At 37.9% G+C, this 144,179-nt stretch overlaps 2 protein-coding genes across 8 annotated transcripts; one reads left to right on the forward strand and one right to left on the reverse strand.

The window, feature by feature from the left end:
- The first annotated feature begins 43,399 nt into the window (after nt 1–43,399).
- Nucleotides 43,400–98,491, forward strand: DMXL2 (Dmx like 2). 7 transcript variants are annotated; one of them, XM_074837115.1, is made up of 44 exons: nt 43,400–43,631; nt 52,325–52,450; nt 54,143–54,214; nt 54,918–54,996; nt 55,620–55,776; nt 56,729–56,795; nt 58,651–58,829; nt 59,529–59,712; nt 60,683–60,857; nt 61,650–61,883; nt 62,967–63,244; nt 63,433–64,129; nt 65,918–66,039; nt 67,083–67,172; nt 68,538–68,655; nt 69,411–69,530; nt 69,940–70,167; nt 70,907–72,586; nt 72,882–72,992; nt 73,748–73,917; nt 75,296–75,393; nt 75,553–75,718; nt 76,697–76,961; nt 77,702–78,804; nt 79,894–80,085; nt 81,666–81,742; nt 82,411–82,541; nt 83,236–83,484; nt 85,069–85,250; nt 85,614–85,744; nt 86,595–86,680; nt 86,925–87,126; nt 88,173–88,290; nt 89,101–89,163; nt 89,559–89,645; nt 89,726–89,847; nt 90,582–90,720; nt 91,337–91,397; nt 91,484–91,611; nt 93,137–93,214; nt 93,827–93,918; nt 94,503–94,555; nt 95,678–95,895; nt 97,003–98,491. In XM_074837115.1, the coding sequence occupies exons 1-44, from the start codon at nt 43,545–43,547 to the stop codon at nt 97,210–97,212; spliced, it is 9,225 nt and encodes a 3,074-aa protein (XP_074693216.1). In that variant the 5' UTR covers nt 43,400–43,544; the 3' UTR covers nt 97,213–98,491. The 7 variants fall into 7 exon arrangements, with proteins under 7 accessions (XP_074693216.1, XP_074693218.1, XP_074693219.1 ...); XM_074837117.1 differs by having other exon boundaries at nt 82,414–82,541; XM_074837118.1 differs by having other exon boundaries at nt 52,325–52,414.
- Nucleotides 98,492–99,137: 646 nt separating this feature from the next.
- Nucleotides 99,138–120,270, reverse strand: GLDN (gliomedin). The gene is made up of 10 exons (XM_074837124.1): nt 119,923–120,270; nt 115,652–115,703; nt 113,337–113,354; nt 112,044–112,151; nt 110,963–111,109; nt 110,134–110,259; nt 105,548–105,628; nt 105,337–105,462; nt 104,472–104,622; nt 99,138–101,087 (listed from the first exon to the last, which is right to left on the reverse strand). Exons 1-10 carry the CDS (start codon nt 120,268–120,270, stop codon nt 100,583–100,585), a joined length of 1,662 nt encoding a protein of 553 aa, XP_074693225.1. The 3' UTR covers nt 99,138–100,582.
- Nucleotides 120,271–144,179: the final 23,909 nt, after the last annotated feature.

A 144,179-nucleotide genomic window follows, 5' to 3' on the forward strand; every position in this document is an offset into this window, starting at 1 on the left:
GAAACCTGGACCTCATTAAAAACACGGCAATCACTACGATTAAAAAGAAGTTTTAGGACCAAAGAACAAGAAGTGTCACCGGACTGAGTCAATTCCCACTACAAACAACAATGTCTTGTACCTTTTCTAGGAACTAACGAAGTTCTAGTGTTAATACTTAAGGGGAAACAGAATTAAAAAGGGGTTTTTAGCACTGATCAGTTACAATTAGAATTTCCCCTTCAACAGGCCAGTTTCAGGGCTTTGTGGAGGGATAAGTAATAACATCTCAGCAAAAGAAGAAAGCCTGTGGTTCTTCCGGCTGCATAAACAAACTTCCAACTTAGTAGCTCTCAGTTTTACAAAGACTACAGATGCTATGCCACACACTTCAACAGCCACAGGTGCAAGCTCAGGATCAGAAATATGAAAGCTTTAAAACTATGTACTAAAGTTTGTGACTGCATTAAATATAGAAGTCATCTGAGCTCAAGATTCAATACAAATTGTTGACAAACCCCACCTCAGAAAAAGTTGTATATATCAAAATAACATTCCTCAGTAACAATATATTCTTTAGGAAACATTCAATATGAAAAATAAAAAATATTAAAATGCCTTTCTTACCACACCTGCAATGTGTCTTGGGTTTGTAAAACAGTTAATCAGGTCATCAAAAACCATGAAGAGTAGTTCCTTACACAGCAGTTAAATTATAAAGGAAGGCAACTGTCAATTCAAATTCAAATGGATTTTATCTTTATCTAGTCAACAAGCAGGACTTGTCAATCAATACTCGTGCTCATAACAGCTTCAACCACTGTACAACTTATTCACTGTTCTGATCAATACATGTGCATATGTGCAGTTTAATAAAGACCCTCTCAGTGTCCTCGTTTCCTCTCTAGTATAAAAGAAATATAACTTGCCTCATGTTAGAAGGACTCCTAACCAAGTAAATTTTCTCAAAGAATTTTAAAAAAAAGGAAAAAAAAATAGAATTCAACAGGAACTTCCACCTTATTAGCTCTCAGTTTATACTTCAGCATAACTTTACAGTAACCCCTTTTCCAGCCCTGAGTTCACATTCCCCAAGTGGAACTCCAACAAGATGACTGGAAAGGAGACACCTCTTCAGTTGATTTGCAGATCAAATACAGTGACAGTGTTCTGGTCCTTGCTCTCCCTGTTTGGAGCAGCATTCACATTTGTACAAATCGCTAAATATGTATCCTGGGCTTATAGCTAAAATATATGAATATAACAGTTTGGATAAGAATTTGTGTTGAATGTGTAAACAGAAGGAATTTATAAAATACTGTGGAATTGTGCACATTTGCAAGGAAAAATAACCTTCTATCTTTCGGTTATATACACACACGTGTGTATATATTGGGAAGAAGGTCACTTCAGCTGGCGCCTTTTTAAATTATTCATTGTTGCACACACAGATTTTTAGTACTATAAAAGGTCACTCCTGATTCTGCAACGCTTTCTTGTGGAGTAAAGAAGTGTCCCATGAATATGCAGACGCACACCCCTGTAACACTTCAGTCACTGTGCATTAATGTGTGCTCTCAGTATATTTCAAAGTCAAACAAATAATACCTGTCATGAACATGAATTTGTAATATCTTCTATATTTCATTTTAAATGAAATGTCAAAATGATGGAAAATATTTTCCAGAAAGTTTGCAAAGGGCAGTAAAAAGCTGCAATATGTAATTCTGCACTGGTGGAAAACATCATTAAAGGGACACTGCCACAGCTTAAATCAGATTTTTAAAATCCTTATTTTACTTAGCTTTGTCAATCCTTACACAGTGTAAACTGAGAACAGAAATCTGTTTGTAATCCTGATTTGTCATTCTCCAATTACAATAGCCAGTTAGATTTCCCTGCAGCTGAGAAAATGTATGCCAGTATATTCTTTTTCCTTTGTTATGCAGTAGCATGTTGACATAATATTTACAAAACACACTGAGCTGGAAGCCAAGTTTGGATGGGTGGTGTTTGCACAAGATTGATTTTCCTGGCTCTGTCACCTGGCATGTATAAAAGTGCTTTTATACATTTATTCACCAACATTGGTTCAGCTTATTAAGCACCAAGGAAGTCTTAATCAGTTTATGTGGGTATTCCAGTCACTCGTATTCAAAACATAAGCTGCCTTTTACCTCAGCAAGTCAGGCCCAGCAGCTCTCCTCAGCTCCTTGACGTGACATCTTTCTCCCGTCCTTGGCAATCCTCCCTTCCTTATAGCACTCAGGTTGTGTTTTTCGTAGTCACTCAGTCTGCTTCTTATGCTTTTCTTCCCTGTCACATAGCTAGCAGCTTCTGAGGCTCAAGGAGGCCACAGTTTGGCTGCCCTATACGCCCAAGGCCTTACTGAACATGCCTGAAACAGCTCACTCATTTCTCTCCCAGGCCACAGCAGTTCTGTTCTCCCATCTACTACTTCTCTCTCCCCAAACTGTCCAGCCCCATGTCACTACCAACAGGAACATCAGTGTTTAAATCCACTCAGCTCCACTCTTGGATTTCTTATCAGTCACTTCCCACAAACCCAGACGACAGTCAGTCTACCTTCCCCTCAGAAGCAGAGCTTCTCAGGACGCTCCCCTAGATGAGAGCCTGCAAACGCACAACTCTTTCTGGCAAATATGAAAGCGTTTAGCCTCAACCATCACCAAAAAGGTAGTGCTACAGTACTTTTCTAATTCTCTTTAGAGTAATCCAACAGTTGGTAAGTAGTTATGCCTGCCTTTAGTATGCTGCAGGTACAAGTTATTTCTTCGCCAGCCCTGCAAGGCCGAGTACCAGCACAGTCTCTCCATTTCAAGCAGTTGAGCCTCTCCTCCCTCAAAGGAGCAGTTCCTGACTGAAAACGCTGGACTTGGACTTCACCAGGTACAATTTAGAGTAACACCATTAATCAAAGGATCTATGTTGGTTTACACCTGCAAAGATGTAACAAATGCCTAGCTAATAAATGCTTCCATACCTTATTAGAATTAGTAAAATCATTCCTTTTTGGAAGAAATTTGGTAGAGTGAGCCAAATTTCCTTCTTTGCCTTAACAATTAAAGCCTTCTATATGCACGCCTTTTGATTCTCAAGCATTTTTGAAAGATTTGAGTCTCAAAGACTGCTTCAACTAGAATTATATGACCAGCTGTTGGATATTTCACCTGTTTACTAGAAGAGTGCAAACAGATTTTGTGAACCAAACAGCACTACAACTTCTTTAGTCATTGTTCTAAGCCTTCTGGCAGTCTGCAACTTGTCAAGCTGCTAACTCCCACTTGGTTTCTTCCAAAGTTGCTCTGCAAATGATTTTCTAACCATACGTGATTCCTTCATAATCACATTTTGGAATTTTTGCCTCCCTCAGTTTACCCACCCCCAAAAGAGCCCTTCTTCCACCCAAGGAATAATACTTGACCTCTTCAGCTCTAAAATAAAATATTCTTAGGCTACATATCATAGATTCCAGACAACCCAAACACTTTTTCCTTATGTGAGGACTGTCAGTGATTCCCTTTTTATTTCTCATAAAGGAACTTAAATTTTGCTGCTTAGAAGGTGAGAGGAATAGGTGTGTTTTCTTAATGGGGTTGCTTTTCTCCAGAATTAATTGTAGCATTCACACCCATATGTTTCCTCTTTCAGCTCATGCACTGCATGTTGGTTTGTGTGCTGTGCCCGTGAATCTTTGTTAACCCAATAAATTCATCTTTCACTAAATTAGCTATCTTCATAAAAAGATAATAAGTCATTAAGCCAAGTGACATAATTTTATCACTAGCTAAGGAATACGGGAGAGCGGATTTTGGTGGTTGGGAGTGGGTGGGTGGGTGTTGGTTTTTTAATGTTGGCACAGTCTCAATTTCTTTCAACATTAATATTTCAGACTTATGATCCATCCAAACACAGTTCACACAGATGAAAAGATGAATCTTACCAAAAAGAGAAAGCATTGATTTTCAGGCAGCAAATGAATCTCTAATGTCCATACTACCTGCACTGTGATCTCTAGCAGATAAATTATTAATGCAAGTGTATGAACATCATTTTGTTGTGATTAGATTTCACTTAAATTTTAATTTAAAAAAAGTCACCAGGGATCGAAGAAGCAGTCACATAAGATAAGCGAGTCAGTCAAAGTTTTATTTTTCATGTTTGTGTGCTGGGATTATCTGGAATCTTATCATTCATGCAGCAAATTACCAAGAACTACATTAAAAATGTGTATAGCCATTTTCATTTTTGAAAGATTCAAGACTATAAATAATTAAATGGGTGAGACATCTGTTATTTATGAGCTGAAATGACAGTTTTAATTTAGTTCTTCGTTTAGCTGAGTCTGACGTATTGAGACTAAGTAAAAGAAAACATAGGAAATATTTTAAAATGACATCTCACACAGATTAGACCTTCCAAGGGTGCAAATCAAATGCTGTCGGGTTTTTTGTTTGCTTTGTTTTCCTTCAAGGCCCATCAGAAAACACACCTCATTCATGACCTAGTATTGCATGTTCATGTGGATTCTGATGACAAGGTAGAGCAACTACAGTGGCTTCACAAAATAAATCAGTCATGTTACTTCTTTGCAGACATTCTGAAGAGACAAATTGTTTATTTAGCACGTGGTTACCAGTCAGACATGTTGCTCAAACCACAGCACTATTATGAAGAAAACATTTCCCATACATCTCCCATTCCTTTTCTCTCTACAACTGTATTCCTGCATTTCTCTATCTAAACTATTACACTGACCTTTTTCAGTGAACACATGAAATTCATGGACTTACTTTCTCCCAGGGCAAACAGGAACTTGTTTCATTAACAGCTAAAAGGGAACACACGCAATGATACATATACCAGTCCTGATGCAAATCGTATGGTTGTGAATGGAAATATTGTTGTGAGAAAATAAGGGACTCAAAACTCTGTAACAAGATTTCCATAGAGCTAGCTGAGTCAGATGAAAATAAAAGGTGCCCATCTCTACCCTGCCATCTTGCCTGCTGAAACTTGTGCTTTGGTTTGGGGAGGAGAGGTTGGGTTTTTTTCTAAAACTATTGCTTTTCTCTGCCTTTTTTTTTTTTTAAAGAAAAAGTCTATGTACCATAAAATGATCCCTTACAAACAGGCGTTTAAATCTTATTCTTCATCACTGATTGTTGATGCTACTTAACACCTCACATTGTCTGCTGACTTTGAAAGAAAAGAGATTGGGCCCAGATTACAAATTTACTATTCAAAGCACTTTTCCAGACTTCAGTAAACAAAACAAATAAGTGACTAGAAAGTAAAAACAATTTTTTTTAATTAAAAAAAAATATCTTTTTGTGATCCCAGTTACTTGTATATACCCCAGCTTCCAAAAGCATATGGCCCTCAAAGCCCAAGGAACCAGAAATCAGAACTCCTAAACTAAAAAAAGAGATGTAATTATTTGTATAAATCTACCATTACAACTAATTTCAAATCAAGTTTACCTTGGAATTGACTGTCCCCATTCTCTACTAGAGAAAGCCAGATTCATAGCTTGAGGGTACTATGGTGTGGGGGGCTGGGGGCAGGGAATTCCTCTAAGATGGAAGCTTTCCAATAGTGAGGAATGTCATCATTCTTCTCAAACAGGAGAATCAGTCTGGACTCCCAAGTGATCAGCCTGGGACAGAACTGCTCTTCAGAGGTAATGGACATAGACAGCCTTCACTGAAATCAATGGTAGTCATTGCTCTTTTTCTGAAAAAACACTGCTGTGAGAGAAAGGGTTCATGACACGTGTTGAATCCAGTGATAAAGGAAGGTGGTGGGAAAAAAAAAAACCTGCAAAAAGGCCTAAGCCCAGAGACATGAGCTTTGTAATAACAAGCTATCTTTTATTAGATCAGTTATGAGAGGCAGACAGAAGAGGAAAATATTCTAGCTGGTCTCATAAAAGACTTTATCTGTCCTTATGAACACTGCATTTCTTAAATCCTAAACCATCACTGACACAGCAACGTTACTACCATGTCTCGAATCTGCAGTAACTTTCTTTTCTAGTTTCACAGAGAACCAACTATATATTCAGAATCCCAGGGTAGTACAACACTCCCAATGTTACACCACCATGTCTTTATTTTTGTTGAAGCATGGAAGGACACCAGTGTCTCAGTTTTTTGTTTCTTCACCTACTGCAATACAAGGAAAAAGGCATTTCAAAACCTGTATGTTTTACATCTTTTCTCTTAAACAAGAAAAGGCAACACAAAGTAATACTGACATTCCATTCCTGCAGAAGAAAGTAAAAGAGTCTTTCTCTACATATTATCTCGTTTCTCATTGGTCATTGCCGATTTATTTAGTGGGATAAAACCAGAAGGTATTCGGTTTTTTCCACATACACACAGAAGAAAAACCCAGCGAAAATGAAGAAAAAAAAAAATGGAACCGATCTATTCTTTTTTCACTGAAAGATTAGCTTGTCTAAAAAAGAAAAAAAAAAAAAAATCACTTTTCACGTAATATGTAAACAATTACCTTTCTCCCCCCCCAGTACATAGCAGTTGAGATACTTATTAAAAGGGAATCTGGATGAAGGCAGCAGGTGTTGAGGAGCAAAGACACCTGCTGTAGATGTCAAGGATATTGAAAGAAATTAGGGACATCGAAGAGGACAAACATAGGTGAGAGCTAGAAAAGTAACAGGGTGTCAGAGAAAAATTAAACAGTACTAATCACACAGATGAAATTAAAAGCTTGTAGATAAGCACTGCTGAGATACCCACCTCATGAGTATAATCATTTGGAGCCACAGAAAGAAGTTTCCAAAGTTGCAGCCTGATGTGAACTTGGTCATATATATCCTATAGCTTTACAAAAGTGCATGAGGTCATTTCAAACCCATCACCTTTTTTTTTTTTCTGTGAAAGGAAACTAATATATGTCCTGAAAAGAGCTAATAAAGGATAAGAACATGTGCAGGACTGCACAAAATAGACTGTTATAAGATAGTATTTTAGAGTATCTGGAAATCAGATGTCAACTGGGTAGCTTTGAGTGACTAGAGAAACACCTGCTCCAGTCCCAGCATGTGGGAGCTATTTCACCAGTGGAACTGTAGACTGCCTGATCTAAGAAATACACTGGATTTGGAAAACACTTTCTGTTTAGCTCTTGAAATGCAGATTCATTTGGAGGTCATAGATCATTAAGGCATATTTTTAAATGTATTCATGAAGTACAATTCTTTTTTTTTTTTTGAGTCAAATTTACTTAGGAAACTCTGAAAGATGTATAGAGCAGAAATTACATATGAAACTACCACTAGCATTGCTTCTCATAGCCCTGAAGCAAAAGAAGAAACACATGCAAACACTCTGAGCCAACAGAAGTAATTATTATTTATATGAACTGAAGCCCAAAGCCTAGCAGTGACAAGGTATTAGCTCTCTTTTAAACAAAAAGGAGGCCAGCTCTACACATTTGTTTTCTGGACATGGCTTGTCTGTAACAGGCAGAGAAATATTTGACAGGTTGATGGACACACTGAGAAAGTTTGCCTTGCCAGTCAAAAACCCAGTAGCCTTTGGCTCACTCAGGGGTGCAGCAGCACTGAGGAGGGGAAAAACTCTGCTACCTTGAGTCTCGTAACTGTGAATTTACATGTGGATAATACTTGGTGTTTTTGCCACTTGGCAGATTTCTTCAGCAAGTCTTGGGGAAAAGCACTGCTGGCACTGATTAAAGGACAGACAGGTAATTGCTGTCACTTAATAGCCCAAGAGCAGCAACTGATTAGAAGAGTTTTGATACTGAGTCTAGGGCACTGAAAACTGAACATAAGACCATGGTCAGATTAGTAAAAGAATTTTGCCATCACAGAAGATAGGGACTGACCATGACATATAGCAAAGAAAAGCCAGACAGGTGCTGAAAGGGGGAAAGATCTGCTCTGTAAACAGGTTTAGCTTTCAGTATCTGAAGAAGCTTATTACTGTACTGAGAAAAGTGTATCTCATACATTGCAGAGATTCACACAGGTGCCTTCCTTAATTTGACTACCATGCTGTTCTTACAATAGAGATTTTGGGAATTATAGGAAATATTGCCAGATTTAAAAACAGGTATATTTGTTATACAGGTATACATTATCTAGTAAAAACAAAAAATTGTTAAAGATTAATGAAAGGTTTTAATATTTACTGAAAACCTGCTTTCTCACAAAAAAAAAAATCCAATCCAACCTATAATAATTTAAATAGCATTTATTTTAAAGCAGATAAGTGGAATACTCCACTATCTTCATCAACACTGATCTCATGAGTTTTTAAATGAAAGTATTGAAGGAAGAGGGAATTAAGAGATGCTTCTTTGAAACTGATGTGATTTCATGACAAAAACTACATTTAATTGGCAATGGAATACTGCTTGAAATGAAATTCAAACATATGTGTTCTTTTGTGTCCACTGATAAAGTATCCTCAAGAGTTAAAATCATAAATATATACGGTCTGTTGGATAAACAGCTGAATGCCTTTCTAATCCACCGATACAATAGAAAGAACAAACCATTTGCCATTCTATAACAATGCTTCTAAAATGTGGGAAAAATAAGTTGATAGGATTTTAGCTTAGTTTAGTTTTTAATTATTATGATAGGAAGAAAATAAATCCACCTCTGAGCTTTAAAAGGATGAACAGCTCTGCATGTACAAAGCATGTTTCACCACAGTTTAAGTACATATGTAACCATTTTCAAGCTATTATGTGCAAAACAAAAGTAATGGAAATTTTGTATTCTCCTCCCACTTGCATAATAGCTGTCTGCATTTAACTGAAACCTTCCTGAAAACTTTTGAGCTGAGACTAATGATGGCAGTTTTGAGACAGCAGAATTTTTCAAAAATGTAGCTGGTGAGGTTAAAAAGAAGGCTATAATGAAAGTCTGTTTGCAACATTAACTAGAGTGTTTGCTGGTGCAGAAATACCAGAAATTATCAACATACATCTTTGCTCAGGTAGGCTGCAGATAGAATTTATATGGCAAAAAGGGAAATTCTTCACTGGATTTCCACAAGTACAAGGTATATTATCCCAAAAGCATAGTGTGAAAGAGAAAAAATTTTAACTTTCATTTCTACAAGCCACTTGCTTGAGTTCCCTGAAGCAGAGAAAACTGCCTGTAGATATACAACAAAAAGTCAAGGGCAAATCTTGAACAAGTAAGAACTATGTTAGCATTTCTCATGTGAGTTGTCCCAGCCATTGTTCAGGCATGAAATAAAGGTTTTGTTGATCACAGTAACAAGCAGTGATACTTCCAGCACAGTGTACCAGAAACAAAAATTTCTATATCATTGATCAGTTTATACAGATATTTACAGTCATATCTGGGGAAAAAAAAATAGGTACTTGATGTAAAGAAGACCTATCTCTGAAATAATTCAGTAGTCTCTAAGCTAAGGTAAAAGGTACTAAAAATTAAGAAATTCTAACATGTCCAGTGCATATAATTTACTGTTTATAAGAGATTGACTGCTAGATGGAGTAAGAGACATAAGCTCAGAAGACTGAGTACATAACCTTATTATAATAGCCTAACAGCCTTCCTGTTTTACTTAATGTCCACTATGCCAATGTCAGGACACTTGGGACACCCAGATGCTTGCCTCCTGCCTAGAATCCTTCTGAAACACAGAAATGAAGCATCCCTTTGTCTTAGGAAGCCACCAAATGAGCAAATTTTAAAAGTTAGGGCTCTGTTTCTGTGAAGGTTTCATGACATATTTTTTGACAGAAACATGATCTCAGTGTACATGTTATCTAGCTGTACATACAGCACAGGCTAATACTTGCAAACTTAAATGTTGCATTCTTGGGTGGGTTCTCAAATAGACCCAAGAAAGCCAGATCATGAGCTCTGACTGCCTGGTGTAAAAGACAGAGCCAATGGACAAAAGAGGATCAGCAACTTTGACACAAAACCAGTCCTAGCCAGCATGCTGCAGGGAATGATGTGGGTCTCAGAAACATCAAAACTGACACCAAAGGAAAACAGGCATTTTCCCCTGCTTTCCCTACACCCAGCTCCTTACACTGATTATGTTCCATTTTAAATAACAGTCTTCCTGACTTTGAATATCTAAAGCATAAATAGTGAATAAAAATTAATATACATACCCAGGCTTTCCTTGGGTATTTAAGAAAAAAAAACAAAAAAACAACAATATACAAACAAACAAAAAACCAACCCCTAAAAATCCTAACCAACTGTCATTGTCAAGCTCCTTCCACCGGATTTCTTGCACTGAGAATCCAATTTAGAGTTACATTTCAGTAATGCAATGATGCTATTCACCTATTAAGTTAATCAGTGGTATTTATTCCCTCTGGATATGTATTTGAAAAATTCTTTTAATCCAACCTTTCTTTTCAGGATGGCAGTCAACACTGGACACAAAACAAAATTAACTCTGATTGTACCAAGCTACCAAGTTGCATGACTCAGCACTACAGATACTAAAAATTTAGCTGTGAAAAAGCACAAAGTGCTCATAAATACCTGACAAGGCTTGCTTTTCTCAGCTGCCAAACTGAGTCTCTGAGAAGTTTCTTAACGGACTTGTAGCAGTAAGGAACAGGAAGCTACGGGCACGTCTGTATGGGATAGACAGCCAGTCTTGAGCTGATCCAAGCGGTAATTCTGGCATAGCACAGTCCCACTCTGCAAGAGAACAGAAGTGCAGTACTGCAGTCAAGGCAACAGGTCCTGCTGAGGGCTGCAAGCTTGCATCACCTGCACAGCTTCCCACTGAAAAAAAAGCCTGCATCCCATAGTTCAGAGGTATCCATCTAGCTTAGTTAAAGAGTATAAAAAAGCCATCCAAAATTGTTCTGCCCCTGGCATAATGGGCTATGGTAAACTACTGCACCATCCAGAATTTCCATCGCAGTACTTTTGGCTTTTGGCACACCTGACCACACAAGGTTTGGTTCTTTAGATGTAGCCTCAGAACAAAGCTGAGAAAACTGTAACTGCAGTAGCCCACCACAGCTGTATAGTGGGCACACTGATTACATGCAGCTGACAACAGACTGGTTCATGTCATTTAGGGGAAGAGTGCCTACAATATCAACTTGTAGTTCTATCCAGATAGTAAACTCTTTAAAGCTAATCAGCTGAGTTTTGCTTTGTGTTTATACAAAATTTCACACATTGGATCCCTGATATTCATTTAAGCCTTGCAGTACTACTGTAATAAGGACCAGTAATAAACAGTTAAAGACACATCATCTTTAAATAAGTTTTTAAACAAATGTTGTCTTGTTTAACCTTTCCTGCCTTTGAAGAAAAAAGAAGAAAAAACAAACAACCTAAGACTGTTGATCTCATGGCTTGTGACTAATAAGGGAAGAGGAGTGGAAGCATGTGTGTTCTATGATTCTTTGAAAAAGCCATAGATTTGATCCAGGTCATAAACCTGCCTCGGCAGATATGGGGATATACTGCACTCTGATAACTCCAAAGAGTAGTTGCCCACATTTAAAATTTTCGAGTAACATAGGTATGTGCTACAACTGAGTTTCCAGAGCAGTATTCCCCTACAGACCTGTGTGGCTATGATCTGTTAAAAAAACCAGCAAAGTGTTTCCACAAAGAGGCCAAACTCCATTCTGCATAGGTCAGCCTGCTCCAGTCCCAAGATCCATGACCTTACACAGCTTCTGTGGTATGCAAGGCTGCAAATCATTACAGCTTAATAGAGCTCTAACAGAAGGACCAGCTCTCTGCTTTGCTCCATGTATCTCTGGAGAGAGTGAACTGACGTCCAACAGAATGGTAATCAATACATACCTGACAAAAGCAATGTACATAAATTATAGATGAAGGATCATTTAAATACATTCAAACAGCACAGTTAGCCCTTCAGATGCACTTGAAATGTAGATCTTGTTATATGAAAATCAGTTTGTGATACATAATTGTACAGGGAACTTCTATCAACTGAGGCAGGTCACATTACAAACTCTGGTGCAGGCAAAAGGGACAGGCAGCAGACCTGCCTGCAAAAGGTATGCTCAGGTGGAGGACCTCCTGCAGCAGGTGGCTGAGCTGCTGTGAGGCAGTGAGAAGGCTGTGTAGCATCAGGCAGGCTGAGAAGGAGTTAAACAGCTGGTTCCAAGGGCAGTCTGCAGTGGATCCACATCCAAATAGCCAAAAACTCCCCCAAAGGCACACACAGAGGGGAGGGGGGCCAATAAAGCAGAAGAATGGAAGCTTGCAACAGCAAGGACCTGCAGGAGAAAAAGACTTCCCCTGAAGCACCTGCCCTGTGAGGACAGGCTGAGAGAGTCGGGGTTGCTCAGCGTGGAGAAGAGAAGGCTCCAGGGAGACCTTATAGTGGTCTCCCAGTACTTAAAGGGTGCCTAGAGGAAAGCTAGGGAGGGACTTTTTATCAGGGAGTGTAGGGAGTGGACAAGGGGTAACAATTTTAAATGGAAAGAGGGTGGATTTAGATTAGACATAAGCAAGAAATTCTTGGTGGTGAGGCACTGGCACAGATTGCCCAGAGAAGCTGTGGCTGCCCCCTCCCTGGCAGGGTTCAAGGCCAGGTTGGATGGGACTTTGAGCAACCTGGGCTAGTGGAAGGTGTCCCTGCCCATGGCAGGGGGTTGGAACTAAGTGATCTTTAAGGTCTCTTCCAACCCAAACCATTCTATGATTCTATGAAAAGACCAACAGCTTCCTTCAGAGAGACAATACCATCAGACTAAGAACACAATAAACTGTCAGTTATTTTCCTGCTTTCCCAAGGTCCAGCTCCTTTATATTAACTGCAATTTACCTTAAGGTCTAAAGGTCTTCACCAAAGTGTTTCTCAGGTAGTGATTCTACCCCATTCATTGCCTGCTTCTTACTTCTACATTTCTGCTTTTTTGATCACTTTGAATGTCCTTCAGACCAAGGAGTGCTGAAGGCACTACTAACAATATTATTTGTCTGTTGGTCATCCCTTTGCTCAAGGACCTGAGTGAAATAAAGCCATACATTATCATTTTCATTTTGCTTACACCAAATTTGCACCAGAATAATTCCTCTTAGAGCAGCTCCTCAGCCACGTCTCCTGTCTTCAGCAGCATTATACTGATTTACACTAGTTAGGCATCCTGCCTACGAACTCTACATACGCATGAGAGGAAAATCAAGGCCACAGGATACCTGTTCTTTCTGTGGTGCCAGTGAGAAATGAACTGCAGCACTGACAAAACTAGTCCATGCATTTGTCATGCAAACCTCTCGCTTTTCATCTTTATTTCTCTCACACATTTTTCCCTCCACTTATCACTTGTTTATTCTCTGTTCTTTAAATGCTGAGGAACATGTGAAAGAGCAATCCAACTCAATTCAGAGATATTCACCCTCAGCTGAACAAGGAGTGGGCACCCTCAAAAATAGGAAACTACAGAAGTTTATTTTGCAACAAGTACCAGGGAGTAATTTAGTACTCCAGAGACAATTCTACCTAAGTCACAATAGCTGGCTACTTCAAAGGTACATTAGATTAGTCTGTCTTTATCTTGTCATATGCAAGGTGTGGACAATTTCACATGGTATCTAGTGCATTAGACAACTGATTAGATCTAATTTGCTCACTAACAAAAAGTGTTAGGTCAGTGATGGAAACACCAAAAAAACCCCAGTTCCTTTTATGTTAAACTTATCTGAAATCTCCTTCCTTCTATCACATGTATAACACATGCACAGCTTCTGAGCCTAGTACGAATAAAGTGCAGAAAGAGACATTGTGCAGAGGTAATCCAGTGCACACAAGAAAACTTGCAAGAGTAACTGATACAGGAAGTTTTGCACCAGCAAACACATTTTTATCACTGAAATCATGCCTAGTTTTTCTCCTCATTAACTTAATCCTTTTCTTGAGGAATACAAATTGATAGCCTGCCCCTACACAGTTCTTGCAGTCAAAAATTACTTCATTCATACTTTAATACCTCCCAGCTTTTAATATCTATTCAGCTATATGGAAGAGTGAAATATCCCATTAAAATTTTGACCAAGCAATTCTACTCAAAAAACTTACCTTCTCCTTACTGAAAAAAAAAAAAATCTTTGTCTAGTTTGGATTTCAGCTAAGGAAAGTTGCTCTGCTCACAGCAGCAACAAAAGCCCATGAGCGCAAGACTCAATTTGGTTCCAAGAGTTTTACCCTACACAAGATGACAAAAAGCAGCTAGAAATGTGCTCAACCTTCTCAACCCTGAGCATTCCTGTAGCATAGAGGAAATCCATGGTTGGCATAGAGCTAATTCTACAGCCAGCACATGTAGTAACCTGGTGGATACTGAGAGCTCCGTTTCCGCAATAGCCAAGTGCCTAAGTGAAGGTGTAGAATTAGTTCAAGAAAATGGAATAAAACGGGTTAAGTCGCATGTAGCCTGCCCTGAGCTCTGTGCTGCCACGTAGCTGTAATCTGAGACAATTCAGGTAATGAATGCAATAACCACAGCTATATGTATACCAAAACAGATTCTTTTGTTTCCAAGCACCCACAAATGCATAAAAAAATCAGACCAGAAGCTGTTTATAATAGATCCAGATTAGCACATGGCATAAGCCCTTTCCAGTCCATACGCAGACCTGTCTAGAATCACTTAGCACACAAGAGCAGAGGATGAGGTCTGAATAGAATAACACGGACTTCACGAGGTCCTCTAGCCCAGCATGACCTTACTGCTTTCATCCAGGCCATGTCCTTTGCCAGGGGAAGAAGAAGAGTGTTTGTTCTAGCCAAGGACAGTCCACAAAATGCCTTCTCTTACACCCAACTGCCAGCCTAGGGTGCTGGTGTGGCAGACTCTTCTGTCCAGCCACATTGGCCACAGGAACCATTTCCCCATTCTGCAGCACTCCCCTTCACTTTCCCACTGGGAGAGCAGGAATGGGAGATTAGTAGACGGGGAAAACAGTTGCTGGAATTATTTACAGAATTACTATGTCACCCGCATTTTTAAAAGGAGGTGCTGTGGATGCATTTCATTGCTGCAGTATGTAAAATCAGTCATATAACAGTCACTCAAATAGAAGGGAAAGCACAAAGCGTTAATAAAGCACATTGAAGTTCACTTGAATTGAGGTGATAGGATTGCACTCGCAGTTGGCAGTCAGACAGTCTGGCAATGTCAGAGATCTCTGTGTCTCTTGGTAAGAGAAAAAGCAAGGGCTAAATGTCACCTCTCCGGAGCGGTATCTGATGGGATTGGTGGACACTTGGTTAAATGTTCATTAAGCCTTTTTAGCCAAGACTTCAAAATGCAAATGCCAGGTACTGTAACTCACAGCAGATCCAAGGTGGAAAGTATATCTCTCCATGTATTAAACAGCCAAGTAACCTAAGAATATTCTAGGTCAAACTACAACACAGATTTAGATGTACAGAGAAGTACACAACATATGACATCACATATAGATGTTAATTAGAATGAAACTGCCAGACTTTAATTGGTCAACTGTTAGTATGACTCTAGGCAGAAATATCTTGTAGTATATTGTGCAAGAAATAAAAGCAGCAAAACCAAACCTATAAAAGCAGACACGTTGTCAAATGAAAGCACAGCAACATTCCCAACCATGACTGTAAATATGGACACAATAATTTATTAGTAATACTAAAGAAATTATCTAAATTATCATAAATGTAATAACAGTAGTTATGACAACAGACTGGAAGTTCAGAGGAAACCAGGTAATGCCTGACAAGGAATACCAAAACTTTATCATGGCCTCAGTATTCTTCACTCCCATAGCACGCTCAGGTAAAAAAGCGACAATGCAACCACACCTTTACACACAACCAGTTCCTGTCAGGAATGCCACCATACTCAGTACAGCCAGATGAAGCAGGATTTTACTCTAGGTTTAGTGAAGCTGCGCTGTAATGGAAGAGAGGGAGAGAGAATGTGAGATCAAATGATGAGCTCAGCCAGCCCTGGCAGGAGTAACTGGGTTTAAATAAAAGCTTAGAGGTCAGAGAAGAAAAGAGAAGGAGTTCAGAGACACAGGCCTATCTATCTTTTTTGAGTGTTACCAAGGCATTCAGACCACTTAGACTTCCTGGTAGTGCCTACCAAATATTTAAGGTAGCACTAAATGTGTTAAAAAATGCTGAATGCACATAACATCTCCCCTTTACTTGCTTCCTTTCCTTCTATTTTTTTTCCCAGAATGATTGTATTTCACTCTTTTCTCCTTTTGTTTCACTTTCCCTGTCAAATTACAGTAGTGCAGACTGGTCCTAAAGGGAACTGCCTTGCCAAAGATGCATTTAGGCCAAGCTTGACTGTGCATGAGTCTACCCTCTTGCTGAGCAGGCTCAGTGAAATCAGCAAAAAATCTCACTGCACAAAGGAAAAGAGTCACTAGTAAACCCAGTTTCAAGTCAAGCAAAACTATTCATGAATGGAGCAAATATTTTTGGCCAAAGGAAGAAAAAAAATTCTACACAGCCTAAGAATGAAAGTACTATGTCAAATATTTATATTGATCTAGAATTTTAAGCAGGATTACAAAGGTTAATTAAAAGAAACAAAACATTGTTGCTGACTAAAGGAATTTTGTATCTTTCATTTTTATACTTGTCCAACAAAACCTCCACTTTTCACAAACAAGCATTGTAAACCAATGTGGCAGCACAGAACACGGATCCCAAAAAGCTGTGCATTATTTTTTTATTAATAATACTCACTGCCCACACATTGAGGATGGTATTATCATTAGAATTCAGTCAGCTGTTTTACCACACAAAATAATAGTTCTTTCTGAAATAAGTTGGTAAATACTATCAAGAATTCAAAGTGAAAAGGATTGTGCTACTGTACACATCCTCCAGTTGACCTTTAGATGTTGCTGGTATGGCGCTACGCTAAGATAAATTCTTATTTTTCCCACCTTTTCCTCATCTTATTACAAGTTTGATTTACATATCATTTCTACCTAAATATAGTTTCTATTCTTGAGACTGCTAACTAATATTTCCTACAATTACCTCAATAACATCTATATAGACATGTTACTTTAATGTTTGAAGATCTGGGTCTGGCCAACAGAATCTACAGGCTAGTATGTACCTACTGCTAGTGAAAATAAATGCAGCCCAAAAAACTACATGCCTCTACTGATACCTACACATAGTCTTAACATTGCTCCTGTTTGACAAAGGTGTCGCAGCAGCTTTGCCTGCATGGAGACTTGAGTTACTGAGTGGTCCATGGATGACAAGACAACACAAGGGGACTTGAGCGCAACGCGCCATGGATGACGGGACAACACAAGCTAAAACTAAGCATAATGAGCCTTGGTAGGATTTCTGTGTTAACAAGTGACAGGAGAGTACCTGAAAGTGCTGGAATGTTTTACCATTGACACCAGCATGGACTAATTTGAACAGCAACCTGTGCTGACACCTGGATATTAAAAAAAAACAGGAGGAAAGGTACAGAGCTGGTATGCACTCATCTGTCACCACACAGAAGCAGAGTGTGCAAGGTAAAACAGTTATAGAGTGGTGCTGAGCTACATCACAACCTTACACTGAGACAAGTCAGAGCAACTGTCCAGTCCCCCAGGCTTGACTGCACCCACTTGCTGGAGTGACAATTGGGGCAGGTCTCAGTCAACTCTGTGCATATGTGTTTATGTTTAAAGCTTCTCTGGCAGAGTCTATCCCTCACTTGGTCTACTTACTAAATAGAGCTTAACAGTGTCATGTTGTTTAGTGTGCCTTTCCCATGGGCAAAGGAAAGGGCCAAAGACCTCTCCACACTGAGATACACGGTTTAGCCAAGGCATTCTGCTGCTGCCTCATCGGCATTGCTGACAGCTCTCCAAAGGAGTAAACTGTCAACCTCATTGCTGCCGAGTTAGGATCACCGTGAACTATGCAATTCAGCAGAGACATTTGGCTAGTAAGATGCTCTTGCATTTTTGCTCATAACATTACCAAGAATTGAAAATGGAGAAACACTTTACCTCAATATCCTTAGAATGCTAAAACACAAGCACTTAAAAAGTCACAGACAGCTTTCAGCAAATAATCTTAAATTTTCAAATACCACTGCAGATGTCACAGCGATGAACTCGCCAACATAAAAACACACTGACTGTTGTCAACCCATTTGCTAACCACTGAACCAAACCAGCTCATCATGAAATATTCATAATAAAGCAAGAAATCATGTAAGTTGGCCCATTTTTAGGTTTTGCAATAAACTTAGAACTCGGGTCATAGAAGGCTTAATCTTCTGATGCTCCAGGTCTGTTGTGAAACAAACCACAGCAGAATTACAGTTTCATAGTACCATGGTAAGCAAGAATCCATTTCACATGATTTCAGTGGAACACAGCTGAAGAGCTGAAGTTCCGAGTTTCACTCAATTTTGGCGATAGAGGTAGTTATGTGAGCAAGTAAAATCAATTAAACAAAATGTTGCTGAAGCAAATCTATGCTCATTACTGTGGAAACCAGGCTTTAAAAGGAAAAAAAAAAAAAAAAAAAAAAACCAAAAAAAACCCCAACACTTGGTCTCTAAAAAGGAAGCACAACACTTTGCACACCTAAATCACTGAGAAAGCCACTCTGTCCCAAACTCCATAAGACTTCTAAGGAAAAAAACCTTCATAAACACTGCTCAAACATTTCAGAAAAACTCCTGAAACTTGTTAATAAAGACTTACATTCACAATATTCAACAGTGCATCTTCTTCTTTGAGAAAGGAACAGACAAAGAGTACTTACCCAAATGAAAAAGCTGCCTAAGCACACATAGACATCTTGGTCTTTGTGCTGTCCAAAGGTTCATCATATTGCAGATCCTAACAGCCTAAACTTCCACCTTCTGAAAATCAGGATTATTGTTGAAGTCTCACACTACAGTTTCTTTCTAGTTTGTTTCGTGTGTAGCAAATGCCAAGTCACTAGGGAAATTAGTATCCAGGAAAATATTTCTGAGATACTGAGAAGCATGATTTGCTAGGAATATTCTGAGAATATATCTTGAGATAAGCCTCAAAGCACCCAAATGATGGAATGCCACTAGGCTCAGAAGGCAGGCACCAGACTGCTTTGCTTTATCACAAACACTGAACCAAAAAACATGACCAAGGGTGCCTAAGAAACGTTACTGAGGGAAAATTGAATTCCTCTGGACTTCTAGCAGGCTGTTCCAAGCGTGGGAAGCAAATGAGTTTAAGGACTGCAATTTTGGACTGGGCTCCTAAATCCTTTTATGTATTTAGCTTTTTAACTTATTTTGCTCAGTCCCAGTCCCCAATACCATTTGGTTATGAAAGCTTTCAGTGTCCTCTCACAGAGATCCAATACCTGCTCAGTGCTACTATACTTAGCGTCAGCTAAAGCAGGCTATATCCCTGCAAATGCTTAGAATTATAACTGTCCTTTTCTATACATCATTGATTCTACTAACAGAGCTGCAGTAATTCCTTGTTGCAATAAATTCAATTTTCAATTCTTGCTCTGTGAGTTAAAGAATTACCTAAACAATTGTTATATGCAAATTCCCTGTAGAAGTGAGGCAACAGGATATATTGCCATCTCATATGAACAAGCAACTTCATCTCATACAAACAAGAGCCTTATTGTAGAGCTACTGTCCCCCCTCCCCAGACCCTAAAAGCAAAACACCTGCCATATTCATAAATCCCAGATAGCCTGTGAAGTCCCAGGAGCTACTCTGAAATGAGTTTCCACCTTCACAGGAGCTACATTAGTCAAAGGACCTTGCACTTCTAATTTGTCATTGTAATGTGTTCTTCAATACCTTGCACTGACATTGTGTAATTTGACAGTGTTACATGAATTGGTCTCTGAGGACGAGTTATCCAGTAATATTCCCAGTGCCATTTGTTTCACTGCTGAACATGGCCACTTTCACAAGAAGGACAGAGGATGAAGTTATTTCAGAATAATTATTTCCATATTGGTTAATTTTGTTACAGAGCATAAAAGTGGACTCACTAAAGCTTAAACAACCTCCACCACCCTCTCTCTATCTGACAGTCTCTTAAAACAAAGCTGAAACTGCTGAGACAGCAGTGATCAAAATTTTTCATGTTCTGCAACATAATGTTCTATTGCTTAAAAGTCTTTGGGGATGACACTACTCTTTTCATAAAACAACACCTAAAAGACTCTACAGTAGCTCCACAGACTAGAATACATACTTCAAACCATGCATTGCCAACCAATCACTAACAGCAGCAGCACTCAGCACATGTCTGAAGTGCTTTAGTGAGCAAGGGGCAAGGAAGAGAACAGATCTGAGGCCAGTAAAGGAAGAACAGTGATGACAGAACATATATACTAAGTCGGGCACATCAAGGGATTTGCTCTTTATCTGGAGCACGCAGTACTCTTCATTCACATTTCTCTTCAAATAACACTATTCTAACAAAGAGTACTCTCTCTTTTTCTTTTTTTTTTTTTTACAGCTGTTATCCATAGATTACTCTGATAATGACTAGACAAACAATGTTATCACACATATGTCCCTTAAAGCATATTTTAACATAGTTTAATTAAGAATTAAGGAACAGCTATCACTGCAATCAGTGAAAAGTGCAACTCATTAGACCAGACTATTATGGATGTGGAAAAAAAACCCTATAAAACAGGCACTTAGTTATTTGATTATGTTTTACAAATACCAAAACAATGATTATATAAAAATTACTGGTAACAAATTTGGCAGAAAAATATAATGACATTTCAAAAGAACAACAGTCAGCACAAATAAGTATGTCTTCTAAGCAAAGTAATGGGAATTTTCAGCTTTGCATATAGCTTTGCTAAACAAGGGACTGCAAAATTATAGCTCAGTTCCGAATAATTCAGCATACTTCTCCCTCTGCTGGAAAATCCATTCTACTACACAATCCAAAAATGCATAAAGATGAAGTATTATAACATACTTCTCTGACTCCTCCTGCTGGGAGAGGTCAAGACTTTAACCTAAACACATCTCAATGTTTTTTACAATGAATGCTGCATTGCCTCAATAATTTATTAAATTTCACTTTGGGTAGGGCTTCATTTTTTTGAGTGACTTGCAATGTGAAGTCAAGGGATTATAACACTTACTAGTTAGATTTAGTTGATGACAACTTTAAAAATGATAATGCTTGAATTTTCATGACTAATGCATGTATTGTCTCCTTCCAGGCACTTTTTTCAGAAAGGAGGGAAGGAATGCTGTATTTGAATAAAACTCTAGAAGCCCATTGTTTCTCAAAGTGGAGAAAAAAATGAATCAGTATGCAATTACTTTATAAGAACTTCCACACATAAAAGATAAACTCCTAATTTTAGCTTCTAGAGACACTGAAATTAATGTTTAAATGCAAACTGATGGTTGGAATGAGTAACAGTGTAGCAAGTAACCAAGCTAATTCAGAGAAAACTGTCCACTAAGATGAAGAACTGGTGGAATTAGTTGCTCTGTAGAAATATTTCACAACTAACAGAACTCACACCACTGTTTAACATTGCAAAGAAGTTTCCCTAACATATTGGAGTATGGAGATTCTGGGATAAGTATGTGCAAACAAACCTCTATACAGAAGAAACACATACAGAGACATTAATTTTTTGAGACACATCCATGGTGCTGGAAGTATGCTGCCAAGTTCCAAGTGACAGACAGTGATGAATTTGGGTTGGATACCTCTCCAGATTCAAGCCACTCCAACGTTTCCAAGAACCAATTACCAAAATCCCACTCAAGTCATCAGAAGAACAATTAGAAAAGGAACAAACAACACATCAGAAAGCAATTTCTTAAATGTGGCCTTTATTTTGTTTAATAGCTACATCATACACTTTAGGATGACAGTCTTCAACTTAGTTATCTAAATTGCATCATGATTGAACCCATTTTCTGAAAAGAACAAACTGTAATGAGTTTTGCAAAACAGCAGCCTACTTGCAAGTCAAAAAAATACCATCTTATTAAATGGAAAAGTAGTACCCCATGAAATTCTGAGAACTGCTTTCAATCAGCAAGGCCCAATTCAGACATCCTCCTGTGTTGAATCTCCTCTTGTGAAAAAAATTCTGTATTAACCCTCCAGCTCTACAGTATTTAAATTCTCTGGTTTGCACCCATGTGTAGCTGGAATGCAGCCAGCTGAGAAGAAGGGCACCATCATCTGTCAGGTTTGTTGCTGGGAGGTTAAAAGAGCAGAAGGACCTTACTATAACTCTTTTGTTCCTATGGCCTTAAGAGACAAACACTTTCAAGTATGATGGAAAAATTAGCATCTCTCTCTAGTCTCAATATTGTTTACTTCTCACCAAAAAAAAGCTGGACACAAATTCAAGCTGGATCAACACAACTCATGAAAATCCCAAGTCTCTGGACTGGCGATAAACCCGAAAAGCTTACCCAAAACGGGTGCATTTGGATGGTTAGATGCAAAATTGTCCCATGTCTGTTGACATCAAAACCAGATCATCCATTATCAGAATTAGAATGCAAAAGGATTTTACACAGTTGTCCATTTAGTATAAGGTTTCATCTATAGGCAGTTACTGTAATGCAACCATTTACAATACCAACAAAACTGTCATAATTTGAGGGCCCAAATCTTTTTGCATCCCCCAACCATTATTCAGTTTATAAGATTCTAGAATATAAAAAGGCCTGTACTCTTATGCACGGCACAGCCTGCGTTCATACTGCCAAGCTTTACCAGTGCTGCCTATTGGGAATAGCACCTACCTGTGCTATCCCCATGAACACAGGGTGAGTGCCAGCTGGCACAAACCATGGCAGTGAGTACGCTAACAGCTAAACAGTATGGACTACCTCATGTCAATGTGTCAGCCCATGTTGACACAGTGAGTTTTCTATTACAGATAACTATGAACCTTCAGAAGAATGTCAACTGGTATTTAGCATAGCAATCCTGTTCCACTGAAACCAGATAAACACCTCATCTCTGCACCATAAGCCTTAAAAGGAAAAAGCTTGTAGTCTAGCAATAATCATTAAACTCTACAAAATTACACTTTATAGCCTGTGTGAATCACTAGTTTTCCCTTGCAAGTGGCTGATCCACACAAGGCTCACACGGTAAGCAGTGCTGAAGACTGCCTTCTGATAAACATGCTCCACCCAGAACATGTAGGTAATACCATAAGAAGTCCCTGTGAATGTGGAAGAATATTAGCGTCTTTACAATTATTACTTTTTCAATCCAGGCAAGGGCTCTTAAGAATGAGTTTCAAACTGATGAATTTTGGACATACAATGAGTGACAGGAAACAAAAAACAACAAATGAAAAGGTATTCACAGACTCATTCAACTCAGAAGAAATAGGTGGGGGAACATAAAAAATAATGCAGAAAATCTGAAAATTGAGATAATATCAACAGAAATATGCAAAGGAAACCAAACCAGAGAGGAACAGGAAACAAATTACCCTGCAAGTTTCACACACAGCTGCACAATCAATGATAAAAACAGAAACCTCTGAGTAGGGGATACTTCAGCAGAGCTGTTTCAGAGTGAAACCCAGCTGGCTGATTTTTCTGCAGCACTTTGGGGGTTAGAATTTTACAGTTCCAATTTAAAGAATATAAGAGAATCCAGTCATTTCTGCCACTTTAAAATGTGATCACAAAAGATGTTGCTATAGCTGCTCTTCAGGGTAGTCTCCTTTTTCAAATGAAATCACCACAGTTTTGTTCAAGTAAGGTATTGGACTGGGAATCAAAACTCATTAAACATTTTAAGTGCTTTGGCAGCATGCATTAAATGCAAATAAACCCACGAACAAAAAGGATACTTACAACAGTACCTGGGAAACATGACTGGTCTAATGATTACCTACATTTCCCGACAAGTCACTATGCTGACTATGCCTGTCAGCTACACTAACCTAACAATTTTCACAAGGAAAGGAACAAAAGGAACCTCTTCAAATGAACAGCACTGATGATTGTCATTTCTTTGTCATTCCTCAGCAAGGAAATGATCACCTAAATCTGTAAAGACAGAGTGTAAGCATTGGTGAGGAAGGCAATGGAAAATGAGCGTCAAGAATGACCAGGATTCTGTACCGTCCAGATCTTGTGGGTTATGCTGAATTGGAAGTAACTATCTAGCAGCTTTCATATTTGTCCTAGCCTATGTCTCAAGCTTCTCTTGAGATTGTCAAAAACATTAAGATCCTTTTTGTTGCTGTGCTGTCTTACTACAGCAAGAACTGAACACAGAAGAACTTTCATTGACCTTTTTCTTCATGGGATGTCTACTGAGCCCACCAGTGATGTACAGCACTTTAAAAAAAAAAAAATAAAATTCAAGTCAATGCTTCCTTACTTCAGATTTGCTTTTTCTGATAACATGTTCCATTGCTCCAAAATTTTATCATTTAAAATAAAAAAGAATCAATTTTCTGTATCTTTTCCTTCAGGCCAATCTTTTTTTCAGATTGTATAAATAGCATAGATCTGCTCCCAAGTAATCTGAACATTTTCTGTAGATGACCTCTTCTTAAAGAGTTTTACCTTAAAGCAAGGCCAGGGGACCACCAAATGAAAAGAGATGGTCTCCTTTGACTTAGGCTCTTTTTTCCAATGATTCTTTTTTTGGAGGACATAAAATAGTCATCAGTTATTAGCAGTTTAATCCACTTAGCAAAGCCATATAAGCACTCTATTTAGTATGATTCTTTTCAAGGGAATGTTATAGCGGCAGCCCTTCCATTCAAATAAGTAATATTCAATTCAAATACCATATTTCAGTTACAGCTTTTGTAAAACAATATTTTTAGAGCTTTTAATAATTTCTGGGGCAATGTCAGAAATTAAAGTATAAAAGACACAGTCCTATCAAATGACTTATCAATCTGTCTAATTTAAATAGGTTTTGGATCAAGCTCCAATATAAAAAGGTTGCTGAGCTTTATCCTAATACCATTGTAAAATATGTTAGAATGTGCCATAAGATATGTCACATTAATGGATTTTGTCCTATTGATAAATGCTTTTCAACAGTTTCAGTAAATATTTTAAAATACAATACAAATAAGAAAAATTAGTTACTGAATATGTTATTTAATAGCAGAATATTTATAAAAGTTACCTTAATTGCAAGTACCATAATTTTGTTCCTATGCTATGGAAATTTCAAATATGGAAATACTTTTCTCCATAAAAGTACCTGGGCACCCACCTTCTACTCCTATGCTGGATAAATCTCCGATTACGCACCTGTCTAAACCTCTTGGGTTTTTTTCATATCATGCACAGAAGAAACTCAGAACCAGCAGCAGGGCTCATTGCATAATGAACTCCAGTAGGAGATTGTGCATGCATGAACAGTTTTGGAATTTTTTGTTTTGGTTTGCTTTTTCAAGGACCACTTCGCCTCTAAATCCTGAGGTTGATTTTTAATTTTATCACAGGCATATTTAGTTCGAATTTACTGTTGTGTTTTGTAAATGCTAATATTTTTTAAAAAAATACATAAACCTGTAATTTTGCAACTTATCATGCTGATTAATTTTGAGAAATATATATTAAATGTAAAGAAATACTTCAGCAGTCTCTGGCAGTGACTCTTATCTCCGGAAACAGTTTCTATTCATCTGAAATTAGAACTACTACTGTTTGTAATAAATAAATACTTTGCTAACTTTAGCCCATTCTTCTTACCCTGAATTGTTCATGTTGAATATTATTAATTTGAGCAACTATGAACTGTGAATAATGGATGTATATTTGTATGAATGCACGTGAGTCAACAGGTTGATTAAGAATTGTGCGCTTTTCATTCTTCCCCTTTTAATATGGTATAAATGTTATCTACTTGCCCCTTGATAGTATGATTTATTCTTCTGAATTCAGAAGAATAATGAGAAAAATAGTTTCAAACAAAAGGTAACCAATCCACATTCCATGCACATGTGTGTTTCTTCTTCTTACAATAAGGACTGGAAACTACTGTGTCCAGAGGTAGGAATAACAAATGTAAATGTGAGTAACAAATGTAAATGTCCTATTCAAGACCAAACAGCTGTTTAGAATTCAAGTGAACTTGAAAAGACTGTCTTGTATTGGCTCCAACCCAGCAGAATGACTCCACCCATTCTATTTACATACCGCATTTCTCATACACATAATTTTTTGAAACATATACCCTGGGACTGAAATTTTTCAGCCTTTCTCTCTATCCAAAAATGAACAGTTTGGAAAAAAAAACAACCACACCATGCTGCCTCAGCCATTTCCCTTATCCACCTGCTAGTGCCAAGAAGCTGTAAACACTTCTCAACAGAAAGATACAACTGCTTGAAAATTGGATCCTTGGTACCAACCTTATAATCTCTGCTGGGTGCTGCCTGTGTCTGATTTGTACACCAAAAAAACCAACAAGACATAGAAACTACATTCTGAGTGTTCATTAGCTAAGACTTAATATTTTGGTAGAATCAAACAAATTCTTGAAATAACCCACAACTTTTTATTTATAAAAAAGTTATTCAGACCAGGTCATTCAAATGTGTTTCTATTTTAAAGAGAAAGTGGCTGTTGCAGAGGTGCTGTTGAAGATGCCTGCTCCTCCCTAGCCGTTGTTCCTCTTCACACTGATGTTCCTGTATTTCTTACCATTGGCTTCTGTGGGTACAGATTCAGTCTCCTAAAGTCTCTCTTATCCACATTCCATTCTTCCAATAACTGAACCCAGCCAAGAATTTTAAATACATCTCCTCAGCTGTAGGTTTTTCATGCAAAAGCAGAAGAAATTCCTTTGTCAGTTTATTGAAATTTTTCTTATCAGTCATAATTAGAGAAGAGAAAGGCTCTTATTTAGAGATTAAAATCTGACTTAAACTTACAAAGTGCCCACACAATCAGCCAGAGCAAACCATGTCATTTCATTAATGGTGATAACTCCATGCTACCTGAACTGAGAGCTGTGCTCCAGTCTAAACTGTGCCTTGCATCTATACTGTCTTGGTACAAACCTGCAATCAACCACTAGATAAGGCAAAAACATTTAAGCCCACAAAACTGATGGACCTCCACGTATCCATATGCTCTTCTGGTGATGTCAAGTGAACAACACCAGGCAGACATTTCACTTAGAAAGTCCTTCCTTGAAAGACCTGTCACTAAAGCAGATGGGATTTGTAGACAACCAGAACACAGACTGTCTTTGTAACACTGAGAAATGTCACACTGTGCAACAAACGTCCAATAGTTGTCACTGTGAAGCATCACTGCTTCATCTTGCTGAGGTGTGCAGGCATACTGTTACACTTGATCTCTCACTTGACCTCCTTCCATTCACTTATCTCTTGTCTTTAGGCAGGCTCCCACACAGAACCATCTCTTCCACTAAAATTCCTGTTGTGCGTAGGAATCCTCACATTTATAACCTAAAGGCTAGTAGTCTAACACCATGTCTACGTGAAAGAAATATGCCTCATCACAACTGTGTTAATGTTGTCACACTGGAACACACATACACCATACACATGCTGCACCTTCACAACTTCAGCTGATACCAGCTTGACTTTACCTGGCAGAAAAATAAAATACATTGCGCAACTATACCAGGAAGAACTGCTAAAACACAGAATAGGTTTAAGATAATGAGTTTTTAGAGGTTTGAAGCTGACTGCCTGTGACTGACTATCAAACTTCATAGCCTAACTGAATATATGCTCAGTACTTTAAATGTAAAAGAGGGTTAAATAACTCAGTCTCCTTCAGAATGTTCTTAATTCCAGTCTCCTCAACAAGGCTGCCTCGCAGTATTGATAACATGATGAGATGTATCAGACATCACAAAGAACTATAAGTTATAATTTTAATTTTGTATTGCCAAGTTTACTTAATAAGAACAGATGTTGTTGCTTCCCTCTGTACATATTTCTCTTTGTGTTGTTTAGAAAGTACAGGCTATGTTTACTGCTTTGTAAGTAACTATGAATCTGACACCTTGTTTCCCAGAATTATTTTTCTTATTCCATCTTGACTGGCACTGTCAGAGCACAGCAATCTGCAGAGCAATCTCCATGCTCACGATTAAATAGCTTCTCATGGTATTATTCATTTCTCTGGGAGATAGGATAAATATATTCTGTAGTTAAAGGCATGCATCTGAAAAAAACATGGTATTTGAATATTTCAGCTCAAGTCTTGATAAAGACAGACAGATATAAGAAAATCAATCCCACACTGGTCTCATTTCGATTTCATGGATTCTCCTCTGCAATCATAAAGCAGAGTACTAGCCAATCTGAATGGAAATACTGCCTGTTCTAAACTGATCAATATTACAGAAATGGACAGTAAGGGCTATAGATACTACGTGCTCAAGAAAAAAAGTTCGAGGGCTGAGTGACTATTTTGAGGTTTATGGTCAGTTTGTTTTGCTGCTTATTCCAAGGCTCAAAACCAGCCCCTTAACAACAGCATCTCTTGTGAGACAAATGCTGAAAAAGTACAGCCATGCTCTCTCAAATTACCCTTAGCATCTTCTGAAAAGGGACTAGCACACCGCCAGGCAAGAAACATACAGATGTTTAATTTTAAGAACAAAGGTATTAAAAGTTTTGAGCAAATTCATACAAAGGCAATGACACTGAAATAAGGTCATAAGTCATCCTAGATAAGCTGTCCTTCTAAAATGGAGATGAAAAACTGCTGGGTTTACCATGCTTGGTAAACGACGCCTGCCTTTAAAAGAAGTCTTGAAGTCTTAGAGTCTTCCCTAAGAGTAGCGAGATTTTATCCTGACTAAAATCAATGCCAACAGGCTTTCTCCTCCACAAAGCCTTTTTTTCCTTCCTTCCTATCAGTGAAAGATTCATCCTCCTTTCTCAATGAGAGAGAAGGCACTGTTTAGGTCCACGCAATCAAGCTCCTGCATACTGCACTGGCCTGGCTCTCATAAAAAATACTGTCACTAGGTTTTAGTACATTTATTCTCAAAAACAGGGAAACAATATCACCATTTTATAGATGAAGACCGGGCATATTTAGAACATGACTTCCTCAAGTACATGTAAAAATAAGGAATTGAACCCAAATGCTTCTCATAAACTTAAAGTATATATCATTCCCTAGCTGTACAGAGATAGGTTCACAAGCTAAGTTTCTATATGCATTAGATTACCTCCTCTCCGCCCTCCCCTCCTCCTCCCTCTCAACTAAGCTTTTCCTTTCTTCCTCCAACTTTCTAAAGCCTAGAAGGGTACTAGTAAGAGCATATCACCTTTGTGTCACTAGGGTATGAACTCTTGGTGTCTGTCCCTTTCATACCCTCTGATGGAAACACTACCCTTGGGACCATCCGTATTTAGGAGATTTATTTCCAAGTCTGAGTTTTTAGACAAATGCTCAGGCCTCTTGCTACAGGTTGAATCAAAAACATTAATCCTAAGGAACTTAGCAGGACAAATCTCTCACTGACTTCAGCAGCAGGTTTTGCTTGTGAATAAGGCAACAGTTGACATAGTAAAAAGATAAAATAGTTTATGTCCCATAATTTCAAAACACCTTGCAAACATTAAACAAATTCGTAAATGTATTTGCAAAACAACAAATCAAGTCCTAGCAAAACAAGCAAGGTACAGAAGAGGCATGACAGTAGTGTAATAGTAAACTTGGTTTTCTGTACAGAGCTACCTAAGCCAGAGCAGAAGAATAAATCATATGTTAATACAGTGCATTATTTTAAAATGTGAAATAAAGAGGGAAAGTAGGTAAGAGAAAGAAAGAATAAGGAAAAGAAGCACATTCCTTACAGCACAAGAATACTTTCCAGATTGTCATTAAGTCTGTGATGAAGTGAGAACCATTTCAGAACAAGTTTGAAGTGCTTTTTCTTCTTCATTCCCTTTACTTGAGCTTATTGAAATTTGTGAGCCTGAAGTACAGGCAGAATATATACCTGACAAAGGCACATGGACCTCAAACAGTTTTTCCATAGGTTCTCCGAGCTCCAGTTTTTATAAGGAAAAAAGGCTTAGAATAAATTTTATGTGTATTAGTCCATAACCGAATATAACCACTGGGTGTCACTAATGTTCTATAAAAAAGGCAGCAAGTTATTGCATTTTACATGTATTTTCCGGTGGAAATATTTCAGCATGCTTTGGCAATTCCCAAGCCTTCATAAAATACCCACATATTTAGGACCAGCATTAAATTTAACCAGATGAATAAATGGGAGTACAGTATCTCAGGAGCTGTGTGTTTTCCCAAGAATCAATACTATCTTGGCCTCAACTCTAACTGAATAGGATTCAATTTAGCAAGCAACAAAATCCTGACATAGAATAACAATAGATGAAAGAAACTGTTTCTATGCAGTTGTTCTCAGAACAGAGCAACCTAATTAGTTGGTGTCAAATAGAACAAAAAAAGCCAGTGTGCTCCTATGGTAAAAATCAACAGATCCTTTGTTATCATTTTTCATCAACAGATACTAAAATCCAGCACTGACAAGAACTTTTCAGTGTGCTTTGTATGTCTGTGTGGTTGATCTGTAAGTGAGGTTTAGAGGTGACATTCTATAAACTAGTTCTTTTTTTTTGCTGCCAGCAAATTAACTTTCCACAAGCAATGCTCTATTTTAGCTTGAATAAAGCAAATTAATTAAAATTATTTTCTTTCATTGGGTTTAGTGAAGGGGTTTGTCAAGTGTCAGGTTATCAGCCTTCTAATCACTTAACAAAAGATGTATAAACAATAAATAATTTGGGACAAAAATCAACCTTTTAAAAGTGTTTTCACTATAAAATAAGATATAGCTTCTGCCAGACTAGAACAATATTCAATATTCAGTTTTCTAGGTGCAATACCTAAATAGTTCTTTTGATTTTGTATTGGAAGGATCAGCTGTGAAAACATTCCTTTAAATCTAAAACTACTGAGATCAAGTTCTTTTCTCATTAGAAATTTTAATTTTTATTTGCTTTGATATGTTAGCTGGTAAAGAGTAGAGCATTACTCATTCCCTTGATTCTTGGAAATTGATTATTATTCAAAAAGAATAAATTTTCTATTTTTTTCACTATCTTGCTAGAATACATTAAGTGCAAGCAATACAAAAATGTTACGCTAGTAACAGTACACCTCAGTATAAAGTTTTGTACCATCACCAGTGGTTCCATTTCTTTCATACGTCATTCCAAATTCATCACGTCCTACTTAATAAAGGCTTCTCTTTGTGAAAACTGTATGCTGACTGACAGAAGATAGAATGTTTGTTTCTCTTTCTTTACTATTCCGTGATTTAATTTTAACATCAGATATCTAACATGCAACTCGATAGGGTCATATGTAGACTATATATATATGTACACAATATATGTATGTTACTGTTTCCCTTTCCCCAGTGCTATGCAACTTTCACATTCAGCATGTATCACTCACTCCGGGAAATCCGGCAAGATGACGCGAACAGCAGCAGTCTCGTCAAAATAAAGCACAGACAAGCTAGCAAAATTATCTTGCAATTTTTCTCCCTACTTTTATTTTTCATTAGATATTAAAATGTGTATTTTATGGTTTTATTAAAAGGAAAAGATACATATGTATGCATAAAGAAAATACATATTTGGATGACATTTTAATGAGATAGATGAGAATGATCCTGAAACAATGTAAGCAGATATAGGTCTGTTAAAGACTGCAAAGCAGTGCTGGTGTACATTAACTAAGGTCCAAAGTATGTCTTTGGCTCAGGCTCTTTCTAAACACACTTTTCTTGAATACAGCAGCAAGAAAGATATTGTCAGATCAGAAAAATTACTTCATAACTGAAGGTTCTCTGGCATCTGTCAATTCCACCACAGCAAAAACCACATACTTCTGGAAGAAAAAAAAAAAAAAAAAAAGAGCTAAAAGCCTGACTTGCACTAATAGAGAAAGCTGAAGATCTTGTCTCTCTCTTGAGACTGAGGAAGGCAGAATTCTTCCGCAATGGCTTCTCTACATAGGAAGCCCTATTTCTAAATAGGTGATTCTGACTATGCAAATTTCAATAGCCTTGGACATTCCATGGTTTTCATACTCTTTCAGTTTTACCAGTGGGAGGGGAGTTGGTCTGCAACCATCTATGTCTCTAGAGATACTTTAACTTATAAAAGCTTATAAAAAGTCTGAAAGGCTTCTGTTGTGTCTCTCTAGACATCCATTCTGTCAGTATATGTCCTTCCTGGAACATAACATGTTATGTGATGTTGCCTCTGAGGAAGCTTAGTCATTTTTCCAAGGCAGCTACCAGAGTATGCCTTGGGAAATTATTTTGATCTATTTTGTAATATTTCTACTTACTAATTACTACCACAGAGGGACAGATTTTAACTTTGGGACACTAAACTAGAAACTGAACAGTAAATGTTTGAGAACAGCATAACTGAGAACAGAGCTATACAGAGGTATTTCTTTTTTTTTTTTTTTGGCTAGCATATATCATTGGAATACCACCTTGCAGATCTTTTCCCCAAAGAGTTATTTGAAGAGAAGAATCCAGCACTGTTCCAGCCTTCCCCCACCCCTTCTTTTTGGTTGTTCTACTAGATGTCCCATTCCTGGGCTAATCTTCCTACTGCTTGTTCCAAAATGGGGAGGAGAACATTTAATGAAAGTGAAAACTCACTTTTGCCCTTGATCAGTTACCATAAATAGAAGGTAAAGGAAAATTTAGTGAATAATTTTGATATTTTTAGTAGATATTTCAGGTTTTTGAAATAGCAAGTTTAAGGTCTGCTGAACCCTGAGATGGATCTACAAGTAAAACCAATTTACAATTGCATCTCATTGGGCAAAGTAAGCAGGCCGACAAGTAGCGTCATGAGACATTTCCTTTATGTCCAGCATCACATCTGGTGAGACCAGTGGTTGTTTCCACCACTGACTGGACCAACGAGTCTGAAGCTCCTCAGTTGCCATGACAAACATTTTACCAAATGAATCACAGAACTTTCTCATATCTAACACCATCTGGCAGAATTCTGAAACGCTGGTGGTTGTATTACCTACCTTATGGATGCAACCCTTTCTAGATATAGTATCACTGACTATTTCCCTTCCCACTACATCCAGGTAGCAACTGAAGAAATTTTTGAGGCATGGACAAGCAACACAAAACACATTTTTGATGCCTTTTCTGCAGTTAAGTGCGCTGTCCTCCCAAATTAAAAACAAAAACAAAAAAAACCCCACAAAACCCCAACAAATTAATCACACTGTCTGCACTGGCTTGTCATTTTTTTCTCCCACTCCCATCTGTTCAGTTTCTCTCAGCTGGAAATAAGAGAAAAACCCAGCACCATTCAACTACTCTGTTCCCTGGAAGTTGAAGGAGTCAAGAGACCAGAGTTTAGAAATGGGCCCATACTGTATATAAGTTTTTTTAAATGTATTGGCAATTTATATATATTCCATATATGTCTTTTACTATCAAAAAAATACAAATTGTGTAGCCAGGTCAACGTGACTGTAGAACGACTGAACAAAAGTGCAGATAACAGTACAATTCCCTTAGGCCTTTGGGCTCTATATAGCAAAATACATAAATCCTCTCACCTCTTTTCCCTGTTAAAAAAAAAAAAAAAGATATTAGAGTCACTTTCAGTCTCTGCAGCTGCAACTGGAAAGGATTCCTGGTGCTTTTGCAGCATCAGCTCTCAGGTTTCCCACATTACCCACCTTAGATGATGGTGGTGGGGAAATCACACTTCAGGCAGCTCAGTGTCTGATACTCCCAAATACTTAAAAGAGTTATTACTTCAACATTTCTTTGAGTTTTTTAATTCTTGCTTCATAGTTGTTCTGGTTTGTATTTTTTCAATAAAATGTTTCAGAGTTTTCTTTTAAACGGGGATTCCGGTCAACAGCCAGCTCTAAATTAATCTGAGTTCTTTACTTCATTAGTACAACTGCACAGATGGAGAATTTATACTGGTGCTAGAGGTCTAAGCATCCAAGCATCAAATTAAGCCTTATAAACCGTAATAAATTACTATATAACTAGATTGCAAAGTAGCTGATTTATATCTACTGCATTTCTTGGTCATGATAGGACCAAATAATCCAGTCATTTTCAACGCTGAACCATCTCTCCTAGGCATCTCTCTTTTTTCAACTTTTATTTATTTATTTAGGACCAAGACATAATGGGAATAATTAATCCTTGTGCTGGCAGTTCAAGAACCAAATGGAGAGCACTTGGCTGCTCTTGAGCCTGCCAGTGTTACTTTGGCTCTTTGATACAAAGCAGGCCAAATTCATGGTTGACCTAACCCACTACTTCCAGCAACAGCTGAGGTGTGCTGTGGTGCTACTGGTAAAAAGCAGTTGGAAGACACAGAAGTTCTGCCTTGGTGTCTCCTGCTCCAGGGATCCCCAGAGAGGAGAGGCAGAAGGTAAGAGGTAGCAACTACTGTTCTCATCACCAGCAAAACACTGACAGATTCTTTAGCTAAGTGAAAGCTGATGACTCCAGAACAGGTTAATCAGGCACGAAAGTGTTGGGATAGAGAAAACTGGAGACAATTTGAACATCAGAATATACTGCTTACAGATCCCATATGCTGTACATCAGATCTCTTAGTACAGCTCAGTAATACAGCATAGCCTGTGTCCAAACAGCTATTTGCAGATGGGAAAATAGTCAAAGATGCTTAATGGTCCTACTCATACTTACTATTACACAGCTGGTCCTCTTAATAAAAACTTGTATTTAAGACAAGCTGACCTCACCTTTACAATATAGTACCCAATACTAAAGGCTGGTAGTCTGAGACCCTATACAAACAGAACACAAATGTGGCAGCAATGGTGATTATTCTATTTGATCTGCTTAACTCAAAAAATCAAAATATAGACTGTCTGATAACTATGACTACAAGGTCATTGTGAAATGATCCCTTTTGGGTACATTATCAGTAGCATATAAAAAATACCATGTAATCCACATAACAGCCTGCTTGTCCTGCTACCTTAATTACTGGGTTTACATATTTGCTAGAATAACAAAGCAAAACAAAAAAAATCAGTGTTGATCAGATACAGAAGAAAACACTGTTTACATAACTAAGGCTCCTCCTTTACTTAAATTTATAACATCCATGGAAATTTCAAAATATTAAGAATAAAGAGACTTGACCTGAATTCAGAGAAAATAAATAACCAGAGAAAAAGCAAAAGCAAGTTTTCCCACAAGCTTTAACACAAGGAAAATATACAATTTTCTGCTCCTCTCAATGCAGCAAACCTTTGTGAACAGATGGTAGCAGATCTGTGTGATGCAGTGGGCAGCATTTCCATATCACGCTGCTGGCAAATACCACCACCATTTAACTGATTTACTCCCGTGCACACCCTCAGAACACACATACGCATTGCTGACCTGTCAGAGGTGTTGGGCACATACCACTCAACTCAATGGTAATGAGTGCTCAATACTAGCTGCTTCTTATATCGTATATAATGAACAGCTATTTTTTTCATCACTCCAACAACTACAAAATTAACATTCCCCTCTGTTTTTCAGGCAAAAGCAGGTTACCCTAATTCACCCATTCTAATTTAGCCAAAAGAAACTGAAGCCGGGACAGGTCAAGAAACCAGCTGCCACATACATTTGGCTGGTAACACTAGAGGACACCTTTTCTGTGAGATGACTGTTACATGAGCAGTGGATCAAATGAAACCTGTCTATGGGCTGCCACCTCCTCAGTCCCCTTCTTACTGCCCTGCTGTGTGACACAAACTTCTCTTTAACATCACTTCCTTCCTCTAACCAAAGGTACCGACATTCATTTTCCTCCTGTGCTGAACAAGACAAAACTGTTGGCCTCTCACTGAAGATTTTCCATCAGTGGGGTCCTAATTAAAGTTCTCTATCCTGTCAAGAATTTCCATAACATGTACAAGGGACTTCAGCATTTGGTTAAACTGAGTTAGGGAATTGAAGAGTTTGGGGACATGGAGGGGGAAAAAAATTACAAGGGGAAACTGGGGGGGGAGGACACGAGCTAAGAAAGCACAACAAAATCTCAAAGAAATGTACACAAAATAAAATCTGAAACACACTTCTCACCAACCAAGTCACTGGCAAAACTATTAATTTATTTAGGCTCAAATTTCACCTTTTATGTTGACTTAAGGTATATGACTGGATACCCAGAGTGCACTTTCAGTGAATTCATTGCATAACATAATTAATCATGGCTAGCATTCAGTTCATTTTTCATATCCTGTTTGCAGTTGTAAGAACCAAGAGGATGTTTTTCATAAGCATACATCTTTATTACAATCTCAGAATTGCAAGATCAGAACACACAGTTCACATCCCAAAATAATCCTAGAGATTCTCAGTGCTATATAAGGAGTCAAGCAAATTTCATTTCAACACGTACTGCAGCATTCTGCAGATCAGTTTGAAGACTAGAGTAAAACCCACATGTGCCTTACCAATATGTTGACAAAGGAGTCAACAATCTTTAACTGTCTCTGCTTTGAGAATCTCCACAGTTAGAACCTGTACAGACCTCTCACATTCTTTAGAGAGAAGGTACAAAGAACTGAGTTGTTCCATATATAACCTTCTGGGAAATACACTTAGTTTATTGTCAACAGTAACTTGCTTTTTATTATTTGAGTAATACAAATCCCACAAAATAAGTCAGTCATCAGTTCAAAACTATGAAGCCCATAGAGCTTCGCAGATCACGTGTCATCCTTAAACTTACTGCTACCTCTGAGAAACCTTACATGATGCCTGATTTATTTTAGCAACTGAATATATAAATAGCAGTTTGCTCTTGAGATATGCTCCTTAGATGCCACTTCTAGAATCTAATTTATAAATATACAGTGCATATACCTTAAACATTAATGCTCTTTATGTATTACTACAAGATATTTGCAAAGGCTCTTCTGTGGATGCAAATTATGAGCAGGTGTTAAACCAAGAAACATCTGCTGAAGTTCAGTGAACTCTATGGCAGTTATGGCTCACTGATTCCCCCAAGCAAAGATGACAAACCTCTGCCTTCCTGAAAAAGAAATTAGGGTAGCAACAGTTCTAGATAAAATACCCTATGACTAAACGGGCTCAGTGGGAAAGGGTATCTGGAGGTCTCAGTCAGAGGGCTTTTTTAGTACTTTGAAAAAAAACAAACCACAGAAACAATATAAATCAAGATACCAACTTCAACTGCAAACTCCCCAGAACATATATTAAAGATCTTACATGTTCACTGTCAAAAGAGCAAAGAAAAGTAAAATCCCCGTCTATTTTTCTAAGTCCCTTAGTGCTCCAAGTAAACTGCCCACTTGCCACTTCAGCAACTAGCACTTACACAGAAGCAGCATCTAGAAGTCCCATTCATCAGAATTCATTGAATCAAACATCGAGCAAATACACGTCAGTCCCTTTCCGAACCAGGCAATTCACAACTGACATTGAACACAGGACTCTATGCCTCTAAAATATTTTTTTAATCTAAAAAAAAAAATACTAAAAATTATAATTTGACATTTCTTTCATTAAGAAAATGCGAGTAACTCAAACCTAACTCACTGAAGGCTTCTCATTGGTATTACTGTTGCTTACCATCTCCTGAAGTTTACTTCACTAAGACTGTTTTAGAATTGATAAAAAACAGCTGAATGATATTCAGTGGAACTGATTCCAATTAATTTAGTTTTCAGCTGGAGAAGCATATCAGTTCTTTGCTTCTTAGGGCTGCAAGTCAGCCAAAGTAGAGGTATTTAAAAAAAAATTAGAAAGCCCTTAATTTTTTTTTTTTAAATTTTCATTTCACAGGAGACTTTGTATTTTCAACTTTTTACTTTGATTGATACAGGGGTGAGAATATCAGACTCTCATACAGTCCCAGTTATTACTAAATATGTGTTCTATATCCCCAGCCTTTTAAAAGTCAGTTAGACATAAGAACATCTCTCAAGTTTTAAAAATAAATTTCATCACTAAGCAGAGCTGGTGAGAGATGCCTCAGAGTTGTTAGTAAGAAGGAATATTGATAACTACTTTACTTCAGATGGTTCATATCTGCCCTGACAGGCTCACTGGAAATGCATAAAGCAAATTAAATACTTGTAGTCCCAAAATTACCCACAGTAAACACATTCATACTACATAAGCCACAGCCCATGTTCAACACAAGAAAATGTCATTGGGTTAATTAGCAGTGGTTCAGCTCAAGTGTCAACAAGGCCATGAAGTTTATGCCACAGGCGTGAGTACTTAAGAGTTAATGATTAGATCCTCAAAAAGTTACCAAACCAAATTAAGCCCCAGCAATTGGCACACATTACATCAATTATACTGAACTGTGACATGTTGCACAAGGGTAAATTCACAGTCTTATTTTACATACCTCTTTTCATAATGTATTCCCTGTATAGTCAAGAAACTAGCAAGATGTTCCAGAGGGCAGTTTGAAAGACCTAGCTAGGTACTCTACACAAGCTGCTGCTCACATATGTTTTCAGGGATTCTACTGAGCATGTAAAGAACAAAAATTCAACAGTGGATATTGGTTCCGCTCTTCTTCCTCACCTGATGAAATTTATCTTTAGATTGAAAGATAGTGTTTAGTGCTTTTAATATTGCAAACAAGAAAATAAGAGGTTCATAGTGACTTTCAACAGCTAAACCCATAAATGATTGCATACTTTATTTGCATCTGCAGTTCAAAGGAAGCAAAAGTGACAGCTACAATGTTACAATCTTGGTTGCTTATACTTACAACTTAAAAACCCATACTACAATCTTCTCAAGCATAGATTAATATTACAATAGCCTTAAGGTAGTAAAGGTCTTACCAAAAGTCAGTGAATCTTAAGAATATGTTGGTTTAGGATAAATCCAACTACCTGTAGAAAAGTTAGGCAAAATGAGACAGCATGTAGCAATCATACAATCCACTGACTATTATTAAGCGCTGCTGTTGTTTCACATGGGCACTGATGATACAGCCAAGAACAGTCTGAGGAGCACCAAGAGGGATTACAGAGCCCTGGGAGTGGTGGTAAGGGGCTCTGGACCACAGATAGTTTTTTCATTAATCCTCCCAGTCAAAGGGAAGGGTTTGAAAGGGCCAGTTAAATCTGGCAAATCAACAGATGGTTATGGGACTGGTGCCACAGCCAGGGGTTTGGCTACTGAGACCGTGGGACTCACTCTGAGAAATCTGTCCTACTGGGGGCTGATGGGGTCCATCTGTCAGAGAAGGGCAAGAGCATCTTCGGTCATAGGCTTGCCAAGCTGGTGAGGAGGGCTTTAAACTGAAGTTGCTGTGTTGGGTTTGTGTGTGTGGCAGGGTTTTGGTAGCAGGGGAGGAGCCTACAGCAGTGGTCCCCTGGGAAAAGCTTCTCAAAGCTCCCCTGGCTCCAAGTCAGACCCGCCGCTGCCCAAGGCCAAGACAATTAGCGATGGTGGCTGCACCTCTGTGATAATAAATTTAAGAAGGGGAACCCAGGAGAAGGAGTTGGAGTTGTGAGAATGAGTTGTGAGGGAAACACCTATGCAAACCTTGAGGACAGTGGAAAAAGGGAGGACAAGGAGCTGGGGTTAGGTGTACTGCAGCAGAGAATGCCCTACAGCCTGTGGTGAGAGGGCAGGCTGTGCCCTGCAGCCCATGGAGGTCCACAGTGGAGCAGATACCCACCTGCAGCCTGTGAAGGACCCCACACTGGAGCAGGTGGCTGTGTCTGAAGACCACCACGACTCTGAGGGAAGCCACCACTGTTGTAGTTCATTGCTGGTGCTGGGAGGATTGCAACGCATGGGAGGGACCCATGCTAGAGCAGTTCAGGAAGAGCTGCAGCCCATGGGAAGGACTCAGGTGAGGACTGTCTCCCATGACAGGGACCCCACCCAGGGGCAGTGTGAGGAGTCTTTCCCTGGAGGAGGAAGGATTGGCAAACACAACAGGTGATTTTCCATTCCCTGCCCCCTGTGCCACTGGGTGGAGGGAGGAGGTAGAAAAATTGGGAACAAAGCTGAGCCTGGAAGAAGGGAGGAGTGGGGAAACATGTTTTTAAGATGTAGTTATACTCCTCACTGTCCCACTCTGTTAAGTGGTGGTGCTTGATTTAAATGGATGTACTTTTTCTTCCCCCAAATAAGCCTGTCTTTTGCCCCTGACTGTAATAGGTGAGTCACCCCTCCATATCCTTATCTCTATTCCCCAGCCTTTTGTTTTATTTTGTCCTTCCCATTCCTAAGGGGGAAGGAGTGAGTGAGCAGCTCTGTGACAATCAGTTGCCCTCTGGGCTCAAAGCATAACACTTGCCAGGGGAGGGGAACCTCAAATCCATCCCACTCCTACCAGTTTGACACCAGCACCAGATGCTCAGAGCCTGAGGAGGGATCACAGGTCAGCAGGAGAGCATCTGAAAAGCAGCACAAAGGAATTCCAGCCACTCCAGACAGTCAGCTTCACCAGGGGCCCAACTTAAATGCCTCTATTCGAATGCATGTAACATGGGGAATAAACAAGAATAGCTAGACATCTGTGCATGCCTGCAGGGCTATGATCTTATTGGTGACATGGAGACATGGTGGGATGGCTCCTATTATGGAAGTGTTGGAATGGAAGGGTACAGGCTCCTTAGGAAGGACAGGCAGGGGAGATGAGAATGGGGAGGTCACCCTCTATGTCAGGAGCTCTGCCTGGGGGTGGGTGAGGAACCGGCTGAGAGCTTATGGGTCAGGATTAAAGGGAAGGCAGGGACAGGAGACGTTAGAGTGGGGGTCTGCGACAGGCCACACAAACAGGAAGACTGAGCAGATTAGGTGCTCTGTAGACAGTTAGGAGCAGCCTCATGTTCACAAGCCCTGGTCCTCTTGGGGGACTTCAACCACCCTGGTGTCCGCTGGAGGGACAGCAGAGCAGGGCATAAGCGATCCAGGAGGTTCCTGGAATGCGTAGTTAATAACTTCGTTCTCCAAGTGATAGAGGAGAGGTGCTATGCTGGACCTTGTTCTCACCAACAAGGAGGGACTGGCGGGGAGTGTGAAGCTCAAGGGCAGCCTTGGCTGCAGTGACCATGAAATGGTGGAGTTTAAGATCCTTGGGGAAGTGAGGAGGGCACACAGCAAGTGTCCTGAGCAGGAACTGGGAGACTGAAGAACAACCCACTGTAGGAGAAGATCAGGTTTGAGACCATCTAAGGAACTGGAAGGTGCACAAGCCCATGGGACCTGATGGGATACACCCGCACATCCTGAAAGAACTGGCAGATGAAGTGGCAAAGCCACTACCCATCATATTTGAGAAGTTGTGGCAGTCCAGTGAAGTTCCCACTGACTGGAAAAGGGGAAACATAACCCCCATTTTAAAAAAGGGAAAAACAGAATACCCAGGGAACTACAGGGCAGTCAGTCTCACCTCTGTGCCCAGCAAGATCATGGAGCAAATCCCCACGGAAAAAACTATTTTCCTGTAGATCATACTGTTCTCCTATCATCCTACTTATTATAATTGCCTGTGCCAATTCAAAAGCCAGCTGTCTTTTCAGGCATTAGTTGGACTTTGTTCCACTCATTTTAAAAAACAAAACCAAAACAACCCCCACCACACTGCTTTTGCCTCTAAATCCTGTTGCATGCATTTGAAAAAAAAAAAATCTTACCCAAAATAAAAATCAGTTGTAAATTAGCCTACATTTTACATGGAAGATCCTTCAATCAGTTGCAGAATAGTAAGTATCAGCGGAAGCATATGAACACATAGCTGTTTCATACATAACTGGGTCAACTGAAGATCAAAAGGTTTTTTTCCCCTTTCACCTCATCTAGAGATACTGTTCCCTTTAGAAAGAGATTGCCTTTAACAAGCATGGAAGTAGATAAAGTCTTTAGTGTTATGATGATAATGTTTTTTCCATTCATAGGTAACTTGATTATATCTTCATTTACTTCTACATTCTGAGTAAATTCGTTTATTCAGTAAGAGAAGTACACTTTCAAGAAGCAGTACAAGGCAAGATGAATCTTGCAGTCCTGACTCAGGCAAAACTGACATAAACTTTAAAAGGAGACTGGGCTTTGCAGCTTCGATCATTAGCACCAGTGGGACATCCGCAAGAGTACCATATTGATGTAGTACAAGAAAACGTAGAATTTTCCTTATATCATGACTCACAGCATACAGAGTTTTGGGGTTGTGTTTTTTCCCCCCTTCAGAGTTTAGAATCCCCTCCAAACAATTTTCAGGATCCATCCTTCTTCACACCTCTGAGACAGAAAAGGATAGGCACATTTAAAGGCTTTTGTTTTCAACAGTGTTTGGCAGTTATTACAAATAAAGCAGCAAAAGCTTCACCACAATTTCTGTGAGGTCACATAACGTGCATAAGACGCAACCAAACGCCTTAATCAAACAAGGCGGTCCCCCACCTCCTCGTGGTGTTCTTTTAGTATCAAGTACTGATTATTTTCTCACCAGTCTCTTGTAAATGGATATTTACAAGGACCCTGAATGCTCGTCTCTTTCTCACTGACACAAAGCGTTCTGACTCTCGAATCAATGATGAAGTATAACCCTCAGGCTGACCATGCGCCGCGCAGCCAGCACACCGGCCGGGGGCGGTGCCGCCGGCACCTGGGGGGACGCTCATGGATACCCAAAAGCTTCACAAGCTCTTTAAGATTCTCAAACGTGAGAATCCTTAATGAAAAAAAAAAAAAAACAAAAAACCCACAAAACCAAAAACACAACAAACCAACCGTCCTCAGCAGCACTACACACAACTAAGAACAGGCCGAGATGCGGCCGCCGCAGCACACTGCCGGCCTCTGCGGCGCACCGGGAGCCCGGCCGGCCCGGGGACACCCCGCCGCGGCTAGGGGACAGCGAACCGCTGCCCGGCCCCTCCGCTGACGGGAGCCGCTCCCCTCAGCACACTCACCGCTCCTCCCGCGGGGACACACCTCCCCAGCCCGCCTCACAGCCGGAACGCCGCAGCAGCCGGTAAATCCACCCCCAAGTTCTCCCTCCCGCCCCCGTGAGGCGCCCATGCCACCGTCTCACCTCGAGGCATCAGCCAAGCACACCACATCCCCCCGGCTCCCAAGCCGGAGCTCTCTCGGCTCTTTTAAACCTACCGCTCCCCTCGCCCCGCCGCCCCTCCCCGCCCTGCCCGCCTCAGGCTGCCCAGCCCAGCCCGGCCCGGCCCCCCCCACTCGCAGCGGCCCCGCGCCCGCTCTCCCGCCCCCTGGCGGCCGCCGCTCGCGCAGGGGCGGTGCCTGCGCGCGCCTCACCTGACAGAGGCGCTGCCTAGCGCATGCGCCGCCTCCCTCCTCCCTCCTCCCTCCCTTCCTCCCCGGCGCGCGCTCGCGCTGCAGGCAGCAGGGCCTCGGCCCGCGCGGCCGCCGGGAGCGCGGAGCCATCCGGGTCTCGCCCGCTCGGTGCCGGGGGAGGTGGCGGCCGCTGTCCCCAGGAGAGCGGGGGCGGGGGGGAGCCGCCATGCATCTCCACCAGGTGCTCACCGGCGCCGTCAACCCCGGGGACAACTGCTACTCGGTGGGCAGCGTCGAGGACATCCCCTTCACGGTAATGGTGGCGATGCGAGGGGGGCGGTGGGGGCGCCTGGGCTGAGGCGGGCGGGAGGGAGGTGTGTGGGCCCGAGGAGAGCGGCGGGAGGGGCCGCGGGGGATTGACCTGCCGGGCCGCGGGGGTCTGCGGGCCCTTGTACCGGGAGCGGCACTGCCGGGGTAGTGAAGGCGGGGACTGCGAGCGGGGGCTGCGGGGCGGCGCGGGGAGGGCGAGTGCGGGAGAGCCGGCATGTTGATAGGTGCGGGACCTCGGGGCGCTCCTGAGAGTGCGGCGGGGGAGGAGACGGGCCTGACCCCGCCGCCGTCTTCTTCCGCCCTCCGGGAGCGGCCTCGCTGCTCGCTCTCCCCGGGGCGCCGCGGCAGGCGGGGGCCGGGGGTCGTGGGCGCGCCCGTCCCCTCTGGCCAGTGCTCCCTCCATCCTCTGCATTCGAGTCGGGAGCCAGGGAAGCCCCCACATTTTGCGGGGTGCCTTTGTGTGTGTGTCTGGCGCTCCTGCAGAGTCGGTTGCACTAGGCTTCTGAAGAAGCCTGTCCGCTATTGATGAGCGTTTGGCTTCAATTACTGTGGTTAATAAAACACAAATTTGTCAATGCTGCTCTTAAACTGGAAGAGAAAAGAAAGAGACACACTAAGTACATTTCAAGAGTCCAGTAGTTTATATAATAAAATCTGTTTATCATCCATGGGCTATTTTTGTTTACTCTAATGTCAATTTCCACTTCTTTAGTTTATGCTTCTCTGATTTTAATGAATGATCAGCTTCTGCAGTGTTTTGCATGCTATCATCCAATCAGTATGTTATTATTTGGGAATAAATTGTCTCATTAGATTTTTTATTAAAATTTACGCAATTATATCTCAGGCACGAACCAATTCCAAGCTAAATGATATAAAGCATCATTTTTAGTCTAAGATAACTGTCAGCAGACTTGTCAAACATTTAAAGCTTACTTTAGATTATCACAGATGTCTAATTTCAGTAATGAATGCTTGAAAGTCTTAAATAAAAGGTGCCATGTCTGTCTTTATTTTCCTTGCTCTGCTGCTATGCAGCCATACTGCTATTAAAGGGACCTCTGTTACTTTTGATATTTATGTAAGAAGTCGTTTACTCGTATTCATATTCTAATGTGTTTCTTTCTACTGTGACAATTTGAGAAGTCAATCAACCGGTATTATGGAAGACAACTTTATGCTAATTCTCATAATAATTTCAATAATGTAAAAAATGAATAATAATATATATTATGATTTATACAAGAATTTTCCAAGAACAAAAGTCATGTTTTACAAAAAAATGCAGAATCATTTGGTAACATGTTAATTACAGAACTGCATGTAACAGACCTCACTGTCTTTTCTGACTGCTGCATCCAATTTTTTATAATACAGTAAAGAAGGAACTAAAGGGATAAATATGCTTTAATAAATGTATTTTCTGGACTTCCACAGCTGTAACTTTCTTCCCTTTTTCTCCTTTCTCTTGTGGTATTTGCTGCTGTTCTAGACCTTGATCCTGTAGTAAACCTTATGGTTAAAAACATCAGCTTGCAAACAGTTTGGGGTCTTATATCCCAATTGTTAGGAAATTAGTCACCTTTTGTGACTCTCAGTAGCATCCTAGTCTACCATCCACTGCAGGTGTCACTTCCATTAGAGCCTAACCTTAAATTCTGTTGGTCAACATCAGTAATGCTGTATTGACGTAGCTTTGTCCCCCCCCAAAACATTAAGCTGTTTGGAGTCATGACTTTAACTCAGATCCTGAAGCAGGATTTGCAGTTTAGGCAAGAGATCATCTGGGTTGGTGACAGAGCCTGACTCTATAGCCGTGGTCTTAAGACCCCGATACCTGTCAGCCTCTAGAACACAGCAGAAGCGGAGCAGTGAAAGGCAAGAGGTTAAGGGAGATCTGCACAGGATGTGCTGTACTACTTGAATCCATGTGCAGTTAGGCTGTGGCAGAGGAGCCATTGTTTGTGTGCGCATGTGCTTGCTTATGTTTTGGTTGATGTTCGAGAATCTGTTTAAAATGTGTGAGAACTAGTTCAAAATTGCTACAACTGATTCATCACGGGGACTTGAAAATATGGCTTTATTCTGTGCAGAAATGAATCGCTCATGTTAAAGTTACTGCACTTCACAGTAGAATAACAGCTAGGTTACATGTATATATGTATTCACTAGTTAATAGTTTTGGAGCTATTTTTGCTTTTGAGGAGAAAGAGAAATGTCCTCTAAAGATGAGCTTGCTTTAGATGCCAAACTCCAGCAATCTTGGGATTCTGAGAGAAGGAACACATTTTCTTCTGACCTGATCAGGGGCACTGCTATTCTCAGGTGGTTCTTCATCTTTCCTTTCCTCTGTGGTTTGCTCTTGGCTTGTTTACATGGCTCCTTGCTGAGGATAGAGGTAAGCTTTGAATTTCCAAGTCAGTGTAGCTAGAGCTAAGATGGTAACATGTTCTGCCTCAACTTTTTTAAAGCTTTGGTGAAAGTCATGTAGTTACTCTGAGAAGAAGACAGGGAAAAGAAATAATTTTGCCGTTAATTTTTCTTTACCTGAAAAAACCCAAGTATTAGTGACTTCATAAAGCAAAACAAATCCAAAGAAATAGAGATAGTTGCTGTAGGTTGGCTACAAAGGTTTTGTCAGTCCTTTATCTGAAATGCACGTAGTGTCCTTTCCTCCCTATGCTCCCACATCTGCCTGCAGCAATGCTGACATACAACTAGAATTTCCCAAATAAGGGATGAAGCGCAGAGATGTTCGGTTAACAAACTGGCTTGTGGATGTGATGTTGTGGCTGTATTGCACCCAGTCTAGTGGAGTGGGTAATACACAGGAAAAAATTGTTTGAAGGGTGATTAGTAGCAAAATAGCTTCATAATGCCGTTTTCTACCAGGCAGTCTCTTCAGCCTCCTTTCATTTGCACTTCAGAAAGGACACTGCATAAGCAAAGGGTTTAATTACTAAATGACCAATGTTCTGGTTTTGTCATTTCTCATAATAATTCTGTGCGCTATTCAGCTTGCTGTTGCTTCACATTCTCATTTCAGCAAATACTGTTAACCGTGTTTCACAAACGGGTTTACAGAAGGTCAGAGTTGAGCTTTATACAGGAGGGCCTTACAGCATGCACCTTGCCTAGACAGAAGAAGGGTTTGTTGTTTGAACCTCAGTCTCACTGGCAGCTAATAAGTTTTTAAAGGTAGTAAACTGCATTTTTCAAACCACGGTTGATTCCTCGTAGATCTTGTTGTTAAGCTGCCATTTTATGTTGAGCCAATTTCAGTCACTGACCCTAACTCTCTGTGGGATGTACGCTATCAACCTGACTTTCTGTGATGTGGATTAAGGTGGTTTCAGGTAAAGATAATGAGCTGTCCTGATTTTGGTTATATGACTTTTGGCCTCTGTCCGAGCTCAGGGTTGTTTTTCCCCCCTGAAACTCTGAGCAGAATGTAGCTGTTTCAAAAGTTAAAAAAAAAAAAAAAAAAAAAAAATATCCATTGGTATGTCAGTTACCTAAAGGCTAGATTCTATAAGTATAAAAATTCCAATCTCTGGCTAGTGTCCCACAAACAGAAGATAATAAATATTTACTTCTTGTAAGAGGTATCACTAAACGCACAAAATACGGAACTTGAAACATTATTAATGAAAAATCAGAGTATCAGATTTTAGGGGTATCTGTACATAAGAACTTTTCTGATTGAAGTGAAAAAAATTTCATGTATTATTTTTCATTTTTGAAAAGGACAAGCTTCCTGGCATCTTCCATGCCAGTACTGATGGTTGGCCTGGAACTGCATCTAATGAATTTCAGAAGCTGTTGCAGATGAAAGTCTCCTACACCCATGTAAACTTTTCTTTACCTCATTGAAAACAGCAAAATCTTCACCCACAGCACTATGTCCGCAAGATACAGCAACTGAGAACAGGTTTTCTCTGCTGTGTAGGGCTCTCCTCTACTTCATTCTTCTTGGAAAATTACTTGTTATAAAACCCTTATTTGCAAATCCCTCTCGTATATTACTACTTACATATATCTATATGTTCTTCACTATGTTATGTTTATATGAACTGGACTACAGATGCTTAACATCTGAATTCTTACCGTGTTTTTTCCTCTGAAGCTCTGTTTGTAAGCATATAGTAAAGTATTTAATCATTAATTTGTCTCAAATGTCAATTTAGGAAGGCCTGTTCTACAGGCCCCAGGCTAGTAGTGGGTTGGGGTTTTTTTCAGTTATTTTGCTAGTTTGCATTAAGTGTATGTAATTCTACTAATACTTAGCTGGGGAAGGGGGGAAGCGTAAATGTGTTCGTTGATGAGAGTTTGGACATGTTTCATAATTCAGGTGTCTTCATCGCTAATAGGAAGGTGGAGGAATTTCTGCATCTTACATGTTTACTATCCATAGCCAGAAGCTTAAGGATAAGTGTTGTTATACTGGAGGAGTATTATAAGGCCAATACAGGCTTTAATTCAGGTTTTAATACAGATTTTAATTTATGTAATTTTAGCTATTTAGGAACTTCTTTTTTATATACCACTGTGGGCTGATTCTGTTTCTTCCACATCATTTACCATCTTTAAATGCCTCTGTACCTCTAATAGTACACACTGGAGCTTGAAGACTTCTGGTCTATTTCACTTACGCCAAATGTGTAAAGAGTTGCAGGTTATAGAGTAGAATCATTCTTTATACAGAGAAGAATATTTATATAAAGAAAAACCAAGGTGAGAATGTGAAGGAATAATTGTTTCCCTGTCTGTTAGTCCCAGCATGCAACATTAAAATTAGAGAACCAAACTGGAAAACATGGGCAGCTGAGAGAGAGAGATGCACATGCTGCTTTCATATTATCTGAAAACTGAGGATATAGCATAAACTCTTACAGTAGGACATAATGTCCTACTTCTGGCAGGTGCTTCTGCATTCAATTAGAGCTTTGTCATTGTTCAATTCAGTGGTCCCAGAACTTGACAGTTAGAGCAGACATTGGCAAACTACAGCGTATTAGTTGCTTATGGATCCTGCAAGTCATCCTTGTGTTCTGGCGGTTCTGCAGCTCCATTTAATTTTCTCTTTGAAGTTATCAGTGACATTAGAAATGGAGGTTGGCAGATACTCCATGTGGGTGGTTTTTACTTCACTTGCTTCATTCAGTGGCTGCTTATAATTCTGTTTATCTAAGACCTCTGTGCTGTTCTCATCCATTACAGTATCTCAGCATCTTATTTTCCATCTTTCCTTTTTGTATGGCTTACCAATTTTCCGTTCTTTTTATCAGGCTATGCAGACTGTTAGTCTGTTGCCACAAATATTGTGGCCGCTGTTACTCTGGCAGGAGAGACCTGTGGTGGCATGAATGATCTCCCTGAAGATGTCAGCTGAATCCTTAAGAAGGAACTACTGATGTTAAATATTGTGACACTTCCTATTCTTTGCCAATGTAGGGCACTTCTGCAATACCAGCTTGAGGAGTGAAAGGACAAAATGAAAAGGGGATTTAATAGAAATGTGTTCTGTTCAAGTATAAACATGTTAATATATTGAGTATATTAGAAAAGCCTCGTAAAAGTAATCAAATGGAAAGCTTGTATTTAGATGTATAATGTGAAATACGGAAATATCTTTCAGTACAGAAAAGTATATTGACCTTTTCTGTTTTGAGAAATTTGGAGACTATGAATTTGAAAAAGTGAATACTTGTTTTAAAATGAGGGGACACCTTTTCTCAAAGGTGGGGTTATATAATAAATGTACTTCTTGAAGTAAATTTAAGATTTAAGGTAAGTAAACTTTAATATACTTTCAAGAAGTTAGAGACATTTTCAGAATAAATGTCTACACTGAATGACCCCAGAACCAAGAGACAGCACTTGCGCAGAGAACCTTAAGCTGAAGCCTGGTATGTGTCCCGACAAGGGTCTCTAACAGACTAGATCCTCTCTGTTGTCACAGGACACTTAGGTGTGCTGAGTCACTTGTTGGTGCAGTGCCAAACACAGGCAAAGAGTAGGAAGGATATGAATGACAGTAATAAGATTTCACTTAGGAAAGAGGTGTCTACATCTTGATTCTTTAAGAAAAAAAAAAAATTCTAGTGTAAACCACTCTTTTAATTCACAACCACCTTTTTACTTAATTTTGTAAAAAATATGCTAAATAGTATAATTAGCCAGGAAAATACTGCTTTGTGACTATAACAAGAAGTGCGGACAGGAGACAGGAGAGAAGAGAAATTAAAACATTTTAAAAGGAAGCCACTAAATTCTTTTGCTTCACTGAGTCAACAGACATACCCAAGTATAGAATGTTTTCTGTTTTGTGCATTATCAATGATACACACACATCAAATGTGCATGTTTAAGAACAGTAAGCATAAGGACATTAAAGTTGAGAAGTCTTTTCCTTTCCCTGTATCATTTCTGAGACACACATCCGTATCTCCAGCTAACAGGATTGCAAGCAGTGATAAATTATGTTTAATTTAGCTCAAAATCTGCAAGTCAAGTTATCAGTATCGCCTATGAAAAAATAGGGTATCTGAAAGGTTTAAGTCCTTTGTTTGAAGTGGCTTGGTACCTTTTTTTACTCTATCAATTTAAATCACGTCTTTTAGTAGGTTTGTATTAGTAGTTACGAGGCAGACTGTTGAAAGGGAGTCTTTCTTTTCTGCTTTAGTTGCTCACCCTTTGAAGTAAATAGGACATCAATTGCTTGTGAATTCTGAATAAATTATTAGACCAAGAGGACCTGCTTTTGTTATCCTGTCTACTTACGGGCATTCACATCCTGGTCTCCATCTTCTTCCTTCCTACTTGTGAACATTTGCTGGCCTGTCCAGCATTCCACGCTGCTGGTGGAGTTTGTTTTGCAGCAAATTCCAATATAAAAAGTAGGAAAACAATAAAATGAAAAGACATTCCATTCAATGCTAGAACTTATCTCAGAATCTCATCTTTCTTTCTCTGACTTTCTAGAAATAATCCTATTCCAGTTTAATAATAACTTACTCCTTTCCAGACTGGTTCTAATAATTGCATAGCCTAGTTGTCAAGGAGCTAGGATATTCTATTACATAGATAATCTCCCTCTAACAACCTTTTAGCAGTTGAGGTTTTTTTTCCTCCCCTGCTTACACTGTGAATAACTCCAGTATCAGTTCCTCAGAGCTTCCCAGAACAACGGTTGTGGGCTTGAGGACTCAGACAGCACTGAGTCACTTTATTTTTGTGAAATAACCTTGGAAATCTTTTAGACAATCTGTGTTTTGTATGTAGTTTTTCATTTTTGTGTGTGCAATTATATGGTGTAATTTCTGAGGCCTGAGTTACTGCTTTGCTGCTTCTATTGCTGTTCCTTGTTTTTAGCAGTGACTGTTTTCACAAAATTAAGCCTTTTTCTTCAGACTTCTACTCTTGCTGCACCTTTCCAGGAGGATCAGAAGTAGACATAGAAGGTCATGAGACCTAAATTTTCCATTCTAGTTCCAGTGGTTATCTTGTACTGTTATCTTAGTGTGCCCATCAAAGGGCTTTGATCCTGTAAATCTATAAAATACTCACAATTTCTCATACACTTCTCAAAAATAAGACAGGTAGCCTTTAAACTGATTGACTTCAAAGGAGAGAGCTACGACTCAGTAATTTGGAAATTATTGTGAAAGAAGCAGGAGACAAGTTAAAATGACAAAGTGATTTTTGTACCATCTAAAACTGACTGTTGAGGACTTGCACTCTCTGCTTAATTCAGCTGTTGTAAAATTTCTGCTTACTGTATTGGAATCAGTGGAAAAGTTACTTTAAGGAAAGAGACTTACAGCTGTAACAGTTTACTTTAAAAAGGCTTACTGATAGATTGTTGCTAGGGAGGGATTTCTGTGCCTGAATGTGGGAGTTCAGTGGAACAGATCATCTGGAGTGATTAAACTTTTTTAGAATATTCTGACACACTAGGACAAGTGAAAGGTTGGCAGACAGATAGATATTTATCCTGGCAATAAAAAGTGCTGCAAGCTATCATTGTTCTATGACTTATTCTTAAACAAATTATTTAGACTGTAGTGTGCATTACATAAGATACGGCACATCCAAACAAATCTTTGTTCTTTTACAGTCTTATAGTAACTTGCACTTCTTAAAACGGAGAAAAGCCCAGAAATTGGATTTTTGTAGAAAAGAATCACTTAATAATGGTTTTTTTTCTTAAAAAAAAAAAAAAAAAGGCATAACACATATTTAAGAAATCCATAGGCAAATTCAATAAGTGCACCTGAATAGTAAACTCTTGGCTGCCTTGCTCTAAGAGGCAACAAGAATTGGAGGGATGGGGGGAAAAAAAAAAAAAAAAAAAAAGGGCAACTAAAAGATTCCACAAAACAAAAAAAGTGAAAGTACACACAGAGCTTAAGTTCTAAAGTTTGGCATTTGGTTGTTTTGGTTTGCTTTCCCTGTTTCTGTTTGCTGTAAGTTAAGGTGTCCTTTGCTACTTTGTTTTCACTTGTTGCTTATATTCTGTTGGTGCTACTGAATTGGCAAGAAATAAACCTGCTACATAGTAACATCGTGTTTCAATGGAGATTTTCATAGATCTCTCAAAAATGTAAGTCATCTTACAAGTATTCAGTTTTTTAAATAAATTTTTAATTGTATTTCTTTTAAAAAATATTTCAGGCATATGGCTCTGGTTGTGATATCGTTATTCTGGCAAATGACTTTGAGTGTGTGCAAATTATTCCTGGTGCTAAACATGGAAATATCCAGGTCAGTTGTGTGGAGTGCTCCCAACGACAAGGCAGGGTAAGGATTTTAATAAATTTGTATAGAATTTTAAAAACATTTGAATACTTTAAATGAAATAATTAAACAGCAACATAATATATTAATGGTATTAATGAGTTAATGTCATGACACCTTTTGTGTCACTCAAAGAACTGTTTCAATGTAATAGGTTTTTTTCAGGGGAGGGGGGGGATAGGGGAAGCAGGAGTCACCTTGTAACAATGGTTTTTATTCCTTTCCAGGACCTGCAATAACAGGTCTCACAAAATGTGGAAATATGTATTAGTTAAAGTACAGTACCAGAATTGGAATGGTATTATTGTTATTGTCTTCATTATTGTATACTTTACCTAAAGATAACAAGGATAAATCATTCATGTATACATATATACACACAGATGTGCGTGTGTGTGTCCTGCAAAGTAATGAATTAGAAATACTTTATTTTTCAGGAAAGCTTAGGCATGTTTAATGTGTTTAGAAGTAGTACAGTATGAGCTGTTGTAACTGCATGGCCCCTTGACTGGCTATGCGGTTTTATTTTTAATCCCTAAACAATTCTAAAGAGGTGGTTTGGATTGCTGAGAAAAAACTTTCTATGAGATATGGTAGTGCACTGAGCAAATTTTGTTTGTCAGTTGTCACTGCCTACTAATGTTAGCTGGTTAAAACTTGGTTGCAGTATTGAGAAAGCCCTAGTTAGGGTTTGGGCAGGTTTAGCTGGCAAGGCCCCTGCAGTGCAGCAGTGCAGTCCCAGTAGGGCTGGAAGAGAGATTCCAGCTGCACAGGTGGCCCCTGCAAGATCACCATGAGCCCCTGGGTGCTTCTGCATTCAGGCCTCCAAACTCAGGGTCTCTTCTGTTCTCTGGGTGTGTGCTGTTGCAACCCTCCCTCCCCCACTCCCCTCTTCCTGAAGAGGAAATAAAATTTCGTAATAAATGTTGTGAAACTTTTATATCATTTCTGTATTAAGGAAACCAGATCCTCAATGGGAAGAAGTTAAACAGTTTTTCTTTTAAAATCTTTTAAGGAAGAAAAAGGAATTTAAAGGTAGTCAAAAGTACTCATAAGCATATGAGTATTAGAAACATGACCAGATAAATTTCTAATAAAGACCATTTTGTGTATGGAGTTTTCTGTGAAATAAGTGTGTGAAAGAAATTGAGGGGTTCAGTGGTATAAGTACTTCAGTTTTTCTGTTTACCATTTGTCTCCCTTCAGAATGTGTTTAACTGTTCAAAATACAATTAAATTTCCTCCTGTTTCTTGTAATTATTATTTAGTGGTACAAAATGGAATCTGGGAACACACGGAGACCCAGACACTAATAATTAATTTATTAGCTGTGAAGTAGACAGAACGTGGGCAGAAGTAGTGAAGGCATCAGCTTTCCCTTATGCATTAACAGTAGTTACCCTAGAAGAATATATTAGATCTGATTGACAGTGTTTATCCCACTGAACAAGATGTCTTCCCTACTTAGAGTTAAAATCTTAAAGATGGGCTTGTTGAGAAGTAAGTATTTCTCAACTTCTTTAAGAAAGTATACCTATAACACAATTAATGACATTTGGATTGATTTCACTTTTCTTGAACAATGGCATGTAGAAGGTATGGGAAATTCTTTAGCTATTTTGGAATACTAAGAAGTGGTTACACTTATCTCCTAATCTTACATTTTGAGTCTTCAATTTATTTATTTTTTTCCAGATTGCAGCATCGTATGGAAATGCTGTTTGCATTTTTGAACCGCTTGGTATAAATTCTCATAAAAGAAATTGTGTAAGTATGTATTTCATGTTTGTAATTCAGTTTAGGCTCTTAGAAGAGGCAAAAGTTTGTCTGTCAGTTATTGTTATTATGCTGTATTGGCACACAAAAAGACTAATGGATGAATATTTTCCACCATCCATAATAAAATTGGATGGGTAAAATCTTCAACTGCGTGAATCGAACTGGGGACTGCACTCCTCCTAAGTTCACAACAACATCTTGTTCTTGAATCTTATACTGGAATTACATGGTGACAAGTTGGTGTTTCTTTACCTTGAAGAGGTCGTCAGATCTGTGGTATAAAATTATGACTTAGACTTGTATATGTGTATCCAGGCTTGTTTTAACAGCACAGCCATGCTGAGCGCTAAAGCCTGAAATATGTTCTCAAGCAGGTTTCACAATCTTTGTTGCATCTATACTGCCATCTCTTATGTTGTTATAAATATATGACCTAACTAGTTTAAAATAATCTACAGATATATTTGTATGTGTGACAGGTCCAGATCTGGTTTGCAGGGCACTCTGATGCATTTAGTTTTTATAAAACAATTAAAGAAATTACTAAAACTAGATTCAGCAATCTAGCACTGGGTCCTGAATGTTTTTGCAACAGGCTTAATAGCAATTTTACAGAGAAATAAAGAATACCAATACCTTTGTATTTTGCTGTTGATGTGAGAATTAATCCTTTACTGTTTTTAAACTACAGCAACTAAAGTGTCAGTGGCTTAAAACTGGGCAATTCTTCCTCAGTTCTATGACTTACAACCTGGCATGGGATCCTCAAGGTAATGTGAAGTATTTGTTCAACATCTGTAGTTAGGAGAACTTGAACATAAATTATTTTTATTGTAACAAAATGAGAGCATGAATATGGAAATTTTAGATTATCAGTTCTCAGGCAGCATTGTATAAAATGTGAGGCTACAGTTAGCATTTGTGAAGATGCTGTGCCAAGTGTTTGAGTCTCTTATGCAACATCTTAGTTTGGGACTCAGTGTTAAGTTGCTAACTGACTTAAATTACCACTAATCATTTAAATAGAATTTTATCACAGTTGAAGTCAGCAATGTACCTAGACACAGATATTTATAAGGTGTCTAACAATGTGTATTTATTTGAGATGTGAGTGGCTATTTAGGATCTGCAACATTCATTATTAAATACGATTTATCATTTGAAGTCGCCAAAAAACCTTTGATGTCTTTTCTTAAAAGGTATTATAAATTCAAAATGTTTTTATTAAAACAGCTGTATAATATGGTTGAATACCCTATCATTAAAAATGGACTTTATAAAGTTGAGTTTTCAACCTGTTTTGAATAATTCTCAACAAAATGTGATGACAGGCTTAATCTTTTAATATACATGCATCATCTTGGTTTCACAGCTTTGTATTACTCAATTTCAGGTAGCAGGCTGCTGACAGCAACTGACTTCTTGCAACTGTGGGCCCCTCCATCTAGTGACATTCTAGAAGAAGATGAAGATGATGATCCTGACAATCGGATCAAAGATGATAAAGTCCCCCCAGTTCTAAATGACTGGAAATGTGTCTGGCAGTGCAAGTGAGTTGAGATAATTTTTATTTTAAGACAAATTGCAGAGCCACCTCATAGATCAACCCTATCTTCTCTCCAAAGCCATATCTTAAAATGTGCTTTTAAATCAGCTTAAAATACCATAAAATTCAAACAATGTAAGTTACTCCAAATAAAAATTCCTCACTTTTCAAATGACCTGTCACCAGCTAACCTAGTCAAAGGCTTACCCAAACTGTAGCACTAGCAATGTATAAAAATTGTTCCCGTTTTCTCATCTTTGACAGTTCTGAGATATTTGATGAGACTGAACAGAGGAGCAGTAGCTGGCAGATATGCTACACTGATAAAGCTGAGAGCTGCTTCCTGAATCTTAGGAAGAGGGTCCTGAAACTCTTTCTACCCAGTTCTATTTGAGATCCAGGTTACAGAAGTGCTTTGTGATCAGCCATTTCCATTTATATGCAGACTTGGGAAGCAGCTGCTTCAAAAAAGTCAAGAGCAAACAGGTTCATAGGCAGCTTTTGTGCCACAAAGCACTGTATAGGCTGTTTTCCTCTTTCAGACAGCTGACCCATAAGCTGTAGTCACAGTCAAATAGTATCACAAATTATCTAAAAGATCTTCACTTTAGTTTCTTCCTACTATTTGTCTTGGCGTAACTGGGAGTAGAGGAGCAGGTGGGACAAACTTCACTTCTGTGATCTCGCTGGATCTAGCCTAGGCTTGCCGACTTAAAACAATTTATTTTGTGGGCTGTTTTTCTGTAAAACTGTGAATATACTAAATATTCTGTTTCACTGTAGCAAATGCTTTAAGCATACTTTAGCGGAAGCATAAAAATAACAACTATAAGTACTACTGTTTGTTATTTAAATTAAATATATTAGTATTTTAATCAACTGAATACATATGAAATAATACTATAGAATAAATAGACTTTACTTACAACTTAAAATTTTACTCTCATGTTCTTTAGGACTGCAGTATCAGTGCATTTGATGGCATGGTCTCCTGATGGTGAATATTTTGCAACAGCTGGGAAGGTAAGGACAAAAAAATATAATTAAATAAGTGTTTGCAATACTTTGCATTTGTTTGACGAAAGTAAATAAGTAATATAGAATAGTTCTGGACCATACACTATGTTGTAGTATGAGCTAAGTTAAATTATCATCTCATGTATAATGCTTTTCATGTAATTCCATGATTTTCAGCAACAAGAAATTGGATTTAGCTGTGTACTCTTACTGAATACTTGAGAGTCAACCTGGAAATCCAGTGACCATGATACAGACTTGTATATGCCTATTTTAGATAAAGTATACTTAGATGAACTTTCAGGTATGCATAATCATGGTTTTCTACTTTGGTGGAAATAATGAGGATAAATATTGGATCATTATGATAGAACACATACACATTTAAACTGGTATAATATGCACACCTCAGTAGATAAATTAAAAAAGATTTTCTATTTAGTGAATTCTGGGTCCAGTTATCAGTTCTTAAGTTCTATTTCAGTTTGGCATATTTTTTGTCAAATTGCTATTCAAGCTAAGTTTTCAGTTAATAATTCTCTTTAATAAAGTCACCCTCTCATTTGAGTGATTCCCTTTGGTTTTCAGGTCTGGATGGGTAAGCATTTATTGCTTGCACTTAATGTTGGTTGAACAATAGAACTTTAGGAACTTTAAGAATTTTAGGAACCTTTGTTTTCATATGCTTACTAAAGAGGACAACTGAATGCATTGTTTTATGACTAAAAATGTACTTATATCACCTTAACAAATATTACATTTAGAATCATTGTCATTAGAAAATGATCAAAATACTTGCTTCATTCCATATTTCTATTTCTCATTGATATACTTTTATATAGCAAAGAATTTGACAAAATAGATGAGGCAGATGGTTCCAGAAGTCATTTCCTGTCTGTAGGACAGCTCTATATTAGTTGGTTCATGAGGTACACAGCTTTGATCATAATTCTTAACAGGGCTGCCTGTCAGACTTCCTTCTTGCAGAATCTGTGGTCAGATACTGTACTTTTCGATGCTTGTCAGGAAATACTATCTTTTATCTACACTCTCAGAGGTTTGTAATTTATTCATTTATTTACTTTATTCTGTATCTCCACTCCAGCAGCCAGTCCTGATCCAGGGATGTGGCATCCAGCTGTGTACAGTGTACTGTTGCCATACTAGTGATGTCCTTAGCTCGCAGCAGTGTAGTCATACTCCAGTCTCACTTACCAGCATTTGTAGTATTGCTCTGTCAGCATTTCAGTTTTGTTTCAATTAATGATGTCAGTGGTGCTCAGCCATTCAAACCACAAAGGTAGTATAGGCTGTGCTGGTGGAGGGGAAGGTTGTGATATGCATCTGCTCCTCTGCTGTGTGCCTGTGCTCAAGTACAGTGCTTTCAAGGAAAGTCAGGCCTCCTGTGCATGGGTACCAACGGGGACTTGTAGCATGAATTGTCTCAGTGGAGAAACTGGCTGTTATGAGCTTAATTATGGTAGTGTGAGTGGCAGCCTGTTTCTGGCTTCTCTCCTTGCAGGGAAACAGACATGGGATTTAAGCATGCATATGTGCTATGCATTGAAACCAAAAGAACAGTAGGGGGCCAGCTGGACTGGAACAAAAATTCCTTATGGGAGCAGAGTGTTGCCAGCAGGATGTGTCTTCACTCCTGTAACTCGTTCCAGGATGACCATCAATGAAATAAGTGGTCTCAGAAATGGGTTGTCTGCAAACTGCAAATAGTTCTGGGCCACAGATCAATCAAGTTTTCACAGAAGATACCAGAACAGCAGTTTCCTTATTACTTGGGATTTTCTTTTTGTGATATTTGTAATTATAGCTAGCTAACACCATGGTTTTGTATTGCTTTACCTAGGATGACTGCCTCTTAAAGGTTTGGTATCCTATGACTGGTTGGAAGTCATCTCTTCTGCCCCAAGAGAATGAAGAAAAGAAAAAATGCTCAGGGGTTGTCCACTTCTCATTTGTTTACTTGGCGCATCCTCGAGCAGTGACAGGATTTTCATGGCGTAACATTAGCAAGTACATGCCCAGGTTTGAAAGATTTCTTTTTCAAAAAAACCAAGCAAGCCTTTGACCAAGTATTTTTTAATACTGCTTAAAGTTTGGCCATCAAGAACGTGATTAGATTATTCTGCTTATACTTTCAAGAAACAAAACATATCAGCATTTTCCTATAAGCTTCTGTATTACCTAGTACAATAGTGATAGTCATGTTAACAGGTGAGATTTATTCTAAAATATGGTCTAAACTTCAGTGCCTTCTCAAGTTCTCAAGCCTTCTACGCCAGGAAACATGGATGTAAGGCTTTGTTTTCACCAAATGGTGCTATGACATTGGAAATAAGATGTTTGTTTACATGATTGGCATTTAGTATGCTATTTTCTGTGCATTGTTGTATAGACTGTGTTTAATTAGTTCTTCAGTTTATGTATTCTTCACATAGTCCAGCCAGTTAGATAGTTTAGGCAATTTCATAACTGCAGTATTACAATAACTGTTGCATTTATCAAATAATAACTATTCTGTGTTCACATGCACTTTTACCAATATTCTGTGGGTTTATCAGCATGCCAACAATCACTACTGATACAAAAGCCTTAGTTAGGGGAGAGGCAGAAATTTGGATGAAACAGTAACTACTAAATACTTTTATACTCCCTTAATTTCTGCTGTGTCCATATAGCTAATCTAATTACATCGGGTAGTAACCTTGATATGTCTGTCGTTAGGGGTTTGGTCTGTAATGTGCTACTCACATCATGTCTCGATGGCGTCTGTCGGCTGTGGGCAGAGACGTTGTTACCAGAAGATACTCTTCTTGGTGAGCAGATCTGTGAAACTAGCACTTCCAGCATTAGCAGCACCATCTCTCAGTCCGGAAAGCAGAAGGACAAAATACAGGATGCACTAGAGGTACAAGTAAATACTTTGTCAATTTTTTATTTCAGAATTCTTAAAACTTAAATATTTAAAGGATGTAGAACTCTTAAGAATGTGTATTATCTAGTTCTTATAAGCATAACAGAATAGTCTGAATTATTTCATATCAGTTTTTGAAGTCTATTACTAAACGTGGAAGAATTCGGAGGCTTTGCAACTCTGCATCCAAGCTCCATATTCTTAAAACTCAATCTATTTTTTCTGTAGCTAACTGATAGTGATGTGAAGAGACAATGTTTAATATGGAATAGTAAGTGATGGTGTCATTCTGATTGGGTCTGAAAGTCTGTCATTCTATAAACAGTGGAAGCAGTAAATAAACTTAATTTTTAGTTACCTGATTTGATAATTGCATTTCCAAAAGGGGGTATTATGGGGCTCAATTTCAGTGGCAGTCATATCAAGTCTATTAAGTTTACAGAAAACCTATCAATGTTAAAACAGGAAAACAAAACAAAAAACCCAACCACCCCACTACTCATTTGTAGACTATTACAATCAGACCAAGTTTTTACTTCTTACATATCATGACCATCAAAACCAGGGAGACTAGAACCAAGTATGCTTTGGGCTGTTGAATCAGTTGTGCTCTCAGCAATTTTCAGTTACACAAAAATAATTCATTATAAAATTATATTGCAAAGGTTACTGCTTTTAGATTGTTGTAATCTTGTTCACAAAACAGTGTGTATTTTTGTGTGGTTGCTGGAGCAGATATTAAAGGAACTTTCAGAAGACTGTTAGAAGAGCTTTGCCTTTGGCCAGAACTGATGTACATAAGTGTTACTAATCTCTGTTGAAATCTATTTAAAATAATCCTTTGGAAATTAGTCTTTACTTCTCAGGTAGAAGGAAGTTAAAAAGCTTTAGGCTTTATGTAAGTGTGAATTTTTACCTTACAGTTTCTTAGTATTTCTTGATTTATTTTTTATAACTATACCAGACAATTCACCATTTGAAAAATATGAGAAAAGGACAAAGGAGATCTTCAGTTCTTGTTACCCACACAGATGTATTGCCAGATCAACAGGGTACTCATGAAGTTCAGCGTCACATTTCACATCACGCAAACGCACTTGGTCACTTCCATATAGCAGCAAGCATCAACCCTAATACAGGTGAAATACAACCATTTATTAAACAGTAATAATATATTTGTATAAATGAAATAAATAAAAGGGGCTGAGATGCACGTTCTTTGCTTTGCCTAATTGAATACAGGGAATTTGTAGGAAGACTGTTATTTCACAAGTCTGTTACTTGGCATAGAACTTTGTAAGACAAATGAGGCTGAATTTATTCTGAATACCTTCAGCACTTTTAAAAGCCAATTAAATTCATCTTTTGCACATCAGAAAGCAAAAGAAACCTTAATTTCAAGTCTGCTTAGCATTTGATTGTTGGGTTTTGGGAGGCAGTGGTATATGACGAATAGAGTATTTGCATTCTACAGAACATATAGTGAATGAAAAAAAAGCTGTACCAGATTTTTTTGGCAGGAAACCAGCTGCTTTTTATAGAATAATGCAGAATATTTTAAACAAGGAAAAGATTAAAGCCCAATCATGTGCCTTACGTAAAATCCCTACATGAAATGACAGTACTGCAACATATGAAACTGAGCAGTTAGAACTGTTGAGTATCATTTACCATTCACATAAGAACCGATCTTCATGTAAATTTACTGGTGTTAAAATATCTTTACACTTTTTTTATTACAACTGCATGTAGAAACTTGATTACATCTTACCTTTCCTAATCTTACAGGCACAAATTATGTTCTACCTAAAATAAGTTAAATGTCTTTTAATTAAGAAATTGGTGTATAAATGTGTGTGTGTATATATATATAAAAATAAAGATGAGCAGTTTAATGTATGGCTTTTTTATTTGTTTAAAAATGTCCGCAGATATTCCATCAGTCTTGGCTGGAACAGCTTTTAATGTAGATGAAGGAAATGGAGGCTTCGTTGTTCACTGGTTGAATAATAAAGAATTTAATTTTACATCCTCTATTGAAGTATTTATGCAGCATCTCAGAAAAATTTCTGAACAACAACTAGAACAAGATTTTGATGTTGAGGTTGAAGAGGAAGAAGAAATGGAAGAAAAAGAAAGAGGTTTACATATGAAATTAGATCATGGTTAGTAATATTGAGATATGTAGCACAAGAATTATTTTGAAGCACATTAATGCAATAATTAATGGAATTATTTAGCACAAGAATTATAAGTGCTAACATTTTATCACCTAAAATAAATAGACATTTACAGCTGAAATGTTGGCTGCTGTAATTGTAGGCATGAAAAATTAAATTATGTACTGTGTTGGAACGCAGTAGTGATATACACAGTGAAAAAGAAAGGTAGTTTTTGTCTTTCATTTCCATTTTGGATATATTCCACTGAGCGATGAAATTATGACTAAGACCTGCTCTCTGTTTACCTTACGGTCTGATTGACAGGAATGACATACCAGTTTATGGCAAGCTTTAAGAAGGGTTGGACATAGATCCATTTTAATGCAACTGCACTGTTTCCAGTACTGGCAAGATTTAGATCTTAAAACGTTCGATCACCCAAAGATCCCAACTGTAGCTGTTCACAAAGGAACGGAGAGACATATGTTGAAATTAATTATAGAAAACATATCCTACCAGAAATACTTTATGCTGCTGTGGGAGGGTCACTTGGCCAGTAAGAATATGTAAAAATAAAAATCTGTCTACAGTAAGACCAATTAGTGACAGTAAACTGACGATACATTGTGTCATTTACAGTGCTTAGGTTCTTAAAATCTAGATTACCAATGCAGTAGTTAAGTATGTGATAATTCTTACTGAACGTGCAATACGTACTACTTATCAGTGATCACATATCATGTATTTCATGATTACCTTCTAAATACAAAAAAACCCTACATTAATTTGAAAGCAGCATTCATATAAAATGTGTGGGTTTATATAGTTGACCAGAATAATCGTAAGCAGGGCATGACTCTTAAGTATCTGGATTTTTACCTGTATAGTTAGAAGCAATAGTCAAAGGCCAGAGCCTTATATTTTTGTACAGACAGACCAAAGAAAGATGCTTCTACCCTCAATGAGCATGAATGCTCTTATCAGATAGTACTATTAGCAGATTTTAAAATGTTGCGTTGTTTTGAATAGAAACTGATAGGGAAATCTTTGCAATGGATAAAATGGCACATTTCTTTTCTGTTGCAGATTTGTCTATAGATAGAGAATCAGAGACAGGAACTGGTACAGGCTCTTCAGAACATGAAGATGGAGAAAGAGAGGGAAGCCCCAAAACATCTCTACTAACAGGCCCACGCATGCCTCTTCCAACAGTTTTATTAGATCGGAAAATTGAGTTGCTCCTAACGGAATGGAATAGAAATCCAGATATGCTTTTTACTATCCATCCTATTGATGGTACCTTTTTGGTGTGGCATGTGAAGTATTTAGATGAATACACTCCAGGCATCTTTCGACAAGTTCAGGTATTGCATATTTGAAATTGTTTTATTATTTATGATCTTAATCAACAATCATTAGTCCTTTCTTTTATATCTGAACATCAATATGAGTTTAATTTTAAGTACTTTCTGTGAAACAGCTAACATTTATTCAGACTTAAGCTGGGTTATTTTGTTCTAATTTTCCTTTTTTGTTTTTTTTTTTTCTTTAGGTTTCATTTTCTTCTAGGATTCCTGTTGCATTTCCATCAGGAGATGCCAGTTCCCTTAGCAAAAATATTATGATGTATGCTTGCCCTGTCTTTGTAAAAGATAACAGCAATGCTGTACATCAGAAGACAATGGACTTTCCAGATAAGACTCTAGCAAATAAAGGACCAAGCTTTGCCCAGGACAGTGCAAATGTGAATATAATTTCTCCCATAGTAATGATGATTTCCAAACATATAGATGGCTCTCTAAATCAGTGGGCAGTTACTTTTGCTGATAAATCAGCTTTCACTACGGTGCTAACTGTATCACATAAATTTAGGTACTGCGGTCACCGTTTTCATCTCAATGATCTAGCTTGCCATTCCGTTCTACCACTGCTGCTAACTTCTTCTCATCATAATGCTCTGTTAACTCCTGAATCAGACACTTCCTGGGACTCTGACAGGATAAACAGAATAATGGATCCTATTAAACATGTGAAAGGTTCTTCTAGGCAGCAACTTAAAAATGCAGCAACCCGTACATTCCATGACCCAAATGCAATCTATAGTGAGCTGATTCTGTGGCGTGTAGACCCTATAGGACCTTTATCATACACTGGAGGAGTATCTGAATTGGCTCGAATTAACTCTCTTCATACCTCCGCTTTCTCTAACGTAGCCTGGCTTCCAACACTTATTCCCAGCTATTGCCTTGGTGAGTATACTTAGCGTCCTTCCATATAGAGTTGACATTGTGAGTCATAGATTAATTTGTTAAAATAAATTGCTATTGTATTTGGAATATATTTATATTAACTTTTCAGTAATTTCCTTGTATTATGCAAAATAAGCATTTTTCTTTCTTTTGAGGCTAAGCATTTAATCTGGTCTGAGTGTGTCTGTAGTTACTGTGGATCAGCTGATGTTCAGGAACTTCTTTGTGTGAGTAAACAATCATCACACAAAGAACAAGATGGTTCCTTTCTTCAGTGCTTTAGGCAGCTTCACTGAGTGTTCTCTGCATTGACATGGTATTAATGCAGATGTTCTGGTGACTTGGGCATCTGGGTTGTTGGCCACATACAGCTGCAGGAGGCAGTGGGTTGAACCACTGTAGTATTTGGATCACTTGAACATCTGAATTATTGGGAAAGATTTTTCAGCCAAAATTTACAGTATCAAAATCTTTTAACATGCTGGCTAAGAACTCTGATTAGAAGATCTTGAAACATACTGAAATTCTTTAAGACCATCAGTGGTTTACAAAAGCCCCCTTAGAACACAGAACATTTTTGAAGAAATAGACTACATTAACTTTAGAGAACTGCAAACAATACTTTTTCAGAGCTCAGGCAGTACAACATCTGATGTTTAATGCCCTAGGACAATTCTTCAGTTTTTGTATTTAATTTTCGGGCTTTCCATTGCAGGTAAGAAAATTGTCTCTACAAATGTTACTCTATTCAGCCACTCAGATACTTATTTCTGAATTATCATAAAGATGCTGTTGTAGTAGATGTCATATTTGTACACACTACTAAAAATGTCATTTGTGCTGTGGAGGTAACATTAAATTTTATACTAATAATGCTAGGTTATTTTATTATGCTAAGGCCAGTGTGACCTTTGCAATGATTAAATGAGTATCAAAGATGTTGTAGAACCTCAAAAATCCTAAATATGCTTAATAAATGTATAACATATCTTTGATTTAAAATAAAATAAATCCATTTTCTCTGCTCACAGAGTAACTTTCTGTGCTGTCTGAATCCCACAGTCTTCTAAACACAAATAAATAGCTTCTACCCTCATAATGTAAGAGGAAAGCGTATATCAGAACAGAAAACCTTGTGTCAAGCCTGTTCTATATACTGTAGAGAAGCAAAAAAAGGCAGTTACATTTTTTCATATATTATTCACTACTGCAGATATATTTCTCCCTTTGCTTTTATATCTGCACTTTTAACTGGAGGGTAGAAGGGAATATTCATAGAGGTTAATTTTATCTAAAGAGCCTAGAGACAGTAAACAAGGAAAAAAGCTATAGCTACTTCAGCTTTGCTGAAGAGTTTACCTTAGACTTCTACTCTAAATCATCTCTGACAACCTAGGGAAGCTAGAGTTCGCCCTTCCGAGCACCTCCTTAGAGGTGACAGTGAAGAAAACATAACCATTTTAAGGAATGGCAGTGTTCCCTTAGGTGTACTACATACTGGGTTTTGCATGTGTGAACAATGTTTGTAAATATAGATGAATTCTGCTTAGATTATTTGACTTTTATGAGGGGTTTCAGTTACATAAATGAGCAGAAAGGGAGTTACTTCGAAGTTCAGATAGTGGTGGTTTAATGCACACAACTGCTTAGGTTTTCTGCTTCAGTCCTTTATGAAAATAATGTTAGAAACACATTCAGATATCGTGAAATGGATTGTAATAGACTACCTGATGCCATTTGACTACCATTTTTTTTCTTTAATGATGGAATTTTTGTGTTTTCTATTAGGTACATACTGCAACTCTGCTAGTGCTTGCTTTGTTGCATCCGATGGCAAAAATCTAAGACTCTATCAAGCCGTTGTAGATGCACGCAAACTTCTAGATGAATTATCTGACCCTGAATCATCTGTAAGTTTTATGTAGCAGTGGTTTGAAAGTATTGAAATAGAACTAAGTAAGGTAACTTTTTTCCCTCCCTCCCTCCAGTGGTTTGTCTTCACTTAGTTCTGTATAACTGTTGTGCCATTCTGTGTATAGGATCTTACACCTCACATAAGTACGTGTTTTGCAGCTGTCTATAAACACTAGCATACAGAAGTGCAGCTATTACTACTAAAAGTGGCTGGACAGAAACAAAATTTCCCCACCTGTAGCAGGTGGGGCAAGGAAAAATAGGATTTTTTTCTTTGTCTTCTCAAAAGAGGGGAGTCAAGAGTAAGTGGAAAGGTGAAGACAAAAGAGCAACTTGGGTGTACCCACCTAAGTTACATCTATATATAAGGAAGGGCAGAGATGGTAGGAGGGAATCATCAGGTTATTGATTAGGGTAATAGTAGCTCTTATTTCTTCAGTAATAAGCAATTTTTTCATCCTACTTAATTTTCATTTCTGTGACTAAGCAAAGTAAAGCCTGATCTTGCACTGTTACTGTATAAAGCAACACATCTTCCTTTTTTTTCCCCATTCTTCTGTTATAAGCTATCCTGCAAGAGAGACCCTGTCAGTATTCAGATCAGTCTGAGGAATCTCTTCTAGGAGCAATGATTGTGAACATTCCAGCAAAAATCAACAGAGCCTTCACTTTATAAGCTCTACTGGTTTATTTTTTACATGTTGTGACAAAACCTGAAGCTTTAAACAAAAGTGAAGCAGTATAATTGAGTTTGTAATGGCACAGATACTAAGTTATGTTATGAAAGGATAAATCTTTAAATAAACATTTAGCTTCCATAAAAACTGGTGGGCTGTCCCCATGAATAGCTGCACACTCACAACAGTGCAAATGTCTTGATAAACACATTATCTGTAAGTGCCAAAATGGTAACAGGAAGAAGTCTGTTACAGTTTATGCCAACAAGGAAAATTAAAGCATCAGTTTATTGTAAATGACTGCAATTTCCTTCTGTCTGAAGGAGAAATATAATAACTCTTCTCATTTTGCTCTGTTTCAGAAACTTATTGGGGAAGTGTTTAACATTGTGAGCCAACAATCTACTGCTCGACCAGGATGCATTATTGAACTCGATGCAATAACTAACAAAGTAAATAAATGGTTAACTCTTTAAGGGTATCACATAAAGATGTTTAATAGCTTTGTCTGTTAATTAACCTGATCTGTTAAAAAGAGGTAAAAGACATGACATTTCTCTATGGTGATAAAGATTGCATTGAATTTTTGTGAATGTTGAGATACCTTGAATGCTTTAGTGAGACAGCTTTTAGCTGCTAGGAGCTCAGAGACCGTTGTTAGGGTGTAACAGTATTTTTGAAGCATAAATCTTGATGAAAACAAAACTTAACTAAAGACTGGTTTACGAACCCATCATAATTTAAAGAAAAAAATAACAATCCCCTCCACACCCAAACAAACAAAAAGGTGAACAACATTAAAAAAATCCCAAACCTAAAAACTAGACCTAACTATTCCAAAATGTAGGAATCATAGCCATCTATGACTTCAGGTTTTTTGTCTTGTAAGACAAATTTTTATCTGTTAATTAATACAGCTATACATTTCAAACAATGAGGAGGTACTATTATTATACCTTGTTCTTACTCACGTTTATTTTGATCATACATGTTCCAGTGCTGTTTTCTGTTAGGAAGCGGCCTGTGAAAACAGTGTTTTACCATTTCTTAATTAGACATCTGGATGTTTTTGACATACATAAAGAAGTATTTCTCTATTTGTCAATAAATTTCTACATCTTTTAAGTATTAATCACATAGTATCTTCAATTTTAAGTTCAGATTTACAAAATATTTTTTTCTAGAATTTTTATAGATGACTACCCTTGTTTCTCTGGAAAAAGAGGGTGTTTTGCAACGTGAAAACTTTGCCATCACTGTCTTTGGGGGACATATTTTTCCCTGCCTGCAGGAAAGGATTTCACTGCCAGCAGCCTCCTTTGTAGAGAGGTGGAGGTACAAAGATATCTGTTGCTGTCCAGAAGGACAGCTGTTTAGATATCCCAGAGAAGGAAAATCTGCAATTGATTCCCTTTTCTAGATTTCACAAGCAATTCACTGTAGACACATCTTCCCACTCAAGAGGGATAAAAGTCTTAAGAATTTTTGCCACTGTCATTTATTCAACACCTAAAGTAATAGAAGCCAATCGGATACTAATTCATCTGTCAATAACTGCAGCAAAAATGTTATTACAGAATTTGTCTAATGTAGTAGATCTCAGTGAGATTATTTGAATATATGAATAATAGGTTCTAGAATATACTCTTCTTAATATAAGAGGAAAATGTTTAGTTTTTCTGATGCATTAAATAATTTTCAACACTATAAAAGAAAGCTATTTTCATTGGTGGCTAGACTGCGCAAAAGAAATAATTGCATTAGTACAAAAATTTGCTATACTGTTCTGGAAGCATAACTATTGTTTAATGTTTCAGTGTGGCTCAAACACACAACTGCTTCATGTCTTTCAAGAAGACTTCATTTTGGGATACAAACCACATAAGGAAGATGTGGAAGGGAAGGAAACTGAGATATTTTTCCAGCCGTCACAAGGTATAGCATAAAAATAACTAATATGAATGAAGTAGGTACCAAAAATGTTCCTAAAGAATGCTGAAATCTGGATAGCATATGCTAGTTTCCTTTTTAATGAGAATCTCTAGAATTCTATAAAGTGGCTGTTTCATGTTGCTCATATGAATTGTTTACATGGTAACGGTATTAAACAAAGGCATTCCAATTTGCTTAGAGTGAAAGATTTTAACTTATATGACAGAGTTGATTTTTAAAAATGCTGTATATTATATATAAAAATGTGTACAAAATAGAACAGAAATGTATTTTCTGCATCAACATGTAGTTCCAGGTGATAAGGTAAATATATCTGACTTCCAAGTTAATACAATAGAAAGTAGCTGGGGAATTAGGTAGTAGACTTAAAACTTTAAAAGAAAAAGGAAGAAAGCAGGCAGGTGGGAAAGAGCCTTTACAATTTGGCAAAATAATTCAAACTGACTGGGAAGGGAAATATATCTAATAAACTAGATTTGCCACTAATTCTCAGGTTGTCTGTAAGCCAGCCTATCTCTTCATTTTCGTAATTCTTCTGTAGCCATGAGGAAACAAAATGTTGATTAAAAAAATGTTGTTAATGGCGCTGTTTGAATATTTTGTTTTATAAGCAAGCAATTTCTTTCAAAGAAGAAAACAGGGTTTTTTTAGTATCAATACTTTTTAGAGAGTTTTTTGTAATTGAAAATTACGTTGAACATAAACTTCATAATAGTGATAATATGTTTAAATTACAGGGTATCGTCCACCACCTTTCTCAGAGAAGTTCTACCTAGTAGTAATTGAAAAAGATAGTGATGGCTGCTCTGTTCTTCAGATGTGGCATCTTCATCTCAAATCTGTGCAAGCCTGTTTAGGTGAGTGAGTGTCTGTAATCTTCTTAAAGACAGACATTTCTTTCATATTATTTTAAATAAAACTTAAAGCTTGGTGGTTTATTTTAAAACAAATTGTATCACCTTTGTCAAGCAGAAAGCTCAAAGCCAGGAATCTTTGGGTTATCAATGCAATAAAAACAGTAAGATTCCTTACAAACATTGGTTGCATTCTATACCAACAACAATATAAAAATTTGTTGATAGAGTAAGTAATGTACTTAAGCACCAGATTCTTTATTTTAAACTATCAGTATTTCAGAATGTTATGGGTGTCTTAAAATGAATAGTCACAGCATGCAGTAAAACTAACGCCTGCACACATCGCATAATTATTTTCTGTGTGACTTGAGCGCTGCTAAAAAAAACTGTTGTGGTTTTTTTTGTGTAGCAAAACCAACTGAAGCTGCTTCTTCAGAGAATAAGCTTAGTGTACCTGAGCAGAAGACTGTGGATTCTTCTCCAGATATATCACCTGGCATAAGTCCCATTCCACGATCTTCATCAATTGCTAATCTTCAGACTGCTAGTAAACTCATTCTGAGCTCCAGACTTGTGTATAGCCAACCTCTGGATCTTCCTCTTGGTGTAGAAGTAATAAGAGCAACTCCTTCAGCAGGTAAATTTAACATATTTTTCTACCCAGTTGGTCCACTAATTTACCCCCTAGTTCATAGGATTGTATCTCCTCAGCCTATCACATTCTGATTTACTGATACAGGGAACATGGGACTAAAAAGGCACTCTCAAATCATTGTGCCCATGTCATGTTACCCTTTCATAAGTGTATCAGGTCCCCACAGGAAAGCTCTTCCTGAAACTTACTGCTCTAATAGTTGGAAACTTAACTTCTAGTCTTAATTTATTAATGAGCAATTTATACCCGCTTGTTCATCTGCCAGCATTAATGTGTTGGGTATATAGTGCTTTTTTTACCTGGTGCACTTACATCTTCTAATTCTTGTCTGTCTTCCTGCGTCTGTCCTGTCTTTTTGGTTTTTTCCCTTCCCTCTTAGGTTTCATTTTGGTAAGGCTATATGAACCCAGTTTTAACTTCCTTAGTCTCATCTGATTAATGCTTTGTATTCCTCTCATTATTCTAACAACCCTTCTCTGAATTAGTTCAGTTCCAGCTTATCTTCTTTGAATAGTGACAAGAAATGCAGATGATTAGTAATGTTCAAGCTGCAAGACTGCTATCAGTCTTAACACATTTGCCCTTACCCAACTCCAAATTAGAAAAATAATACCAGGTTGTAAAGTTCCCTATCAGTAGTTAGACAGTGGTACATCTGCCTTATTCATATAGGCATTCTACTTTATATTACTAAAAGTAAATATGTTTGTTCTAACTTCAGGTCACCTGAGTTCTTCATCAATATACCCGGTCTGCCTTGCACCGTATTTGATAGTAACATCATGCTCAGACAACAGAGTGCGGTTCTGGAGATGTACTGTAGAGACAAACCTAAACAGCAAAAATGAAGAAAAGGAAACATATCATTGGAGAAAATGGCCTTTAATGAACGATGAAGGAGAAGACAACAGCAGTACAGTGAGCATAGTGGGAAGGCCAGTTGCCGTTAGCTGTTCTTATACAGGACGTCTTGCAGTAGCATACAAACAACCCATACAGCATAATGGTTTTATTTCCAAAGAATTTTCCATGCATGTTTGTATACTTGAATGTGAGTCTACAGGAGGATCAGAATGGGTTTTGGAACAGACAATTCATCTGGATGACTTGGTTAAGGTTGGAAGTGTACTTGACTCAAGGGTCAGTGTAGATAGTAATCTATTTGTTTACAGTAAATCAGATGCTTTTTTGAATAAAGACAAATACCTGGTGCCCAGTATCAAGCATTTGGTGCATTTGGACTGGGTATCAAAAGAAGATGGCTCACATATATTGACAGTTGGAGTTGGTGCCAACATCTTTATGTACGGAAGACTTTCGGGAATTGTAACAGATCAAACGAGCAGCAAAGAGGGTGTAGCTGTCATTACTTTACCACTAGGTGGTAGCATAAAACAAGGTATAAAGTCAAAGTGGGTGTTGCTTAGATCAATTGACTTGGTATCATCTGTAGATGGCACTCCTTCACTGCCTGTTTCTCTGTCCTGGGTGAGAGATGGTATACTAGTAGTGGGAATGGACTGTGAAATGCATGTTTATGCCCAGTGGAAACACGCTGTCAAGTTTGGTGATGGAGAAAGTGAAGTTTTTACTACTGAAGACTCAACAACACAGGATCCACTCAAAACAAGCTTGATAGCAAAGAAGACCAGTGTAATTGATGGGGCAGGTATTGTAGATGATGTTTTTGGCACTCCAACTGTAATTCAGGATGGTGGCCTTTTTGAAGCTGCTCATGTTCTTTCACCTACTCTACCCCAGTATCATCCAACCCAGTTATTAGAACTTATGGATTTGGGTAAAGTTCGCCGAGCCAAAGCCATTCTATCGCATTTAGTTAAATGTATTGCAGGAGAAGTTGCAATAGTTAAAGATACAGAAGCTGGAGAAGGAACTGGTCCTAAACGCCATCTTTCTCGCACCATTAGTGTAAGTGGTAGTACTGCAAAGGATACCATCACAGCTGGAAAAGATGGTACTCGAGACTATACAGAGATAGACTCAATTCCACCACTGCCGCTGTATGCGCTGCTTGCTGCAGATCAAGACGCCACTTATGTTTCTGAAGAAACGTCTAAAATACCTCAGGGCTCTGAAGATCATGCTAAGAGAAAAACAGAGGATCAGTACTCAGATCTATTCCAGATTCAGCCTGTTACAACTGAAGACTTTATTGATTTTGAGCCTGAAAAGAGGGAGAGTAAATCCAAAGTTATTAATTTGTCACAGTACGGTCCAACTTACTTCGGCCGAGAACATGCTAGTGTCCTTTCAAGCCACCTGATGCACTCAAGTCTGCCAGGCCTCACTCGACTGGAGCAGATGTTCCTTGTAGCTTTGGCAGACACTGTGGCCACAACAAGCACTGAACTAGATGAGAACAGAGATAAGAATTATTCAGGTTAGTGTCTGACATATTGAATTAACATTCTTGTTCTAAGCAAAGGTAAACTTAGTCCTTGGGTATTTTGGGATTACAAAGCTAAAAGCTACCATCAGTTACTCAGAGTAGATACAGTAAGAAACACTTAAATATAAGTCTCGACTTATATTTCGTATATAATAAATAACTTCTAAGTTCGGGTTCTCAGCAAGTTCAGAAACATACAACTTATCATATGCAGTGTATGAGGAAATGTGTAGATACCTCCTGTAGTCACCTGTATGTTCAAAAGTCAGTATTTCATATTTCACAGGAAGAGATACCTTAGATGAATGTGGCTTACGATATTTGTTGGCCATGCGCTTGCACACCTGCCTTCTGACATCACTCCCACCTCTGTATCGAGTTCAGCTGCTTCACCAAGGTAATTCTTAAAGAGAAGTATTGATTTAATTTGATCCACTTGAGCTGACAGGATTTTGATTTATAATATTACAATATTTCTATTATCTGCATATTAATTTTAGATTATATGTATTCCATTAAGGCTCTTATCTTGCAGAGGCTTAGTATAGGCTTCCCTACATGCACAGTGTAAGCAAAAAGAGTATAGCTTGAACAGAAGATAGCTTCTGCCCCATTCAGTTTGAGGCATGAATAAGTTCCCCAACCAGATAACATACAGATTGTATATGTATTTCATTGTTTCTGCTGGAGGAATGAAGATACTGCTTTATATGAGCATGGCTTTTTCTGACCTTAAAGATTATTCTATTCTGTCCTCACAGCAGGTTTTTTCCCGTGCTCAATCTGAGTAAATGCTGTTGTGAAATGCAGGAAAGTTAGTTACCACCTAAACAGCAGACAGAAAGGTTTCTGGCCCAGAATGGGTCTGCCTCTGATAACAGAATATTTTTCCTTCAGTCTTTCACCATATAACTCCAGTACATATATGAATGGGGTACTGGAACATGATGAAAGAAGCACTGAGGAGAGGACATCCCTAGTGAGCAAAAAGATATTTCAGCTGTTCCTTTAGCAGCTTACCTCCTTTTGAGGGAAACAGTCTCTCGGACCTACCTAACTCTTGGGTTGGAGATCCCACTTTGCATCTCTGACATACTCCATCTGCTTATTAACAAGTCTTAATATTCTGAATTTTATTATGTTATTGTTTAGGCCTATCTACTTGCCATTTTGCATGGGCTTTTCACTCTGAGGCTGAGGAGGAGTTGATCAATATGATTCCTGCTATCCAGAAGGGAGACCCACAATGGTCTGAATTAAGAGCTATGGGTATCGGTTGGTGGGTCAGGAATATCAACACACTCCGAAGGTGCATTGAGAAGGTACTTTTTATTGCTTACAAGTTATAGTTACATGCTGTTAGGTATGCCTTAACAGATAGGCCCAGTGACTTGTATATAGCAGATTCCTTTGTACTCAAGCCCAGCCAGAGGACTGCTTAACTAGTTTTTTCTATGCCAACTCACGTTGGCAGTCCTGGCTTACAAATTTCGTTATTCAGTAGTATGGTATAATACAATTGATCTAGGGAAAATCTATTTCTGAAGCACCTAATTTCTGCCCCCCCCCCCCCATTTTTTACAGTTACATATTAAGTACTTTTTTTAAGAATCATCTTGTTTTCAGATATATGAGACAGTAGGTATCTGTAGATTGAACAGAGAATTATGCTTTGAGTTCAGTAGTAGGTTTTATTTAAGAAATAAATATATCTAAAAATATTAGTCAGTAAAAACTATATAAAGGTCTTGTTGCAAATTTTGTCTGTTTTATAATAGACTGTTATAAATAATATAGAACTAAATGCAGTCTCTAATACAGTATCTAATAAAACTAAATGCTATAGAAATAAATTCAGGCTTTACTCTTCTGTAGAGTCACAAAATTAATATTTTTTAGAAATATGCACCTATATTACGTAAAACCAAAATTAACACCAAATCTCATTTGCATGCAGAGTTTTCTTATGGGAGGTCTAATAATGGATAAAATGCAATATATTTTTGAGATAATATCTAAAACTGTTTCCTGTCGCTACCAATGAGATTTAAATCCTTGCTTTAATAAGAATTTCAGCTTTCATGTAACTTGAAGTTTGATGGCTTTGAATAATTACCAGCTTTTGCTTTGAATTACAATAAATAATGCAATCTCTGAAATGTCTGTGGAACAGAAGTACTTATTAGTTTACTAGATTTCCAAGTCATCTGTTCTAAAAACATGTTTTAAAAAGTTACAGGACATTCAAAACATCCAGGAGCAAAACTTAATTATCCTAGTACTCCAATTCCAATGCAATTATATCTCCGAGTGCTATACAAAAACCAAACAGTGTTTATTAAAGAAATACTTTTATTACCTTAAGTCTATGTAAATAATGGATTGCAAGAGGAATTTCACATAATAGTATGAGTTACTGTATCACTTTTAAAGAAAATATTTTTAATTGCATATTTGTAATGTCCTTCTGTGGTTGAGAGGGGTTAATATCTGCAGTAGTGCTGTTTTGCTGACTCTCAAGAACGTTTACAGTGTAATGAGAGCTGTCACATACGAATAAAACATTCTGACAAAAATTACTGTTGCTTTGTAGAAATAATACAGTCACCTAGACCATCCTCTCTGACAGAGAATGTACGTTATTTAGCTAAAAGCAGCCTTTATATTTTCAGTAGTAATAGTAGGGTTTGTTTACTACAGGTTGCAAAAGCTTCATTCCAGAGGAACAATGACGCCTTAGATGCTGCACTTTTTTACCTTGCTATGAAGAAAAAAGCAGTGGTGTGGGGTCTGTTTAGGTGAGTTCTGCTAATTGTAAGTTTGATTAAATCTTAATTGAACTGGGAATGCAAAGCAGAACTCATTCAAGATTAGAATTTAATTTAAAGTGATGTTGTTCAAGTGAATGTATGCCAAGGTTATATAAGTAGTTGCATACATTGCATTTCTTTGTGCAGGTCCCAGCACGATGAAAAGATGACTGCCTTTTTCAGCCACAACTTCAGTGAAGATAGATGGCGCAAAGCTGCTTTGAAAAACGCCTTTGCTTTGTTGGGAAAACAACGCTTTGAACAATCAGCTGCATTTTTCTTGCTAGCAGGTTCACTGAAAGATGCTATAGAGGTATTGACTTTTGAGAAATTCAGTTTCGGTATCTAATTTGACCTATGTAACTGAATCCTTACAAGCTCTTCTCTGCTGATGTTTTCAAAAATTGTGGCAGCACAGATGGTATGGTATGTCCACACATGACCCCCTTGTGCCCTGCAGACATACCATTTACCTCCACGCTACTGTGAAAAGCAGCTTGGAAGCTGATCTGAAGGCCAGAATCCTTGTTCAGATACATCAGTCCTCAGTGGAAGCACTCTTAGGAATACCAGTCATGACCCTTCTGGCAAAACTCTCTGATCAGCACAGTTAAGTTGTAGCACTCTGTTCAGCCTCCAGCTATTCTGCATGACCTACTGTTGCAACATTAAGTAAAAAAAGGTCAGAGTTCTCTTCTGAAGTGGCCCTAGGATCCCTTTTTAGTGGAGCTGTGATGTTGCCCGCCACAAGAGAGGGGAGAGCTGTGAGCAGGATCATAACTGAAGCAGTACCTCTCAGGAGAGAATGGAAATTAGAGAACCTTTAGTGATCCTGCCTATTTACATGCAGTATGTTTGCCTTTACCTGAGAACGTAAAGAATTTTCCTCAGAAATGTAATTCTGTAGATGAGACAATGTGAAGAATATCTTACCAGTGATATATTAACATTAAAGTTTGAAGTTATGTTTATTCTACTAGGTAGAATAAAAACAAAGCATCTTTATCTTCTGCCATATTGATTTTTGACATGCTGATGTACTGCTATGCATATCATGATTCCTGAAATAGGAGAAAGTACACCTCTTTCCAAAGACGGAAGAAAATATGTTACTTAGATACATATCAGTTACCACATTTTTGTCCCAAAGATGAATATATACTTTAAAGAACAGGTATGATGCGAAAAAAATTATCTGTTCTGTAAACATACATTGCTATTCATTTCATTGTTATTTTAAAAAAACTACCTTTCCCTCATAAAGCAACCTTTTCCCCACTTCTTATCGTAGGTGTGCCTTGAGAAAATGGAAGACATCCAGTTGGCCATGGTTATTGCTCGTTTATACGAATCAGAGTTTGAAACTTCTGTCACATACACCTCCATTCTTTATGAAAAGATTTTGGGTTGCTGTAAGGATGGAGCTGGGTTCAGTTGTACTAAATTGCATTCTGATCCATTTCTGAGAAGCATTGCATACTGGATAATGAAAGATTACACTAGAGCACTGGACACGTTATTGGAACAAACACCTAAAGATGATGATGAAAACCCAGGTAAGGGAAAAATATTAGTTGTCTGGGACAAACTTACTAAGACAAAGTAGAGAAGGAGAAATACTTTTTGTATATGTCTGCAGTCCTTTCTCCTGAGATGCCATTATGCTGAAATCATTAATTGACTTATGTACTGGCTTGCTCAATTTCTACTACTTAAAAAAAAAAAAAAAAAAAAAAAATTCTTTCCAAGGACTTGTCTCCAACCCCCCCAATACCGAATTTAGTTCTGCTGTTAGATAAGCTCAGGAGAGCCCTTCTTGTTTGGTACTTCCCTACAATACCCCTCTAGTACTGAATGCTGGCTAGTCTTTATTCCAGTGGACTTAAATTCTCATTCTTGCTTCTAAGAATTAGCAGTGTTCTAGCAGGATTTCCTATCCTGTCTCTTCTGAGATTAATGTTAAGTGACAGGTGGCTACAGAGGTTTCTGCGGCATATTCCCTCTCTTGGGGAAATCTCTACCTGGCTAATCATCTCAGCTTTTTTTTTAGGCTTAGGTGAGTAGAATATAACAGTGAGGCAAATGAGATAATTTAGTATCTTTCTATTCATCCAGCTTAGACCTTTAATCTTTTTGTGGGGAGTAAATTCTTTCATTTTGTTTTAGCAACTATACCCAAAACTGTCCGTGTTTTTTGTGTTTTGACAACTCTCTGTAATGCAGAAAATACTGCAAAACAAAGTAATACCATTTAAAAGCCGTTTTCAATAGATGTTCTATCTGTTTAATTCTTTAGTTATCGTCAAGTCGTGCAATCCTGTGGTATTCAGTTTTTACAATTATCTTCGGACCCACCCTTTGCTCATCCGAAGATACTTCAACTCACCAGAAGGGACTTTGGCCACCTTAGGTCTAAAAACTGAGAAAAGCTTTGTTGATAAAATTAATCTTATAGAAAGAAAATTATTCTTCACTACTGCAAATGCTCATTTTAAAGTGGGCTGCCCTGTACTAGCTCTTGAAGTCCTTTCCAAAATTCCAAAAGTAAGAAAAAAGTCTACTGTAGCTGCAGAGAAAGATTCAACTAGTTCTCCAATACAGGCTGGTGTTTCAGATTCCAAAGCCCTAAGGGATGGTGCTGGAAGTGCTGATATAGACTGGTCAAAGCCAATTTCAACTTCCTTTGCTTTGGAGAATACTGTTGAATCTTCAGCACAATTTGACTGGAGTCAACCAGCAGTAAAATTCGATGATGAGCCCCTTACTCTTGATTGGGGTGAAGACAAAAATGGGTCAGATGAAGAGGACAAGGATGTTGGTATAATGATGAAAAACTCAGAATCCGATTCTAAGAATGGAGATGATGATGGTGAGAGAACCTCAGACACCAACATCCCACAAACACCACACGGGGAGATTTCTGATGCAGGAGACACTGAGGTTGATGTTATTGCTGAACAACTGAAGTTCAGAGCCTGTTTGAAGATCCTTATGACTGAACTGAGGACTTTGGCTACAGGTTATGAAGTAGATGGAGGAAAGCTCAGATTTCAGCTGTACAACTGGCTTGAAAAAGAGATTGCTGCTATGCATGAAATATGCAACCATGACGCAGGGGGCAAAGACTATTGTAAAACATATACCAAAGTAAATGGGGATCTACTTGATCATGACGATATTATGGATAAGCCAGACATTGGTTCGTATGAACGGCACCAGATAGAACGACGTAGGTTACAAGCAAAACGAGAACATGCTGAGAGACGGAAGTGGTGGCTGCAGAAGAACCAAGCTCTTTTAAGAGTTTTTCTAAGTTATTGTAGTCTTCACGGGGCACAAGGTGGTGGTTTAGCATCTGTAAGAATGGAGCTGAAGTTCTTGCTGCAAGAGTCACAGCAGGTAAAACATTCAATTAATTTCTGTTCACAAGTTCTGGACAGTTTTGTCAAATGTTTAAGTTTGTGCCTAGATAGATGCTTCTTATGAGTGTAACTCTAATGGTCAAGATCATTTTAATGTTCTTGGAGAAAGAACTTGGTATTTAAATGTGCTGCTTTTCCACATCCTGATTAATTGGTTCTTAAGAATCTGTTACATGACATTGAGGATTAGGTTACCTATAGGTATGGAATATAAACATTGCTGTTTAGATTATAGCTGCAGCATTATATGTGCGTTCCAATGAAATTATAATTTTGATCACAATATTCTGGGTACCTATATCATAAATTCACAGTTGCTAAAATATGACAAAATCTCATTCCCTACACCTCTGCAAGTCATGCAAGGGAGCTAAAAGGAATGGGATCTTAGCTGCAAGGCTCAACAAATAATACCAAGTCAGACAGGGCAGTGCTGCCTTTTACTTATATTATTGTGTTTTCTACATTTATTTAATACAAAAAGAGATCTTTTCCAGCAAATGTTAATGACTAACCTGAGCTACAGCAGATAATCTGATACTGGGCAAGTCATTTAACTTGCTCTAGTTCTAGGTTTCTCACATTTCAAATAGGAGCAGTAGACAAATGTTTTGGTAGTACTAGGCTTAGCACATACTTTTAAGAATTGAAAAAAATTTCCATTTGTTTCCACTTGAGAAGCTCAGATTAATGCAAATTTGACTTCTGTTATTAAACTCAGACCAGTGACTATTATGTCAACTTATGCTACTGCAAGTGCATTTTTAGTTAGTGTTTCTTAACAGACAATCCCAAACGCTTACTAATGAATTACATAAAAATACTGTTCCTGCACTAAATCAGAAAGTGTTCCAGCAAACGTGGCTATCAGGTCTGATCTGTGTTGTTACAGTAAGAAAGAACTTACTTTTGATATCAGTCATGGTAAAATCTTGTCTGTACGGAGTAGACAACAGTGGAAGAGGATAAATAACCCTGGAAAAACATTTAAGATGTAAAATTATCATTTTTTTAAACTTTTTTTCTCAAAGCAGTAATTTTAAATACAGTCTTTTCTTTTCAACAGGAAACTACTGTAAAACAGCTCCAGTCTCCACTTCCACTACCCACAACACTACCATTGCTTTCTGCAAGCATAGCATCCACAAAAACTGTGATAGCTAATCCTGTGCTGTATTTAAACAACCACATCCATGATATTCTTTACACTATTGTGCAGATGAAATCACCACCACATCCGAATATTGAAGATGTCAAGGTAATGAACAGCTTTCAGGAAATGCTAAAATGGGGAGTGAGCACGCGAAAAATAAAATGCGATGTTTGAGTTAACTTTTCAACACTTACCCTTTCACAGTACTGACCTTCTCCCTTAAGTCTGGTGAACTGAAAATGCTAGTTAACCACTTGCTTTCAGACATCTTTTTGAATCTGGTTAGTTCCCTTTCATCCAAATTCTAGTCATTCTCAGGAAACTATTCCAAATGTGAATGTTCACTAAAATGCTGAATTCTTCATTGTTAAAACAACATGATCATGTACGTTAACTCATCATTGTCATTCTGGTCTGGTCAAATCCTGTAGGGAGATTAATGAAAGTAGAGATGGGAGACTGTAAGTTATGTTATAACCTTGTATTAATATAGATATTATGAATGTTACTCTAGTGCAAATTTCCTCAAGTGTACTGGTTTTTAAGGAATCTTGGTGAATTACTTTATCTGACTCCATACTCAGGAGTGAATAAATTCTGTTCAGATTCAGTACATAGAGGGGAGGAAAAAGCCAAAGAGCCTGAGTCTATGACACAGTTAATTAGTAAGAAACTAAATCATTATTTTGTACATTTAGATCGGTATTCATATTCATTAAATTAATTTGAATTTCTATTGACTAAATGAAAGTAGGGAAAAATTAGGAAACTAAATGGGTTGTCTCACTGCAATGCAGTTAAGTTTCTAAAACTGTACCCAAGCTTATTTACATCTCATTTTCTCTCTTATATCAGTTGACTCCTTTTCCTTCCTGCATTATGCTACAGCAAGCATCTTTCTTATTCTAAAAACTCGTACTTCACATGCATTTTGTTTTAAAAGAGAATTCAGAAAGAAGAGCTGACACCTCCTAACTGCAAAACAACTATTTACATAATTCATAGCTTTAATCTAAGGTCTAACATTTGATTAAATGGAAAGATGGTAGGAAAAGATGGAAACGAACACAGAGTGGGTTTAAAAAAAGTCTACATCTTTAAGTTTGAGAGTACCATTTTCTTCACACTGTGGATTTCATTGGACTTTCTAAGAAATTCTTGCATTTCTTCTGTTTAAGAACCGGAGTGTTTCTGTTGCAGTGTGAGGCAATAATGGAGTATTATTCTTGTTACTCCTGGAAATTTATAAGCACATAACTGAGGTAAAAAAGATAGTATAGATAAAACAATGATACAATGATCACACAAACTTTTGTATTTTATGCATATTGAGCAACTACTACTACACTGAACTGCAGTGTTATATAATACGGCTTCCAGGAACCATTCAATCAAATTCATTATCATAACAGGACATACTTAATCACTCCTTCAGTATGCTCATTCACTGAGGCAGTTCTACGTTAGAACAAAGTTAATTATCCTGACATAGTATTAGGAGGCTTTGTCTGCGATCAACTGATCTTGAACGAACAGTTGTGATCTTCAAAGTACTGTATTATAAACTTTAAGTCAGTTACTATTTCCTGCACTTGGTTTAAAACTAAGACATTTCCAGTGCTGTTTAGAAAGAATTGTAGTTTACACACCTTTTATATAAAACTTACTGGCTCTTTTTATTTTAGGTGTACACACTTCATTCTTTAGCAGCTTCACTTTCTGCATCTATTTATCAAGCACTGTGTGACAGCCACAGCTACAGGTAAAAACAGAAGTTTTCTTATGTTTGGAGTACTTCATGTATCCAAAACAGAAATTCTTCATGCATGTGTCTAAAAAAGGGAATAAATATCTGTGTACAGGTGTAGATACTTATACAGTTTACACATTGCTAGCACTGATATGTCTGATCAGTTTTACACAGATAAAATTACAAAAATCATTCAGACTTTTTTCAATAAATAATAGGAAAATCTGGTGTCATTCTCACTTGCGATACTTCCGAAAAATATTTGAATGCTGTTTTCCACAGCACATTCATTGCTGAATAGGGATGCAGGGGAAACATTGAAGCCTAACTGAAGTCAAGTTTCAGGCAGTTTTTATTCCAAACTGGAACTGGAAGAGAATGCTGTAAAAACATTTTTAAAAATTCGTCAGAACAAATACATTATTAAAATTTTTGAAAAAGCCTTTTTCATATCTGGAGCTACACACATATTAAAATTGATAATGCCACATGGACACATTTAAAGTTTTAATTAAATTCTAGTTTGTACACCATGAAATCATAAAATTCTTGACTTACTCCTACAGAATTTTAAATGTTGCATTTTCTGATTAAAATGAGAAACATGTATATATACTATACTCTATTACAAAAATATTCTAAAATCCTTTCTCATCAGAAAAAAATTAATTTGTATTTAGCAGTCAAACAGAAGCAAATCAGTTTACAGGGATGGTTTATCAAGGACTGCTTTTGAGCGATCGACGCAGACTGAGGACAGAAAGTATTGAAGAGCATGCAACTCCAAACTCATCTCCTGCTCAGTGGCCTGGTGAGACAAAAATAAGGTTACTTTTAGCACCACTGGACCAGCTCCACATTTTAAAATTATTTCACTGTCCAGTAATATGATGGATAAAATGACGGATGATCAAGGACAGATGAGTGTTTCTGATTTAGTTCTCAAATTAATAACAGCTTTTAACTTTTTCACATATCAAAAGAAATAAAAATAAGCTTTCTATATGGGAAACATCTTCCTTGAAGAAGAGACCAACGATCTTTAGGAAAAACTCAGTAAGATGATAATCTGTAATCCTAAAATGTTTCCCTCCAGTCTACCTCACCCCCCAGCAAAGCTATTTCTGTTAGCTGTTTCTACAGTACTGTCTTACATCTGTGCTTTACTTGGTTTAGCTATTAAAACAACTATTCCCAACATATGAGCATCAAGTTAGTATTTTGAGGTCAACTGTGGCAACAGTGCCAGAATTTCACAGGCAAGCAGAACTGCCCATAGTACTTGCAGAGGGGCACAACCCCGAAGTCCCAGACCCAAGAAGGCTTTTTAAAATTTTGATCTTTATGATTTTAAGAAACATATTAATAGTATGATTCATCTGAATAAAAGTGTCATGTGGTTGTTAGTATATGTTTAACATAAAATGTAGAAGTGAAACATTTCCTTTTTTCCATTTGTACTCTTACTCATTTAACGTAGAGCTTTTCCTCTTTTCTCTTTGCAGGTGTGAGTTCACTTATAAATCTCTTAAGTTCAGCTCAGGATGAAGATCAACCAAAGTTAAACATCCTGCTTTGTGAAGCTGTTGTAGCTGTCTACCTGAGTCTCCTTATACACGCCCTTGCAACCAATTCATGTAATGAATTATTTCGACTAGCAGCCCATCCTTTGAACAGTCGAATGTGGGCTGCTGTTTTTGGTGGAGGAGTAAAACTTCTTGTAAAACCTCGAAGACAGTCAGAAAATATTCCAGGTACTTTGTTCTCTAAAGGTCATACTAATGATTTGCATTTTATACCTTTTAGTAACCTAGTAGGAGAGATTTCCTTCCTTTTAAAGACAAAAACAAGCAAGCAGAATTTAAGCATCTACTGGCAAGAAAACTGTTACATTAATGAAAAAGCAGAAAAATATTAGTCTTGCAGTTATCTTTTGTAATGGCACCCAGCACAGTTTGGATTTGCTATAAAAGCTGATAATATTATGATTAGATGCTTATTGTAATACTTTTCAGGACTTTCAGTCATTATTTTTTAGTGAAAAAACAGATGGTATAAATCAGTGTCAATACCTATGGGTTTTTGTATGGGAGAGATCAGTGTTACTATTTGACTGCGGTAATTTGGAAACAGTATTTCTGAAACCAATTTCTACCACAAGATATGATTTCACCTTGCACAAGACCACAGAGAAAAAACATCAATTTCATCTGTCAGAAAAATAGTTCATGCATATGTAAGCTCCAACTAAAACCAGGAACTCTGCAAAGACAGATGAGCATGTCTTAATATGCTGCCTGAGGAAAAGCAAAAGTGAAGACTGAATTCAGGCTCTGGAGACAAAGGCAAATACAACCATTTGTCATAGACTTCACACTGCAACAATACTGAAAAACCATGTCACATAGACTTTCAAAATAACGACAGGCTTGAAACTTATGCAAAAAATAGATGTTCTATATCTGAAATATAAAACAAAACAGTAATAAGGCAATGCACCATTATAACTATGTACAACAGATATTTGTCATTCATGGAATAACTTAAACTCATTTAGGCCAATTATTTTCACAAGATGTTAATATGAATAACTTATATACAGTCATGTCTTCATTTGAGATGTATTCTGTTTTCCTTTGACCTACAAGCTGCTACAGCTTCTGATGTTTCAGAGGATGGTAATGAAGGTTTGTAAAATCTTGCAGTGTAGATGAATGTTAGTAGTGGCTTTTTTAAAAGAAAAGTTTTAAAATACCTAGCTTCTTTGTAATAAAGTAAGTGTGATCTTCAACGTTTCCTGGCCAATAATGCTTTGAAAAACAAATTCCACATTAATATTTTGATAACTATTAAGACATTTTAAATCATAACACTTTAAACTAAACTTTAGTTGTCAAAAATCCTGTCTCTATTCAAATTTTCTATACTATCTTAAGAATTCTGTGGCTTATATTTTGAATAACTACTGGTACTTGTACAGTTTACAGTTTAGTGAGATTTTATATATTACTTTTATTTCTCAAAAAATTTCTTAATTTCTTTCTTGAGAAATTTTTCAGCTAAAAGCTTTTTACTTAAAAGCTGCATCTCCTGAGAACTTAATCCAGACAATGAAATGTATTTCTCTTGACATATCCAATGTATAAATGTCACAGTTACTGAATTTATTATAAGTGAACTTTTTGTATGATTACACTTACTTTATGTAGGCTGGCTTTGATTTCTGAATCAGTAGCAATTAGTATCAATAACAATGGGTTTAGTTCCTTTAATTATAAAATACAGCCATTTCTAAAGATGCAATCTTAATACTAGCTTTTCACATTACCTTAATTTAGCACCACCTCTTCCATCAGAAGAAATGGATAAACATCGCCGTCGGTTCAATATGAGGATGCTAGTGCCAGGAAGACCAGTAAAAGATAGCACGGTACCACCTCCTGTACCTGCAGAAAGACCCTCGTACAAAGAAAAGTTTATCCCTCCAGAGCTCAGCATGTGGGACTATTTTATGGCAAAGGTAATTTAAAATGGAAAATATAAGTTACAGTTCATAAAAGCATGTTTCTTCTCTGTTAAGTTTTAAAGGACAAAAATAATTTTGAAAATTTTGAGTGTCCTCCATAGTAAACTGCAGAATATTATTCTCATAATAGAAGATGAAGAGCCTACAAGTCTATTATCTAACTTTCAAAATGTGTCTCTTGCCAATAATAGAGATGAACATTTTTTCCATTTCTACTTGTTTATGTTTTAGGGAAACTTATTTATAGGTTAAGTTGTTGTCATTTAAACTCTCTATAACAGTTATAATTAAAGTAAGAGCTGAATATTAAGAGATTGGAAAATTGTTTTTATAGTACACTTTTATTTTGCATTGCAGCCATTTCTTCCTTTATCAGACAGTGGTGTTATATATGATTCTGATGAAAGCATTCACAGTGATGAGGAAGAGGATGATGCTTTCCTCTCTGATGTACAGATCCAGGAACACAAAGATGCCAATTCTTACAGGTTAGCAGAAATTGCCACTATTTTAGAATAATTATGTTGTGTGCTTACCTTTGCTTCCAAGTTAAAGAAAATACAGGTCCTCTGCAGAGTCCACTTTAAGTCAAATAATTTAAGCACTGTGGCTAGATTTATGTGTGGCAATGGGATTACAGAAGTGACAAATTCTTACCACAGTAACAGTTCCCCATTTACTTGCCTACAAAAGCGGGATTAGGAAGTCAAAGCTGTGTGGTTTGCATTTTTTGGAGAGGGGGGGAAAAATAAATTAAAAAACCCCTATCTTCATTTTTAAGCAGCAGAGAAGCAAAGAGGTACCACAATGCCAGCTCTAGAATGATATTTTGGACTACTTATTCAAGCATGATCTTTAGTTTTTGAATGAGTGGCAGATTAAATAGAACAATGGAGAAAAGGTGATGGCTCCCTTATGTGGTCAAGTCTCTCCTTAGTCCTTTACAGCTATACTGTACAGGATTTGTATCTTTAACATCTGTGAGAGTTTTAGTGTGAAAGCTTCTGCTGTGAGCACCAATGTAATGTCTTGTATGTATTCATCGTGATTTCATGGAGAATTTCAAGAGGTGTTTCACTCTTTTATCTGGGGGAAGACTACGGTAATCTGGGATTTGTAAAAGAGGGAAGGGGATACTATCTGTTCCAGCGACATGCCCTCAAGCACTCTTAGGTTGCATAGTTGATATATATAAGTAGCTTTCTCTGTGTGTCTGGTAAACCTTAGTGAACTATCTACACTGTTTTTCTAATCTATGTATTTGGTAGAAGGAGAATATTCTGCAGATAACTCTGTTAACGTTGTTTTAACACAACTAAATCTATTCTTTTGATACAGCTGGGCTCTTCTGCATCTGACAATGGTGAAATTAGTTCTGCACAATATTAAGAACTTCTTTCCCATTGCTGGTCTGGAATTCACTGGTATGTTAAATTCTGCTTTACATTTTAGTTTTCTGTATAAGTGGCTTTCTGCCAGACTTTGCTTTTTAATTTTCGTTTTTAAATTTCAATCATTTAATACATTATTTTTTACGATTGCCAACAAGTGCATTTCCTTTCAAGATTTCTTTTTTGGATGGTTGTGTTAGTCTGGTTTTTTTATACACACTATAACTTAAATAATTTTTTTTTCTCTAAGCCTTACTTTATTAATATTTCTGGCTAGATTTGCCTGTAACATCACCATTGGGCATTGCTGTAATAAAAAATTTGGAACACTGGGAACAGATTCTTCAAGATAGAATGGACCAGTTTGAAGGCCCACCACCAAACTACATCAATACTTATCCCAGTGACCTTGGCGTAGGTGCAGGACCAGCTATTCTCCGCAATAAAGCAATGATTGAGCCTGAAAATACACCATTCAAGTAAGTATTTTTTTCGTAGCAAAAACACGTTCTTCGATCATAGAAATACTAAAGAGTATTTCCACCTAAAGTTAAACAGCCAAATGAAGATTAGCTAGATCTAGTTCTAGCCAATACTTTACAGAAACCACTGTCCCACGTCCCTTTGTTCCTTCTTCTGCAGCTGTCTCCTGCAGCAGCCTTTACTTTGCTGCACCTTTGACAACTGCAGCAAGAAATGAAAATAAGAAGGAAAGATTGAGGCTTGAAGGACTACAAATCAAGGGCAACAGCTGCTGCTGGGAAGACCCTATTCAACCTCTCTTACTATTCCTCCAGCAGCAGCTGTCTCCCACCCTACCTCAGCAACAAAAAAGAGTTACGTAATACATGTAGATGGCAGGAGGAGGAGAGAAAGAAAGTTGTAGTATGGTCCTTGTGAAACCAATCCTCCTGAGTTTAGACCAATATCATGCTTGCAGGTATCTTTAAATGCAGATAGTGAACCATGTTTTCAACTCAAAAATAGCTTGCTTTTCTCAATATACTAAAATACAACTTTAGGTTTACTCACTATGTACGACTTTGGATTTGCATGGTTGATACTGCATTTTATTAAAATATCCTTACAAACATGCACTGTTGCTTTAGAAATATTTGTCTTCAAACCTGAGGCAATGAATTTTATTTGGCTCATATGTGAGCTAAATATTTGTGAATTCTCTTGAATACTGGAAGAACTATGTAAGGAAATTCCGTAGGGCCAGCATAATTTCAACATAAATGCAGTTTTAATAGAGTGCAAATATAGACATAAATGCAAATTAGCAGATTAAACTGTAGTACTTGGAAGTTAGTAACATAATGTGGATTTTAATAAAATGCAAGAAAAAAGTATCTTTTGATACTTGCCTTGAAAAAATTAGAGCCTAAACTTTGGGGGGTTTATTTCTTCAAGTTGGAATTTCATCTAAAGTCATTCAGAGTGGTTTTTTGTCCACCTTTAATTACACTGAAGCTTTTTCCTTTTTTTTCCCCCCCTTTTTTTTTTCTTCTGTTTGATCCAGATCAAAGGATTATTCAGCTCTTCCAGCAAAAAGGCTCTGGCATTTTCTTGTGAAGCAAGAACTTCTTCAGGAGACTTTCATAAGATATATATTCACAAAGAAAAGAAAGCAAAGTGAGGTAAACAAAGGATGAAACCTTTCTTTAAAAGAAAGCTCAATTATAACTGTTCCTCAGTCTTCAGTATTTCTTTTAGTTTTTCTTTCCATTTTTTCATTGGCATTTCAATTTTCTTTCTTTCATTTAACAGTGTATGGATTTTTTTTTTTAAATCAACATGACTGTCATGTTGTTTATTGAAGTATCAACTGAACCAAATATTTTTACACAAGACATATCTCACCTTACCTTTATGTATTTGAATACTGTCCTAATAAAGAAACAGAACATTTGCAATAATGGTAATAAGTAAATAAATTTGAGTATTCATATAATATTTCTCTGTGTGTCATACTGAAAAAGAAATTTAAATGAGCTATTACTTTGTGTATATGTATATATGCATGAGTAATATATACATATAAAAGTAATATTATATAGTAATATATAATATGGGGCTTGACGAATTGTACCAGTTACAACTGTAATGAGTTCTAACTGAAAATTTAAACCAACACATAAGTACCATAGGAAATAAGTATGCTGTTTAATATCTTAAAGAATTCCTGTAAGTATGGAGTTTGTGTGTGTATTACTCCTCCATTTATTTACTATATCATACATTTTGTGTTCATCTAGGAGGCATTACATTTTAAGTGAGTTTGTTTAGATTCCTGTCTTAGTTTCTGTGCCTTTTATAAAAAGTTAAAAATACATTTGTCATCATTTACTGACAGAGTGGCCTTTAAAATCTAGTTTGGAATGTTTCATTCTTTTTTTATATTTGTTTGTGCATGTGTTTTGTGTTTGTGACTGTGTGATGTTATGTAGTCTGTAGAAGATCGTGTGGAGCAGGTCAAACAAAACTGCGTAGCAGAAGATCACAAAAACAAGGTAGTATCCCTTCTCCCAAACCTCTAGCACATTCTTAAAAGTTCTGTGGAACTGGCTTTTCTTTCTCTAATGTGACTAACAGAAGCTATATGTTCTGTGTAGTCTGTGTGGCAGGCTTTTAATCAGTGAATTAACTTTGGATGTCCTGATAATTGGGAAGAGTGAACACCTTGTAAATAGTGTCACACACACAACTTTGTGTTTCTTACACTCAAATATAACTTTTGGCTTCTAGAACATCCAAGAGTATAAGGAGTCTAAAGTTTAGCTTCCTAAACAATGCTGAGGCCACTGAACTTTTCTTGCATGAATTTTGTATAGATTTTTGCAGTCTGAATGTACCACTTCAAAATGGATTTTCATGCTGATTGAAATTTCTTGTAAATGTTTTGTAGGTTGAAGCAGATCTTGGCTACCCTGGAGGAAAAGCAAAAATCATTCACAAAGAATCAGATATGATAATGGCATTTGCAGTTAATAAGGTAAGCCTCAAATACTACAGTAAGTGTAATAAAAAGATCTTAATTATAGTTAGTATAAATTTTCTATTTGTGCTGCATAGGCAAACAGCAATGAAATTGTTTTGGCATCAACACATGATGTTCAAGAACTTGATATTTCGGCTCTACTGGCTGCTCAGTCATTTATATGGATCGGGGAAGAATATGACAGAGAGTCTAAAAGGTAGGCATGTTTTGTTGTGGTTATACTACAGTATCGGTTTACTGGGAGGCTGCATATAGAATACCTGTGTAAGCGCAAGTGGATCATACCAAAAAAGTTAATTAGTCTTCTTCAGTGGGTTTCAGATTGGTTTACAAAGGAGTGAGGGAAGGCAAAAGAAAAATTACTGTCTGTTTTACACATGGAGAGGTTTGAGTATTTTGGGCAATCTGCACTGCACAGTGAAGTAAAATCCCATGGTGCATAAGCTAACGAGGGAAGTGCTACCTTAGAAACAGTGCAGTTGCATCACTGCAGTGTCGAGGTTAGTTGTGGTAGCTGATGCTGGTTGTATAATGCAATGGCCTGAATTACTGTCTCCTCCGTTATTGTGCTGAGAACTGTGAATGTATCAGCTGCAGAAGCACTTACCTGTACCGCACTCCACTGCACAGAATAGATACACATGTAGACACACAGCTCAGGAATCTTCCAACCATATTCTTCTCGGGAGAGCTTATATTCTCAACATCTAGCTACCACAGTTAGGATCACCTGTTGAGGTTAAACACCAATAGCTTTGGAGCACATGGAAAGCATTTGTGCAATGTAAGTGCAGGAATTACCTACCAATTTATAGTCTCGTTATAATCACTTCTGCCCACTGCCATTAGCCTCTCCACAGTGAGCTAAGCAAACAGCACTGGTAGCAAAGAAACATTAGTTTAAAACAGAATACTGCTGTTCTTTTACAGTTCTGATGATATTGACTTTCGTGGTTCTACCACAACTCTAACTCAGTCAACTGCACCATCTTTTGGAGTGAATCAGATACAACCATCTTCATCTATGCCGTGGTTAGGCAGTGGTCAAACTAGCACTGGAGCTGGTGTGGTAAGTACTTCTGTTGCGTGCAGCTCAGGAGACTGTTAATTTTTTTTAGCGTGTTATTTAATAGAGACACCTAGTGTGCATTAGTCATCATACTGTTAATTCAACGTTGACATAAAAGGTCTACAATCACCAAAACCTGGCCAAAAAGAAGACCAAAATAAGCATTTTCTTACATATTGAGGCACAGAATTATTGTGACATAGAAAATAATGGGACAAGCAGGTTTTCCTCTTTCTTATGGGAACTTTGAGGTAGGTCCTGGAGTTTCTGGGGACAAAACAAAACAAAAACAAAAAAGTCAACCAAAACCAGAACAATCCCAAACATAAAATTCTTGCATTGGAACTAATATCAAAAGCATACACATCAGCATGTGCTTAAGTTCTTTGTATAATAGAAGACAATACTATTTGAACTTTCATGTCTAAAAAAGCTGTCATGAACAGGCTTTAATTACTATACTGCAACTAAACATAATTAGATGCAAATAGATGCTAGCTTAACAGGCTTTTTTTAACTGGGGGACACTCACCATGTAGTAGTATAAACAAAATTGAAAAGTGTGTTTGTGTCTCTTTTTTCAAATTATTTTAATTTTCATTTGTTTTATACGAAGCTTATTAAAAGAAATCTGAATAACGTCAAGAGAATGGCTTCACATCCAGTCCATCAGTACTGTAAGTGAATCACACTTATTAGTACAGAGCTGACAATTTTCTATAAAATACTGTAGTAGTAATGAACATTTCTCTTTCAATCTTAGATCTTACAGGAGCACAAGATGGTAGTGTTCGAATGTTTGAGTGGACAAGGCCACAGCAATTGGTATGCTTCCGGCAGGCTGGGAATGCCAGGGTTACAAGAATGTATTTCAATTCCCAGGGCAATAAGGTAAGTACAACATTTAGGATTTTTCCTTCTTTTTTTAATTCATAAGGAAACATTTGGTTGCGCTGTGACCTCTAAAACAGGTTTAACTGGTGACACTCAGAACTGTTAAGATGTCCCAGAATGATGCCATAAGCAGTATCATATCATCCATTTTGGCTGCATATGGAAACTTTGTAATAAACACTGACCCTTACTCTCCTTTCTCTTCCGTCAGCTTCACACTGCTTTCCCATATCCCTTTTGCTGTATTTTCAGACTATTTGTTCTCCATGTTCTGAAATCTGTGTTCCCATGTGGTGACCTTTTCAAATTAAACGTTCAAAAAAAAAAATATTGAGCTTACTTATTTTGTAGAAGCAAACTTGTATCAATCAAGGCATGGGTCTGCAAGAAGTGCTTCTCATTTTGTGTTCTGGCCCAGATAACACTTTGATAGAATGCGTTACCTAGAAGATATATAATACAGCCTGTTAGTTGAAGAATATAACTATACTCCAGTACAGCAGAGAGCAGAAAGAAAGTACAAAAGAGCCATACGCTTTGGCCAGAAATTACTCCAAGTATATGAGATGCAAAAAACAGAGCGGACAAAGACAAAAATGGGGAGAAACACTCACCTCTTGGCAGTTTTTCATGTTGCCCATTCTGTTATTTTAGCAGGTCTTGCCTGCATTTTACTGACAAGCTATTTAACTTCATTATAGTTGAAAGCCATAAAAAGTGATTTAAAGCCATTTCGACACGACTAAGATGGCTATAAAACAGCAAAGGTCAACATTTAGAAAGAGCTGGAAATATAAAATATCTCCCAGCACAGCTATTTTCAGGTAGCATAAAATCTCATTTAAACTTTTTTAAAAGTTAGTGTTTTGATTATGTTTTGAGATATTGCAATTGTACCATCACACGGGAATCAATTTTAAGTAAGAAATTGAGATGTACTAGTTGTCCCCACTGCTTCACATGGAGGTCACTCAGGCAGGACTCGTGAAACTTGACTATAAAAAATAATTCTAAATATTTCTAAAAACATTTTGTAAAATATTTATAGGTATAGAATATGCTGTATAGAATATACAGTATTAATTGTTATGCAAATACAACTCAGTCATTTTACCATTCATGTATAGTACAGTCCTCCCATAATTGTTATCATGCTTTTATGGCATGCTGTCATGTATCTGTACTAAGCATTCTCAAGTAGAGTCATGGAGTAATGATGCCTCTGTAGGCTTTAGTATTTAGTATTAGGATTTGAAAGATAAGCTTCCACACCTAAAAAGCTTCCTTTTCCAGAAAAAAAGTTAGGTATGCAGGAGAGCATCAATCATTAAAACAATCAACACTGAACTCACTTGGCTTCTAAACTACTTTTTTGTATCTGACAATCACTGTTGTTGATACATAATGTGCAGGTAATGGTTTGGTGGTTTAGGTGGTTTTTCCCTGAAGTCAGCTGTTTACTGTCACGAAGTAAGCATCCAGTAACCAGTTCATTGGCTAATAAATGCTTCATTCCTTGCAGTGTGGTGTTGCTGATGGTGAAGGATTTCTAAGTATTTGGCAAGTAAACCAAACCACCTCAAATCCTAAGCCCTATCTGGTAAGTAAACAGAAATTCTTTAATTTTTTTCTCTTTTTATAGAGGAAAGTTAAGTCTTTGAGACTTCAGACAGGCCAAGAGCATAAGAGTTTCACTGAGATGGTTTTGATTTTGCTGCTGTTTAGCTGGCATACTTGATCAAAACAACTAGAGTTTCAATGATGCATCTTTGGAAAACTAATTGTACAATAACCATGAGCTGCAATGTAATTACAAATACTACTTCAGCATTACCCTTGATTAAATTAACAATCAGAGATGATAGTAATGACTTTACAACTCCAAGGCTTAGTAAAAATACAGTATTCAATTCTTTTCACTGCTTCTTAACAGTACATGAAGACTGTGCTTAATTTGAAATTCAGGCTGTTGTGATAACTGTATTATGGATCTGTTACAGTTCACTTATTTCAGTATCTTTTTGTTTTATACTGGATTTTTAATCCATTGCTCCATTCTCTGAGGTTTCAAACTGCATTGCCCGTCAGTTTTTAAACTTAGTTTAAAAGACTGCTTGTGTTACACTATCAGTGACATCAGACTGGTAGTAACTCTTGATGCAGACTACAACTGGTAAGATTGCATCTTTTTTGTTTGTTTTGTTTTTAATAGAGTTGGCAGTGCCACAGTAAAACCACAAGTGACTTTGCATTTATAACCTCTTCAAGTCTAGTTGCTACATCGGGACAGTCCAATGATAACAGGTGTGTTTAAAGAAACAATGAGGAATTTCACCCAAAGCTACCTACTCATCTCCATTAACGTGCTAGTTCTTGTGCATTAATGTGTGGCTGACATTTTAAGGCTCAGTGTTCTAAGCTTTGTTACACCTTAAACTTGCCAGGTGATTTCTTTGAACATCATTCCTTCAGTAGCTTATTTCCCAAATTCAGTTTTTGTGAGGAGTGGCCAACAGTTAACCAGTTTTTTCAAGGTGTATTCCAAACACAACTAGTTTGACATGATGTTGTTGCTGGGGGGAGAAACATGTTCAGCAAAGGCAAGATAATTCCTTTTCTTTAAAAAGAACAACTTCTATAATTTCTTAGTGCAACCTAGGATTATCTGAAAGGTAGGAAGTATAGTTCCACTAAGAAGCATAAAAGAGCACAGAAAGAATTAAAGCTCTTAACTCTGCACATGCTCTCCAATGACTGCAGAGTCAAGGGCTGCTTGTTCAGTTCTACCTTCTGGGCTTTGACATAAAATGTAAACACTTTTCTGAGTCATGTCACCCCATGAATCACTTAGCAACAGGCCATAATGACTTTTTTTTTTTCCCACTCAGAAATGTGTGCCTCTGGGACACTTTGGTTTCATCTGGTAACAGTCTTATACATGGTAAGTACTGCAGTGAAAATGAAACTTCTACTTCTATTGACTAAGGAAAGACAGCATGTGTATGCATTTGGGCAAGGGGAAAAATTTGCACTGGAGAACTGCTCTAGAAATGTGTTGCATACTAATGCACCAGAACTGGTACTATATAGTCTCTAGCATGATGTTAATCTGCTCTATATAAAAAAGTATGAAGAAAGAAGGTCATACACAAGCTGGTTTTGTGACACTATTAATAAAATCTGTAATATCTGAATACAGTCCTGACAAAAATTAACAGCTGACTAAATAAGGCTGCACTATTGAACTCTTATGAGTATACAGGCTTTCACTCACGCTGGCACTTAGTATATCCAGTATTCTGTGAAGCACAGAGGAAAAGACAACTGTAGAAGCAACTCCTTCTGTCTGCTGTCCTGGTCCTTCAGCACTTGGACTGGATTCTTAACAAGATGTTTGTGTCTGACCAAGTTCAGTAACTTCATCTTTATGTAACAAACTAAAGCAAAATTCTATCGTGTTGCGCTATGAAAGAAAAATACGTACATACATACATCCAAACAGAGTATCCTGGGCTTTTGAAAGAGAAAATTCAACCATCATAAACACCTGCAAACAACTGCAATACTCGAATAAGTAATAGGTGCATTCTGAGATTCATATTTTAAAACTAGCAGATTCCCCAGAAGTTCAGCCTTGTTTTAAAGAAATTGAGGCAGGGCTTCTACGAAAAGTAGGTTAGGAAATTAGAATATAATGATATGTATCTATAAGGCAATTAATATTTACTTTAACTTTTTTAGTTCAGCTATACTATTTTTTTAACTCATGAATTTAATTGAACTTAATATGGTGAATTTAATATTTTCTCAATTTTTTTAAATTCCAGTATGTGCCTGTATTCTAAAATAAATTAGACTGCATATCATCAGGTTTTGGGCATTAGATCTATATAGTTCTCACAAGAGCAAAAAGCTGTCAGCTGATAAGACATTACCCATATGAAGGAATGTATCTGTCAAGTTAGAAAATATTCAGATAACAATTTATAGAAAAAATGCATCTTAAGATCAAAAGCTACTTACAGTTTCAAGTCTATTAAATTCTGACATCCTTCGTCTTCAGCCTTCACTTGTCATGATCACGGAGCCACAGTACTTCAGTATGCACCTAAACATCAACTGCTGATTTCTGGAGGTAGGAAGGGATATATCTGCATCTTTGACATCAGACAGAGGCAGATCCTTTACACCTTCCAAGCACATGAATCAGCTGTTAAGGCCCTTGCACTGGATCCTTCTGAGGACTATTTTGTTACAGGCTCGGCAGAAGGTAACATGAAGGTAAGGTATTGGAGAGGATTGAGCTGAAGGAGCGTATTGACACATGTTGATCAGCATGCTGTAAATAGCCAGATGAATGTGGTAACAAGAGAAAAAACACCCAAAAAACCCAAACCTATATTTCATACACAGGATGCTTGCCTTACATTTATAATATAAACTTAAACATACTAATATTCTTCTAAAGCAAGTAGGTTTTGTTCTCTGCTGAAGAAGATTAAAGAGTCTCTTTAAAGTTGTGTGACTGAATTTTAAGTGGATAAAGCAACGTGCATGATTCTGAAATCTTAGCTTTATTTTTCTCTCTTAAAAATGTTCTGGTTTTGCCGTTGGCTATTTCTCTTTGTAACACAGGGGGCGCTCAGTAACTTCAACATTGTGTAAAGTTTCTGTAACGCGAAGTTCTGTCTTTCCTCTTGATGTTGTAGCCCCAGACAGCTACTGTGAGATGTCATAGTAGTAACAAACAAAAACAACAATAAAAAAACCAAACCCAAAACCAGAAATACGGTCCCTGTTTTTAAAGGGCTTATTTCCTGAATACTAAAGGAAGGAAATACAAGGAGGTAGAGTCCCTTTTAGCAGGACTGCATGCTGTTTAACAACTGCTTTCTCTGCCTCCACGCACTTCATGGCCTGGTCTTGGTCCAATCTGGGACATGACAGAGACCTCAGGCAGCTGTGCTACCATTCTGCATGCTTATTAATTATGCAGAGAGCTTACTCTCTGCAGCATTCCTTAGCGGAAAAGCATTTCAAGCTGCTGGAATGCTGATAATAGTCATCTTGGATAAAAATGCAACCTGTGCATTTCTGCAGCTTTCACTGGCGGGGGGAAAAGCTGAGAGGGGCACTACTCATCAGGTAACACAGGGCAGCCTCATACCTGCTCCATGTTAAGGTAGCCTTATGCTGTCTTGCCTTATGCTTCATCAGGAGCCTCTCAAGACTCTTGGACTTGTTGTAATTGTTGCTAATAAACAACAAAAAAATACCCTTTATGTTTGCTGAATAGGGTTTAGGACAGCCAGGAATCTGAAACATCAGGGAAAAAATACAAATCCTCATTTTAATCTTCTTTTGTCATTTGTCATTCTTTTGATACAGGTGTGGAGACTGACTGGCTATAATTTAATTCACTCATTTAAAAATGAACATGCTAAGCAGTCCATTTTCAGAAATATTGGTGCTGGTGTCACCCAGATTGAAACTGTGCAAGGCAATCGTATCTTCTCCTGTGGAGCAGACGGCACGCTGAAAATGAGGGTTCTTCCCAATGCTTTCAATGTACCTTCAGGCATTTTTGACATTCTGTAGCGTTACGTGAGCTAATCCTGTTTTTATATAATGTTCCTTTAAGTAGCTAAACACACAGTGATATGCAGTGTGGAAAGGAAACATTTTGTTTCCTTTCAAAGCAGTTGCTGCAGCATTAAGTATTATGGGGAAAAAGATTTAAAAAAAAAAAAAAGACAACTTTCACAACAGGTATATTTGGAGTATGCCCATAAGGATCACTGGGGTGGAAATGCATGTACTGTATTGTAAAAGTAAAGAATTAAACCCAGTACAGTCAGTCACAGGTGGGGTTATTGCTCAGTAACCCCTAAGCTGCATTTAGTGTGTTGTAAAGATTCTGACACGTGTCAGTCACTTAACAAACACTGTGGCTCTACAAGTCAGTAAGCATTTCTGATGTGATTTTGATTATTTTTATTCTAGTTTTTCCCACTAATTGAAGCATGTGTACAACTTCCCATTGTAAAATAGTTTAGTTTTAATTAAGGGTACTCAGTGTATTTGATTTTTGCAAGAAAGTGTAATGGATGCAAATGCCGTGGAACATGTGCAATCAAGAACGTACTGTGAGACATGTATCATTTTATGCTGAGATTTTTTTCCCAGTTACTATTATTACACAGTTGATACTGTAACTTGCACATCAGCACATTTTTAAATGCAATTATTTTTAATTTGCACACTATTTTCCTTTCTTTCTGACAGCTATGTTTTCTATTGGACACCTGCCTTTACTTTAGGAATGTATTGTAAGCACTAAATGTTTGTAGTGAAGACATCCATGATTCTAGTCAGCTTTTAGTTTTGAAATTCATTTGTCCAGAAAATACTTCATTAAATGAAGCTGTTAAGAAAATACCAATGGAACATATAATGCCACATTTCAGATGAATGTCAGGCTTTATGTGGCCAGCTAGTAAATAGTGGATAAAACTGGTAATTAAGTTATTACCACAGTATATTGTATAAACTATGCAGAGTTCAATATTGTTTGCTTGTAATATAACTAGCTACTGTTGTCAGATGTATTTTTCTGTTGTAAACAAAAAACCATGTTCTTAAGAGACTGGAACGGATGTCGGCGTATTTAAATGTTAACAAACTGTCTTATTCCTCCAATGAAAATTTTGATGTCTGTGCTGTATTGTAAAATATACTGGAATAAAAAGCACCTTTCTCCAAAGGTGATTTTAAATTGCAGGCTGTGAAGTATGAGAAGTATTAAAAGAAAGAAGAGTAAATGTCATTGTTTAGCTTTCCCTTTGTAAGTTAAATAAATTACTTTTATTTCATGGAACAGTCCATTCCAGAACTCTTATATTTAAGTAGATTTAACTTAACCTCCAGTAGATTGACTGGATTCTGCCTGAGCTAGCTTTAACTTGACCTCAGACTGTACTGAGATAAAAAGGATTAGCTATTTGCATTTTATTTTCAGCTGTCCTAGAAAAGCATAAGGTTAAGAGAATTGAGTCTCTCTTCATCTCCGACAAAGGCAGCTGCAAGAAACACAGCCTGGTTCTGTCACTGAGAAAAGAGGCAGAATTTGCTGACCCTCCTTCTCCAAGAGGTCAATCCAAGTGGTTCAACAATGACATTCAGAAATTTTTAGGCACACTGTCTAGAAACTGGCACATCTGGCTTGAACTGTATTTACCCAAGTATACTGCTGAGTTGGTTTTTTTGCCAAAAAGTTGACTTTATTAGTACCATAATTTCATTTTTAAAAAAACAACAACAAAAAAGAGACAAAAAAACCCCAAACCTACCAACACACACACCCCCACCCACCCCACCCTGATGTCAAAAGAAGTCCACGTACACACAAGTGGAGCTCTGGACTGTGAAGTTTTGCACTCTTTATACGTATAGACAGAATTCTTGGTATATGAGTTTTGATGTATATACTAGTTCAAAGTATTAACTATGCTTTTTGGTTCCCCTCTGCATCCCTCTCTTTAGCGTGCAGGGCCTGAATCCTGGCCTTGGTGAAAGCAGCAGGTACACCGAGAAGAGAGGGTGCAGCCCAGCCCTGGCTGTACCACACGCTGAAGCGTCGCTGCGCGTTTGCTAGACAAGGTTCTGCAGAGTTAGACATCCCCAAATTCATTAATCCCTTTGATGGAGCCTGGATGTCGTACAGGTATTCAACACCTCGGTGCAGTTCGGGGTTTAAGTGATACTTTGCTTCTAAATATTTGGATGAGCTCTGTGAACTTTACCAATATCTACAGGCAGCTTAGAAATTCAGGTAGGGGTTTTCTGAGAGCATGATTTTGAATACAGATACACAAAGAAACAGTAGGGATTTATGTTTCAATGCTAAATTTAGAAATCTGAAACACCAGAACAAAACTAAAAACCAAAAGCTCCTATTATTTCTTACCTCTAGGTCTCAAACATTTGAATGTGAAATCTCTGAATTAATTTACTGTTAATCTTAAGTCACTAAGCATGATGATGAATACATGCATTCCTGCTCCAGATTATTTTATTTCTCCAAGAATAGCAGCAAAAAAGTATACCCTTCATTTTATGTTTTCATTTGCATGGATGAACATGGGGAAAATTTCTTTGAGATACGTACCTTACTATAATATAGTGTATATAAGCACGTTATAGTGGTATAGTTTACATGGCAGTGAGGGGCAATGAATAGTCTGCAGCAATACAAGCAACTCAAACACTGTTAAAAAGGGAATTTTAATCATAAGTTTTACATCTTCAATTTTATACCTCATTACTTGTCTTCCCACGCTCCATTTACTAAACACAATTTCATGTATATTCAATAATGCCATTATTCCCATTTTCCTTGTACTTGGGCTGGATTTTGCTTTTGATTATGTAACAGTTCACTGGACTTGTCGAATTTGAAATTTTCTGCTTTTTTTCTGTTTAAACAACTATTTCCATCCCAATTATTTTTAACAGCTGTATATCTTTGTCCAAAAGAAATGTTCACAGAGAATCAGTGGAAAGTATTAAGTGAAAGTGACAAAGGTATTTGTAGACAGAAGTTCATTATTTAGACATTTGTACTAGACCATAATCACTAACTAGAAAATGATTGCAGATAAGATGATTGCTACTGAAAGTTATAAATAGTCTCTGCTGAGCACATGACTATGGAATAATCAATGTACATTAGATGTAATTATCAGCTGAATAACAGGGGAAAAACAAAAGCAAGTCTGTGCTGTGTTGCAGCTGCAATATTGAACAGCTATTCTTTTAAAAAGATGAGAATGGCCTATGTAACTGAAGTGTGTTTATACAAAGGCGCCTGATCTCCCTTTTCTGCACACTCACAAACCACCATCAGTGAACAGAAAATTATACCAAGTAAAGGGACCCGCCTGTGTATATCATATAGCTTTAAATAATCTTATTTAGTCAAATATGGCTCCCGTACATAACATTTTAAAATACATTCATCTGCCAAATGTACAGGGTATACCATTAAGCTCCCATTCTCCCATGTATACAAATTCTTATCTCTTAGACTGTATGAAAGCATAGCAAGAACAGACTGTGAAGACCGTAACTTAAACCTTGTATCAATCTGCTTCTCTTTCAGTAAGTCAAAAGCAAAACTTACTGTCATATCCTTGGTATCAGTGACATACATAATGCCACATGCTATGAACGCGTTACCAGCCTTGGACTTAGGATACGTAGTATTGATATGACGGATGACAGAAAATGTTTCCTCATCAATATATGCTACTATTATATTTTCATCAGTGCTTGAGGCATATATAATCCAAAGACCCTTCTCATCCACTGCTACATTGAAATACGTCTTCGAGTTAGAAAAGAGGTAGTTACGGCCATGATATAAGGCATCTTTAATTAGCAGGGTGCCCAGAGATGCTTTATCAAGCCCAAGTCTGAAACGAGATAAAGTAAGAATTTGGTTTGTTGTGCTACAAATTCATTTTTATACATACTGGTTGGTTGAATCAATTCAGAGTACATTATTACTGATAGAAGCATTGTTGAAAATACTTCAAGGATCATTCTGATGTCTTTTAAGATTAAGTACTCCACTCAAAGCACCTTCCAAAACACTAGGAGAAAATTCCAAAGCAATAACCAATTTAAAAGGTGCACAAGAGCATGAACTCGCTTGGGTAGGTTTTACTTTATTTAGTCTATGAGCTTTATTATCACGAGGATGAAAGAAGTAACTAAAAGGAATGGGCATGAAAAAGCATTAGATACCAGGTGAAAGCCCAAACTTGTGAAATGAAATCTGTACAGAAGTTTGCTTTCTACTAGGTGGGGACTAAAGGGAGAAAATGTGATTTACCAAACCAGCATCAATTCTGGGCAGGTTCACCTAGTCTTAAAGTTCCTCTTTTGAAAACAGTTCAGATAATGCAGTGATTTGCTCAAGTAAACATCAAAAGAATAAAAATTCTACTTTTGCAGAGCCAAAATTCTGACCTCATGCTGGCCTCCAACAGGACAGCCTGAATGTCTCATCACTGATGTATAAAATTGTTTTTATTCCTTGAAATTCCTTAATAGGATGATAATCTGAGGACAGCAGCATTGGGCAGCTAAATTGAGTTCCTCTACTAGTTTAAGAGGGTAATCAGCTACTATCAAGACACATTTGCAGTTAGCATTTAATCACTGAATAATGCAGTCCTTTAGCAAAGGCAGGGAGAGTACGCTTTATCCGTTTCAGTAATGCCTTCCGTAATGAAGCACATTTCATTGTCTGACTTCTATCTAACTGTATGGCCCTGTTCCTCAAGTAGAGGAAAAACATTTCTCAATACACGAACCTGCTAGTTACAAAAGTTTTCTGAAAAGACAGGCTTAATGACAGGAACATTTCAGGTCCAGGAACTTACAATAGAAGGAAAAATACTGGAAGATTTATTTTCTTCTGTAGAAGAGGCATTGATAGCATATACTGGAAAAATCATCTAAAGAAAAGTCAAGAATGACTAACTAGATGATTCCCCTCAGCTTTCATAAAACTCATGTCTGCAGCAACTCCATGTTCCAGCAGCATATATATGCAATAAGAAAGGCTTCAAGGCTGGAGAAGATTTCTGAGAAACGTGTGTTGTCAACCCAGTTAATCTCATTAGTTGCTTCATTGTTTGTAAATAACCTCAGGCAAGGGCAAGGAAGTCAGCCCTTAGCAGGAATAGTCACAGAAATGCAGATTTCTTCAGGATTTTTTCTATAAAGAGCCAACAAGATAAAAAGCTTCTCGAGATTCATTAGAAATGTGCAAGATCTACAACACAGAACAGCCTCTCTTTTCCTCTTATGTGAAAATCCTGAAAGGAGCGGAAAAGTGAGGTTTAATTCCTGAGGTTCTCTTCCGCTGCCCCAGTCAAGGACACTCTAGCCTAGAACCCCAAATGGTTCAGAAATTCCTTAATCTTCTGGCACCCTGGGGTAAACAACATGACACAGTGTAATATTTCCATCAACCACAGGGAACTCAAGCTGCAAACACTTCTCTGATCGCTAACATGAATAAAGTCAAGCAAAAGTAACAGAGGTGGGAAAGCATGTTGTGAAACAAAGGGAGAAGGGATGAGGCAGTCATAGTGTCAGGGATCTGATCATCATGAGAAAACCTGCCAAAGTCAGAAAAATGTATCTTTACCAGCTTTTAAATGTGACAGGAAACTCCTTTTAAGTATTTTTTCAACATCTGCAAAATGAACCAACCAGGTCCTCACCAGTTCTTTCCATTAAATCAATACAAAAACTCCCAAAAGATTTTCTGCAGCCCAAAATCAAGGACTTCACTGTCACAGAATTCATAGTGCCTCATTCCATCTGTGCTGAAGGTAAATAATCTTAAGAGTGAATAACTGAACAGAAAGGCCATCTCTCAGCAACTTCTTAGAGAGGTTTTGAAAATTCCACAAATAGCCTGTGTTCATCCGTACGTGAAGGCATTTCCCAATTAACGGTACCCAAGCAAAGGCCAGGAACCTCTGTCCTATCACTGTGGATTGCTTAGACAGACATGGTCTTTTACAGATGTATAAACAAAAAGCCCTAAAGATATTTAAAGGAGGTTGCCAAAAAGTGGGCTTGTCTCTGGCAGAATAAATATTATAGAATCCAAGCAGCTTGCTCACATTCCTTGGCATCCAAACAAATATAGGAAGGCAGCACTCACACCTGCTTGGGAACAGACATCAAAGTACAGTAATGTTCTTGGCTCAAACATCAGAGTCGTGTAAGAGAACTTGAAAGCAGATGCAATCTTTCACTTGCCCTTGGACTGCCTTTCTTTGGCTCTTCCCACAAGATTTTGGTTTTGATTTGTATTGTCTGTCTCTGTCCTCAGTAGAAACTGAAGAAATAAAGATGTAATTCCCAGTTCCAATTCAGGGAGATAAATCAGGAGAGTTGTAGGAACTTCTTATTACAAGGAAATCAAAGAGTGGAGCCACCCCTCCACAAAGGAATGTGCAATTCATCAGGTCGCCATGTCCTCAGCTGGTGCCTTCGTGCATTCCTCTCCACCAGCAGCATTAACTCAGCCCCTACCAGCTCAGAACGCTCTCTCCGAGAGCAAAGCACATGCATCAACCCACCAAGCAGCTCTGGAAAGCCAAGTTCCACAAGTGTGCTACAACCATAGAACCACTCACCTGTGTCCCACAAGCTGCAGCAGAACTAATTCTTACTCTGATGCTGATAGATGCACAGCTTGGGTTTTTTTAATCAAATACTTTTTTCTGACCCCCAAATTCCATAGTCAGCTCCCGTTTCTTTCTCACAGTTATGAACATAGCAAAGAATCCAAGTGCAAGAACACTCACAGCCATGTAACGTGTCATAGAAACCCATGAGACCCCAGGATAGCCAAAAGAAAGATCTGTTGTCACCTCTGCACACGGCATCTTGTTCATCTGGAGGCCCAGCTGTCCTATCAGTAGTAACTACTCAGGTTACCCGCTCAGACACAGGCCTGAGCAATGCTTAAAGAACTGACCGTCACAGCGGAGTAACAGACCTGGACTACCCTCCCAGTTCCTCTCCTCCCACAGCATCTGCACACACAGGTGGAAAGCTGGTGGCCCACATTCTAGTTACAGATTGGAAAGAATTAGTTTTTCTGTTCTGGAAAGGATTCTGAACCATTCTTCATACTCTAGATAGGACCAAAAAGAAACATAAAATGGTACAAGGAAAGGGATCTGCTTTTCTGAGGTGCACCTCTGTCACTAACCCATTCCTCCTTCCACAACATTCTTACCTTAAGCCAACTATGTCTGACTTACTTCAGAATGACATTGGTTCCTCCCTTTTGATAGTACAGATGATTGTTTTGTACTGCATGACCACATCCATAAAAGAATCCTGTGATGTTAATGATCCTGTAGCTGTCATTCAGCAAGGCACTGGAATTCTCATATTCTTTTATAGAGTTTCCTAAATGAAGGGGAAAACATGAAAAAAGGACTATCATTTGGTTCATGTAATTTTGAAATCTCTATCCTAAAATTCAGTCTCTACTGGAAGTCAATCTCAATCAAATATCTGACAGACAATAATTGCATTTGTGTTTTCAATAGTGATTCAACTTGCTGGAACGTGATAAAATAATCCAGAGACAAACACCAAAAAAGTCTATAGAGGTGGTGTTCAAGGGCCTGCTTTCCACAGACCTGATGAGCTCTAATACTGAACACCGTTGGTAAATATACGGGAAATACTTCCTTTTTCCAGTTAGGTCCTTGAAATTCTCCTGCACTAAATGTAGCTCATGCAGCATCTGATTCATTTTCATGCCTAGCTAAATAAAAAGGCAAAACTCCTAACTACAATTTAGGGAAGTAAAGCTACAGGAAACTGTTGAAAGAAAAGAATAAAAAGGCATGAACAACAGGCATTTCAACTTGGTTAAAAAAACCTAAAATCCTCAAACTCTTTTCAAAATCTGATGTTCGCTCTCAAAATGTCTAAAGATACTACAAATGGTCTATGTACAGTCAAGTATTATACAGGTAATATGGAAAATATTCTGAAAAAGATGTGGGTAAAAAAAAAATCATACTTGATTAGAAATAGTAGTTTAGGTTGAAGGAATTAAGAAAGCAACGCTAGTATAACAACTGGTTTTATCAGTGACTACTACTAGTGTACCTGAAAAATGCGTGGTAAGCCAAATCCTTTCATCGTTTATATTTGCAGGTTCCCGCATCCAAGTTCCAAACGTTTGCTGTACACTGACAATGTGAATAGGACTTCCTACAGATGTTATGACACATTCTAGTAGAGAAAAAGAACATGTCCATTATCTATCTGTGACATTAAAACATTAAGTAGCAGTTAGTCACGCTCTGTAGCAGGTTACCATCTTTTTTTGAAGGACCAGGGGCTCTGTCTTCAGCTTTTCCAGCCAGGGTGTCATCATTTGGTACAGCACATGTCTCACCTAGAGTTGAGAGAGAAAGGGTAAACCATGTCATTTTTCTATCTTTGACATGACAGATGTACACATCAGTGACTCCACTAAAATAAAGGAACAACAACTGGGATTTTGCTTCATCTGGGGAAAAAAGCTTAGGTTAGTCTGGTCAAAAAATGAGATAAAAAGAGACATGCTCTCACTTCTGTGAAGGAAATGTTTGGGCAGGTTTGTTTCCTTAAAGTTGTCAGGCTGACAGTCAACTTTGAGGAGTAACTAATTTTGCTCAAGAGATTTCATTCCTTAGCTGTGAATTTCTGAGTAGCTGCTTAGAAAGACAGAGTTGCCCCTTTCCTTCGATAACTTCAGACAACTGCAATAGCTGGCAGCTGGCTGATTTAGCGGTAATACCAAAATGCTTTCTTGGGAACGAGTGATGGCTAAACTCCAAAGCTTCATGCCCAAATCTACAAACACCAGCAGAGGAGGTCTATTCTGTAGGCAACACAAGTTTTGCTCCTGCTGTTAATGCCCAAGACAGTAGTAAAATACTAACAAATACACAGAGCACACAATGCATAAGAACGCAGGTCAGTCATCCATGCCATTAAAGCAGCAGTATGAAACACTAAGGGAAATTATACACTATATTTCTTACACACATAGAAATGGTCCATATTAGAAACCAATAAACACCTGGAAACATTTTTCCCCACCCCTCAACAATTTAAAGAGTAACTGGTTAGGTTTTCTCTTTGCATTTACTGTTAAAACAATGCCTGAATAAAATTATTTATGGACCTTTTCTATAAATCCAGCTACCTCTTCTGCCTTTAAAACAATCCAACACATTTCAGTTTGCTTAGAATCAATAACCAGAGAACAGTTCTCAGCTCTTTGCTGAAGGTATCCTGATTTCACTGTAGCCTTGTTTTCTAATTCCATTCTTAACTTTCATCTCCTTACACATTTCACACTGCTTGACATGCAGGATGCAAATTCTTTTTGACATGCATTTTTGTTGTTGATTTCCAATGTATTTCTGGGATTTACAGGGCTGTGATGAAGTTTAAATGAGAAAGGTAGTAAAAATATGAAATAACTATCAAGTATTGCTGAAAGGGTACCATGACATTCAGGAAAGAAAGGACAGATTATAGTGCATTGTTGTTTTCTCCTTCAGGTTATATCCTCTCTTTGTTTATGAAGAAGGAAAATACTCCAAGAACAACACATATTTCTCCCACCCACTTATGTAGGACATTTGGTGATATGACATAGAAAGTTTGTAAGTGATCACAGTGTATCTCTAAAATAAGGCCCAAACAGTCCATCCAACCATGGGAAGATGAATCCCTATAGCTAGAATCTAGCAATCCCTCTAGAACCCTTTCTAGCTTCTGATCTCAAAATATTGTCAAAATATCTCAAAAATGAACCCACTCAGCAGAAATTTTAAGTTGCAATGCACAAGTTAATTTTCCTGGGCTGAGTCTAACAGATACAGCTAACTGAATGAGCAGTTCTCTATACAGTAGTTTATCTTAAGACTACAGAGCAGGCAAGGACCAGGTCAGTGTCTGTAGTGAAGTCGAGTGCACTATTTGCATTTGAGAGTGTTTGCAATACTCTCTGAGGACTTTCAGCTGCATGAAACAGAAAGCAACTAAGATTAAAGAGACAGTTTTCAATCAGAGACTCTTATGTGAATTTTTCACTGCTTTCTTTCCATCAAAAAAAGATAAAATATTCTACTGATTCCTATCATAAAATATTCTGGCTGAGAGTTCCTGGAGTTTGCAAGACATTAAAAGTATTGATTTGGTGTGTCTGGGGAGGGTGAGAAGGAGGGAGTGAGGGAGTGTGGAGCAGGGATCTTTTGTTTCTTTTAGAATTAGCTAACAGTACCATTGAGATCAAATACACCTGAGCTTCCAACTAATTATTCTCTTCTCTTACAGAAATAAAAGTTTTACCTGATTGAAAATCTAATTTAAAGAAACTATTCTTATGTAATAAGTTAATTACAGTTGTAAATCACCATGTGTATTCTCTTTTCTTCAAAGGGATATGAATATTTAATTACAAAAGCTGTTTTATTCTTTGAATTTTGGTAACAAGTTCTCACAGCCTACTGACTTACAAAACGTAAATGCTCATTGAGGAAGATCTCATCTTTGCAGAGTTATTTGAGTATAACCCCCATTTGCATGCTGGGATTTAAAAATCTATCAGAAATCCATCAGATAGCTTATCCTCCAAAGCACTTCAGTCTGTTTCAACACTTGAGAACAGGCTACCTGAGTAAATGGCCCAATTATATCTTGTACAACAGTTCATGCATTTCTGAATTTCAAACAGGATGAGATTTCTGCTCCAGCTATCTATTTTCCATTGTAAGGAGGCTCTTTGGACTTTGTTCTGATACTTCAAATCTCCTGACTGAGGTTCTTACATGCTACTACAATGACAATTACATGCTATATTAAAAGTAAGAGGCGGAAATAATTGATATATGTTCCACCCAGTATTATTATTCACTGGTTAACAGCATTTATAATAAGAAGAAAAAAAGAGATTTTTCATCTCAGCAAATGCAAAATAATGGTGACATAAAAACATATCACCCTATTAACGGTGAGGCATTGCTATGGTTTAGGCCCAGCTGGCAACAAAACACCACACAGCCGCTCACTCAGACATACAAATTACTCTGCTTGTTTCACATTTAATAACTGTATGAACTTCTTGTGCTATTCCCTTTCAGTGTACCTACGAAGAAACTACATTCCCAGTTACAAAAGCAACTCCACTTCACCAAACACCCTCACAGATAACTCTGTTTTCCAGAAACCTGAAAGATTAGTAACTGAGACATCCTTTGCTATTCTTTTATGGGATCACTCTGACCCCCTGAAAGCAGGCATCTCAGCCGGGAGGGAAAATTCATCCCAGAACTATGAGGTAGCAACAGTCACTGGAAACTGCACCCCTCTCCAATGCAATACCATCTGGGGTAAAGGACGGGGACAGCCAGATCCAGTACGCACATCCAAAACCAAAAGCCTGCTTCTGTTCTCAAGCTGGAGTGAGTTAGAAACACAGTGCTGTTCTTGCACCAGCTTCTCTTTGCTTTCCATAATCAACTAATACTTTGAACCAAAATTTTCCAGTTACCACAATACCACAGTGTTTGTAGAACCCATATTCCTGAGCATCCAAATGACCAGCTCCTCTCATCTTCTACTGCTAATTCTGCACTGGCCAAAAAAAGGCTCTCCTCTTCCAGTATGCAGAAATTATTTGAAATGCAAGTCTCAAAACCAGATTTTTTTTCTGAGAGCGAGTTTTCAGGAATGTATGATAACATTTTTGGCCAAAATTTTCAAAAGTCCATCAACTTCAGACACGGATCTTGAAATACTTGTAAAACATGGCTGCTGATTTTCACAAGAAAATGAGTAAGAACATCCTACATTTCCAAGCACCAGCCTATCCAGCCGCGCCCACTCCCCCACCCCCATGTGCCTGAACTGGGACCAAAAAGCATCAGAAAAATCAAACTCTTGTTTAATAGTTCTAATTCAAAACAGAGTTGTTTAGAGCATTAGAGAGATCAAAGATCACAGAGATTACATTTTTTTTTCAATGTTGAAAATAAAGTTGATTACAAAAGTTGCAAATACTTTCACAGTCTCAACGTCCCTGTTAACCTCTTAGAAACTATTCCCACTAGAATATGAAAGAAGAAATTAAAGCCCATCTGAAAAATCCAGTTTAAAATTAATTTTTTCTATGATAAGTATAAATATCCATAAAAATGCAGTAAGAATGTTTTTACTATAGAAGGGTTTTAGAATATTAATATAGTCTTTGGTATCACGTTGGCACCAACACTTTCTTCCACAAAGTATTTAGCTATTATTAATATATTTAAATCCTTAGAAACATCAGGCATAGAAAAATATGCTCAGTACACTGTATCTGTCAACATAGTTACAAAATACACTGTTCAAAAGAGCAGAGTACTTCCAATCAGGCACCTGCTAGAGGAGAAGATGTATGTCAATAACTTTGTTATGTGTATGTGTCCCACACAGCAGAGGCAACACCGTACTCATGGAAACACACACATGGGCATATGCACACACACACATGGATTTTATCTGAGGCACAATTTTAATCTATTTGAGAAAAAGCTCTTATCTACGTGTAAAATTAAAATCCAGCATTTAAAAGCTAAAAATTTCAACTGCATTTCTCTTACTTTCCAAATATACCCCATCTAACAGAAAACACCACATGTAAATATTTTGCTTGAGCATTAGCACAGCATGATTAAAAGACTAATATTATACTGGAGATAGTCTGCTGCCTTATCCAAATCATATTTCAGCAAAACACCTGAGCACGTGCTCAGCTTTAAGTTTGTGCAGTTTTACTGATGCCAGCAAAATTAAACACATGCTTACTGTTTTGTGAGACTTGGAGCAATGGGTTTAGTCTTGAACAGAACACTGGAAAGAACTAACCTGTGCATTTGCTGCTGTATATGTTCTCCTGAAGCTGTGCTTTACCTTTACCTTTACGTCTTCCTGGAGGCCCTGGGGGTCCAGGTGGTCCAGGGGGCCCTGGCGGTCCAGGTTCACCTTTTGCACCTATGACCAAAATAGAGTACAGTGTCATGGGCCCTGCAGACAACAGGCAACCCGCAGAGAACAGCACGTGTCCATATGATGGACTTTGAGAGATCTCTAAAACAGCCTCTCTCTTCTCAAGACGTTTCTGTGTACAGAAATACAGTGCAATAAACTCATTGGGATGCTGTTTGTTAGAAGGTGAACCAATACAGAACTTCACAAGTTGTAGGACATCAATGCAATTTATCTGTCTGGATTACAGGCACGTTAGAGAGTCACAAAGCACTGTTGTCTTTTAGTCACTGTATTCTAAGACCTCGACTTCAGATGCTACAGTGGTATAATTTTACACAGCTTATATATATTTGTGGCTGCTTCATGTATTCCTGAGTGGAAATCCACCCCTCTTTTTCTAACAGAAAAATAAAACTGCACTGCAAGAAAGAGCAGGAGGAGGTCAGCTCTCCAGAAGTGTGCTAGAAAGGGTGGAATTCATGTACACCTCAACCCAAAGCCCAAGCAGAAATATTTTTGTGAAGACTTGCATTAAAAAGAGAACATAATCTCCTGGGCAGAGCAATACTCAAACTTCACTGTGGATAACATGGTTATGCTCATTGGCCCTACTCTTGCAGATCACATTCATGCTTCAGAAGAAGAGTATATCTTTTTCTGTCAAGTATACCATTAGAAGACAGCTCCTAAGAGCACTTCTTCCTACCTTCTAATATCACATCATTGTTTGCATCTCCCTTGTCACCCTTTGCTCCTCTTGCACCCTTTCCTCCTGGCATACCGTCCTTGCCAGGTAAACCCATTTCTCCAGGTTCTCCTTTCTGTCCTTGATCACCTTTTGGTCCCGGGACACCTAGAAATAAAAAGCATTTCAATACCATTCCAGTATTAAGCATCAATTAATATATTTTTTTTAAATACAAAACATACTTGCTCTAGTTGTTTTTTTCACCTGTATTTAAGTGGGTAGCTGTAAATTCGTTCTGATTTCAAAACAACACTGTAACCTAATACGAAGGGAAACTGTGTACAATCCATTTGGTGCAAATAAGACAATCTTTACCTAGTGATCTCTGAGTTTTGAACATGAAATGTACAGACCTGGGCCTCATTAACCTCATCTGGAGAATTTCTGGGGAAGTAGGAATACTAAGGGAAGATGTCAAGTAATATATTCATTTCACATTTGTAAGGCATTAAAGAAGGGCATTTTCATGGTTCCTCTAGAGTTTTTCTTAATTACTCTGTAACATTACAACACACATTGCACTTTTAACATTTTCCACTGTCCCAACAGAGTATAGATCCAGCTATCTAGTAACATTTTCACATGGCTACTAGAAATCTCCCTCTACACTTGTTAGAAGCATGATTAATTCACATACTTTTTGCACTTAGCCATAGTTATTATGAATTTTGAACCAAAACTGTAGTAACATGTAACAACTTCCACCACCAGATGTTGGCAGGTTGAGGGAATGGAAATATTCTCACAATAATAGCATTTACTAGCAAGTTCAGAATACTGACGTTCAATTAAGTGCATTCAATATCTTTAATTTGCAATATTCTATAGTGTACGTATACTATCTTTCTTGCTGTGGAGTAAGTCTGAAGTAAGCTACCAAAGCTTAGTGTAAGACAATGAATGCTACAGAATTCTGTAACATGCAACTTCTTTGTAAACACTGAAACCCTTCTCTCTGTACAAAGGTCTAAAAGTAACTACATCTGAATATAACAGTAAGAACGGATTTCTTTTTTAAACAACCAACCAAAAAAAATACCTATTTTTCCTCTTTTTCCATTTATTCCTGGTTCTCCCTTTTGTCCTGGTATACCTGGGACTCCATCTGATCCATTGTAGCCAGGCAGTCCATCAAGTCCGGGGGGCCCTGAACAATCCAAACAGCATAACTGAATTTTCACTGTTAAATGCAATTTATGCTTAAACCTATTATGTTAACATATAGTATGTTTTTATATGTATTCCTTAGACCTACAAAATCCTCTAATAGGCCATTATGTTCTCCATGCCAATAGAGTATCCTCCTTAAAAAAAAAAAATAAAAAGAAAAAAACCAACAAAAAAACCACACACAAAACCCCCACCTCCTAACCAAACCAAACAATACAAACAAAGAACACCCACCCACAAACAAAAAACGATGAAACCAAACAGTAAGGTGCTTTTTTGCCCTGGCCTTAGGATAAGAAAACTGACTGAAATGAATACTGCACACGTTTTGCATTAAGGCCAGCACAGATTGGCCTTTTGCTTTCCCCTCCAAGGACAAACACAGTGGAACCTATCCTATTTCTGAATTTGGCAGTGACTATAACATCTTCCACAAGCCACATAAGCTTTAATGTTGCTTATGATATTGGCCAGACTAATCTAACACAAGAAAAGCATTTACCTACTTTGTCCAGAATACTGCAGAGCCAAACCATGACTGGTTGGTAGAGAAGACATCACTCCCTCTTTGTTGCTACTTGAAGCCCCAGAAACAAAATACCTGATACTTTTCCGATACAGAGAATTGTTCTAAGCAGACCCACAGCTAAAGCAGCACAGAAAGCAGGCAAGTAATCATCCCTACAGCCTAGCAACCACGGGTGAGAACAGAAAGAGAATTAAGTAAGAAAGCAGGAAAAGTTGTGGGGGAGGTAGGAGGGTGGAATCAGTAACCAATGTTTTTTAAAGATAGGTTTGTAGTGTTAAATTATAATATCCGTTTTCTTGGGGGGGATTTTATATATATACACTCATCTCTTCAGCTAAATGCTACTTAAATAGTTCTAATTCCATCTGGTTTTGATCAAATATGTTTTAGCAAATGTGAAACTATTCTACTCTCTCCACTAGAGAAGTATAATGTTTAAAACTTCCACCCTCTCAGGGCACGAGTTGACCTAAATACAAAAATTATAAAGGCTGGCAGTCATTCAACCCTCCCCCATTCTAATTAGCAAAGGAAGACTATTCTATAAAAGATACATTTCTACATTTCAACATTTTGTACCAGCAACTGTTTCAATTACCCAAAAATGTTACTGCAATTGTCCAAGTATCTTACCTGGGGGACCGGGTGGGCCTACAACAAGAACAAGCGAAAGAACACAAAAAAGAAGAAACGGTGAGTTTAAACTAGCAAGAAAACAAAAAGCAATTTCAAATTGAATTGATTAGCATTAGATCAGAACAGTAAAAGGGGAGGAAAGCCCCTCAAATTTCAAAATGAACACCTATGGATTTAACTGCTTTGTATTATAAATAACTATTTGAGCATTAGCAGAAACTCAGACTTACTGAAAGAGTATCCTTAAAAGCAGTTACATATACACAGAGGTTTTGCTTTTTGCAAATTTCAATTGATAAACATTTGACAAACAACCACCTCTACAATGTAATCACACTGTCAGGGGCTTAAGTGCCTTTACAATGCCCTGGGTGCAAGGCATCCAACAATCATTACGTTTCCTATATGAGTGTTCTCCAAGATTCCATTACAGGAGAAGAATAGCAGCTTTACAATACTGATGAATGTCACAATTAAAAATCCTGTTGAAAATACACATTAAAAATACGTGCTACACTTCTCCAAGTTTTACAGGTATTTCACTGCAGTTCAGGGTTCAGACTATTTAAATAGAAGAAGAAGAAGAAGAAAAAAAAAAAAAAAAAAAGTCTTGTCATTCCTATTAACTACATCTAAATCACAATTGGGCTTTTCACATGTCCTTGTTCTCCAGACTGGACCAAGCTCCCCACAGAACCTCACTGGTGTATTAGAAATTGGACTTGCTTCAGTTATTCAGCAAAATCTGTCTCACTCTCTCTGACCTAGTTCAAGTATAGGGCCTTAATGAGAAGACAGCATAGCAGGCAAGAGTAAAGCAAGAGTAAACGAGAAAATGTTTCTGTAACAAAATTTATCTTATGTGATCCCCAAAACACATTAAAAAAAGGAAAAACAAAAAATTACAACAACAACAAAAAAAACCCCACAGGAAAAGCAGGTTAGGAAAATACAAAGAAAGGTGGTAGTTGCAATTAAAGAACCAAATCAGTTCTGTGAACGTTTTTATCCAGCCAAAGTACCTTCTTGTTTCAACAAAACTCTTTACAACAGAAAATAACAGTAATTACTAGATTTCCCTAAAGATGACAATTTTCAGCATTAATTAGAAAGCCTTATGAGTAAAGTGAAAATCATTTTATAATACCATTACAGCAATTATCCCTTTTAATCAGTACAGGCAGTAACATCGGCTAACATCTTCCTGCCAATTTTCCAGTAAATGACCATTTTTTCCTCACTACAATGTTACATCCATTAGTGCATTCCATTACTTCCTCATCTCAAAAACTGAGGATCTTAATTATCCAAGCAAGAAAGCTGCTTGCAAAGCAGCAAGTGTCACAGAAACCTATAGCAGAGAAAGCCAGTAATACAGACAAAATTTAATAGTTTCAAGAGAGCAAAAAGTCGCAGGAGGCACCAAGTAGTGTGAATGCAGAAGTCTGGAGACAAAGAAACAAACTTTTAGGTTGTCTGTGGTTCAGCCTCAGTTGCAATCAGAGCTGATCTACAATTTCAGAAGTAGTATTTAGTATCTGTATGTACTATGGTAATTCTCATTCACGTTGAAACCAGTTGAGCCAAATGGACTGTATAGCCATTTGACAATACAAACCAGACAGCAAGTGATGCATTTTCTTAAACTCATAAAAAGTGGCTTATTTCTAATCTTCTCATTTCCAAAAAGAACACATGACTCAGTCTGTTATAGGCTTCAAAGCTGGACCATAGCCCTTAAATTGGCTACTACCTGACATTCTCTTCACCAAATCTCATAGAAACTTCTCCCATCTTCTCTTGTCCCAGCCATCAGCCATTCCAAGTCCTCACTGGTAAGATGTGAAACCCAATGCCCTGTTCCCACGGTCCAATGCAGGGGAGGCAAACACATTGCTCATCTAACTCCTACTACTCCACAGCAGTTACAACTATAGAAGCAAGTTTCTACACCCTGTATGTTCATCCCATGTTAGCCTTGAAGTGTGGGGACATATGCAAAAATACCAAGACTAAACCTCAACTCCTATTCTAAACACTCAAGTCTGTAAGATTTGTTTATGAAAATTACATGGGAAAGAAATAGCTTCAAGTAACATCAACTGAGCTCCTTAAATTCCAGAATTTATAGTAAGTAGGTATAGGTTAGTCCCAAAGTAGCACCTATTTTTTTTTTTTAATAAATAACCTAATCGATATGCAAATGCTAATAGAGTAAATAGCATAGATCTTCACTGACCTCAAGTTGAAAACATTGTAATTCTGTATTCCTGAAGGAAACATAGGTGTAATGATAGAGGCAATAAACATACCTGTTAAGCATATCCCTTTTGTGCTGTTACATAAATCCACCATCACTTGGACCTAATATTGCAAAGAAAGTAAAGTTGAAAACAATCCATGCCATAAAAGTATGTAGTTTCCTTCACCTACAGAAATAATTCCAAAATGGAAAGATACAATTGTCCACTCTGTGCTTGCAAGAATAAACTGTTTAGAGCCACCGTAACATTGTGACACCATCTACCTCTTCAGGCAGTGATTCTCTCATAGAAATCTGTTCAATATACCTCATTTTAAACTTTACTGAAAATATGAAAAAAATATTGGGCAGACAACCCCATACATCATCTAGACATTAAAGTTCACACATTACTGTAAAACACATGTGGTTGTCCATACATTGAATCTATCAAAGTTATTAAAAGCCAACATCAGCCAATAAAAGTTACATTCAATTTCACTTATATTCATATCAAATGATGGATATTTTTCCAGCATAGCATATCCAGTGAGAAAGATAACCTATGCTCCAAGTAAACAATTTCTTACCTTGGAATAACCAAGATCTGCAAATGTGGAATGAACCTTTGTCCATTCAAAATACTTCACCCCAACAATGACAGACTTTATAAAAACCAAGCTAGAAGAGACATTCTTACAGATGCTTTTAATCTAGAGTAGACTAAAAGTAATCAATTAAAAAGTCATCTTTACAAAATACACAGGTTTTGGCAGTGCAAACAATCACTTTATATGTCCTGCATGCTGAGAGTCAACACTCTAAAATGTTTTGCAACTCATCAAAACATCCAGCAGAAATGAGAATAATATGAACATGAGCACTGGAGGTACCTCAACTCTTTGGGGAAGTCTAATGCTTATAGTCAGAAAAGAAAAAGATTATTATTTCAGGGCTATGCAATGTAAGATAATTTATGAACTATTTACCCAGAGATGCACATTTGTTAATCTTTGTACAATTACTCTATTTACAAATAATGGAATGCACTAGACCCAAAAAACAAACAAGCGCAAGTCAATCTGAAAGGCAGACTGATGTTTAATCCTAGCAAGGTTATTTGCCAGTCAATCCTTATTTTTAAAATTAATGCATCATTAGCTTCAAGTGACAAATCTAACAGACTGAAATAAAGGACAATTATTCTGATGGCAAGTATGCTTTTTCTGCAAATTCAAACTATATTAGACTACAGATTTCACTTCTGCCAGATACATACTGAGATTTTACTGTATTCCAGACTGTACTGGTACAGCTCTTTTAATTAAAAGTTTTAGACTCATTTTAAGTTCATTGATAAGAGCTAACTGGTTTTGAACATCAGAATTTGCTTGTTCTCTTTCCCCTCCCCCCCCACCCCCCCCAAACCACTTGGCTTCTACCCTGTAATTTGTAAAATAGATTTTGTCCATGTGTGCTCTAATTCAAACTGCATTTTAATCTAAATGGTTTCGTTGAGGTTTCTGAAGTGATTATAAATTGCCTCCGGGCCCTCCAGTTATCTCAGCAGCATTATTTTTACCAGTCAGTGCAATTCAGGTGACAATCAAAAACCATGGCACTCAAGAAGCGTGTTATAGCAAATAGGCTACAACAGAACGTCCAGCTTCTCTATGAGAGGTGAGTACACCAGTCATGCAACCAGCCAGCATCAGCTTTGCCATGAAGAAAAGCTACAGATAAAACTATCTTATTTAAATGCTAAAAGCTTAGTTTTCTCATGAAGAAAAGGTGAAAAAAGAAAAAAAGACAACCTAAACGATGAAGCAACTACTCAGATAATTAGATATCCATAAGCCCCCACACCTCTTGCACTGCCTTAAATCTCACTTTCAAACTTACTGCTCACAAACTTATTGGACTGTTCCCCTCTCATCAGCCTTCCTACAGCAGCAGATTTGCCAATTTCCTGTTTTATTCTCTTACAAAATAAACATATATATTTATAAATGCATAAGTAAATGAAAGGCCCAGAACCAAAAATAAACTCATGGTATTAAACCTAAAATATGGTTTTTGATGCCTAGTTATTTCAAAGATTCCTGAACAGTGGCCACAACAGATCTCCCCGATCATTGATACCTGCAGAAATCTCTGCCTCCACTACAAGACAGATCCTGCTCAGGCAAAACCTCCATTCAGGGCCCACATTCAACAGAGGCTGGAGAATCATCGTGCTGTGGCCCACCAAGGCAGCAGGGATCATCTCACCAATTGAAAGGAACTTTGTCTCACACTAAAAATGTATTTGAGTCTTCATATTACATTAGTGGGAGCTAGATACAAAAATGCAGGGGTGGGGGGGGTTGTGCTTGAAAATGTTTCTAAGGACTTTTTTCCCCTTGAGCAAGCGGGTCTGCACACACACACACACTCTTCTGAGCAGCCAGAATGAAAAATATTTGATGGAAATTTTGTAAGAACAAAAAGGCAGGCACACACACACACACCCCCCAGCAACTCCCTGCAGGATATGTACATTTAAATGAAGCACATTGCACACAGCAGTAGTCTCAGTGGTGATTTAAACAGAGGAGCTGCACAAGTAAATAGTCTTGCCATGTGCTGTTAAAATACACACTGTGTCACTTGGTGCTATTTGGCGAGGGCAACAGAATTCATTTAATCCATATGTGCTACCCAATGACAGCAGAGTAACATATTTAACTGCCACTGTCAGAATTATCTAGACATCCAACTGCCACTAACGGTTTAAGTCTGAGCACCTAACAGTAAATGGCATTAACAGCGCTCAATCCCTGTCAGGATCTGAATCCTTTCTCTGATAATTTTATTTGTGGATCCCTTAGACTCAGAGAAGTGATTCATCTTGGATGGAACAAAATGAGCTGTAGCTGCCAAACACAAAGATGATTTCTTAAAAGAAATGGGAAAAAGTTTTAACTAAACGTTTTGATGAATAGCTTACATGCAGAACAAAAAAATATTTCACTGGGGCAGCAAATCTTTTAACATTAACTCCTCCAAAAAAATTCTGAAGAAGAGATAGTTTTTTCCCAATTTTTTTGCTATATGTTTCTAGAAAGTCATTTAAGGTTTCAAATTTGAAATAACCCTGCTCAGTAACAGTAACTTGAGAATTACAGTTCAAAAAAATAACAATATACATTCCACTTCGATCTAAAATAATGTTTCTTTTTTTTTTGAATTGCCAAAGAGCTGAAATGTCTGTTATTCACATTAATTTTAAGACCACTCTGAGTACAAAACCATGTAGTTTTAAGACTACAGAAAATTAAACACTCCAGTAAGGTCCAGTTAAAAATGTTGCTACTTTGGTAAGTGGAATTAGAAGCTAGAACTGAATATCCACTTTCAGTTTTGCCTCTCAATAAAAAGACATTCTTTGAATTGCCAAAGTCTTGTACTGCAAATTCCAAACTCAAAGCACAAGGACATAAATGGCCTTAGCTAAAGAAACCCCACAACTATTCATTCTAATACCCCGAACAATTGCAATATCAAAACTCTATGCTACGAACACCTGTGCTCTACAATCTCATTAGCTCTAGTATTGATGGAGGTGTTACCACTGTAAAGTCATCATTGCAATGGTTTATTAACAAAAATGCTAGTGGAACATTACTGAAAAGGTGTTTTCTGTAAGTAAATGTTTCAGACGAGTAATACTAGTTACATCAGGAAGAGCCTGAGTTAGCCTCTTCTGCTCTGTGGTGGGCCTAGGCCTGCAATCCGTATGGAACAGAACTTCCACTCAGGTTCCCTCAGTACTAATATTTTTCTTGCATTTCTTCTGACTCAGAACCTAAAAGCTTTTCATGTCAATCTATTCACAATTTTTCAACTATGTGACCTGTATATTATTTCAACTACCTGACCTAGTTCCTACCAAGCCAGGATCATCTTTTCAGCGAGTGCAAAACACCTGTGCAGTTCTGCCAGGGAAAGGCCATCCAGTTCTCTTCTTCCGACCCCTCAAACCCTGCCTTCAACTCCCCCCTCGCTGCAGGGGCTCCATGGCTCCCACCCACCTGCCATGGTAAAGCCACGCCCAGTGCCTCACCGAGCTGCTGCAGGGCAGGAAACACGGCGGGGGAGAGGTAAAAAAATCTGAAACCTCGGCAACCGGAAGGCTGACTTTTTATTGCAACTGAAATGTTGAGGTTTCACTAAATCCACGCTGCTAACCACTGCCTCCGCCCCGCTTCTCTCCGCACCCTCCGTGAGGCGCCGCCGCCCGCGCCCCTCGCCCCGGGCCGCGTCCCGCGCAGGCGCTGTGGGCGGGCGCGCGCCCCCTACCGGCACGAGGGAGTAGGTGAGCAGCAGCAGCAGCTCCTCGCTGGCGGCGCGCGCGTGCCCGCGGGCGCGCTCCCCGCGGCAGCTCCGCTTGCTGCGGCCCCGCGGGCTGCGCCCGGCGGCAGCGCCCGGCCTCGCCAGCGGCCCCGGCCCGGCGGCTGCCGGCAGCAGGTCCCGCGGGGAGCCGGTGGCCTCGGCCGGCCGCGCCGCCTCCAGCTCCCGCTCCCGCAGCGCCGCGCCCAGCTCCCGCCACTGCGCCAGCAGGAAGAGCGTCCCGGCGGCGCTGAGCGCCGAGAGCAGCCCCACGGCGGCCATCAGGCACGGCAGCGCCCGGCCGCCCGCCGCCTCCATCGCCGCCGCCTGCCTGCGGACGGGCCAGCCCGAGCCGCCGCTGCCGCCAGGGAGGGATTTATGGGCCCCCCGGCCCCCGCTCCCCCCCCCCCCCCCCCCCGGCGCCGTGGGGCGCTGGCGGGGCGCAGGGGAGTGGCGGCGGGCCGGGGGAAGAGGCAGGCGGGGGCTCGGTCCCCGCCGAGCCCGGCAGGACGGGGAAGCGGCTGCTGGTGCCTGCCCGTCCTCAGGGAGTACTCCTAAACCACTCGCCTCGCACATGACTTTTTCCAGGTATCAGGATTCTCGTTAACTTCGTGGCCGACAGCTGCGATGCAAGCGGTCGGTGATGCTGCGGAGTAAAGATCCTTACACAGACGCTGTCACTCTGCAGCTTGCACAAGCCCTTCGCTGTGTTGAGAACATCGTATCACAGAATCATCAAGGTTGGAAAGGACCCTGAAGATCCTCCAGTCCAACCATGAACCTCACACTGACAGTTCCCAACTCCACCAGATCCCTCAGCGCTGGGTCAACCTGACTCTTCAACCCCTCCAGGGATGGGGACTCCACCACTGCCCTGGGCAGCCCATTCCAACACCCAACAACCCCTTCTGCAAAGAAATACTTCCTAGTATCTAGTCTAAAATGTCATTTCCTAATCACACTTTACCTGTTGCTTTAGACACTCAAGCACAGACTTTTCCCAAGGGATTCCTGCCAACTCTTCTGTGACATGAGATATCTTTAACATAACAAATTTTGCTCCCGATTAACTCATAGTACAGATAAGAAAATGAATTACCTGGAATTTCACTGTCATAAAGAACAGTGGAATTTGATCGAATATGAAGACTTCCTGAAGAAAATGAAAGTTCCTAAACTCTGAACATTTTTTTGAAAAGTTATTTTAAAAGCTAACATTTTAATTGCAAAGACAAAGCAATTGTGCTTTCTTACATTGTTACTACTTCAAATCTCAAGAAATTCACAGCTTTTAAATGCCAGGTTTCCTACCGGAGAGGGTTCTTGGTCCTGGCTTTGTCAAAGGGACAGTTCTCTGCAGATCTCCACAACTGAGCAGGTACAACATTTTGTCTCCCTTCTAACTACACCATCGATCTGCAATTCATGCCAATCTCATGGTGCACTGAAGGGTGAACTATTAGGTCAAATCACACTTGAATTTAATACACCCAGTTCTGCTGCAGTCAGTTAAATACGGTAGAGAAGCCAAGGACAGGAAAACAACTCCGTTATATTAAAGTTCTCACCTCTCTGAAATAAAAAAACTGCTACAAAAAGCATTGCTGTCCTCAGGCATTGTACTGGAGACTCTTTCCTTCTCAAACTGTCATGATGGGTTTAGGTAGAGCAAGGTGAAAGTAGAGGGGACAAACAGCATTCCATCTCATTCCGTAAAGGCAGATGATCATCATACCTCCAAAGGTGTAAGGCTCACCAGGACAGAAGCATAGAATCATGGAATGGTTTGGGTTGGAAGGGACCTTAAAGATCACCTAGTTCCAACCCCCCTGCCCCGGGCAGGGACACCTTCCACTAGCCCAGGTTGCCCAAAGCCCCGTCCAACCTGGCCTTGAACCCTGCCAGGGAGGGGGCAGCCACAGCTTCTCTGGACAACCTGTGCCAGGGCCTCACCACCCTCACAGGGAAGAATTTCTTCCTGATATCTAAGCTAGATCCATGCTCTTTCAGTTTAAAACCATTACCCCTCATCCTGTCCCTACACTCCCTGATAAAGAGTCCCTCCCCATCTTTCCTGTAGCCCCCTTTAAGTACTGGAAGGCTGCTATAAGGTCTCCCCAGAGCCTTGTCTTCTCCAGGCTGAACAACCCCAACTCTCTCGGCCTGTCCTCACAGGGGAGGTGCTTCTGATCATCTTTGTGGCCTCCTCTGGACCCGCTCCAGCAATGCCATCTCTTCCCCAGAATTCTGAACAGGTGTCCTGTACCATCACTGCACAGTCTTAAAAGTCTGCTCTTGTGTGTGCTGTAGTTGTAACAGGATCATGGGGATCTCTTTGATAGCTCATACATATTGCAAATATATAAAAACTGCCTTTTTCACCCTGAAGATTTGGGGGAAAAAAAAGTTTCACTGTATTGTGCAAATACTTTCTACTTGACGGTCTAGGAACCAGTTACATTATCTCAGATCTGTTCTGCTCAACTTCTGCCATATCACGGTAAGTTTTTCAGCTTTCTATATTTTACAAAACAAGATCAGGAATCTACTGCCTCAACTGGTATTTTCAGAAACCAGTGCGCTATTTAAAATTTAATTTGGCTACTCAAAAAAAAAAAAAAAATTTAAAAAATTGACAGAACTGCAACTTCATGATCTGATTCTATTTATATTCCCACTATTAGCCTCCAATGAAATGTTCACCAAGAAAAAGAAAATCACTGAAATTTAAATTATTCCTTGAGCTCTTTACAATACTGTTACAGATAATCCATTTTATGTAAGACTACTAACATCACAGAGCTATGCATATCTTTTTGCAGGATGAACAGTCTTACAATGTGTTCCACCAGTAAAATACAGGCATTTTAAGGAATAGTAACAAAACCGTGTATGTAAAAACCTCCTGAAAAATCACTTCTGAGGCCTTGGCAGACTATTCTGAAGCTATCACGAAGTTCTACTGAGAAGTGAATAGTCTTTCTGATACCAACAAAGATTATAAGAATACTTGTTCGCTCTGCAGTTGATATCCTAGCTTATCATAAAAGTGCACATTTGAGTTTTGCTTATAGTATTAATCTTGTGAAGGGGAAAAAAAAAAAAGAAATATAACCTTGCATAGAAATTCACAGAAGACATTATATCTTAAGCAAGCTTAGTTTATAATTTCATAGATATAATAAAACTAGTAAGCATCTATCATAACAGCAAACTAAATCTTGCATTCTGAGAACATAAATAGCACTGCACTCCAGAGACCATATAGCATAACAAACAGCAATTCTTCATCTTTATTGTCCATTTCAGAGCATAATGATTGAGTAAAAAGAGTATAATAATCATGAGCTACCATTTGGAGAATAACAGAAGCAGTACAGCACTCTTGTTTCCCCATCTGTCTAATCTTGCAGGATTTTCTCTGCATTACAATCAAAAAGAAATTGAACATTGTTCATTAAAAGAAACACAGGCCATTGGATCACTGTGAACATCCTACCCACGGCTGTGGTACAGAACCTGCTTGGTTGGCAGAGCTGCAGGATTCTTCCCCACGCTGGTAATTGCTCCAAAGCTGGTACCTATACCACAGACTATATGGTGACCCACGCAGTACTGCGCTTAGTTGCTAGGACGCAAAGAGTTTCACCTCCGCCAAAAAATTACCCAATTTTTGAAAGTCAGCAATCAGCTGACAGCAGTTTTGTGGCAAAGGGGTTCCCAAGATCAGAGTGCTTATATAGTCCTATTAGCTACTCCAGCAGCAGAAGCAGCTGTCTTACTGGGCTGTGGACAGGCCTTTCTCAGCTTTCTACCGAGTCTCTCCCCATACCACATAAGCAGCATTTCATCCAGATGTCTCCATATCCTCATCCTCTGCTACTGCCCTATGTCTCTTTCTAGATCTCTCATCCCTATATAACACACCAGAAATTTTGGTCCATCCATACAGCACTGGTCATCAACTGCAATGCAGCTTCACGCTTGATGACTCTGTCCCTTCCCCGTGATGAAAATCAAAGGTCCCAATGGTAGACTGGTGATCAACAAAGCAGAATGGAGGCTTGGGAATGCTGCTGGTAAGTTCTGGAAGCCTTACTCCCGTTTCTTTATCAAAAGGACAGAAAAAAATATGCTCAGTAGCCATCTAAACCAATGTGAGAAAACTGTTATCCCGTAGACCCATCAGTCTTTTTTTTTTTTTCCCTGAGGTAGGCAGAACGCCAGCAAGCAGCATTTCAGTTATTTCCTGGCATTTCAGAATCTGTTTCTCCAAAGCATATCCTAACACAAATGTGCTTCATGACTGACATGCATTGAAGCATGGCATACAAAGATGATGTAAATCTGCCCAAGTTACATGAGAACTAGAAAGAAACTATCAATACAAATATGTAAACTGCAGATATGACATCACGGTTATGCTTTTCACAATTCCAGCTTAGTCGTACAGTTGAAATAAATTGTTAGGAGAGGTATTTTTGTATCCAAATTACACACGATGTGTATAATAAAGAATATCACTTATTATTCTGAGCCTGAGAATGTATTCAGATGGTGTCACACTTAACTAATGCTCCCACTGATGTTTTATTTTGCAAAAATTGTTATTACTGAAATCTCATCTATTTAGGCAGCTGTCCCAGTGATAAAGCACATTGGAGATTGGCATGTTATTTTCCCTTGGATAACTAATGCTGAGAGATGGACTGAGTTGCTGAGGATGATGCTCTTACAAAATAGATTAACCAAACTTCCTCTAATGATGCCATTAAAAGAGTATACAGATGATAATCTTTATGAATGCTATTAGAAAGAAGGTAATCTCTTTTCCTGAACTATTAAAGTGAAAAAGGGTCTTATAAAGCTTTCATAACCTCCCATGATAACTGACAGATTTTATTGAATCCCCTTCTTCTCAGGAAATATGATAGAGGTTTAATATATTTGTTTTAGGATTCCAATCTACTCTGCTTTCCAAACCTACAAAGTAGAAGGGGAAGAGCATTCTTTGGACTCTCAAACTGACGAACAGTTAATGCTTTTCAGTAAGTTTCTTGTGCTTTTCTTTGCAATAGTTGATAGCGGCAACTGCTGCAACTCTACGTTCAGCATGGATACGTGCTCAGGAAGGCAAGCCACAGGAAGAGCTATAAACGTCCCCTCTCTTCACCTCCCTTACCACTGCTCAAACCATGTGGCACACCAGCAGCCGAGCAGTTGCAGAGTTTCTCCATCCAAATCCCAGTTGCAATTCAATATTGGCACTGAAACCAACATTGTTTCTACAGCAAAGGCTTAGCTTTAAAATGTTAAAAGGCTTCTGACCACATGCAAAAAGAAAGGCTTCATTTTGAAATTCATATTAGGTCCTAGTCTATTCATGTTTGGAAAAAGGGAATACGTAGGTTTGAAATGTCTTTGCAATAACTGTAGGTCAGCCACAATAGCAGACTTACAGTGATTCAGACTACACTAAGCTCCATGATTAACCTCACCCCACAGAATTACTTCAGGCTTGTATCAGTGACAGACACCAGAATGCAACCCACTCCATTTCTGCACATACATTCCACACAGATTATAGCATATTGGAGACACAAGCTTGCTTTTCGGGGCGGGGGGGGAAGTCTTTTTAACAATTATAGGAAAATAAAACATACAAAAAATAGTATAATTCTGATTATTTTATATCACAGGAGGTGGGGGTTTTTTCATGGAAGAAGCCTTGGATGCTCCTATAGAATACTGCAGAAAGGCTTATGCAATTAGTTTTGTATGTCAACCTGGGGTGAAAGCTATTAATAGGAAGAAAGGTGTGTGGAATTATTTTTCATTGATACACTTTGTCAGGAAAACTTAATCATTAATTCAGTTCCAGGAAATGGATGAGCCCTAAACAAATGTATATTATTACCAAAACAGCAGCCAATTAAAATAAAAATTACAGATTGAACAGTACTAGAATAAGTGAAATTAATGATAGGAATATTTAATCAGATAGGGTAACATCCTTTCAAGTAATACTTTACAGACAAATAAAAATTCTGTATGGAAAGAGTTGGAATTGCTAGATAATGCTTAACAAATTACTATCTGAAAAAGCCAGAGCTATACCCCAACCCCTTTAAGCTTCCATTATGTATTTTAGTGGCACAAGGATATAAAGCTCCTTAAGGAATCAGCAACATATCCCTTAAGTACCACCTCTTATTTCAAGAAATTCCTACTTAATACAGAGCTGCAAAAATAAATAAATTTATGCAGAACAAAGACTGTACCAGCTGTTGCTTTGGAATATCTGGTCTTAATGATAAATCACAAATTGAAAAGCAATGAAAAAAAAAATTTCTTACTAGGTAAGCCAAGCTGGTGTTTAAAATTCAAAATAAACCGCATAAATATCTGCAAGTAGTGCAGCACAAAGAGTACTATTCAATGGCATCAGCAGAATGTTTCACTGTCTTTGAATGAACCTTGAATAATCTTGGAGCAAGATGCCTTAGAGATGCATTAGAGTACTGACAGCTAAAGACTGTTTTCCCAGAAAACTGCTCAGAATTCCTCCAACACACGTTAGAAACAAAAAAAATCAAAACTGAATCATAGAGAAAGATGACTTAAGGAGCAAAGTCAAACAGAACAACTCAAACACCACGGCTACAACCACCCATTCATAATTTAAACTATGGGAATAAAAGCGACTGATCAAAACACATGACAAATGGTAAGTGGCTTGACAGATCTATCACATCTTTGTACCACCACTGGAATCTGAAAATAAGTAATAGAACTGGAGACATCCACAGATAGCTACTCTTGAAAAATAGCCCTTCCTTTTTGCAAAGGATCCTGCAGTTCAGTAAGTAATCAAAGGAAGAGGAGGACACTCCTCAGCCACCCCAAAACCCAGCCAGGAATTAAATACTGAATATACATTATCAAACAAATTATCAAACCTAAATTGTCTCTATATCGAGAGCGGCACACAAAACAACAAACAATTTTTTGTAAAGGTATTGCAACAATACAGGAAAAATTTGGCGTTTGTATGCTATGGGAGCTCTCTTACATCATCCACTTTCCAGGAATCCATCCAAGGAGAAAGTGTGAATGCCTCTGTGGCCCAAGGATACCAGGCTGGAAGAAGAAAAACAGCTGGATATCAAGTAGATCAGCATTAAGGCTGCCTCTCTACTTCAGAAATTTCTCCTAATCTCCACATTATATTGGCTGTACATCGTATCCATCCCTCTTACAGCTAGTATTGCACATAGAACAACACAGAGCTGATTAAAATTATCTGTATCTCCTGGTAGTTTTCAATCAGGAAGTACTGAATACAATTTCAGTATTCCAGCTTGTTTCTCCTTAACTTCATGTCATTCATTTTATTTACCATTATGATTCACAGGGAATTAAAACTATTTTTGCCTATTTGAGCACTTTCAATGTATTAATTTGATATAACACTATACACACCATAAATATACATCATAAGACTATTTAGAAAGCCAAGAGAAAGAAATAGCATTGTATAATCTAACAAATCATACAGAAGAAATTTCCAGTAATGAATTTACTACAGGTATCTATGACTTTCAGAAAACTGAACACAAGAATAACCACAAAAACAGCTGCAAAAGAAATGCACCAACTGCATGGGGATAATTTATAAATGGAGAAGATGGCAATGGGATCTCAGAACACTCACAAAAGAATTGCTAGCTGTATTAGGTAGATTATTATAGGCACTATATATCAACTCAAATCATAGCACATATTCTTTGAGGTCCTGATAGTAAAACACATTGTAATTTTAAAGATTCTGAGGGATAACTGAAAGGTAACTGAAAGACTATATTAAAGATAGTGGTAAAATAATGCATTAGGATGACATTAAAAACAACTATATTAAAGCAATTTAAATTAATCTGTCATTTTTGTCTTTAAAGTCCACTAATAATCTAGAATTGGATCTTCTTCAGTCAGAAGATTTATAGTTTCCATCAGTAACCAAATAATTACCAATTACCTATTTACCCATAATCAGGATAAAAAAAAAAAAAAAAAAATCACATACACTGGATTAACTGAAAAAGAACCTTAAATAAGTTATCCGTGACACCTTAGTGCCTCTTACAGACAGGCATGGAAACTAAGCAACCACACAGATTTCTACCTGAAAACAAGATGAATCACATCCTAGAAATGACTGCTTTTCCTCTACTGCTAACAAAGCAAGTCCAGAAGACAGGTTTAGACATATGTGTCTAAGGAAAATGGAGGAAAATGAATCATATCCATAGCAGTATTACCAGTCAGGGAAAGTGGGATACTAAGATAGACCTTATTCAGACATATTTCCTAAAAGATTGTCTCTATTTCAAAGATTTTATAATCTCATCTCAGGTCATAACACAACAGAAGTAGAAACCAAGCAAAGAAGCAAGAGATGGAGACCTCATATATTAGATTTTTATTATTAGATTAGACTTCAAATTTAAAGTAGGGGCTTTTTATATAAATTATCTAGATGCACAATTTTCAGGAAAGCTGCACATATAGCTCAATAATAGCAAGTACACACATAAAATTGTATTTCGAATATTTTTCCTTATTTAGGGAGAACGTGTGGAAGGCACTGAGATTTCCAGGAAGAAGAAGGGGAATGTTCTCTCCCCCTCCCCCAAACACCCTTGTTTCAGAGCTGTGTATGTCTTAATTTGCAGAGTAGAAAATGTGCAAGTCTGTGCAGATCTCAAAATGGCACATGGCTATGACACAACATTCAAATTGTTCTGGGAATACAGGATGGAGGGGGCACTCTGGCAGAATACTTAGTTCCTTTACAGGCATTGTAGCTACAGCCCACGTCAACAAGCAAGCAATTGGGCACATTCCATGTCTGGGAAGAACCCCCTCAGACTGCACTGTCTGAATTTATGTTCCTTGTCTCCACATTAAAAGATCTGAAGATACCACAAAAGGATAATAAATGCCACAGATCATGACTCAAAAAACAGTAATTTTCTAAACAAGTAGATGAAGTCAGAAAGATTTTTAAGAAAAGAGTTATTTTATCAGACTTGCGCATGTCCCTGACAGACTGGATCCTATAGGACTGCAGTCTCAAAGGTGCTGAGCATCTACACCTTCTGCAGGTGAAGAGGTCCTCTTATAAGGAAGAGGTTGGGAGTAATAATCAGATCTAATAATATTATTGATAGCAGCAGGAGGTTGTACTGGCAGGTACATTTTATATTACACATAACAGCAAGAGAGTATGTGGGCAGCTGAGCTCAACCTTTTCTGCTATACAGCCTTTTTTACTATATGGTCTTCTAGCCTTAAGCTAACATTTTTTGCTGTGTAACCTATACTATGCCATTCAGCGTTTCCATAGAAGAGGAACCAGGGAGCTAAGTGTAGTTGCCAGTCTTAGTGCAGCAACTCAAAAACCAAGATGTAAAATGGGTGTATTTAAAGCTTAACAAAAAATTATAAATGAAGGATTTAATTACAGGATAAAGGCAACTGGCACAGCAGCACAACTGGTGTTGTTTTCTACATATGTACTACCGTATTTTCTAATGTAACAGCCAATTAGTAGGTCATTCAGGAAATATTTTAGTGGAGATCACTGCAAAGTTAGTTTATGATTCTCAGAACCATATTGGTAACTTGCCTTTTAACAGTTTTTGTCACTATGGTATACAATTGCACACTCTTCCCACTTCTGTTCTTACTTCTAAATAAAGATTTGGATCTTTGTGTCAACAATGACAAATAGACCTAAAGAAAAAAATCTTTTCTTTCAGAAACACACTTTTTCATTTCCCAAGCTCTTTTTTATTGCTTGCTTTTATCAAGGGTCTTTTCTTGAAGAAAGAAAAATGAATTGCATCACAAACAAGAAGTGCCCAGGATATTCATCCCTTCCATTTGTTTCTGCTGTTCCCCCCGTTTTATTATTGTGTGGTTACTTTTGCACTGTCACTTCAAAAATTGTGCATTGTTCCTGCATAAACTATTTTATGCATCTATTTCAATAAAATCTTCTTTAGTAGGAGCATGCACCCCCTCTGCTTTTTTTTGTTTTCTTGTTTGTTTAAACAAAATATGTCTACAGGATGTGATACTGACTTTTTGTCATACCGAGCAGCATTACCAAGAACACAGAAAAGTAGTACTGACACCAACCCAGGGCCTTCTATTTGTATCCTGCACCTTGTAAAGAAAGTAATCAGAACAGCCTATTCAGCCAGGAAGTTTCTTTTTAGAACCTTGCAGTTATTCGCTGGCTATACCAAGAGAAGACTTTAAGAGTTCATCTGTGACAATGAAAAGGACTGTTAGGAAACCAGACCAAATATCTATAACCAGAGAGAACAAGGAGTTTTTGCTTAATGTATTGTACATTGTCATTCATTTGCACTCTCAGTTATGACTCAACTCCAAATTACACTAATGGACAGACCATTATCTTCATTCAGAACAGACTCAACTGCTGATAGGGCAAAAAAGCTCCCCATGTCTCTATGTATGGATGGATGAATATGATGAAGAAAGTAAAATAGGAGTTTAACTTCTACCAGATATTGGTTTCTATTTTCATGTAACAGAGCTTATTTATTGTGTTTTCTATTTTTATTTTTTGCTCAGTTTCTGATTATGGCCTACTTGTCACTTACACATACAGATTAAAGTAGGGGGGGGAAAAAAATCACTGCATTTCCTTAAAAAAGTTTTAGCCTTTCCCCCATAACAGAAGTGAACACAAAATTTAGTGTATTTCTTATCTATCTAGATACAGATTTTACAACTAATGTTAGGATAGGTTTAATATCAATGCAATTAAACACGATTATACAGCTCCTTCAAGTGGGAAAACTGGATTATCAGTACTTAAGATACCAGGTAAAGCAAGTTTAGCAGTGAGGAAGAACTGTAGCATCTCCCCAGCCAAATCATCTACTTTAAAAAAGAAAAAAAAAATTGACAGTTCTAGAGTGATTCACCACAATACATTACTCTTCCAGCAGAGATCAGATGCAGCCTCATTATGGGTTTAATCCTGGGATTATTTTTTTTTTTTTAATATTCTTTTCTTGATACAATTTGGAGACTGATGAATGTTTTTGCATAGCTAACTGACTATGAAAAGCTGCCTGTTTGTCTATTTAAATGCTAATTTTAAAATTAATGTTCTTATGCATGAGTGATTATCACATGTTTTACAGGATTAGATCAGCATCTATTACAGGTATGTAGGGAGTCTGCTGGCAAACAGAGATGAGGATTATTGAACATAGCAATTTTTATATGAAGCAAAGCCACAATGACCGGTTTGGTTATTCATTAAAAAAGAACATTCATAATCTAGAACACTCTAACCTGACTTTTACTTCTTAGCACTCAAGCCTTTGATCAGTTTTTAGTTTTTATAGAACATTACTGGACCTGGCATCTCCTGAGCCTAAAAATATAATCAAAATCATTAAGAAAATTATGGACGAGGAGATTTCCTCTTCATTACATATACCTGCCATTTTATCTTGAACAGCAAAGCCAGGGGTTACAGTCACCCAACCACAGCAGAGAAACTTCCATCTGAGAACATTTACTAAGAAGCAGAGTGAAGTATCACAGGCAGAGCACCAAACTAACATGGTCATTCTGCTAGCAGCCGCCAAGGTATTTCCTTCAGAATTAGCTTAAGTATTACTGTGGAGTACTGCACTGTGCAGTGATGTTGTGAGACTATGTACAAAAGCTTTATTTAGAACTGCTAATAATCCTGATTGTTTCAGGTATTAAAACTCACTGGATTCCACCAAACACGGAGCATGCAAGGAGGATTTTGCACTGTTTCCATTATGCTGCTGTTTTAGACATAAATCTTCAGCAAACATGTCTCTTCAGGGGAATAAATTTCAGCACTCCTTCTTCAAATTGAGGTTAGCTTATTAGAACTAGGTTTTCAGAAAACACATTGCATTTTGCTTGTGTACACACACCAGTAATTAAGAGCAATTCTGTAACAGACAAGTTAACATTTCATTGTAAGAGTAGCTGATAAACATAATCACAGAGGATTCAGAAGTCTCACCTGTGCAGGCTACAATAAATTCTGCTTTGTTTGCATTTCATAGCTCATCAAAAGGGACCCAGATTAACATACTTACCTCATATAACTTTAAAGTAAAAAATATTTTTTTACAGATCACAGAAGTTGGGATATACTCTAGGTCACATGCTAGATTATTCCCTCAGAGTCTGTGAATTCTGAGCCTACAAGAAAAGGGCAATTTTGTTTGGTTTGGTACATAATCACATGTAACTATTTTGGTTTTACCAGCAGGTTCTTCTGCAGAAAATTACAATTATTGCACCGTGTTATATAGCATGAAGTTGTAATATTCCATCAAACACTTACATGAGAGGGCCTAAACATACAAAATGTGCGTTTCTACAAAACTGACTTTTGGCCTTTACAAGGTCAAGGTAATACAGAAGCTTAGAACAATATGTTTCAACACAGAGGGTATTATTTTAAAGGAGCATTTTCAACCTGAAATTCTACACAGCTTTAAACTAGATTCATTAAGTTTATGGTATTTTTTTTCTCAATAGACCATTTCAAAACATTTACTTCTTGTATTTGCCAAAACAGCACAAATGAAAACAAATCCAGCATTTTATGAGAAGCTGATCAGTCACAAAATACTTCATAACTTGAACTGATGTACAGGAAAATTTATATAACAGTAAAAAAAACCACTTACTGAAAAACCCTCTTATATAAGCAATAAGTCCTTTGCACAGAAAATTGCTTTTGCAAACCTGCTACGCCTTCAAGTAGTACAATGGTTAGAAAGCAGGTGCAGAGAGGCTTCTGTGAACCCTGTGCACTTCAGAGCTTGTGTCCCCAAGGCTGTCTTGACAGAGGAATCGGTACCATTAGCAAAATAACCAACAGCACTTGAAGAAGTTTAGAGGATTCAGAACAACTAGAAGTGGTTAATAGCATTTTCATTTGATTATTGCGTACCTTCTTTCCAAGCTAAACTTGAGTATTGTATTGAGTGTTTTAATTCTACTGAGGAAATGCCTGCAGCACCTTCAGCACTGAAAATGTTCTGATCTGAAAGCACTCTTACAATGATAGCTTTGACTGGCTGGGATTATATGCACTAGAGGACTGGCTATACTTTTCCTTTTAGCAAAAGTTTAACATTTTTGTTTTGAACTTGTGGTGGAAAGCATCCCTATTTGTTAAAAAAATGCCTGAATCATCCCACAATATACCCAAGTTACCATTAGAAAGAATTCTATGTGACACAACAAAAGTACAGTGGACTCCTGTTCCCACAATAATGGCCAAATAACAGAAATTTGCTTGGGAAAATTAAGCAGATACTGGACCATTTTTCTAAAAGTGGCACCAATAGTCAGCAAGTGTATTCAAGCTGCTGAAATCATCTCCACAAGAACATGAAAGTACAGTGGCCTTAGTGGACCCATTGACTCCTATATCTGGAATGATCCCAATGAGTAGGAAAGTAGTGCCAGCACCTGGCCAATACACAGTGATTATATGGCCAAAGGGCAAGAAACTACACCTCAGTATTCCTTCAAGACTGCAATCCTATCTTTCACCTTAAAAGCAGGTCAAGAAACTGAAATTAAAGCACAAAGAAAGCTCAAAGAGGCAGATAGTCCCAATCTTCCCTTGTTCTCTATAGCATAAACTGATAGGAGTTAGGGAAAACTCCTGAGGTTCAACAAGGCCAAGTGCAAGGTCCTGCCCATGGGTCAGGGCAATCCCAAGCACAAATACAGGCTGGGTGATGAGTGGATTGAGAGCAGCCCTGAGGAGAAGGACTTGGGGGTGTTAGTGGGTGGAAAACTGACTGTGAGCCAGCAGTGTGCACTCAGCCCAGAAAGCCAACTGTGTCCTGGGCTGCATCAGGAGAAGTGTGGTCAGCAGGGTGAGGGAGGGGATTCTCCCCCTCTACTCTGCTCTCATGAGATCCCACCTGTAGTGCTGTGTCCAGCTCTGGGGTCCCAACATCAGAAGGACATGGACCTGCTTGAGTGGGTCCAGAGGAGGCCACGGAGATGATCAGGGGGCTGCAGCCCCCTGTGAGGACAGGCTGAGAGAGTTGGGGTTGTTCAGCCTGGAGAAGAGAAGGCTCTGGGGAGACATTATAGTGGCCTCCCAGTACTTAAAGGGGCTACAGGAAAGCTGGGGAGGAACTCTTTATCAGGGGGTGTAGGGATAGGATGAGGGGTAATGGTTGTAAACTAAAAGAGGGTAGATTCAGATTAGACATAGGAAGAAATTCTTTACTGTGAGAGTAGTGAGAGACTAGCACAGGTTGCCTAGAGAAGCTGTGGCTGCCCCCTCCCTGGCAGGGTTTAAGGCCAGGTTGGACAGGGCTTTGGGCAACCTGGGCTAGTCGAAGGTGTCCCTGTCTGTGGCAGGGGGGTTGGAACTAGATGATCTTTAAGGTCCCTGCCAAACCAAACCATTCTGTGATTCTATTCTATGATAAGGGAGGAGGTTTGTTGACCAGTCCATCAAGTAGGATCAATTAGTGCTAAGCAGTTTAAATCTCTGAAGAGGGAAGCAGCAACAGACAAGCTCCAGAAGTAAGGAAAAATCTTAACAATGGAAGAGATACCTAGCAATAGTGTATTATCTCTTTGGGAACTTTCCCTCAAAGACAGACAGAATGACCTGAATCCTGCCAACAGGGTGAGAAAAATATACCCAAACCACAGAAAAGGAGACTGCTACTAGTACAGTGGACCCACATATATATGTTTAGTTATATTAATGTAACACAAGATGAGCTTTTAATCATATATGTTCTCATATACATGTATACCATTTTATAAATGAAAACGTTTACTATATGAAAGAACTTTTACATTTTCCAACTCTATGATGAATTGTTTTAAACCTCATGTTGTGCAAAAGAGGGAATTAATTTACTGGCATGAACTGCTCAGGCATTCAAGCAGTTACAATGTAAAGTAGATTATATGAACATTGAATCAGTGTGATAAAATCCTGAGTAAATCAGGTTCTTATAAACAATAATAAGAAATAGTTGCATAGCATGCATATTACTTAAAGAAATTAAACTGGAAGAAAGTGGGGGAAGTGGTTTAAAGGTTCAATAGAATGTACTCTGCCTCTGTGGCTGCACATTCAAGTACAAGTTCAGTATCACTTTTATTGCAGTCATCACATAAGAGAATGCTGCACAAGACTTGCAGAGATAGTCATTCAACTGCAGCAGCAGTTTACTCAAAAAAAAAAAAAAAGGAAAAAAAAGATTATTTAGCTGTCAAAGAAGCCTGCAGCAATCTGAAGACTCATCCTAAACTACTCTGAATAGCCTGCAGATTCTTCCATGACAAGGGAATAGAGTGCCTCTCAAAGCACCTTTTGCTACACCCCAAATAGCTGCTCTCAAATTAGTTTTATATCCATGGACAAAGAGAGAAAATCTCATGTAGTCCTCACCAGTACCTGCAAATCAAGGACAAAGAAGGCTTCACACACCTCTTCCTTTTTCTCACCAGCTGCAATACGAATTCAGGCAGAAAAAAAAGGTAAACAAGTTGAACAGCTAACAAGCTGAAAGTGTATATGCTCAGATACTTAATACAGAATTAGTTTTAGATAGCATGTCCATGACCTGTTCCTATAATACTTCATTACAGCTGCTTCTGCCTGTGACAAGAACACACTGTCCCCATCTTCAAAATAAGTAGTACTTCTTGAATTAACAAGCGTAGTCTACAATAGTCTGAAGATCTGAACTTATGCAGGCAGACTAATAGGAAAAAAATACCCATATTGTTAACTGTTTCCATTTTGACTTGCAGTAAGAGTTTTTTAATGCTATTCTACCAACCAATGTGGACAGAATAAGAGTGATTCTGGGGGGAGTCACCAAGAAAAGCCAGTTTCATTTGATTACAAGGTTTAAGTCCTTTTAATAGGCAAGAACAGTGCTGAATAACCACTATCTAATTCCTATTTCAAAAGGCAATAGTAACTTAACCCTGCAATACTTTTTTCTTTTTTTTCCTTTTTTTTTTTCCTTCAAGGATCTCAAAGCCCAATATATCCATTCAGCCCTAGGACCCCTTTGATCATTTAAAAAAAAAATGACCTTGTAAGGTATATTTGGAAAACATGGCAGATAAGTGAAATTGTTTTGTAGGTAACCATGAATTAGTAACAAGAATAAGTTACTAATACACACCACTAAGATATGCTTGATTTCCGAGAGATTTTGAGTTAAAAATAGGCAGAAGTAAGTCAAGCCTTAACAATCAAACTTTAAAATCCATTTCCTGGAACCTTACCTTATCATCTCTCCATATACTTTAAAGGACATCTTATCATATTCCCACTGAAGTCAGGACAAAAATCTCATTGTTTTGAGTGGAAACCCCATTGAACTTTACTGTCTTCCTAGTACTCCTCTGAGTATATAGCCTTTTGTATGCAATATAGGGAAAACTATAACTACAGAGCCAACAGCATTATACCCTATACACTTTCCAATACATTCTAAAGTTTGGGAGTTTTAGAAGATGCCCTAGAAAGCAAGTATTGAAGATCTGAGAAACAGAATTGCCAAATCAGCTTGGTGTTAGAACTGCAAGTGATATCAATCTTCTAAAGCTAGGCATGAAAGGAAAACTGTGGGCAGTATAAATGGTTTCCAGTCAATCCCATGATACAGGAGTCCTTAGGTGATCTTTCTAAATTGACGTTAGCTAGAGAAGCTGAACCCTAATTTGCATTAAGAAAACTTCGCTGGAGAGGCAAAAAAAGGAGATCATCTCTGCACTGACTATCATGTTAGAACAGCCAAATAGGCCAGCTCCTTCCACGACACTGCATAAGAAAAATTCCTGCACAAAGTGTGAAATGAGTGATTTCCAATATTGTGTGCTACTAACTCCCTCAAAATACACCTGCATATGTACACAGTTCTTTGAAAGGGTGAATTTATGACAATGAATAGATACATTATTGTAAAAGGGTGAAAGAATAACTCACAGAAATGCTGATGGAAGAGACATAAACAGGTTTGAGAGTGCAGTGGGTGCCGGCCAAATGAAGAAGCTGCTTAGAAGTAGCACTCAGGCACCTACCAAGGCAGTGCTGCAAGTCTCGACTGGAAATGGAAGACTGGCTAAAAGCAGATTGCCTGCAAACGTTCTGCTGTATTGTGCACATCAAAACAAACAAAAATTGTGAGCAGTTCACCCAATATAAGGGAATTATGAGCTTTGACATATCCAGTGTATGTTTTGTTGAACAATTTTGCTCACCAGTAAGAACACCTGATAGTTTTAACCTTAGCTCTTCCCATGGCTGATACACACTTCTGAAGTAGCACAGGAAGTATTTGAATACAGATACTTGCCATAGTCTCAGCTCTCTTAGTCCTTGACAACTGACTTGTTTAGGATAACAGGAAAATAGTACATGTGGGAAGTTAAGAAAAAAAGTGGAAGTAAATGCCTGGTTAGATTACTACAATGTCTTTCCTGAAGCTCCTAGAAAAAGACAGGTAGCCATTACTGCAAACACAGGGATGGCTAAGACTGTCACTTTGAATTCCTTTATCCTTAAATAGTGGACAGAAGGCAGGGAGAGGAAAGTATATATATTTGCCCAGTGCTTATACTCTTCTCTTGGTATCTGGTTTTAGCCAGTATCTGAGATGGAGCACCAAACTAGATGGATCTTTAGCATGACCTTGTGCTGACAGTCTATGTTCATACAGATATCTTTGTTTCCTTTTATCCTAAAACAACATGGTGTATATTAGGGGCAGATTTACCAGTGGCTATCCATCCGTGGGGTAAGACAAGCATTTATATCATACCCTAATGACTGCAGTGAAGCCATCAGGACATAAAAAGAATCAAGATCTGAGCCTGATCCCATCCTCATAAGTTTCACCATTACTAATTCTTGTATTAGTGATTTCATTTCCACTAATTTAATTAAAGTTTTTTCTTCCTACATAGTTACTAGATCAGATTCAAGACCTTATTACTAAAACAGAACCCTAATCAATTCTACCATATGACCCACGGGGTCCCTGCAGGGTTGCATACCCTTCTGCTCAACTATGAAGCACATTTCTCATCCTTTTTCCTCAAAAGTCTATTGAAAAATATTTAGGGAAAAAACCCTGCCTTATTTTTAACGCTATAAAAAAGAACTTTGTTAATTCAGTGAATGCCTACTCAGGCTCTGAAGAATTTGTAGTATTCAACCATAGATCTTTGTAGTGAACAACAAGTCCAATCATTCTGGTTGCATTATACAGAGTTCCAGGAATTCTTTGGCATGAAAGAACTTAAATACATTTTCTCTGTTATATGGAAATAATATTTGATTTAAAGATATATCCCACAGAAGTCTGTCTTGACAAAACCTAGTTTAAGTATAAACAAGTATTTTCACATTATTTAACCCCTTTTGCAACTTCTTCATGACCAATTCAATGGGCTTCTTGACCCTGAATTGCAATTCATGTACAGATTCTTTATATCAGTAAGTAGATACACAGCACAGACAGAAGGAGTCGTCCCAACAAAACTTTACCAGATTTTTCATTTTTAGAAATCGGTACTTTTCACTAAATAAATTATCATAGAGCAGGGAAACAAAATGTGTTTGTGTGAGAAAGTGGCCAGGTGATTCTTGGGACTCCCCTAAACCTCAAGCAACACATGCTGACAAAGAAAGAAATTGTATTGGTTTCACATTCCTTACATTAACTTCTTATTTTACCAAACTCCTCATTCTGAAACTTTTCAAAATAATATGAGTAGTTCAGTAGTTTGTTCTTACCATTTGCGTGTATAATAAAGAATATCTAAGGACATAGGTGGTTCCAAATTAAGCTAATATTTGTTTTAATTACAATTCAGCAGTAATGAAAGTAATGCCTCCCAGAGCTCTTTTTCCAATAGCCGTGTTTCCCTCATGCTACAGCCTGGCCCAACACCTATAAAACAATACACCATCTCCAAAGTCAGTGAGTGACAGCTGCAACCACACAAGAGTTTGAGGTATCATAACTTGCCTTTATATTCTAGACAGAAAAAACAAAACCAATGACGTGTTTGCAGTGGTAAAAAATACTGAGTTTGACTTTTGATCAAAACATGGGGTACATTTAGGTAGGCTTAAAAACACCTATCATCTCTTTTTGAAATAAAACAAAGTAATTTTAACACTTTCATAGCAGCAGATACTATGCAACAGGTTTTAACCATTATTGTGACCAGCTCTAAATACAGGACACAATGGAATTGTTCACTACAGTTCTGCCCATTTCTGCTTGTACTCTGAACAAGTCTCTGCATAATAAATAGATATGGAAGAGTGTGTGTACACGGAAAAAGAACAGGAGTTCAGTTCTTAGACTGAAATTATGTTGGCTTCTGGTTGTGTAAGCTGTGTATCTTCAATGAGGTTGCAGTAATGCCGGCAGCATTTCCGCATGAATTCAGTCCTTATTCTCCCCAAACTGTCTGCATTATTTAGTTATTTACTTACTTTAAGAAAGGCTTCTCAAAAGAGATTTCACATTCAATAAAATTGTAGGCCTCTTCCATCCTTCCTCAAGTTAAAAATATTCCATCACTAGAACTATTGTACGTAACTCTTAAATACCTTTTGTTCCAAGTGAGATCATAGTCCTTTAGATATAAGACCCTTTTACCCATTAGATGGGTGTTCTTATTAAGTGCTCTAATTTGTTTTATTTATTCCTTTTAAATGCTAATGCTAAAGCCTTGAGTGAATTCAGAAAAAGAAGAATGAAAACATTTTACGGGAATCTTTTACATTTGTGGCCTGACAATGAAAGACAAGGATGCATAGTGTCTTACTGCCAGAGGACATAGCACAGCCTTGCTGAAAACAGACTTGAGTGACTGGATTCTCTAAACTTGAGAGCATTAAGAAAAAAAGATGATTTTGACCTATTTCACAAAACAGTCTATTTGGACTCATAGGGGTAAATTTATAGAAGACGCAGCGGGGTCAGCTAAGGATTTCCCATGGCAGAAATTGAGAAAATTCAGACTTCTGTTGGTGTTTCAAAACAGTAAGTAACAGGCACGAGTACCCTTTTCATACTTCTGTGTTAGTCTCATCTTTTAATAACATCATCACCTTTTCCTGTAGATATTTGGTCATTACTTTAATGTTTCCTGTAATTGCTTAATGCAGTTCTTGAAAACATTTGGATTTTCATAAGTTAAGTTTGTTCACGTTGCCTAAGACTGCAGCAAAAAAGAGAAGCATCACAAAGCAGAGAAACCAGCCTTTAGTTTGTATAGTAATTCCAAAGAGTTACCAAACCTACTGGGAATGTAAAGGAAACAGTATATACAAAAATATGTAGGATAGACAGTAAGACCTTTCCAATGTCAGTGCAGGACTGTATCTTCCAAAATGTTATTAACAACTTTGTGCATCCCAATTTTTTGAATAAAACTTTTTGACTTTTCTTCCTTTCTGTTGGAAATCAAAAATACATTTAGATATGCTAGGCAAAGAATTAATATGGTTTCTGCCAGTTGCACCTCCAGTTAAATGACAAATCTCTTTCCTTGATACTCAGAGCCATCAAACATAATTATCAACTTTGTTTACTTTTCTGTTTTACTCTCCAGTTACAATTCTAATCAGCATTAGGCATGTGTATCTCTATCATTAGCTATTTTCCAGCAGATACAGTGAGCTGTAGAGGTAAAATTACAAAATTTTCTTTTCAATAGCAATGGCCCCTGATCTATTACAAAAAAAACAAACTTCCATCTCTAAGCAACTGATCTCTTAGCAACAAGAAGCACCTGCATAAAAGATGCCACAGAGAGCAATCACCAGAAAACCTATTCAGATCTTTAAAAGGAGCACATCAGTAACAAAGATAGCACTCTTCACCGGTAAAACCAAGTAACAAGAGGACACAGGTAAAATTTTAATTCATATTCTAGCATTTTTCTTCCAACAGTGTGAGTAGGACATTACTGAAATGTTTATTTTGTTTTTGAGTGGGACGTATGCCTTCTGGAGCTGCTTTGATCTGAGTTACTGTAATTAACTTTATGTAAATTATATGTTGTCACTGCTAAAGAGAGGTACTTTTTTTAGTAGAAAATCTGCAGGTCTTAAACCAAATTCTTGGTATTAAAATAACAATAATGTGTTATATATTTTGTAAGTACTCGACAAAGTTTCTTTTTAAAAAAATGGCACAATGTTCTTGCAGAATAGTTATCTGTAGAAAGTGTTCACTTCATTCAACCTTTTAAACTGTTTATATTACACCAAGAAATACTAAAACTTATTAGGCTTTATAGATACAGGCTCCACTGATTAAAAAACCAAAGCTGTTCAATATTTCTGTGGTCTCTGATTTCACTCTATCTACTCTAAAGTGGATTTTGTTCCATTCACTACGTTTCATGCAAAGATGTGTACCATAACAAGGTTAAGGTAGAATACACAGCACGGAATGGACACTGCCAACTCTTGATGATGTACAACAATGTAGAATTAGTTGGAAAGTGAGTGAATTTGGACAAACCAAAATTTCCAAGCATCATTGTCACAGCAGGGAAAAAATGGCTTATGAGAGAGGTTAAAAAAAGGTCATGAGGTAGAACAAGTCTGGAACTGACCCAGAATATTTGTTTATTCTATCATAGCTTGATCTCTCTCAGTTGGTGCTTGCTGTGGAAGAGCGCTATCTTTCTCTAAACTACTGCATCTTAGTTCATAATTATTTCTGATTAATAAAGTAATTTGCAGGAAGAATGGTTTGAGAATAGACATGCATTCTTCCTTAGTCTTGTTTTTTTCAAATACCCAGATAAATTTTCTTCAGCATTAATTTAGATACTTTGATAGAATACTTGGTATTTATAACTGGGGAAAAAAGTAAAAAATTTAATTTACATTTCTTAGAGTGGTCCCTTCTGTGTCAACTAACTTTTTGCAACTAACTTGGTCAAAGTATTTGCTAGCAATAAAAGTACTACAGCAGAGACATAATTATGGCAGAGAGCTGCCTTCCATCTGCCAAATAGAAACAAAACCACCCACACAGCAGCAAACCAATAGTAGCTCCTCACATAGGTCTGCTCTGCCATAGTTATAACAAGGAAGTCTGATAAAAAGCGTGTTAAGAGAGACATTTCAGTTGTCTCTCCACAACTCATTTTCTGGTTAGTTTTGAGTTAATTAGAGCTTATGGTGTTCTAAGGAAACTTTGAGGTAGTCAGACAGTAAAATATATTCTTACCAATACTGCAGGAGTTCACATATCTCCACAGCTCTTTTTGATGGCTTACAAGCACTGACATATCTATTCTGATTCAGGAGATATATGTTTCAGATGAAACCCTTTTACCATCTAACGTGAATAGTACTTTTCACGGACATTATGTTGGTTCCTAAGCAACAATGAGACCTTTTGTGGAAGGTACTAAAACTGGCAAATTATTTTTCCAAATCATACATCAGACTGCAATTAAAACCTCAGAAGGGGACATAGTCCAAATTCTAATTTCAGATCTTTATTCTTCTGAAAGAAAAAATCACCATATAATTACAGATTGTTCAGAAAGCAGAAATCCTATTGTACAGTCATTTGGGAAGCACATAGCATACCTTGTCTCACACATCCATGTTGTATAAATAGCTACAATAGTACGGACACTGGCCAGAAAGGAGAGAGACTATCAAATCTTTAGTTACACAGAGCAGGTTATCACTCCAAGTCTTGCTCAGTACAGGCAATTGTGGTTTTATGACTGGCTAGTTATTTTGAAGGCTTAACACTCTTGTTTCCACTCTGAATAGTGGAAAGCTATTTTTGAGGATGTGAATATTCATCCTCTGAAGATCAGTTTAGACATCTAAACTAACAATTTCTAGAAGGATACATTTGAATCAAGACTTTCAGAATATCAGAACTTTCACTGGCTAGTCCCAAATACAACATCCAAATCAACCTGGTAGTATATTATACATAATTTATTTTGAAAGCTCACTAAGCTCCATGATCAATAGCAACATAAAAAGCTCATTTAGCCATTTCAGCAATAATTTATCATCTTGGTCAGTACTTGGTTATACATCAGCAACATTAGGTCTTTGACATTAAGGATCACTAAAAGGATCCAGTAACTTCTTTGGAATGTTTAAAAGCAGGACTTACAGCTTCATTGTACCAGAAAAATTATTTACATAAATCACAAGAAGATGAGCAGCCTGTAGGATACCTATTCAACAATCATCTTGCAGAAATTAAAGCTCGCTACAGTGGCTTCAAATGGCTCCTCCATGACACCTAAACGTGTGTGTAAATGACTCCCAGTTTGATATGTGACAACTTCTGATTTAACCTAAAATGTATCTCAGTAGATGACCTGGAATGACAGACACAGAGATGGTAAGTTCACAAAATGAAGGTTGCAACCACCATGTAAAGGCACAGAAAAGGGGCACTGCCTTCACTACAGTTATCCAAACAAATAGTAATATTCAGAGTCCTGCACTCACAGAAGATATTTTTAACATCTTTGTTTCCCTGTCAATGGGTTCAAATCTGCATTAACCAGTCATCTGTCACACCCAGACACATGCTAGTACTAGCTGGTGCTCAGAAAACTAATTGACCAAACAGACTCCAAACAACAGAAATATCAGCATTTACAACAGTACTGCAACTCCAACCTTCTCTGCACCTTGCAAACTTACAGTACACTGAGTAGGAGGGGTGATAAGAAACTGAGTTCTGTGGCCACTGAGGCAGATAAGAAAAGCCAATTATTGTCTACAGTTGTGTATGAAACCCTGGTGGCCACCACTAACATACAACCAATATGCGGTAGCATTTTATAAGTGATACTAAAGGCAGCTGACAGAACTTAAAAACTCAGAAAAACATGATTTAGGGATAGATCCTATTCAGCAGTGAAACAAGGTAACGCTGTCATAAGAAGGCTCACTAGAATTAAGAAAACCACAATTCCAAATAACAGCAGAGGCATCAAGTGTAACAATCTTTCTTATTTCACAGTACAGACATATTCTTTCAACACCACAAAATCATGGATATGCTCTGCATTTCTGTCACATTTGCCCTCTG

The sequence above is a fragment of the Strix aluco genome, chromosome 12 (assembly GCF_031877795.1).
Source record: "Strix aluco isolate bStrAlu1 chromosome 12, bStrAlu1.hap1, whole genome shotgun sequence".
In the NCBI taxonomy this organism is placed as follows: Eukaryota; Metazoa; Chordata; class Aves; order Strigiformes; family Strigidae; genus Strix; species Strix aluco.

Excerpts from the sequence above, each read along its gene's own strand:
- DMXL2 (XM_074837115.1), top strand. The coding sequence starts at position 43,545 with ATGCATCTCCACCAGGTGCTCACCGGCGCCGTCAACCCCGGGGACAAC. Across the intron at positions 54,215-54,917 it reads ATTCTCATAAAAGAAATTGT|CAACTAAAGTGTCAGTGGCT; the intron begins GTAAGTATGTAT and ends TTTAAACTACAG. Across the intron at positions 95,896-97,002 it reads CGGCAGAAGGTAACATGAAG|GTGTGGAGACTGACTGGCTA; the intron begins GTAAGGTATTGG and ends CTTTTGATACAG.
- GLDN (XM_074837124.1), bottom strand. The coding sequence starts at position 120,270 with ATGGAGGCGGCGGGCGGCCGGGCGCTGCCGTGCCTGATGGCCGCCGTG. Across the intron at positions 105,629-110,133 it reads ATACAGCAGCAAATGCACAG|GTGAGACATGTGCTGTACCA; the intron begins GTTAGTTCTTTC and ends TCTCAACTCTAG. Across the intron at positions 105,463-105,547 it reads TGGTCCTTCAAAAAAAGATG|AATGTGTCATAACATCTGTA; the intron begins GTAACCTGCTAC and ends TTTCTCTACTAG.